General features: G+C 44.1%; 2 protein-coding genes and 1 long non-coding RNA gene across 9 annotated transcripts; 1 reads left to right on the forward strand and 2 right to left on the reverse strand.

Moving 5' to 3' along the window:
• Positions 1 to 6155: 6155 nt before the first annotated feature.
• Elf2 (E74 like ETS transcription factor 2) lies at positions 6156 to 90865 on the forward strand. Of its 7 annotated transcripts, none has more exons than XM_038347021.1 (10): positions 6156 to 6318; positions 21697 to 21783; positions 24358 to 24592; positions 38806 to 38971; positions 77076 to 77189; positions 78806 to 78979; positions 83187 to 83273; positions 86887 to 87079; positions 88512 to 88859; positions 89566 to 90865. In XM_038347021.1, the coding sequence occupies exons 3-10, from the start codon at positions 24521 to 24523 to the stop codon at positions 90188 to 90190; spliced, it is 1779 nt and encodes a 592-aa protein (XP_038202949.1). In that variant the 5' UTR covers positions 6156 to 6318; positions 21697 to 21783; positions 24358 to 24520; the 3' UTR covers positions 90191 to 90865. The 7 variants fall into 7 exon arrangements, with proteins under 7 accessions (XP_038202949.1, XP_038202952.1, XP_038202951.1 ...); XM_038347024.1 differs by having other exon boundaries at positions 78842 to 78979; XM_038347023.1 differs by having other exon boundaries at positions 21700 to 21783.
• LOC119825974 lies at positions 77367 to 88268 on the reverse strand. The gene is made up of 2 exons (XR_005287345.1): positions 85488 to 88268; positions 77367 to 78940 (listed from the first exon to the last, which is right to left on the reverse strand). It is a non-coding gene; the product is annotated as an uncharacterized LOC119825974 (long non-coding RNA).
• Positions 90866 to 94724: 3859 nt separating the features above from the next.
• On the reverse strand, positions 94725 to 112967 carry Noct (nocturnin). The gene is made up of 3 exons (XM_038347029.1): positions 112425 to 112967; positions 97982 to 98251; positions 94725 to 96754 (listed from the first exon to the last, which is right to left on the reverse strand). Exons 1-3 carry the CDS (start codon positions 112840 to 112842, stop codon positions 95913 to 95915), a joined length of 1530 nt encoding a protein of 509 aa, XP_038202957.1. The 5' UTR covers positions 112843 to 112967; the 3' UTR covers positions 94725 to 95912.
• Between the last annotated feature and the right edge of the window lie 30703 nt (positions 112968 to 143670).

Below are 143670 nucleotides of genomic sequence, written 5' to 3' on the forward strand. Positions count from 1 at the left end.
GGGAAGGGCAGCAATACTGGTCCATATAGACAGGGTATGCCAACACCAGAATTCAACTGGCTTGTTGCTCAGAACCACTTGTGTAAGGAGGGGCCAAAGGTGGCACATGTCTTTAATCCCAGCACTCAGGAAGCAGAGGCAGGTGGATCTCTGTGAGGTTGAGGCCAACCTGGTCTCAAGAGTGAGTTCCAGATAACCAGGAAACCCTGACTCGGGACAAAAGGAAAAAGAAAGGAAGGAAGGAAGGAAGGAAGGAAGGAAGGAAGGAAGGAAGAAAGGAAGAGGGGCCAAAGAAGTTTGTGGTTTTTTTTCTTTTTTTTTCCTGGTTGATCTCATAAGGTATGTTTGGTCATTGATAGCCAGAAATAATCCTAGCCTGAGATGAAAGAGACATGAGTTTAAACACTGGTTAGGTCCCTAACTGTTATGAGCATGGTCCCTGACCCCTCTCAGCTTACTAATATCTTTGAGTAGTGGCCTTCAACATTGGACTAGGTCACTATGTCAGAAGTGATGGTGTGTAAGTTCCCAGGCAAGGTCAGAGTAGCCTATACTTTGCTCTTAAGACTACCGACTTTCAAGGTTATAAAGAAATACGGCTTTATTTAATTAAAAATAACTCTGATCACCCAAAAGTAAATACCCTGATTAGTAGAGGGAACTAGTTTATCGGCCAACTCTGTGGAGATAGTTTCCTCTTGTGTTTTCTGTGACAGTTGTCACCGCCACCCCTATAATGGGCCCTGAAGGGTCCTTCTCCCATTTCACATACTGGTATTAAATCAGGAAAACCTCTTCCTTTGCTCAAGTTGTCCTAATGAAGACAGGCTAAAATTTAAAAGGACCTCCTGTGTAATTAAAGAGAACAGAGGGGAAACAAAGACAGAGAAAAGTTGTATAAAAATATTCCACCAACACACATTATATAACCCTGTGTATATTTTAATTTGCCTTCACATATGCATATGCATTTATGTGCACATAAAACATCTGAAACCTGGGGCTGGAGGGATCGCTCATCATTAAGAGCCCTTTTGGTATTGCCGAGGATCCAGGTACGCGCCGGACTGTTTTTATGGGTATTTGAGAAAGAGGAGAGGTGTGGAATGACCGGAAAAGTAAGAGACCCTAAGTATAGAGGGGCTTGGATTCAACTTTTGGTTGTTGTTGTTGTTGTGTGTGAATGTGGAGCTAGCCAAGGCCAGCCTCCCATGTGTGTCCCCAGAAGGCCTAGTCCGGGTCTTGACCTGTGCTGTAGTTACAAGGGACCATGCCTGATTTTTGTTTTGTCTGTTTGAGACAGGGTCTTACTGTGTAGCCCTGGCTGGCCTACAGTTCAATATGTAAACAGGCTGGCCTTGAATTTACAGAGATTTTACTGCCTGAGCCTCTGAAGGGCTGGGAGTAAAGGTATGTGCTCAGGAATGGCTTTTCTAAAAACTTCTGGGGGCTGGTGTGATGGCTCATCAGTAAACAGCATTAGCTGTTAGTCCAGAGGACCTGGGTTCAATTCTAGCACCTACATGGTAGCTCACACCTATCTGTAACTTCAGTTCCAGGGCTCTAACAGACATGCAGGCAAAACCCCAATGATCATAAAATTAAAACACACACACACACACACACACACACACACCCCAAAAAAAAAAAACAGCCCATGGTTCTGGGGTTCAAACTCAGTTACTCAGGCTTACACAACTTTTTTTTTTTTTTTTTTTTTTTTTTTGAGGCAGGGTTTCTCTGTATAGCTCTGGCTGTCCTGGAACTGGATCTCTAGACCAGACTGGCCGTGAACTCACAGAGATCCACTTGCTTCTGCCTCCTGAGGGCTGGGATTAAAGGGTATCATCATAACCTGGCTCAGACTTGAACCCTCAATATGTTTATTTTATAGTATTTGAAAAATGGTGATGGCAGTATGTTAATGGCTCACATGTAGAATTAAGAAATGAATTATGTGATATAAAAAATAAAATCAATGTAATTAGAACATGGATATCTGTTGCACGATCCTTAGCTTGCTGCTGGGATTTCTGGCCTCATCAGAAAACCTTTTCTCCCAACCTTAAAGTCTTTAAGACACTTTGTGGTAAGACTTTCTGGTTTCTTAGTCGGCTTATCTTTACAAAGGATGTGTCTTTGAAGGCCTGCTTCCAAAGATCTCTCTCAGAGAACCTCATTCTTCACCATGTTTCCTAGTGCGAAGAGAGCAGATCATGTCATCTGGGAAACATATCTACTCAAAATACAGGTCATAAAGCAATAATGTTGCTGGGAATACATATAATCTTAGGTCTCCATGCTGAGGCAGGAAAATTTTGCATTGGCAGCCAGAACGTCCCTGTGAAACAAATGAACAAAATCTTATATTCTACAATGGTCTGTGACAAAACTTTTCCTAGGGAGACTCAACACATTATCTATTCACCCCAGTTAGAACACCCACACAGACCAAAGTATAGATACCACCAAAGTCCAACCTGATGAACCAATGAGTTTTATTGGGGTTGCTTACAGGAGTATAGGTGATTTTTTTTTTGTCTTTGTTTGTCGAGACAGGGTTTCCCAGTAGCTAAGGAGCCAGTACTGGAATGCGCTCTGTCGACCAGGCTGGCCTTGAACTCACAGAGATCCACCTGTCTCTGCGTCCTGAGTGCTGAGATTAAAGGCATGCACCACCACCACCTGGCTGGATGAGGAGTTCTTTCCAAGAACAGAAATGACTCAGAGACAACTACATCACCAAAGTCCACCTCAGCAGGGGTGACAGCTCATAAAGCTGGGAACCTGGAGCACATTGCACAGCATGCATATAGCTCGATAGGTTGGGGCGTGTCCTTTGCAGGTGCCTCAGTTGCTCTAAAGCTCTTCCAGGTAGCTAGGCTGCTTCTGCTTCTTCCAGGCAGTAGCTCTTGTGTCAGAATCTTCTCTATGGTTTGGCTTTGCTCTTCTGAGAGGGATTCTTTCAACTTTTATTGTTTACTCTGGTGGGAAGGGGCTTAGTGAATCTGGTGGGTTTCAGGGACTTCCTGAAGCTCTTTTGAGTTGTTAACCTTCTTGATTAAGGTGTTTTCCTGAAGGATGGACTGTTTCAATCTTGAAAGAAACTGTTGCACAACATACAGGTCTCTGGATATAAATTAGGAATGGTTCCAGGCCCTTTCCCTGTCTCTCTCTGTGTGCGTATGTGTGCGTGTCATCTTTCTTGGACCAGCAGACTCCCCAGACATGTTCTTCAAATTGTGTGTAAGCCAGGAGTGCTGGGGAGGCAAGCAGAAACATGCAATACCTCTCGAGGCCAGGACCTTCAGAATCTTTACACTATAACAACTTCTGTCCATGTTGGTTTGGTCAGAGGTAAATAAAGTTATCTGAATTCAACATCAACAGGATGGAGGAATATTCTAACACTGAGTTATGGCAGATCTACATTTCTTTTTTCTTTTTTCTTTTTTTTTTGGTTTTTTCGAGACAGGGTTTCTCTGTAGCTTTGGAGCCTGTCCTGGAACTAGCTCTGGTAGACCAGGCTGGTCTCGAACTCACAGAGATCCGCCTGCCTCTGCCTCCCGAGTGCTGGGATTAAAGGCGTGCGCCACCACCGCCCGGCTACATTTCTTTTTTTAAAAGCATTGTTTTATTATTTTGTATGTGTTGTATGTGTGAGTGTTTGGCACCACATGCATGCCTGATAACCACAGAGGCCAGAAAAAAATGGCATTGGATACCCTGGAACAGGAGTTACAGATGTTTGTGAGTCATAATGTGGGTGCTGGGACTCAAACCCAGGTCTTCTGAAGTTCAGCAGGTACTGCTGAGCCACCCTTCAGCTCTAAGCGCTGCATTTCAAAGGGTATGCATGCATGGAACGGTGGTGGGGGGGGAAACGCCCGATAGCAGTTAAGTTTTTGTTTGCCTGGGACTTTCCAGTTTACTCTGGTTGGGAAATGGGAGTAACAGTCCTCAAAGTAGCAGGAATAGGATGTTCCTGCATGTAAGATTTGCTTTTAACTAAAGAAAGCAAGCTCCTGCCATCTGAGCGATGCAGTGTTCTTCTTCAGAAAGTATCAAAGTTGGCAGTGGTTCTCCTAAGTGATAATTTATTCTTATAAGAAACAGGAGATAAACATCGTCCTCCAGAAAGGATGCTGCGTGTGCAGTACCCTATTGTACATTAAGGTCTGAAAATTGAGACTTCATAGATGCAGTTCAGAGGAGTGCCAGTGCCAATAGTCACCAAGTCTTTGAACTCAAGACTGAAAACTTCCCATGAGTTAAGAGGGTCGCTGATTAACCACTATGTTAATTCAGGTTTCGGCTACATTTTAGAGTGAGAACGTCGTGTTAAAAAGTTGCTTTTTAAGATACGAAAGAATCACCTCCAACTAGGCAATAACAGCTTTTTAAAATGAGGTTAAATTCTTACGTTCATCAGGGACTTAAAACACAGCAAGCCCCGTTTGTCTCCCACATTTGAGGCAATCTAGGGTCATGTCCACGTTTCCCACGTTCATTTAAACAGCTATCAAACCGCTCAGGACTTCGTTGTCGTAAAAACTGGTTGTAGAGCACCAAAAACAGTCCGGCTGGAGCCCAGAAATTAACCCTGTGGAGGCTGTTCCAAGTGCCGAGTCTCCCGCAGGGAGGCTGCAAGAGTCTGAGCACAGCAGGCTCAGCCCCCGCGCGCACCGGGACAGCCGCCGATGCTCTTTGTTAAAGAAACGAAGACAAGCCTCGGCGGCGGTGGAGGACTGGTGGTGGTGGGGGAAGAGACCCGGGCGTTTGCATGCATAACTGCCCCTAAGAAAGACCATAAGCGAGCCGCTGCAAACGCAGGACGTCCCGGGCACCGTGTCATTGGCTTTTGTGCCCTGGAAGGCGCGTGAGAGTGCCCTGCTCAGAGGCTCCCCTTTGTGTGAAAGTGTGCAAACCAGAGAAGCCTGCAGCTCCCGCTGGCTTCCCCTTTTTCTCCCCCCCCCCCCCCCAATTCGCGGACACTTGGAACAAGATCCTCTTCCTCCTCCACTCGCACGCGCTCCTTCACCCTGGCCCCGAAGATCCCGGGACTTGAGTTACTTCTCGGTGGCGGACGGAGCGAGGAGCGACAAAGGCTGGGACGGGCGGTCGCGGCTCCCCGGGACGACCCCCCCCCCCCCCCCCCCCGCCGCCCGCCGCGCTCCGCAGCTGCGCGCTGGGCCGCCCGCTCGCCCGCCGGCCACCTCGGGCACCAACCGCCGCGAAGCCCGGCCGTTGGGCGGTGGTAATTTCTGGGAACGGGGCGGGGTCCGCTGTGGACGAGCCGGGAGGCGGAGCGGGCGGCGCCCCCGGTCGCCGAGCGGGCGGGGCGGGGCGCCACGTGCGTCAGTGGCCGGGTTGGGCGGGCCGCGCGCTGCTGCCGGCCCGCCCGCCCGCCCGCCCGCGCCACCATCGAGCGAGCGCGGAGACGCGCGGGGACTCTGAACACCCGCGCTGACAAGAGTTTTATTTTCCAAAGCCTCACTTCCCTAAAGCGTAGTCCTAGTGCGGAGCGGTCACGCGAAGACCTGGGAAGAGAACCCCGAGTTGGGAGGGGGGAATGAGGGGTGACAGCAGAGAGACCCGAGAGTGGACCCAAGGGGTGCGCGATTCGTCCCGGCCCGGCTGCAGGTGCACGCGCGGCCCTGCCGTCCCCACGCGCCCGTCCCGCGGCCGCAACGCAGAGCGCGCGACGTGGGGGTGTTGGAGAAGCCCCGGGGACGCGGAGCGGGACGAGTGGCGAGCGTGTCCACCTGAGCAGGCGGGTTCCGGCGAAGTTGGGCACGGAGGAGAGGGCGGGATTCGAGAGCGCAGGAGGCGGGCTGCGGGGGGCCCGAGGGCGGCGGGGAGTATAAATAGCCGGCCCGGTTTGACAGGCGCTGCGGTGACTGGCGGTGTCGCCTCCCCGGCGGCGCGCGGGGAGGGAGGAGCGCGCGGAGCGGCCGGGTGGGGGAGGCGGACTCCAGTGTCCTGGTGGCGGCGGCAGGAGGCCGAGGGGGAGGAGTCGAGGCGGGTGCGGAGGGCGGGGGCCGGCCGCTGCTTCCCCGCGCCGGGTTGTGTCGCCTCAGTCGCCTCGGCGGTTGGGGGGGGGGGGTCTGTGGGGCGGTGCGCGCGGTAGTGGCGGCGGTGGGGCGCAGCGCGGTTTTGTCTGGTCCTGCGGTGCGGAGCGGCCCGCGAGGTGGCCCGGGGAGGCCCCCTTCGGCTTCCCGCAGGACGCCCGGCCAACGGCGGGCGTCTGCGGCGGCTCGTCCGGTCTGTGGCCCTGAAGGGAAGGGCAAGGGACACGGCGACGTGGAGGGAGAGCAGGTAAGAGCGCGGGGACGGCCGAGGCCGGCGGGAGGGAGAGGGAGGGCGCGGCGACCCAGCCCGGCCGTCCCGAGTGTCGCCTCCTCCCGGGCGCCCCCGCCCCGCGCCTGTGTTGTTTGCTCCGGCGGCCGCGGAGGGGCTTTCCGGAGGCTGGGGCGGTGACACCGGCGGAGCTGGGGGCAGGGCGGGAGCCCGCACCGGAGCGGCCCGGGGCAACGGTCGTGGCGCCGAGGGACCGCGGCGCGCGCTGTTTACCTCGCGGCGCCAGTCATCGCCCGGCGGCCGGGCTGCGGGGGAAGCGCGTCCCGGGCGGCAGTTTCCGTCGCCGTCGGGCCTGTACCCCGCCGCCCGGGCGGGCACGACAGGTTGTACCCCGCTGTTCTTTTATTCTCACTCTCTGCGAGCCCTCTGCCTCTGCCGGTGCCTCCTGGTCCCCGGGGGAGCGGGGCTGCGATCGCGATCTGCGTTTGCAACAAAACAACAACAACAACAAAAAACCTCGGGGCTCTTCGGAGCGCCCTGGTCGGGTGCCCGCCTCTCGGGTCCCCTGCCGGCGGAGCTGGCCCTGGGGGACCTCGCCGCGAGTGTCGTGGGCGCTCCGCGCGCCTTGGTACCGACTCTGCTTCGCGCGCGGCGGCCGGACCCACTCAAGGCTCCAGTGGGACATTTTCACTCTGCCAGCAAAGGACAGAAAAATAACTCCCGGTGCCGGGAGTCAGCCCCAGGGCAGTTTCCGATGCCCCTCATGGGCCAACTTGCTGGGCTGTCCTCAGAGAGCCACGTTCTCAACAGAATAGCCTTTAAGTTCTTAGTACTGTATCCAGTGAGAGTAAAATGGGAGCCGCGACACTGTAACCCCGGGACATCTTTCTCGTGTAGATGACATTACTCTGTGGTTTCTGTTTTAATTCGGCAGTGAGAACCTAAGAGAAGTCGCTCCTTTGAGCTTCAGATTTTTGCTTTTCTTTTTCTCCGAGTTTCTTTAGGAGGCAGATTACTCACTTTCCCTAAGTGCCAGGATCGGAACAATGTCGGTCTGGGCCTTACTGAGATAAGATTGTATGTTTGTGGGTTACAGTTTCTTCAGAGCGTTGACTGACTTCATGTGGGACTAGAAATAAGGTTTATAGAAGGCAATGAAGTTCATTCATGTGGCCGTAGTTGATATATCCAATCAATACGAGAAGTAGAAATTTGAAGTGTCTTCAACTATTAAAATTTGATTATTTGATGTTACTTTTTTTTTGGGGGGGGGCAAAGTTTTGAAGCAGGATAGGGTTTGCCTGGAGCCTTGGCTGTCCTGGAACTTGGTGATGTAGACCAGGCCCTCAAACTCACAGAGATCCGCCTGCCTCTGCCTCTACCTCCCAAGCGCTGTGATTAAAGGCGTACAATGTTATCCTACTTTAAACTTGACTACTTGGATTAATCATTGTACTTTGAAGGCACGAACAGTTACAAAATACCCAGAGCATGTTTTGGAAAGAATTTGAAACTTTGGAGTTTTTCTTTCCCAAGTTTCTTCAGTGGTTATGATGGGCCTACCAAATCAGGGTTGGTGATTTTACCTGTTCATAGGTTGTGTATCTTTTTTCTTTTCTTTTCTTTCTTTTTCTTTTTCTTTTTTTTTTTTGTGAATGGATCTGAGTGGGGAGAGGTAGAAGCATTGAAATACAAACCACATACCATTTAATTGATTATAAATGTACATGTTCAGTGGAGTTTTAAGGTATATTCAGAGTTGCACAATTACTGTGCTCAAATTTAAAGAATGCTTTTTACTCCTATAATTATCATATGGGTCAGCAGTGTGGCCCAGTGATGTAGCGTTGGCTTTGCGTGGAGGAGGCTCTGAGTCGATTCTTAGTACCACCGAATCAAGACACTAGCCGACCAGGTCTCATACCCATTAGCTGTCACTCATTTTTGCTCCCATCCTTCTGGCTCTGAGTAACCAATCATTTCATCTCCTTTGTATCTCTAGGCATTTGTCAGTATTTCATGTAAGTACATGAGTACAAAGTGTAGTCTTTGTGGTTGGCCTCTTTAACACAGCACACAGTGTTTGAATGTGTACATGTCATGGCACGTGTCAGTATTGTATGTTACTGTTTTGCTGAGTAATGCTCCTTTGCATGCACATTTCCTATGTCTGCCAGTTGATAGGGTCTTGAGCTTCCATCTCTTGGCTATTGTGAGTAATATTTGTCCACAAACTTCCATGTGCGTTTGCTTTCATTTCTTTTTGGAGCGGTATTTATAAAGAACTCAGTCATTTGGCACACTATCAAAAATAATTCATCCAGTTCGAGGCCAGCCTGGTCTACAGAGCAAGTTCCAGGACAGGCACCAAAGCTACAGAGAGAAACCCTGCCTCAAAAAGCAAAACAAAGAAAAAACAACAACAAAAAAATTAATTCATCCATTTTGAGTGTTTAATTCAGTATTTCTTAATAAATGTATAGGATTGACACTGTCACAGGCTTTCTTTAGAATACGGTTTTATGTCTACCCTGAAAATAGTCTGCAGCCTGGTTGTGGTTAGTCTTCAATCCCCAAAGTCCCAGCCCTGCCTGGGCAGTCACCAGTTTGTCCCTCTTCCTCTGTTTACTTCCTCTGGCCATTCTGCATAGTGGAATCATGTCACTTTTTAGGTTTGACATCTTTCACTTAGCACACTTTTGAGACTTTTCTATATTGTAGCATGTATTAGGACTTTATTCTTTTTAATTGCTGATAAGCAATATCTATTTTATGGCTATACCGCATTTGTCAGTCCAGTTGATAGGTATTTGAATTGTTTCCAGTTTCAGGCTGTTTAAAGTGATGACACTGTGAATGTTTATTTACAAGTCTTTATGTGGATGTATGGTTTCCTTTTTATGAGTAAATACATGGGAATAGAATTACTGTGTCTTGCTTAGCTTTCAGAGAAACCTCCAAATTACTTCTCAAAGTGGCAGTACCATGTTGCATGCTCAACAGTCATGTATTTGAGAAGCCAAGTTTTCTTCATGTCCTGTCAAAACTTAATTAATTAATTAATATTTTATGTGCATTGGTGTTTTGCTTGGCTCTCCAGGAACTGGAGTTACAGACAGTTGTGAACTGCTATGTGAGTGATTGGAATTGAACTAGGGTCCTCTGGAAGAACAGTCAGTGCTCTCAACAGCTGAGCCATCCCTTGTCAACACTTATTATTGTCTGTCCTTTTCAATTAAAACAGATATGATGTGGTTATGTTAGTAGATATGAAGTGGCTAGCTCATTGAAATTTTGAGTTACTATTTCCTTACTATTCATAGTGTTATTATCTTTTCATACAGTCAGTAATCATAATTGTTCTCTCCTATCTTTCTCATGGTTTGTTAAACATGCTAAACAAGGCCAGGTGGTGGTGGCGCACACCTTTAATCCCAGCACTCGGGAGGCAGAGGCAGACGGATCGCTGAGTTCAAGGCCAGCCTGGTCTACAAGAGCTAGTTCCAGGACAGGCTCTAGAAACTACAGGGAAACCCTGTCTCGAAACCCCCCCCCCCCAAAAAAAAAAGCTGGAAACTGGGCGGTGGTGAGGCATTCAGGAGACAGGCAGGCAGATCTCTGAGTTCCAGGAGAGCTGGGACTACACAAGCTACCCTGTCTTGAAAAACTACAACCAACAAACAAAAGCAAAGGAAAAAAGATGTATTTAAGTGTATAATACATTATTGTTTACTATGGTCAACATGTGGTCTAGCAGATCTAGCATTTATTCATCTTGTACAACTGAAACTTTTATGCCCATTGATTTTATGCCCATTGATAGCTGACATCACCCTTTAAGCTGTCAGTTCCTGGTGACCCCTGTTCTTGCTTCTCTGAGTTTGGCTATTTTAGATAACTTAGGTGAGTGTACTCGTGTTTCTGGGTCTGCTTTGTTTCACTTAGCATAATGTTCTCAAGGTTCATCCCTGTTGCAAATAGCTTAATCTCCTTATTTTTAAAGGCTCGGCAATATTCCATTATATGTCTGTGCTGTATGTATACTTCTTTCTTTTTCAGATTACTTTCTGAGTGTTATATTTTTGATGACACTGAATGGAATTGTCTTCATTTTTCTTTACATTTGTTGTTTGTTCAGTGTGTGTGCATGTGCCATGATGTGCTGTGTGTGGAGGCCAGAGGACAACTTTTGGGAGTAAGTTCTCTCCTTCCCCCATGTGGGTGCTAGGAATGAACTTTAGGGAGTCAGGTTTGGCAGCAAGTGCCTTTACCCTTGAGCCGTCTCCTGGGTCCGTGGATGTAGTTGTCTTTTAAGATGCTGTGCCAGTTTTGTTGCTGGTATATAGAAGCTGCATTAATTTTTGCAAATTGGTCTTGTATGCTTTTGTCTTCCTGAAGTAATTATTCTTCCAGTATTCTGGGTGAGCTCTGTAGTGTTTTTTACATACAGTACCATATAACCTGTGAAGGTATCTTTGCATTGTCCTAATCAGAATACGTTCCAGTTTTCCTCTTTTCTTTCCTTCCTTTCAGTAGAACCACAAGGCTGATCAGCAGTGAGCGAGAGTCTGCATGGCATCTGCCAGGTTGGTAGGAGGAGAGAGTTTGATGAGTCTCTTTATCTAGGTGCAGAGCTGGCTGGGCTGTGTTTGTAGATGGAGCTCCTCTGCTGTGGTGTTAAACTTGCGTAGGTATTGGACCAGTCACGGCTCTTTCCGTGTCTCTTGGCATCACCAGCTGTGACAGTTTACCTGGGACTGCCCTTGGTTAGCATTGAAAGTCTCCAATTATTGGGAAGTCCTTCAGTCCTATACAAATCAGTATATTTGGTAACTATAAGATAATATGGTTTGTCCTTTATTCTAATAACATGTTATTATTTTGTCATTTGACATTTCAGTTCTGAAGCAGGGTCCCAGGATAAATTCCCTTGGTCAATGCAAACAATTATATGTTGATAGATTTTGATTTAATGGTATTTGACTTATTTTTATGTCTGTTTATAAGAGATATTGGTCTATATTTCTTTTCTTGCTACATGTATTTTTCTAATATTTTTTGTTATATATATTTTGATTTACTCTTTATTTTAGCCAGAAGGAGAAGTGCTGTCCCCTCTGGTTTAGCTCTGGAGTTACACTGACCTTGAGGATAGGCTGAGTGTTTCTGCCTCTCATTTTCTGTGAGGCTTTGTGAAGGGTTGGCATTATTCTCTGAATACATTTGATAGAGTTTACCAGTGAAGGCATCAGGCCTGGGCTTTTTTCTTTGGGAATTAATTAATTTGAGGATTGGTCTCACTCTGTTACAGTTCATCATGGAGGAAGCCAAGGCAGGAGCTTGAAGCAGAAATCATAGAGGATTGCAGCTCACAGGCTTGTTCTCTGGCTGGCTCCTAGCTTGTTGTTGTTACTACTAATTCTCTGTGTCGTGGTCTGCACCCCTCACCCCCACGTGTGAGTCCTCTGGAGCTGGTGTTACAGGCGGTTGTAAGCCACTTGACATAGGTGCTGGGATTGAACTCTGGTCCTTCCCAAGACCCACCCCCCCACCCCTGGGTTTCTCTGTACGTCTCTTGCTGTCTTAGAACTCTGTAGGCCAGGCTAACCTTGAATTTATGGAAATCTGCCTGCATCTGCCTCCTGAGTGCTAGGATTGAAGGCCAGCGGCCACCAATAGCTTTTTTATGTTGTCTCTAGATAGCTTTTTTTATGTCTAGAACTACCTGCATGAGAAATCAATCGTTCTACCCTTAGTGAGTTCTCATACCAATCAGCAATCAAGTAATACATAAATTTGTGTGTGTAGGTGCACCTATGCTGCAGAGCTCTTGTGGTCAGAGGCCAGCCTCTTTGATACCTACCAGACTTCCCAGTGTACTGTTGGAACTCCCCTTTCCTATGGTATCTGTTTTCTTTTGTTTCCAGCAAATACTGGCGCTTCCAGTATTTGCTACCATATGCAACAGTATAGTTTTTACTTTATTAAAATCTGTTTTAGACCAAGAGCAACTTCATTCAGGCTTAGAAACTTGGCTCCAGTCTAGCTGCAATCCTCCCGTCCTGTCTTTTAGCTGTAGTTAGTGTACAGTAGCACAGCCTTCTGTGTTTATTTTTCCTTTGTTGTGTTGAGATGGGACCTTGCTGCAGGGCCCGTGGTAGTCTGGAACTGTGGCACGTGACCCTCAAGTCAGCCTTCTGTTCAGCGGAGCCTGCAGTCAGGCGCCACCTCTGTCCCTCTCCTCTGGACTTCTGCTTTCTTTCTCAGTGTGTGTCTTTTAAAAGAGCATTTTATATTTACTGCATGTTTATATCTAATTCTTTGTATGCATTTCTGTTCATGGATTTGAGATGTTCAGCTTGAAGAAAATTTTCTTTCTCCTTTTTGTTTTTTGAGACAGTATTTCTCTGTGTAAAAACTCTGACTGTCATAGAACTCGCTTTGTAGACCAGGATGACCTCAAAGTCACAGAGATCCATCTGCCTCTGTCTCCTGAATTCTGGGATTAAAGTCACGCACCCCCACACCTGGCATAAACTTTTAAATTTATCTAATTTATTTATATATTGCTTTTCGAGACAGGGTTTCTCTTTATAGCTTTGGAGCTTGTTCTGGAACTCTCTCTGTAGCCCAGGCTGGCCATGAACTCACAGAGATCTGTCTGCCTCTGCCTCCCAAGTGCTGAGATTAAAGGCGTATGGTACCACTGCCTGACTCAAGGCTAGTTTAAACAGTTTTCAACTTTTATATAATTACTAATGGTTATTGACAGATATGAGCAGCATATATATTTGAAACATTAACTAAAGTTTTAGTTACATTTATTTATTTTGAGTGGGTGTGCATTGATGTGGAGGCCGGAAGACAACTTGCAGGAATTGCTTTTCTCGTTCTGCCATGTGGTTCCTGGGGATAGAACTCAGGAAGTTGGATTTGGCAGCAAGCACTTCCACCCAAGACATGTCATTGGCCCTAAGAATCAGTATAGATTTAAAAGATCTATCAGGGACCTGGTGAGATGGCTCAGCTGTTATGAGCGTTTGTGGATCTTGGAATGGACCCAGGTTTATTGCACATGGTGGCTCACAATCATTCTTAACTCTAGTTCCAAGGGTCTGATGCCCTCTTCTGATCTCTGTGGACACCAGGCACTCATGCATGTGGTGCATAAGCGTACATTCAGGCAGAACACTCAGACACATCAAATAAATTTAAAAATCTAAAGAAGAAGACAGGTCATTTTGCGATCTAATCATTCTGTAAACTGGAAATACAGTATAGATGGCTGCTTGTTGGTTCCTACTTTCTGCTGTGGATCAGTCTCCTGTAAAGCAGACACAACAAACCAAAGGATCATAAGACTGAAGAGCCCGAAGAGTACAGTGTGGGTGGAATAGTTCTAAAGTGTCAAAGTCTTCACGGCTTCCCACATGGTGGGGGGCTGGCACGGGTGGGCATCCACCACCACTTTCTTGCCATCTTATGTATCTGTGCTTGGGCACACAGACACATAATTTAAACAAACCTTGAACAAAATAGCATTTTAGGTTTTTTGGAAGACATTTTCACTAGCAGACAAAATAACTGATTTTACTGTTCTTATGGGTTTTATATTTTGAAAGGGGAGACAGGCGTTAAACACTCAAGCAAGGTGACTTTAGAGCTAAAGACATCGAGCGCACATAACAGGGCACTGTGGTTTTAAACAGGGAATGGTGAGCGGGCTGTGTGCAGATGAGATGTCCATGGGGAGGGGCTTAGAAGAAGTGGAAAGTGAAGAAGTGCCTCTGAAGGAATGCTGTCCATCCTGCTGACAGTGTGGGAGAGACTGCTAGGCTGGGGAGCAAGAGCTGGAGGACTGAGGGCATATATTGTGTGAGTACCTGTGTGCCTGGGTCTGCCAGCCTAGGTAGGAGAGGTCAGCTGGCCAGAAAAGGAACACCTTTGAAGTGCACCCTGAGGAACATTCATTTGCTTCTTTTTTCCAAGTGCGGGGAGAGCCCCAGGAAAAGTAGTGCAGCGACCCTTTCCAGGCTAGGGAATGAGTTCACAGCAGGATTTTTTTTCTTTTTCCTTTTAACAGAGGGTGGGTAAATGTTATATATAGGATTTTATGTAAATGTTGTTTGGTCTTATAAGGAATAACAGGAAAAATAAGTTTTCCCCTGGAAATTTCTTCCTTAAAGTTTGTCTAAAAATCAAATATCATTGTGTATAAAGCTGTCACTTTGCTGGGTGATAGTGGCTTTAATCCAGCACTTGGGAAGCAGAGGCAGGTTGAGTTCCAGGCCAGCGAGGTCTACAGAGTGAGTTCTCGGACAGCCAGGCCTTCAAAGAAATCGTGTCTCAAAAAGCAAGCAAACAAACAAATAAAAAAAGGTAACTTTTAGAACCTTTACCTGAACCTTTAGCCTTCTCCATGTATTTTCCTGACCCTCAGCCACTCTGCCCAGCATTTGAGCATACGTGAAAGCCAGGCGAAGTTTCATCTTGAGCTCTGGTGGTACCGTGCTCTGATGCTGGCAGTCATGTCTCGTTGACTTGTCCTCTTGTCTCTGCTCATTGTTAAAGTAACCGGCAGGATTGTAGTGGTTAGTAATAGAGATACGTCCCTAATTTTTCTACATATTTGTTATACGGCACCAGGATTTTTGGCCCTCATTTTTTTGTATTATTGTTCCCTTTTGTATGTAATTGATTTTTTTTAGTAGAATCTTTAAATTTCTCATTTCCTATTACATGTCCTGAAACTATTTTCTTTGTGTTTGCCATTGGAGTTATATTTACTAACCTGCAGGAATGCTATTTGAACACTAATTTGAGTTTTGGCAGTGTGATTTTTAGTAACATAAAACTCCACTTCTCTAGGTCTGGAGAGATGGCTCAGCTGTTTCAAAGTGCACTGACTATTCTTCCAAAAGACTTGGGTTCAATTCCTGGCACTCACATGGCAGCTCACAACTGTCTATAACTCTAAGATTTGACTCCCTCACACAGATATACATGCAAATACAGGCAAACCACCAGTGCTCATAAAACAGAACCCTCTGCTTCTGGGCTGGTGATAAAATATAGCTAGCTCAGTGATAGACTTGCTTTTTGCACGGAACCCTGTGTTCAGTCTTCAACACCAGGAAAACAAAAACTCCTTTATGGTCCTCCATCTCTTTCAGTTTGATGTCACAAGACTTTGGCCTTCATGAATGTGAGCCCCCAAACAAACCAGATTTTTTTTCTCATTGAGTTAAATAAAAAATAAAATCTGTAGTTAAATGAAATGTGTATTATTTTGGCTTTTAGACAGAAATATTTTGGACAAGCTTGTTAGTCTCTTAAAGCACACAGAAACGAAAGTGTGAAGAAGCGGTCCCCGGCGCTCAGTCTGTGCAGGCACCGCCCTCTGTCTGGCTCTGACTCCTGCCACTTCACCTTTGCAGTGTGGCTCTGCCTACCAGTAGTGAACTCTGTGTGCTTGTCTGACGCTGTTGTCACGTCTCTGCTTTTGAAGGACAGGTCTGCAGAATATAGGGGTTTTTGTTGGCAGCATTTTTTTCTCTTGGTTCTTTGAATATATTTGTCAGACTTCTGACCACAAAATCTGACGACATAGTTCCTGATGATCTTTTGAGGAACCCTCACATGAGACAAATCATTTCTGTCATGTTTCCAAATTTCTTTGTCTTTAGTATTTAAATAAGGTTTATCACTTATTTATTTATGTATTTTTTTGAGACAGGGCTTCACTGTGTAGTTCTGACTGTCTTGGAACACACGTTTTTTGTGGAAGGGTTATCCTCACATTTATTTATTTAATATTTTGAATTTATGGATTTTTTGTTTATTTTTTGCATACCAATCCCAGTTTCCCCTCCCTCCTTTCCTCCCGCTCCCCGCCCTTCCCCACACCCACTTAGAGAGGTTAAGTCTTCCCTTGAGAAGCATGCATTAGTGTTAGATCTTGCTGGTGGCCCTACATACTGCCCAAGCCACACCACTCACCTGTATTCAGGGGGTCTAGTTCGGCCCTGTGCAGGTTCCACAGCTGTCACTCGCAGTTAGTGATCTCCCACTATTTCAGGTCACCTGATTCTGTGGGTTTCTTCATCATGGGCTTGACCCCTTTGTTCATATTATCGCTCCTCTCCCATTGGAGGTCGCCCAGTGGTTAGTTTTGGATCTCTGTATCTGTTTCCATCTACTACTGGGAGAAGATTGTAGCTTCTCTGGGATTGTGGCCTATAGGCTGGTTATCCTTTGCTTTATGTTGGTATCCATTTATGAGTGAGTACATACCTGTTTGTCTTTCTGGGTCTGGGCTACCTCAGGATGGTTCTTTTCTAGTTCCGTTCATTTGCCTGCAAATTTCAAGATGCTATTGTATTTTTACCATTGAGTAATACTCCATTGTCAATGTGCCACACTTTCTTTATCCATTCTTTGATTGAGGGGCATCTAGGTTGTTTCCAGGTTCTGGCTATGACAAGCAATGTTGCTATGAACATAGTTGAGCAAAATGTTCTTGTGTGATTGTGCCTGTTTTGGGTATATGCCTCAAAGTGGTATTGCTGGGTCTTTATGTAGACTGAGTCCTAATTTTCTGAGAAATCACCGCACATATTTTCACAACGGCTGTACAAGTTTGCACTCCACCGGCAGTGGAGAAGTGTTCCCCTTACTCCACATCTTCTCCAGCATAAGCTGTAGTCAGTGTTTTTGATCTTAGCCATTCTGACTACTGGTGTAAGTTGGTATCTCAGAGTTGTTTTGATTTGCATTTTCCAGAGGAGTAAGGATGTTGAGCATTTCCTCAAGTGTCTTTTGGCCATTTGAGATTCTTCTGTTGAGAATTCTCTGTTTAGATGTGTACCCCATTTTTTAATTGGATTATTTGGTAGTTTGATGTCTAGTTTCTTGAGTTCTTTGCATATTTTGGAGATGAGCCCTTTGTTAGATGTAGGGTTGGTGAAGATCTTTTCCCATTCTGTAGGCTGTCGTTTTGTCTTGTTGACCGTGTCCTTTGCTTTACAGAAGCTTCTCAGTTTCAGGAGGTCCCATTCATTCATTCATTCATTCATTCATTTATTTATTTATTCATTCAAAAATATTTATTTATTTATTTATTTATTTATTTATTTATTTATTTATTTATTTATTTATTATGCATACAATATTCTGTCTGTGTGTATGCCTGCAGGCCAGAAGAGGGCACCAGACCCCATTACAGATGGTTGTGAGCCACCATGTGGTTGCTGGGAATTGAACTCAGGACCTTTGGAAGAGCAGACAATGCTCTTAACCTCTGAGCCATCTCTCCAGCCCCCCCATTTATTAATTGTTGCTCTCAGTCTGTGCTTTTCTATGAGATTCAGTGTGGCTGGCTTTATGTTGAGGTCTTTGATCCGTTTGGACTTGAGTTTTGTACATGGCAACAGATATGGATATATTTGCATTCTTCTACATGTTAACATCCTCGTTTGTTGAAGATGCTTTCTTTTTCCATTTTATATTTTTAGCTTCTTTTTTTAAAAAAATCAGTTGTTCATAGATATGTGGTTTAATATCAGGATATTCGATTTGATTCCATTAGACCACCTTTCTGTTTTTATGCCAATACCAAGCTGTTTTCATTACTATAGCTCTATAATACAGCTTGAACTCGTGGATGGTGATGCCTCCAGATGTTCCATTATTGTACAGGGTTGTTTTGGCTATCCTGGGTTTTTTGTTTCTCCATATGAAATTTTGTATTGTTCTTTCGAGGTCTGTGAAGAATTGTGCTGGGATTTTGGGAATTACATTGAATCCATAGATTGCTTTTGGTAAGATTGCCATTTTTACTATGTTAATTCTACTTACCCATGAGTATGGGAGAGCTTTACATTTTCTGATACCTTCTTCAATTTCTTTCTTTCTTCAAAGACTTAAGTTTTTTTGTCATACAAGTCTTTGACTTGTTTGGTTAGAGTTACCACAAGATATTTTATGTTGTTTGTGTCTATTGTGAAGGGTGATGTTTTTCTGATTCCTTTTTCAGCCCATTTATCATCTGTATAGGCGGGCTACTGGTTGTTTTTTTTTTTTTTTTTTTTTTTTTTTTGAGTTAATATTGTATCCTGCCATGTTACTGAAGATATTTATCAGCTGTAGTTCCCTGGTAGAATTTTTTGTGGTCACTTATGTATACTGTCTTATAATCAGCAAATAGTGGAAGTTTTATGTCTTCCTTTCCAATTTGTATTCCCTTGATCTCTTTTTATTGTCTTACTGCTCTAGCTAGGACTTTTGAGTACTATATTGAATAGATATGGAGCGTGGACAGCCTTGTCTTGTTCCTGATTTCAGTGGAATCGCTGTGAGTTTCTCTGCATTGAGTTTGATGTTGGCTGTTGTTTTGCTGTATATTGCCTTTATTGTGTTTAGGAATGTTCCTTGTAGCCCTGATTTCTCCAAGATCTTTATCATGAAGGGGTGAAGTGTTGGATTTTGTTGAAGACTTTTTCAGCATCTAATGAGGTGATCATGTGTTTCTTTTTTTCTTTCAGTTTGTTTTTATGGTGGATTACATTGACGAATTTTCATATATTGAACCATCCCTGCATCTCTGGGAGGAATCCTACTTAATCATGGTGGGTGATTTTTGTGATGTGTTCTTGGATTCAGTTTGCCAATATTTTATTGATTATTTTTACATCAATGTTCGTAAGGGAGATTGGTCTGTAATTCTCTTTCTTAGTTGTGTCTTTGTGTGGTTTGGGTATCAGGGTAACTGTAGCCTCAAAAACAGTTTAACAATGTTCCTCCTGTTTCTGTTGTGTGGAATAATTTGAGGAGTATCAGGATTAGCTTGTCTTTGAAATTCTGGTAGAATTCTGTGCTGAAATCATCTGGTTCTGGGCTTTTTTTGGTTGGAGGCTTTTGATGACTGTTTCTATTTCCTTATTGGTTATAGATCTATTTAATTTGTGTATCTGGTCTTGATTTAATTTTGGTATGTGGTCGAAGCACACTCTTGCAGATCAGACTGGCCTTGAACTCACAGAAATCCACCTGCCTCTCAAGTCCTAAGATTAAATTGTGTGTCACCAATGCTAGGCTAGGGTTTTTTAATTTTTTTAATTTTGCTCCCTTCCCTGCTGCTCCCCTCCCCCTTCAATCCTCTCCCAAGGTCCCCATGCTCCCAATTTACTCAGGAGATCTTGTCTTTTTCTACTTTCTACTTCCCATGTAGATTAGATCTAATAACTCTCTTAGTGTCCTCGTTGTCTAAGTTCTCTGGGATTGTGATTTGTGGGCTGGCTTTCTTTGCTTTATGTTTAAAATCCACTTATGAGTGAGTACATGTAATAATTGTTTTTCATTGTCTGGGTTACCTCACTCAAAATAATGTTTTCTAGAGGTTTATTATTTTTAAGTTTAAGACCTGTACGTATGTGCAACATGTATATGCTATGCCTGACAAGGCCAGAAGATGGTGTTGGATTCCAGGAACTGTAGTTACACATTTCTCTGAGTAGCCATATAGGTGCTGGAAACTGAACCTTGGTTCTGTAGTTCTTAACCACTGAGCCATCTTTGCAGCCCTGTCTATAGTTTTTAAAAGTATGCTTATATTTTGTGATATTGTGTGGTTCTCTTTGAGTTCAGTTTACTTGGAGTTTATTAACTGTATTGGAAATTGTTTTTCTCTGTTTTTGAAAAAGGGTCTGAGCTATGTAGACCAGGCTGGTTTCTAGATACTGGAATTAAAGGCATGGACCACTGCCGGGTGGTGGTAGCTCACACCTTTAACTCCAGCACTCCGGAGGCAGAGGCAGGCAGATCTCTGAGTTCTAGGCCAGCTTGGTCTAATGAGCAAGTTCCAGGACAACCAAGGCTACACAGAGAACCCGTTTTCCAAAATAAAAACCACCACCAACAAAAAAGACAAGCTATCATACCCATCCTTTTTAAAAAGGTTCATCCACCCATCAATCCATCCCTCCATCCATCAATCCGTCCGTCCGTCCGTTCGTCCATCCGTCTTGGGTTCTGAACTATGTAATCCTGGCTGACCTCAAACTCACAGAGATCTGCCTGTCTCTGACTCTTGGGCCTTAGGATTAAAGGTCTACCCAGCCTTAGTTTTTTATTTTTTAATTCATTGATTTTATTTATTTTCTTTTATGTGCATTGGTGTTTTGCCTGCATGTATGTCTGTATGAGTGTGTCAGAGCTTGGAGTTACAGACAGTTGTTAGCTGCCATGTGGGTGCTGGTAATTGAACCAGGGTCCTCTGGAAGAGCTGTCAGTGCCTTTAATCGCTGAACCATCTCTCTCCAGCTCTTTAGTTTTGTTTTTTAAACTTTATATTTCTTATTCCTGAAGGGGAGTATCTTAGGGTTTCTTTTTTGTTGCTTTTTAAAAGATTTATATATTTATTATGAATACAATATTCTGTCTGCATGTATGCCTGCATGCCAGAAGAGGGTACCAGATCTCATAGATGGTTGTGAGCCACCATGTGAATGCTGGGAATTGAACTCAGGACCTCTAAAAGAGCGACCAGTGTTCTTAATCTCTAAGACATCTCTCCAGCCCTTAGTTAGGGTTTCTATTGCTGTGATGAAACACCATGACCAATGCAAGTTGGGGAGGAAAGGGTTCCGTATCACTGTTCATCACTGAAGGAAGTCAGGACAGGAACTCTAACAGGGCAGGAACCTGGAGGCAGGAGCTGATGCAGAGGCATGGAAGGGTGCTGCTTACTGGCTTGCTCCCCTGCTTTGCTCAGCATAATTTCTTACAGCACTCAGGACCACCGGCATGGGATTGGTCACACCCAGCATGGACTGGGCCTTCCCACATCAGTTACTCACTAAGGAAATACTCTACAGGCGGCCCTAGACCTTACTGAGGCGTTTTCTCAATTGAGGCCCCTTCTCTCCAGTGACTAGCTTGTGTCAAGTTGGCATAACACTTGGCAGCACAAGGAGGTGCAGTGCCACCACTCTAGAACCTTTTGGTTGGGGCTTCAGAGATGCTCCAGCAGTCACGAGCCTTTCTGGAGGACCTATGTTTGACCCCAGCGCACACGTGGTTCCTCACAACCTTCTGTAACTCCAGTTTCAGGGGGTGCACCCTCCCCTCCTTTTAAAATAATAATAAAAAGGAAGGCCTTTTGGTTGATTGGATCATAGGCTGTGCATGGTGGATCTGACCTTACTTAGTTGTTATTTAGTGATTCCTTAACCATCTAGAAGTAGTGATTTTACGTCTGTGGAAATGTGCCATCAGCCTTTGAAGATGATTTGTTTTATTAAGTATTTACTGTCTGAGTCATACTTATTTAAGACAAAATGTTTTTGTTTTGTTTTAGGTAGAATTGTGTTAATACTTAATTTTTTTCCTTTCCACTAGTAGTTCCAGAGAACCGCTGGTTTAGATTTTAGCTCTTGACGAGTTGGGAAAGCAGTGAAGAATGCTTAGACTCTTAACATTCAAATTGTAAGTAAAGCTTATTTCTGTTTGTTATATTTGTTTGGAAAACAGATTTTAGAAATAGTAACAGGGAGCTTTAGTATGATGGGATTGTGGATTTTTCTTCAATGATTTTCTTTCTTTTTTTTAAAGTTTTATTTTTATGTATACACTATTCTGCCTGCAACATGTACACCTGCATGCAGAAGAGGGCATGAGACCTCATTACAGGTGGTTGTGAGCCAGCATGTAGGTGCTGGGAACCAAACCCAGGACCTCTGAAGAGCAGCCAGTGCTCTTAACCTCTGAGCCATCTCTCCAGCCCCTTCTGTAGTCTTAAGATATAAACACCTCCTTTTTAACTTTCTGTCTAAGATGCAAAAGAAGTTCCTGGAGAGATAGTCCAGTTGCTAAGAGCAGTTGCTGCTCTTTCAGAGGACCTGGGTTCAGTTTTTCGCACCCACGTCCAGCAGATGGCAACTGTCTATACTCCAGTTCCAGGGACCTGACTCCCTCTTCTGGGCTCTGCATGCATTTGCATTCACATGGTGCTCATACATATACTCAGGCACACACACATACACATTAAATAAAAAAAAAATGTATAAGATGAATTTTCTACTTTTTTTCCAGGTACTTCATTTTATAATAAACATTTACAGAAATTCCTTACTATTTATTTCTATTTGGTATATTGCAGTAGTCAGTTAGTATGAGCATGAGATTAATGGAATAATTTATTAGAAGTATTGATTTCCTGCTGGAGCAATGGCTCAGTGGTTAAGAGCCCTGGCTGTCCTTCCAGAGGACCCAGTTTCAATTCCCAGCACCCACATGGCAACTGACAGCTGTCTGTAACTCCAGTTCCAGGGATTCTGACAGCACACACAGACATACATGCAGACAAAATAAAGTATAAATAAATACATTTTGAGGAAGGGAGAGGAAGGAAAATTTGAGAAGCCCCTCTAAGGTGATGTCTGTAAAGGCAGCAGTTGTGTAAATCCCATAGCCCAGGTTTAGCATCAGCGTGTTCAGTGCTTAAAAGAGTTTAAAAATTGCTTTTAAAAAGATTTTTTGGGGGGCTGGAGAGATGGCTCCGAAGTTAAGAGTACTACTGGCTGCTTTTCCAGAGGTCCTGGGTTTGGTTCCCAGCAGCCACATGGTGTTTTACAACCATCTGTCATGAGACCTGGTGCCCTCTGCTGGCCCGCAGGGATACGTGCAGACAGAACATTGTATACATAATAAAAAAATCTTTTTTAAAAAGATGTATTTTTAAGTACGTGTGTGTCTGTGTGTGAGTGTCTGAGAAGGGAGCATTGGCTCTGCCTCCCTTGCTGGGATTAAAGGTGTGCATGACCACTGCTGGGCTGAACTCATCACTCTTTTTTTCTTTTTGGTTTTTTGAGACATTGTTTCTGTGTAGTACTGGCTGTCCTGGAACTCACTCTATAGACCGGGCTGGCTTCAAACTCACAGAGATCTCCCTGTCTCTGCCTCCCAAGTGCTGGGATTAAAGGTGTGCCCCACCACCTCTTGTCCAAACTCATCACTCTTAACCAATGAGCTGTATCTCCAGCCCAGATTAAAATAAAAATCTGGCCAAGCATTGGTGGAGTTCACCTTTAATCCCAGAACTCTGGAGGCAGAGGAAGGTGGATCTCTTTGAGTTTGAGATAGCCTTATCTACAGAGAGAATTCCAGAATTCCAGGGCAGCCAGGACTCTACAGAGAAACCATGTCTCAAAAAAACAAAACAACAACAAAATCTGTTAAAATGTTCCAGATAGGGGCTGGAGAGATGGCTCAGTGGTTAAGAGCACTGACTGCTCTTCCAGAGGTCCTGAGTTCAATTCCCAGCACCCACATGGCAGGGGATCTGACACCTTCACACCAATGCACATAAAATAAAGTTAAATAAACCATAAAAAAATGTTCCAGATATAGCCAGGCAGTGGTTCAGGCCCTTAATCCCAGAACTCTCGGAGGCAGAGACAGGAGGATCTCTGAGTTCGAGGGCAGCTTGGTCTATAGAGCGAGTTCAGGGAGAGGCTCAGAAGCTCTCTCTGCCTTTAACCCTGCCTTGAACCAACTAAAGCACACAAACAAATTCTGGTGTAATATTGCATCTCCATAAAAGAAAGAAGTGCTAATATTATGTATATGGTGTTTGGCCTGCGTGTATGTCTGTGCACCGTGTGTGTGCCTGGTGTGGAGGCCAGAAGAGGGTGCTGGATCCCCTGGAACTGTAGCTGTAGATGGTTGTGAGCTGCCACGTGGATGCTGGGAACTGAACCTGGGTCCTATGGAAGAGTAGCCAGTGCTCTTAAGTGCTGAGAAATCTCTCCAGCCCAAAGAAGTTTTAGCATTATGTCTTTTATAATACAGTACCTATCCTTATACAATAACTTGGTAAAATATTGTTTGATAAGTTAATGAATTTGAATCTCAAATTTTTAAGTAGAGTGCTGTTTAATTCCTTCTTTTGACACAGACGTAGAGGCCTATATCCTTTTTAATTAAACAGTTAAATTGCTTTATATCTATATGTTTTTATAACTATATGTTTTTAACAATTTCAATTTTTCCTCTTTTTAGACCCTCTGGTTTATCATCTTTAGAAGACTAGACTTCTGGATGTCTAATCTACTGCATCTCTATTGAATTAAACCATGAAAATGAAACCTATAGCCCTGGCCATCATCTATGAACTCTAATTACATTGATTCGTACCATTTGAAACTTCCTCAGGGAATAAAAAATGACATCGGCAATGGTTGACAGTGGAGGTTCTGTTCTGGAGCTTCCCAGCAATGGAGTAGAAAATCAAGAGGTTAGGCATTTACTGTATTTTATCTCTGTTTTGTTAATAGAAATCAATACATGAGTTAATCTTGACATAAATAACAGAAACGTGTATTTGGGAGTAGAAATGTACAGTGCAGAAAACTGCAGGTGATTTTATGTCAGTAACAGTGGACGGAATCATGCAAGATGCGTGTGCCAGGATGAATTTGGAAGAGGAAAGAGAAGGAAAGAAGGATGTTACATTAGTTTAGATAACAGTTAAGTTTCTGGCTGGGTGGTGGTGGCAGGTGCCTTTAATCCCAGCACTTGGGAGGCAGAGGCAGGTGGATTTCTGTGAGTTTGAGGCCAGATTGCTCTATAGAGAGAGTTCCAGGACAGCCAGGACGGTTGCACAAAGAAACTCTGTCTGGAAAAAAGGAAACAAAAAGTTTCTGATATCTATTTTCTTAGGTTATGGAGAATGAGAAATAATGTATTTAAATACCTAAATTGCAGTCATCTTAAGTTAGAAGCTTTTCTTTGCTTTCTGTATTATCTTTATTTCTTGGTTATTCTGTTATGTCTAATTCAAGATTGATATTTTAATCTAATATGTACAGTTACTTATTTAACTAGAAAACAATGTTTTGGATTTCATGCAGGTAGGATTTTGAGTCTCTAAGTGTGTTTGATCATTTTGTTGTTACAGATAGATAGCAGTGAAGGAAGAGGCCGGAGCAGAAAGCAGATTTTTCTCCTCTGCTTTCTCTTCCCACCCTTGGGTAGAGACCGAGTGTGGCAACGACGCAGTTGTAACAGTGCTGCCATGCAGGTGTCTGGTTAGCGGCACCTTGGGAAAGTCTCTTCTCTGTGAGATGCTGCTGTCGCTGGGTTTTGTGCTATGATAATGAATGGATCAGGTCCTGCCTGATAACAATGAGGACACTCTGTGTGTGTGTGTGTGTGTGTGTGTGTGTGTGTGAGAGAGAGAGAGAGAGAGAGAGAGAGAGAGAGAGAGAGAGAGAGAGAGAGAGAGAGAGAGATCTGGAGTGTTTTCCTTGCTTGGTGTCTGGTCTGTAAGACATGATCTACTGTGGAAAGACTCATGGGACATGGGACATATTTTTCTTTTGTCAGTGGTTTTGTATTTAAAGACTACTTCTAAAATGGGTCAGAGTCCATTAGAAGAAGCACAGGTTAACATATTCCTTTAACATTCACTCAACCCCCCACCCCATTCACTTTCTGTATATCACCTCCATGGTATGAGTTACCAGAGATCAAACCCAGGGTGGCCTCTCTCATCTGATATCACCCAGTGAATGCTGCTTCTCTTTCAAATGATTTTTCTGTGCCCTGTAGATTTAAAATGTTGTTGGTGTTTACCATGTGAGGAGAGCTGCCATGGACAGTGGATTTGCAGAGTATATTTATGTTTTACTGATTAAAAAGATAACAGTATGAAGTACAAAGATATAGGTTTGTTTCCAGAAGCTTCCTTTACTTTTTCCTTCAAGAATAATCTTAAGCTTCTGACTCTTGTGCCTCTCCTGAACGCTGAGATAACAGGCGTGCACCACCGTCATGTGGAGCTGGGTATTGAGCTCAGGGCTTACCGCATACCTGACAACTGAGTCATAGCCTCAGCTCCAGTGGCTGAGGTTTTCTTATTTTATATGTGTGAATGTTTTGTCTGCATATATGTGTGTGCACTATGTGCCTGCGGATACCAGAAGAGGACATCCAATCCACAAGGACTGGAGTTATAGACAAGTGTGAACTGTCATGTGGGTGCTGGAATTTGAATCAGGGTCCTTTGCAAAAGCAAACAGTGCTCTTAACCACTGAGCCAGCTCTTTAGCTTGAGTTTTGAAAATTTAGAGCCTTTATAAGGAATATGTGTGCTATTTAGTTTGCATTGTATAGTGTTGAGAGGCAGGAATACAAAGTCAGGTACAGGTAAATTGTTTGCTACCTGCAGTTGAGTGCCTTCTTCAGGACGCCAGGGTGAGTGCTACTCCTCTCCTCAAGCTCTGCAGGCACACATGCCATGCTCTACTTTTGCGGCTGCTCATGGTGCAAGCATTTCCACTTAGCTTCCAGTTACGTGGACCTCAAATAGAACTTTATAGATGACATCTACTTCCGGAGAAACACAATGGGAGTTTTTCCCATTAGGATCGTGGTGGAATAGCGGAGACCAGACTGCCAGCACACACACAGGAGAACAGCGTATGGTGACATTGTGCTCCCGGAAGGCAAGGGGCATTTCTGAGACTGCCCTGGTTGGCTGCTTGGAGCTGCTTTTTCCTTAGGAAAAAGGAACGGAAAGTGAAGTAAACTTCTTCTGGAATCCAGGAAGCAAATCTTGGAGATGTTCAAATACACCCCTGTGAAGGATACAGTATCCAAAAAGCAAAGAAGCACCCTTCCCAAAGAAAGAGCTGTGTGTAGTGCTGGGGCTCTTGTTGTCTCTGACTGGAAAACACAGTGGTTCAGGCACAGCAGACTCCATGTTTTAGGCATAGCAAGGACTGGCCAGAAGGGCACAGTACCTCCTCTGTTGGAAGGTACTGGCTTTCCAGTCTTGCTGAAAGCCCATTAAAAACCCCTAGAAGGGTCATGTCTTACATAGCAGACCTAAATTAGCTCCAGACTTAGGGATAGTTGAAGTTTACCATGAAAAGGTTTAAAGTAGGCCTCAAATATTGATTTAGGGCCTAGGAGTGTAGTTGTCCAGCCAGTACAAGACCACTCTAGGCCCCTGATATTGCTCCCTGACAAAGTCTATCTATACCATAATACTTACTTTCTTATAATATTTTATTTATTTTGAGACAGGGTCTCACTGTATAGTGCTGGCTGTTCTGGAGCTCGCTTTGTAGGCCAGGCTGGCCTTGAATTCACAGAGATCCACTTGCCACTGCTTCCTGAGTGATAGAATTAAGTGTATATATTATTATACCCACCATGTAAAATTGTTTTAAAAATTACTTGGCAGAAATAAAAATTATTGTGCAGTTTATAATGTGAAATAAATTCTGCATGACAGCAGAATAAAGGATGTGGGTAGAGAATTAGAATAATACTGTTATGAGATTCTTATTGAATATAAAGCTATATAGTATGTATTGACAAAAAGCATGCTATAAATTGTAAAACAATTGCTAAGAAATTAATTAAAACATACCTGATAAAGCCAATAAAATTGGAACTTAAAATACTTAGGACACTTAGCAAAGAACAATATGATAAACTTAATTTTATTGATATTAAATGTGTCTTGCACACTCAAATAAGAAATAGGTAAATAAATATATATAAAATAATACAAATGAAAACTTGAGGATCTGATAAATGACTAATTACATCTCTTGGGAAGGTGAGGCAAGAGACTCATTAGTTAAGGGCTAGTGTGGATCATGTACTATGACCGATTCTTAGCAAAACCTAAAACTTAAATTTTCGAGAGATGGTGGTGCTCACTTTTAATCCAGGACTCATGAAGCAGAGGCAGGCAGATCTCTGATTTTGAGGCCAGCCTGGTCTGCAGAGTGAATTCCAGGACAGCCAAGGCTACACAGAGAAATCCTGTCTTGAAAAACCAAAAGAAAAAAAAAAGTGAAAAAAACAGTGATTGGAATAGAAGAATATTTATAACACATACAGTTCTTTCTTCCTTTTTTCTTATTATTTTTTTTGTGACAGAGTTTCTCTGTGTGACTTTGGAGCCTGTCCTGGCACTTGCTCTGTAGACCAGGCTGGCCTGGAACTCACAGAGATCCGCCTGCCTCTGCCTCCCCAGTGCTTGGATTGAAGGTGTGTGGCACTTTGAGTGACTTGGAAACATTTCAGCAGACTCCATCACCTCTCGGTTCTTCCATCTGAAGCAGAACGCATCTGATGGGGGAACGCCGATAATGGAATCCCAGCTAGCTCTTAAAATATACTAAGGTTTTCTCTATTAAAAGGGAACACACGAATCACCATGAGGAAACAGGAACGGGGCGCGAGAGAGCTACAGGGTTCCCCTGCTGGCCTTTTGGTACCAAAGCCACGCCCTACCTGGTCCAGCCTCTCAAAGGCCATTAATGAAGGAGGTTCCCCATCATCTACCTCTGGATGTTGCCACACTGAGGACCAAGCTTCCATTACTTGAGCCTTTGGAGGAGGGTGCGCTTAAACCTTATTGAAGCCACGGGCATCTTTAGAAAATATAAAACAGTAAGATGACAGTGTCCTATTAAAACAGGAAGAGGGGCTGGGCAGATGGCTCCGTAGCCAAGAAGGCTCTGCGGGAGGTAGTGAAAGGGGGCCCACTGGGACGTGTTAGCTTGCAGAGAAAGCTGAGGAAACATTAGCTCCAGGTTCAGGGAAAGACCCTGGTGTGTGTGTGTGTGTGTGTGTGTGTGTGTGTGTTCTCTCTTTCTAGAGGCAGTCCTTTGTCCTCAGTGCAGATAACCCCTCCTCCTCTCCCTTGTTCTCTTCTCCTTCATCCTCTGGCTCCTATTTCCTGCCCTTTGTCCTTCTGGAAAAAACAAAAACCATTCGAAACAGATGATTCGAGTAATTGTATGAATGGACAACAAGCACACTTGTAGTGGAGATGAGGGTGAGGTTGGCATGCTCGCACACTTGTAGTGGAGGTGAGGGTGAGTTTGGCATGCTCACACACTTGTAGTGGAGATGAGGGTGAGGTTGGCATGCTCGCACACTTGTGGAGATGTCATAAGAGCTGTTTTGGAAAATAATTTGGCAGTCTTTTAAAATTAAGTGTAGATTGTTGTCTCATCTGGCGGACTCCTACCCTATATTTTGAGGGAGGGTCTCTCACTTGAGGGTAGAGTTTGCCTGTTCAGCTGGCTTTTCCCAGCATCCCGTCCTACTGTGAATCACTGGGATTACAGGCAGGTCACCATGTGGATGCTGGAGATCCAAACTCTGGCCCTCATGCATGTGGGTAAAGACTGAGGCAGCACATGGATAAACATCAGCACAACCAGATGTACACAAAACACAATCTGTTGATTCCCATATACAATTAAAAAAAACTCATAGACTAGTGAGGTGGTTCAGCAGGTAAAGATGCTTTCTGACTTTGGTCTCTAGGACCTCCATCGGGGATGAGAACTTGTCCTCTGACCTCCATGTGTCTAGTGGTGTATATGCGTGAATGCATGTGTTAAAGTGAGTGTATTACCTGAATGAAGCCGAATAGAAACAATTAAATCTGAAAACAAGATCCTCATCTGCGACCAAGCTTGATTTCATACTCCTTTACTCAGCACTGGGAGGCAGAGGCAGGTGGGTCTCAGAGGTTGGAGGGCACTGTTAGAATTTACAGTGCAGTTGCCTGGGGACAGCTCAGTGGTAAAGTGCTTGATAGGCCTTGGTGGCATTGTTAGCTCCAGGTTCAATGGGAGACTCTGTCCTAGAAAATGAGGAGCTTGTGGCCTGAGATACGGGTCAGGGGGTAAAACTTGTAGCAAGCAAGTTTAGGCCCTGAATCTGAATCCTCAGATCCCACATAAAGCCAGGCACAGTACGGTGTCTGTAATCCTGTTCAGTGGTGAGATTGGGATCAGAGATAGAAGGTCCCTGAATAACAAAAGAGCCTGTCTCACACCAGGTGGACGCAGCGACCAACACCCTAGGTTGTCCTCTGACCTCCGTGTGTGGGCTGTGACATGTGTGTGCATACACAGATGCACACACACAGACAAGGTGAAGATGGACTTCTGTCCTCCACATGCATGTGCACATACATGAGCCTGTGTATGTGCATGCAGCCCCCTCCTCTATACAGGAAAGCCAGTTAGGCTTGAATGTCAGAGAAGCAATATTTTCCCAAATGTGGATTGTTCATGTATGTGTGTTTACCTGAATTTAATTATAATTGGGTATTCTGTGTTTTCTTTGTTAAATCTGGCAACCCAAGCCTATAGAGAATTGGGTAGGTTGCATCAAGATTTTGGGTTTCATCTGTTTTAATTATTGCATACTTTAGTAAGTTGAATAAAGTAATCCTAAGAAGATAGGGGATGTTTCAATTTTTACTCTGCCTCATCTTCTTTCTCCAGTAAACCATGTCTCCTCCAAACAGTAGGTACTCTGTGTATCTGTCTGCAGTACCTCTGTTCTCCATCATTTGGTAGCACAAAAGTCATGAAGTTATTTGCTGTCAGTATATATGTGTTCAGTATGTGAATACCTGCTAAAGGTAGAATCTGTAATGCTGTGTTCTTTGAACAGGTCCTTAAATTCTGCATTATGTACTGTGTACATCTTCGAGGACTTAAGTGTAACTTTTGCTGTCTAAGAATCTCACTGTCCAGTTAGTTAAGGATTCGGATGTGTAAATACAACAGAATGCCGTAAATAGCATTAATGTTAGGTACACAACTTGTGTCAGAAGGACTTCGAGTGTTGGGGATTAAAGGAATGGGATGGAAAGCCTTTAGTGGAGGGAAAGGATTTGGGCAGACAAGTAGGCTACAACATGACATGAGTCATTTTGACATGGGAAGGCTTCCTCTAGGAGCTGAGTCACACAGCTTGTATGTAGTTCTGTAGTGAGAAGCTGGCAAAGGTGGCGGGCCAGTTTGATGGGGCTGCTATCTAAAACATCCAATAAGCTGAGTGGTTTCACAAAATGAAATTATAGTCTCACAGTTCTAGAGTCCAGAGTTTTGAAATTATAATGTTGGCTGTGTTATCGTCTTCCAAGAGCTGTGAGATCTGCCTTATGCCCGGTAGCTGGTGCTGCTTCACAGTCTGCTAGGCATAAAGGGAGGATTCTGTCTTCATTGGCTTCCCTCCACCTCCACCTGAGTGTCCAGGTTGTCCTTTTCTATAAAACTAGTCAGAGGGCTGGAGAGATGGCTAAGAGCATTGCCTGCTCTTCCAAAGGTCCTGAGTTCAATTCCAGGCAACCACATGGTGGCTCACAACCATCTATAATGAGGTCTGGTGCCCTCTTCTGGCCTGTAGACATACACACAGACAGAATATTGTATACATAATAAATAAATATTTAAAAAAAGACTAGTCAGAGTGGGCCAGGGCTCGGCCTACGGATTGTATCTTACCTCTGCAAAGATTCATTCCAAATAAGGTCACAGTCCCAACAATGGGGTGAAAGCATACATCAACACTTAGAAGACACAGTTAAACCCATAAAAGTGTGAAAGGCATAGTCTTGTGTTTTAACCTATTAGACAAATACAGGGCCATTAAAGCTTTTTGTGCGAAGAAAGAAGTGACATAGTCTGTTCCAATTGCGCAGTGACGAGGTGCCTTCAAAGTAGGTGTGAGGACTGCTTCTGCTGTTGTAGAGTAGGACACCCGCCAGTAACTGAGTTCTTTTCTTCCTGTGAGGTGCACTGTGCCACGTGCTTTGTGCTTACTTGATTTTCAAGAAATTTATGACATAGTATTAGGACTAATACTTCCTAAGTATGAAGAAATAGGGTTAGAGAAAAACATAGAAGAACGGAAAGAGGTTGATAATTTAGTTCAAAATTTTAGTGTTGTATCTTGTGGTAAGTTGAAAATGGCTAAGTTGAAAATAAGTTGGCTGTGATTGGATGAAGGACAAGGACTTGAGCCAGTGGTACGATGAGGATGGGTGGTCTCACCTGAAGAAAATGCTCAGGGGACACTTGTGATCTGGGCAGCGTGTGTTCAGTGGTGATGGGGAAGGAGCTGCGGTGGACTTGGGTGTGAGCAAAGGGAAGCACAGGAGGGAAATGGTTGATATGTAAGAGTACAGACACGGCCACCAGCTAGTCCAGGTGCCCCTTTGTGTGTGTGTGTGTGTGTGTGTGTGTGTGTGTGTGTGTGTGTGTGTGAGAGAGAGAGAGAGAGAGAGAGAGAGAGAGAGAGAGAGAGAGAGAGAGAGAGAGAGATCTGTGCAGGTGCTAGTGGAGGTTGGATCCTGGAGCTGGATTGCAAGTGGTTATAAACTCCTGATGCGGGTGCTGGGAACTGACCTTGGGTCCCTGCAAGAACTGTTTCCCTCCTAACTGCTGATTCATCTCTCCAACTCCCTTTGACTACACAACTGCCAAGAGGGCCTTAAAAGATAAGTGTGTGTGTCTTTGTCTGTGTGCATGTGTGGGTCTCTTTGTCTGTGTGCATGTGTGGGTCTCTGTGTGAGGTAAAATTACATGGATCGGTGCAGTAGACATTTTCATGTTTGTTGGGCTCTGTTGGAGCCTGCGCCAACAGAAATCAAAGGGCAGTGCTTGGGAGGGGGCGCTGAGGGTAAAGAAATGTTAGAGAAATTGAGACAGAAAACACAGGATAGATTGGGGGACTGCCAGAGACTGCCACAGCACCGGTGACCTCCAGTGCCTCCCCAGACTGGATTCCCATTGTGTCCTACCCCATCGCGCCTTCCACTTCCCCACACCATGATGCAGGAAACTGGGAGCAGCTCTTGACTGGTGGGGGGGGGGGTGGTGGGCTGTGGGGAGCCTGTGAAACGCGGAGGTGATGCTAACGAGGAGGGCCACCCCAAAGTCTGAATTCCTTACTCACCAGAATGAATGTTGTACTGACCCACTTGTAATGATGATAATTGGGGACCAGGAGAACCCCACCAGCTCTTTAGCCTTCTCTGCATCCTGGCCAGAGGGCCACAGTAGGCCCCAGGTCATAGACACAGAAGTCAGCAATTACCCAGATTCTGGGTCTACTGGGCCTCCTGTTCCTACCTGGAGGCCGGAGAGGAGAGGAGTCTTCAGAGCATTTCCTGGTTGCTGCCACAGGGACAGCAGCTGGGGGAGGTGAGGGTCTGATCTTGGCCCATCCCACACTGGGAGCAACCCTATTACCTCCAGAGCCCACTCCTGTCCTCTCCCCCTCCCCTCCCTCCTGGGCAGGACAGATCAGCTGATTACCTCACCTCTTCTGGCATTCCCAGGCACCACAGGACTCCTGGCAGCTTCCGCAGCAAGGGGTCTTGAGCTGCTGCCTCCCCAGTGAAACCAAAGAATGGAAGTGCAGAGCTGGGCTGTGGGGAAGTGTAGAGCAGGAGAGTACTGTTTGAGATTGGAAATCTCAAATTTATAATCCAGACATGATGGAAAATATCTGTAATCCCAGCACTTGAGGTACTGGGGCAGTGGATTGCTGCAAATTTGAGGTTGTATGTGAGGGACCAAATAAACGGCTGACATGACTGTTCCATCAGGGGGAAGAGAAGAAAGAACATCAGAGCAGACAGAAAAGGAGGCAGACTGGACACGGCCAGGGCTAGGGAGGTGGAGAGCAGGAGACAGAATAGCTGGGGAGAAGATAGCAAGAGGGGAGGGAGAGGGATAGCAAGAGATAATATGGGGAGGGGAGGACATCTTGGGAGTAGTGGAGTATAGCAGATTAAAGTCAGGAGTAGTTCGGGGAGGGAAGGGCCAGGAGACCATTGTGGATTTGAATTGCATAACAGTATTTGTGAGTAGGGACGGCGGGTGCCTGGAGGCTGGCATGGGCTTTGATATGCAACCACAAGTAGCCATATGTTCCTTCTGCCAGAAGTAAGGGAAATGACTCCTTTTGGCAGATAGGAGCCAATTTCACAAATTTTTGAGAAATGCTGGCTTTTATCTAACCACCAGAAATCCTCCTATAGGTCATCTTTTTTTTTACATTTTTAAATTGACTTTATTGAGCTATACATTTTTCTCTGCTCCCCTTCCTTCCTCTCCCTTCCCCTTCAGCCCTCTCCCATGGCCCCCATACCCCCATGGCCCCAATTTACTCAGGAGATCTTACCTTTTCCTACTTCCCATGTAGATTAGATCTATGTATGTCTCTCTTAGTGTCCTCATTATTGTATAGGTTCTCTGGGATTGTGAATTGTAAGCTAGTTCTCTTTGCTTTATGTCTAAAAGCCACTTCTGAGTGAGTACGTATGGCATCTGTCTTTCTGGGTCTGGGTTACCTCACTCAATATGATGTTTTCTAGATCCATCCATTTGCCTGCAGATTTTAAGATGACATTATTATAGAGATACTGTGGTCCATTTGAGCTCATTTCTAGACAGATGGACATCCTGAGACCTAACAGATCATCCTGGGCCACATCCTTAGTTCAAGGCCAGCCTGTGGCACATAGCCCTATCTCAAAAAGAGGATAACAGAAAATTGGCAGGAGATTTCATAATAGCTGGTTTACTGTATTTACTGTGGATTATACCATCTAGGTATTATGTTCCATAGAGTCTCATTCTACAGACACTTGTGCATATGCTCTATGAATAACAAATTAGCATAGGAAATTATATAATAGCTAACACTATAAAGCTGTTTTGGTGGACATGATCAATAAAGCACATGAGGAAAAACAGGAAACAAAGAAATTTTTAAAAATTAGAAATTATAGAGCAATGGGTAGTTGAGGGACAATGTGTGGCAGAGCCTGGTCAGAGGAGACAGATAATTAAAGGAAAAAGTTGTTCAGAGGGTGGGGCAAGTTGATTTTTATAGGCAGAGCAGCCTGCATATAGGCCTTGAGATAGGACATAGCTTTGCCGAAGAGTGGCCATGGTGCAGAGGGTCAGTACAGACTGAGGAGAACAAGCAAAACATTGCTTATTGTTGATATTTTGAAAATACTTTTGGTGAGGAGGTGGACTTCAGATGACTTAGGGATTTAAGAGTTTTTGTTTTAGTCTGGGTCTCACTATGTAGTCCTGAGTGTCCTGAAACTCACTATGTAGACCAGGCTGGCCTGGAGCTTCGAGAGACCTGCCTGTCTCTGCCATCTGAGTGCTGGAATTGATAGTGTGCACCAGCGCGCCTCACCAGAGTATCTTTTTGAGAGCTATAGAAGGTAAAGATCAGTCAAAACTTAGCTTTTTATTTTATATTTTGGTTTTGGTTTTTGAAGACAGGATTTTTCTGTGTAGCCCTGGCTGTCCTGGAACTCACTCTGTAGACCAAGCTGACCCTGAACTCACAGAGATCCCCTCCCTTTGCCTTGAGTTTGAAGTTCGAGTTCTGTAATTAAAGGTGCGTGTCACTACACCCTGATGGACTGTTATTAAATAGTAAGATAGGTAAGATTTGAGAGGCCGGAGCTAGAATCCTGACTCTTGGGGAAGAGAGTGTCCATAGAGGGATTTTACATTATGTAGAATTCTAGTTCTTGAGTATTTTCATACTATGACAATATAAACCCTTTGCTTTTCTCTAGGGTGTGTTGATGGGACGCTTACAGTATAAAGCCATCTGGTGCTAAATTTACTTCTAAAATACAGTGTATTTGGGACCATGACATGTACTTCTAGACCTAACTGTCTGGATTTCTCAAGTCCAGGAGTTTGAGGCTAGCCTGGGCAACATAGTGAGACTGTTCCCCGAATGAAAAAATATTGTAAAAATTTAGAGGAAGGAAGTAATTTATAACTTCACTGTATAATTAACCAGTATGTGGCTCAGCATCAGTTCAGTGCTGCTTAGCATGCTCTCTTCAGTTTTGTGAGTAGAGAACTCCGTAGCTGCTCCACAGACAGGGGATGCTAGCATGCTCTCTTCAGTTTGGGTGAGTAGAGAACTCCATAGCTGCTTCACAGACGGGATGCGCTGTGGCTGTGCAGGTGGACGTGTAGAAGATGCAGCTGCCTGCTTGCCAGCTGTGGAGCAACCATTCTCTCTGTCTCCCCCTCCCCTGCTGCTTGCCCAGCTGTGGAACAGCCATTCTCTCTGTGCCCCCCCCCTCCCCCCCAGCTTGCCCAGCTGTGGAGCAGCCATTCTCTGTCTCTCCCACACCTTGATGTTGAAAAGCTGGATTCTTGTCTTATCTGAAATAGAGAAACTGTTAGCCAATGAAATTTTTTACAGTTTATTTTGCAAATTAAAGTTTTGGTGACATGCTTTATGGACAATGAAGCACATAAAGTACATACATATTTTAAGAATAACTAATAAACTGGGTGGTGGTGGTGCACGCCTTTATTCCCAACACTCAGGAGGCAAAGGCGGGTGCGTTTTTGAGCTTGAAGTTGGCCCGGTTTACAGAGAGAGTTCCAGGACAGCCAGGACTACACATAGAGTCCGTGTTTCTAAAGACAAGAAACAAATACACAAAAATGTACATCATATTACTTATCATTCGGGTTGAAGTGGAGTAATTGCTAGCATTTCTTTCACTCACATGTTTGTTTGTTTGTTTGTTTTTGAGGTAGGGTCTCATGTAGCCCTGGGTGGTCTTGAATGTGATGTGTAGCTGAAGATGATTTGACCTTTTTATCCTTCTCCACCTCCAAGTGCTGGGGTTACAGGTGTAGCCATATCACCATGTTGGGCTCAGATGTCGACTGTGTCTGTCCTGTGTCCCATCTCTGTCTTCAGTGCTGTCTTCCCCACAGACCTTGTCATGTTCACACCATCCTTTATAGTTTTATCATTTTTGAAAATACACATAAGCAGTGTGTTCTTTATTTTGTAGACTATGACTCGGTTTCAGGCTGAGTTACATCATCACAGGGCTTCTCAGAGAAGCAGCTGAATTGTTTATAGAGCTGCTCAAGTCATTGGGTCATCCTGAGCTTTGGGGAAGTGCTTTAGCATGGAGCCACTGTTGCCTGCTTGCCCTGCAGATACATGGTCAGCTATTGGGTTGTGTTCTGTTGTTTCTGTGTGTCAGCTAATGGTGATTTTCTCAGCACAGAGGAGCTGACCACTCAGGCTCCAGGGCCAGGAGGAGTACATATCCATGCTAGGCAGATGTGGACAACAGTTTGGAACAGGCCTCCCTGGTGTCATGTCCTCAGGAGGACATCACTGTTTATACTGGTGTTAACAGCTCATCCTGTCGCGGGAGACGCTCACATACAGTCAGTCCCTGTACATTTTACACGGTGAGCCTTTGCAGTCATTCACAGTAGCATCCTGTAGAGAGGCAGAATGTTACAGTGGCAAGGTGCGACAGAGCAAAGCTGTCTGTCTCTCGGTGGCCAGGAAGCAAAGGAGTTTCAGACAGGAGCCGGGCCCAAGAGGTATACCTAATTATTCAAGTGTGTACCTCCAGTGACACTCTTCCTCTGTAGGCCCTACATCCAGTTCTTTCGTAGTCTGTTCACGTCCGTCCGTCTGTCCATCCATCCATCCATTTATCTAATTTTTTAAACAAGTTCTTTAAAATATTTATGTACATATAACTGCTCTGGCTGCACATACACCTTTACAACAGAAGAGGGCATCAGATCCCACTGTAGATGGTTGTGAGCCATCCTATGGTTGTTGGGAATTGATCTCAAGACCTCTGAAAGAGCAGCCTCTGAGCCATCTCTCCAGCCCTTATTAATGGTCTTTCACATGTCTCCCAATCCAGTCAAGTTGCCAGTCAAAGTAATCACACACAGTGGTGTGAACCTGACCAGCTGTCCAGGCACAGCTGGCATTCTGGAAATCGTCAGTCCTGTCTGCCTGAAAATTCCTGTTTTCTTCCTTTGTGTCAGGGTGCCTCTGTCTTGTACCTGGAACTCTTTCTTAAGTTAGTGGGGTTTTTGTTTGTTTGTTTGTTTGCTTTTGAGACGGTTTCTCTGTTACAGCTTTGGCTGTCCTGGAACTCGCTATGTAGATCAGGCTGGCCTCAAACTCACAGAGATCTGCCTGCCTCTGCCTCCCCAGTGCTGGGATTAAAGGTGTGCACCACCACTGCCCAGCAAGTATTTGTTTATTTTTGATGGCCCAAGACTGTGAGCTTTTTTTTTTTCAAGCACTACAATAAAACAAAAGAAGAGCTTCTTGTCTGACACACATTTCACACTTTGACTCACGGCCTTTTTCCAGCTTCTCTGGAGGCTCTTGTTTGAACTCTTCCTTCTCAGATGTGTCTGGCGCTGTCTGTGGCCTCACCGCTGTGCAGTGTGCTGCTGCTTGGTCGCCTTGTGTGTTTGCTGTTAGGCTGTGGTTTGGCTCTCTGGGGTATGCTGACCCATCTGATACCTCTTCATACACTCTCCTTCTTCTCAGGGTGTGTTGCTCATGTTCCGTCTTCCGCAGTGTAAAGCAGCACAATCTCACCTTTGGTTTAGGAGCTTTCCCAAGGAGGTGAAGTACGCGTGTTACTCCCTGTCTCTTTAAGACTTAGCGATTGTTGAAGCCAGCCTCTCCTTGTGTTCTGCGTCCTTGAATATGACGTATGAAAGGCACTCTGTGGACTGAAGGGGATTTTGTGAACCCAACGATTCAGAATGAAATCCAGAATTTTCCAATGAAAAGCTTGATTGTTCTTTAAATTTGCTTTTGTAGGGAGGTGACAAGGTCCCTGAATTTCCAGCAGTGATTGTGGAGCCCGTGCCCGGTGCAGGATCAGAGCAGGGCTACGCTGCCCAGGTTCTGGTGTGTGACGATGAGATTTACATGATGCAGGATGTGGCGGAAGAACAAGAAGTGGAGACCGAGAATTCGGAAACAGGTAGACATCACAAAAGTGCTTTTTCCTACAGCTCTTATTCTTAAGAAATGATCTGTTTTATGTGTAAGGGCATTTCACCTACATATATATCTGCAGCGTGTGTGCAGTGCCCATGGAGGCCAGAAGAGGGCATTAGATTCCCCTGAAACTGGAGTTACCGATGGTTGTGAACCCAACCCAGGTCCTCAGGACCAGCATGCAGTGCTCTTAGCTGCTGAGCCGGCTCTCTAGCCCCAGAACTCATTTTGTAAGCTTCAGTATTACTCTTGCTGGGAATCTTATGCTGAAGAACCTGTTTTAAATTGTTGTTTTCCGTAGGTTGGAAACTGGTGTAAAATCTTTGTTTAAGAGATTTTATATAAATAGAGTCCTACATTATAGTCTTTGGTATTTAATAGTCATAAAAGTAGTTTAATTTATTTTTTTCTGGGACTACAGATGTTCAGTTATTATTTACTAATAAAGTTAGTAGGTTAGTACACGAGTGATATTTTATAATTAAAAAAGATAGTATTTATCCTCTACACCTGGTTGAGCCCTCCTCTGACTCAGCACTGCTGGAGCAGTACTGTTTTTTCTCTTCAATTTGAAGTGTCTTTGCTTGTCAGATTCCTCTTCCTTTTCTGTCTTCCACATCTTGGTGTTTCCATCAGTTTGTATTTTGTTAGCTATATGATGTAGTTGGGAATTAGTGTGTGTAATTCTTAGAGAAATCTTTTTTCTATGACTATGAAGAAAATATTCCCCTTTATAATTTTAGTGACTTACATAATAATAAAAATTTATCATGTTAATATTTTAAAAAAATCTTATTATTGGTTTGCAATCCTAGTGAAATTTCTTTCGTGTGTGTGTGTGTGTGTGTGTGTGTGTGAGTGTGTGTCAGTGTCAGAGGACAGCTTGTGGGAATCAGTTCTCTCATTCCACCATGTGGGTCCTAGGAAGGGAACTCAGTTCTTTGGTGCTTTTACATACTTCTTTTACATCCTTCTCACTGGCTGGAAATCTTTTAAACATTTAGGTATACTTTTTGTAAACTCTCTCAGCTACATTGAGTGTTTGATGTCTTTTGGTTTTGCCATGCCCAGTGGTGTCTTCTAAGTACTGCTAGCTTTTAGGTTCATTTTGTTCTTTAGTTTCATTTTTTTTTTTTATTGAGCTTAGAGATTAGAAGCTGCCTTGTTTACCGAACAAGATGCTGTGCCAGTAAAACTCAGGTGGAGTGCGCATCACTCCATCTGACTTCAGCACTGCCGTCTGCAGTGGTGCCTTGCTCCAGAAGGTGACACTTGTTTCTGTGTGAGAGTTTTCCAGGCTGAAGGCAGGAGTTCAGGGGTGGCTTCTATTATTATTATTATTATTGAATTGTATGTATAACGGTGTTTTGCCTGCATGTATGTTTGTGCACCACGTGTGCCTGGTTCCCGCAGAGGTTAGAAGTGGCTATTAGATACCCTGGGACTGATGGATGCCCACATTCCAGATAGTTGTGAGCTGCTATGTAGTGACTTGACCCTGGATCTTCTGGAAGAGCAGGCAGCACACTGTCGTCTCTCTAGACCTGAGGTCTCTTTTTGAGGTAAAATAACTAAAAGTACTAAAACAATGACATTTTGGAGTAGATACTGTAATGATTCTATTATGCCATCGTAGCCAGATAAAGCACTAATTGTGCACTAAAAAATGTGATCGCTTAAGCTGAATGTACAAAAGAAGAATTTGTTTGAAATTTCTAGGTAACTTTGGGGTTAGGCATAGTGGGCACACCTTTTATCCCAGCACTGGAGATTGGGGCAGAGGCAGGGAGATCTGTGAGTTTGAGGCCAGCCTGGATTACATATCAAGTTTCAGGCCATCCAGAGCTACATAGAGAGACACTGTCCCAAAAGACAAAACAAGAAAAAACAAAACAAAAAACCCAAAAAATGATTGACGTTTTTGGCATCAAGTTGAAACTTTAAGAAATAAAAACAACAGTGCAGGATTTGCATAAGTAGATACATTCGGGCATTAGTGTATAGAGTGCCAGAGCAGGCTGACAAATGCCATTGTGAAGCTGATGACAAATTCTTGGTTGATTTGAATTAATTCATGTAGAACAATTTGAGTAAGAAGCAAACGTAAACCAGTTAAGGAATCGAGGAGGATTCCATTCACAGGACAGAGATGTTAGTGACTGTGACATTGGAAAGAGTATTGGAGCTTGGAGTGTAGGTGTAATGGGGCTGCTCCAGACCCTGGGCCGAGGTTGTGGGTTTAAGGCCAGCCTGGGCCCAGTATGACGACCCATGTGGAGAAAAGCAAGTTACTTTTGTATTGTAATAATTTTGTTATGCCTTTATAATCTGATACTGTAATTGTTTTTGACAAGTTTTTTTTTAATATTTAATACTATTTTATTTTGAGAGTCTCTCTGGTACCCTTTCCAGGCTTTGAACTTGGTACAGCCTTCCTGCTCTATCTCCTGAGAGCTGGGATGCCGTGCATGTTGTGCCATATGCATTCTCAATACTATTCTTCAGATTGGTTTTTCTTTTTTCTTTTCCTTCCTCCCTCCCTCCCTCCCTCCCTCCCTCCCTCCCTCCCTCCTTCCCTCCCTCCCTCCTCCTCTCCCCTCCCCTCCCCTCCCCTTTCCTTCTTCCTCCTTCTCCTCCTCCTCCTACTCCTCCTACTACTCTTCTTTTTTTTTTGGGGGGGGTCTTTTGAGACAGGGTTTCTCTGTAGATTTGGAACCTGTCCTGGAACTAGCTCTTGTAGACCAGGTTGACCTTGAACTCACAGAGATCTGCCTGCCTCTGCTTCCCGAGTGCTGGGATTAAAGGTGTGTGTCACCACCGCCCGGCTCAGATTGGGTTTTCTTAAGCAGTAGAAGGAAATGCTAGACCAATCACTTACATTATTCTGAAATGGTAAAAAGTGCCTCTGGACTTCACTTTAAATGTTTAGTTCCATTCTTGATTATGAATTTTCATGACTTTACAAGGATAAGTAAAAGCCATAGGATAGTTTTTGTTTTATGCACCTACCACACTCCTCCAAATAGTTGTATCAGCAAATCTGAGCCTGGTTTTGTTTCTTCTTTAAAGAACCACACTCTTTAAGTGGACTTACTTCCTATATTAGAATACACTGGTGAGCAAGAGTTGCCATTGCTTAGCTGAGTCCGTTTCCAGTCAGTAATGGATTAGGATGGAAGGTTGGCCATTCCTTGTGATGTCAGAAGCTTGTAACTTAAATTCTAAACTTGCTTAAAAAGAAATTGACTGAGCAGAAAAGGAAAGGAGTAAAAGGTCTCAGATTTTATTTGGTGGATTGGGGGAATTAAGATATAGAACAAGGGCTGGGGAGATGGTTCAGTGGTTTGGAGGCTTGCTTGCAAGCCTGGCGACTTGACCTGTTTGATCCCCAGGACCTCTGTTGAGTTGGAGGAAAGAACTGGCTCCACACAGTTGTCCTCTGACCCTAGATGTGCACCCTGGCACCCTGGCATGTGAACACATGCCATACACATCACGAACACATACAATTAAAAAATATATGTAATTGGATTTCCTTGTAGAATGCTAGGAAATATTTCCTAGACTTCTTTTAAACTATAACGTGTGTTTGTGTGTGTGTGTGTGTGTGTGTGTGTGTGTGTGTGTGTACGCGCGTGCGCGTGCACGCGCACGCTAGAGCATTTGTCTTTCTGTTTGTTTTTGTTTTTTGAGATAGGGTCTGATCTCTCTGTGTAGCCTGGCTGTCTTGGAACTCGGTATCTAGATCCCCTGGCCTTGAAGTCACAGAGATCCGCTTGCTTCTGCCTTCCCACTGCTATGATTAAAGTTGTGCGCCACCACTTGTGGCTTATAATTTATATTTTATCAGCCTAAAATAATCTGATTTATTCTGTAATCTCTGGTGGTCACCTTGAGGTTTTTCTTCTTTTATTTCTCTATACCCACACAGCTGTGCCAGAAACACTGTCCTCAGTGTTAAGCAAGAGAGTAGGATCCTAGCCTCTCATCACCTCGTATGTGCGAGGATTCTCAGTTTGATAGGTATTTATCGTCTATGCTTGTTTTTCTTTTGGAAGTCTTCAGTTTCCTCTCAAAGCTTAGGGGTGACACCAACATCCTCTTAAATGTTGTCAGGAAAACTTTGTTTATAAATTTTTTAAAGAGGCGTGTTCATCTAGCCCACTAGTAAGCTGTGGTGAGGGCGGGTCAGATTGGCGATCACAGAAAGCCTTAGGAGCGCAGTAAGTGTGGAGGGGAGCTGTCTCTGGGTCTGCTGACAGCTGGAGGTGATGAGAGCAAGGAGCTCATTGGATTTTCTACAGAGATGTGACAACACAGTTTTTAATGTTTACATTAAAATATAGAGATAAGAAATCATTTTTATTGAATGTCAAGAGTTAGTATTTAAGCAGATAAAGCAGGTGCAGGATGGATAGAAGCTCTGCTGGAGGAAGCACTACCGTGAACCTGGCATCTGGGTACAGGACGGATTCTAAATACAGACTGGGATGTCGCCTGGTTGGAAAGTGCTTACCTGGTGTGCCAGGCCGTATGTTCAGTCTCAAGTACCGTACATACATAAAGAAATACAGTTTAAATAGAAATGGCTGGGAAAGAGGCAGGAAGTCTGAGGGCTGTGACTTGAAGGGTGATTTAGGAAATATTAAAGTAGTGGCCGTAGGAACAGAGAGCTACATAAACATCATCCATGTCAGCTCTCACCTGAAAAAGGAGGGGCGTACTCACGAAAACTGTCACCCGTGTTATGACAGAGACAGTGGCGTCCTGTAGAGGTTTGTGGAATGAGAAGCAGGTGACTTTATTAATGGTTACATCGAGTTTGTGTGGAAATAAAGTATTTACGAAGGAGTATTTAGGTATTTACGGATGCATACAGAAACGACCGGGGCTCCGTCACAAAGGAAATGACATACTCTTATTAGGCCAATTTGTGGGACGTTTTAGTGAAGAAACTCAGCACAGTGAGAAGGAGGGAGTAAGAGCAGCACCCCAGCACTCTGCAGCAGGCCTCTTTCTATTCTTGGCTCCAGAGCTCAGGGGAGGAACTACTCAGCCACTCAAATGCAAAGCAGTTGCCCTGGAAAAGGAATCACCTTGGGAAAACGTGGATGTACCTGGTTGTATGCCATGCCATAGCGAGAGAGCTAGGGATGAAGAGTCCTAATCTCCTTGTGTCCCCCTCAGTCTTTCTGTTGAGCTAACCCTGTAGGAAGCTATATGAGGCCCCGTGATGCAGCTACTGTCCTGGGATGGAGTTGGGTGGGAAAGAGCTAGGGGCAGATGACAAGCTGCTGAGTGTGACTACGGTGTGGGTTTGGGGATGACCCTCACCTGAGGCTGCGGAAATGAGTTCGGGCTTATAGGGGAGCGGTGTTGGCCCTGTGGCGATGGATAGCTCAAGGCTGCGTTTGTGCAGCGTAAGAAAACGATACAGAACTAATGTTAGTTCAGAACTGTTTGTATTTTGGAAAACGTGAAGAATTACAAAAGCAAATCTGAGAGATCGTCCTGGGTGACTGAGTTTTGCTTTTTCTTCTAAGCATCTTTCTGTAGCAGGAAAGAGTGTTGCCTTCGTTTGGCTAGCTCTGCCTTCAGTTTTTCTCCGTAGCACTCACTGGCGATATTTAAACTTCTCAGAGTGTTTACTTAAGGCTGTAAGGACGTCATGAAAGAAATACTTAAAAGTGTCTTGAATAAATCTTTCCCTGACTTCATGTATATGCCTCCAGGTTTGACAGGTCTGTAGTGCATTCAGTCAGAAAAGAACGTTTAACTTTATTTACATCTGTTGTATTTTCCTTTCATTTCCATGTTAAAAAAGGAAACAAAACAAATCAAAGCAAACACGTACCTTCAGCAAGCATTTTACTTTGTCGTGTTTCCTTGTCACACTGCACCTGTCAGTCTGTCTGCAGCTCACTGCACCTGTCAGTCTGTCTGCAGCTCACTGCACCTGTCAGTCTGTCTGCAGCTCACTGCACCTGTCAGTCTGTCTGCAGCTCACCGCACCTGTCAGTCTGTCTGCAGCTCACCGCACCTGTCAGTGTGTCTGCAGCTCACCGCACCTGTCAGTCTGTCTGCAGCTCACTGCACCTGTCAGTCTGTCTGCAGCTCACCGCATCTGTCAGTCTGTCTGCAGCTCACCTCACCTGTCAGTCTGTCTGCAGCTCTTGATTTCAAAGGCCACTCTCTGCCAAGTTCAGTGGCCCTTGAGCCATCCGGAAGTAGGTCCTTCATGTCTGGTCTTACCTGTGGAACCTGTTCTCCCAGTTCTTTTCCTTCCTGCCTTTCACAAGGACTTTTCAAAATATACTGAGCTTCCTCTCTGTTTCCTCATCTGTAATATACTCGGTGCCCAGGTACCTGAGGCGTTCTGCAGCTGTTATGGCAAACATTAATCATTCTTCTGATTTCCCATTATATTGTCTGGGTTTACTTTCTTATATTGTTCTTATATGTGCCTTTTTCCGTTGCAGTGAGGATAAAAGTAACCTCAAAATTGTGTCTGTGTGTTTCTTTTTGTGTTGAACGTGTGACAGGTAGTGAGAAAACACAAACCAAACCAAGAATTTGAAGTTACTATTTTAGTTAATCAAGAACCATTTTATGTCCGGGTGTGGTGGCCCGTGCCTGCAATCTCAGTACTTGGGAAGCTGAGGCAGGAGGATGGTGAGTGAGTCTAGACTAGTCTGGGCTACATGGAGTCAGATCCAGTTTCAGACAAAGAAGGAAGAGAGAAAAGAATGTCATTTATATAAAATCTTCAGTATTTCTTTGTTGACTAACCTAATATTACTCAGAATTTTGAAAGTCAAAAATACCTGAACATGGTAATATATAATAAAGTATTATAACAAAAATGTAATGCCACATGTATATGAGTTATATTTCATAGTCACTGTTGGTTTTAGTACTTTTTGATGCTACCCTAAGTTTTATTTTTTCTAACAATAAATGCAATATATGATTAGTGGGAAAATTGGGAAGTATTACTAAGAATAAACAAACTGAAAGTCATCACTATTAGTGAGATGTGATTGCTACTTTTAAAAGTCCAAGTAGCACAAATTTAGTATTGACATGTTTTAATCTTTTAAAAATCAATATTACTATTTGATACAAATCTTACATGCTGCCCAGGATGGATCTAAACCACTGGCTTGAGCTGTCTTTCTGCCCTAGCCTGGCAAGTAGCTGGAGCAACTGGCCTGTGCTACCATGCTCATCTGAGCGCTGCCTTTGGTAGCTGTCACGTCCTTTCCCTTTGGTTGTTGTAGAGTGCGTCACAAGTGATAAGCTGGTCTTCAGTCTTTTTACCATTCGTGCATCTCTCTCCTGAGGAGTCATGGCTTGACTTTGCTTTGTATGAAGCCACCGAGGCATAAAAGGTATCCTTGGACTTAATTACTAAGAAAACTTTAAAGAATCTGTTTTTATGGGCTGGCGTGATGGCTCAGTGGGTAAAAGTACTTGCCACCGTAATCCTGTGACTCCAGATGGTGGAGTGAGAGACTCCTGAAGGTCAGCTTCTGACTTCCACTCACTCTTCCTGCCTGGCACATGAATGCCCACATGCACACTCTCACAAATGCCAGTAAATAAAAATGGAAACAATATTCAAAACTGTCTTAGTGAGCAAAAAAATGTATTTAAAGGTTACTTGAAAGTTATAATAAGAATTTTTATAGAATTTAATAAATGGTTACTTTTTAATAAATGAAAGTTGAGATTTATAAACACAGTTTGAAAAAGTCAGCTTTTGTTATTGAAGTATCAGAAGCTGGATTTCTGTCTTGAAGACTCTCAGGATGAGTCTGTCTTTATGATGAGCTGTGATAACTGCTGTATTTGTTATACCATCAGAAATCCTCCCTGTGGCACAAAAGGACTCTTTTAATTAGAAAATATTGTTGCCACAGGGAGGTAGAAGATCGACTTGAGAAATGGGGACCTGAAAAGGAGCCCCAGTCCTAGGATTACCTGAAGGTGAAACAGATTGAGCCAGGAGGAAGACAATGCTGGTAGGTTGGCTTTTAATTTATTAAGAATGTTTATGGTATTATATTTCATTGCAGTTATTTCATCTACCTATATCCTGTTTTTATTTAAAGACCGAGAGATTCCTCCTTAAGCAGGAATCATAAAGTAGTGTCTTCACCCAAGCAGTTGTCCCAGTTGTCCCCTTGCCTTGCCCTGGTCATTCATTATTCCTCCCCTGAATAAAGCTGCAGGGCTGCCTGAGCCTGGGGGCCTTGAAGCTGTCCTCACGACCTCTCCTTCTGTTGTGTCCTCTTCCAATACACGTTTTTCTAAATCCTTGAAAAGTGTTTTCTTTCAATTGTCTGTTTCCTTGGGGTTGGTTGTAGAAATGGCAAAACATGAACCTCAAAGTTGAGTTTTCTTTCTAAAATCACTGAATTATAGTTGTACTGTGACTAAAATGATCTAGAAAGCATTACTGGAGGAAGTCTTTACTATTTTAATATCCAAGTCTCATTTAGCCTGAGGCCATCAGTGGTTAAAAACATTGCTTTTATACCACTGGAGGAGAAAGATGCTTCTGGTTACACACAGTAAGAGGCTGTTGATATAAGACCATCCCAGTTCACAGGTGTGGAATGCAAAAAAAGTGCATCTTAGAATTAGTAAAATATGATATAATTATGAATCTTTCCCAAACTCTCATTCTCATTTACTTGGAGTTAGACATTAAAATGTCCAGTTTATGAAAAATAGGGGCAGGTTGCAAGTGTGGAAGTGTTACATGTGCTTTTAGACTTCTTCACTGTCTTTCAAGACAAGATGCTAAAACCCAAAACCTTTGCTGAGTGTCATGGCTCATGCCTGTAATTCCAGCATCTGTGAGACTGAGGTAGGAGGATCATTAGTTCAAGGCCACCATGAGGTGTGTAATTAGACCCTTCCTTTGAAACAGAACAGGTGGGCTGGAGAAAAGCTCTGTTCTTAAGAGGGCTTGCTGTTCTTGCAAAGGACCTGAATTTGGTTCCCAGCACCCCCATCTAGGTGCCTACAGCCACCTGTAACTCCAGCTCCAGATAACCTGAAGTCCTAGCCTGGCCCTGTGGGTACCCAAGTGCAAATATGCATCACATAGACACACATAAAGGGGAAAATGACCCACAACAGATGATTGCTCTGCCGGTCTGTAAGCAGAAATGAAAAGGAATTATTTTAAGTACTATTTATATAAACATGTTTTATACAGAAGGAATGAAAAGTATGTTAGAAAATAGGTCACTATAAAAGATTTTTTTTGTCTTTATAAAAGAAGGAAACACTAGTAATGGGGGCTGGAGAGGTGCGTCATGAAACAGAAAACAGCAGAGATTCTGTCTCAGAAACAAGGTGGAAGGTGAGGACCAACACCCGAAGTTGTCTTCTGACCTCCACCCCACTCTGGTACACACGCACACACATGAACGTGCATGCATACATACACATGCACACCGGGATACACAGGCAGAAAGTGTTAACAAAGATAGAACTGCTCAAGCTCTTCCAGTCTCACTGTAAAGCAGCATTTATTACAAACATTATTAATATTGGAGCAGAGTAATACAGCTGTCATCTCAGACATCTGTAACAAGAAAAGCTAAAGTCTGCTTATTTGGCGGAAACCCAACACAAGTCAGGTTTATTAACTTTCGTGTTTAATTTTGTTCATGCTTTGAACCCCGTCCTTTTCATCTTCTGTCTGGCCAACCTACAGCTCTATAGGTGATGCCAAGGGAGACAAGCTGCATGTGCTGGGTTGTGACTAAGGAGACTTTCTCAGTACATTTGTAGGCAGGTCCATTGAGCCGTGATCCCGCGCTCACTGAGGACTCGCTGTGTGTCAGGCCAGAAATGACTTTTCATGTGGCAGACAGGAGCCTTTGCTCTCACTGGGCTCTCAGCTTTGTAGAAAAGATTAAACAGGTTAGTGCAGTTCACAGAGACAGTCAACGTGGGAATTAGAGGGAGGTCAGGAAATGCCTCCCCGGGAAAGTGATTTGTGAAGGGGGCTGGAGGAATGTAGCTTCTCTGAGTTGCAGAAAGAGATTCAGTGTTGGGATAAAGGGGAGTAACTGACTTTTAAAGCATCCAAGTACTGAAGGGAAATAGAGAACTGCCTGTAAGTTTTAAGCCAATTGAAACAACACAAATTTAGTTTGTAAAATATGGAGTACTGCAAATGAGACTAAGACAAAGAAGCACTTCCTAAGTCATCTGCCTCTGCGGGTTTGGGCTCCAGTCGTAGGTTCGTGAACATGGTAGCAGTTGGGACGGATGGTTGGACAGGTGTTCTTCCCTGTGGAGTGAAGAAGTGGTGCTTTGTGCAGGGCTGAGGCAGAAGAGGAGGACCCACTGCCCTCATCCGTCCTCCTTGCACACTGCTGAGTGAAGGTCTCCTGTGGCCTCATCTGTCTGTTGAACTGGAGGGATTGTGTAGGGGTGGTGGCTTCTGTGTTACATCGTACATTATTTTAATCATTTGGGCTAGGAAGCCTAAATGAATGTTTTGGTTCTGATACCTATAAATAAAAGTTATCTTGACCCTTTTCCTATTTTTTAGCACCTGATACAAATAATCACGTGTTTATATTTTCGCTGGCAGCATGGAAAGACAGTGTTCTGGGCCTTCTGTTGCACTGCATGCTCTAAGCATAGTTAGCATGGAAGACTCTGCTTAAGGGCCTGCCTGTACGATAAAGTGTATGTAAAAATGTTTGATGGAATTAAGAAATGTAACATACAGTATTTAAAACATGGACAAAATATTATCAACAGGTGCCCACTGACTTGTTATGGGAATTAGTAAATCTTGGCAGGATTGTGGGTAAATGGGAATTAGTAAATCTTGGCAGGATTGTGGGTAAGTCCACCCAGTCTGGTGTACTCCCCTGTCTACTCTTGTTCTGTAGTTGTTATAGTAACCATGGGCTGCAGTCTCAGTAGTATGAGATCTTACATGACCATTTTAGTTACCAAAAAGAAATAAACTTTTAGTTCAACAGCAATTTCTTAGAGATGGGAAAAATATGGTTTATTACAGTAACCATAGACACAGAAGCTTCAAATAACTGGTAGATGCATGCTAGCAACATGCAAGCGTGTTAAGAACAGTGCTTACTAAAGAATAGAGGAAACAGTGAGACACCTAGGATCATTTACTTGGGTAGTATGACAGTGGTACATTTATTGTATCACTTATTTTTTATAGGGGCTTAGATATATGTGATAAAAATTATAGCCTTGAAGCAGGGCAGTACTGAAATGAACAGGGAATTGTGATACCTTGTTTAAAATAATAGCCTCACACTATAGAAGTGTGAATAAGCCTGACTGCGTGTGTATTAGTTCTTTCTCCCTGTTGGAACGCTGGTCTATGGAAATGAAGGGTCAATTATCCTAGAATCCAGGCTTAATTCTTGATAGTCTTACTTCCTGGCATATGCAGTTGCCCTTGGCATCTGACTTACATTTTCTTTCTTTCTTTCTTTCTTTCTTTCTTTCTTTCTTTCTTTCTTTCTTTCTTTCTTTCTTTCTTTCCTCCCTCCCTCCCTCTCTCCCTCCTTCCCTCCCTCCCCTCCTCCCTCCCCCCCCCCCCCCTTCTCTCTCTCTCTCTCTCTTTCTTTTCTTTTTTTTTTGTTTGTTTTCAGACAAGGTTTTTCTGTAGCTTTGGTGCCTGTCCTGGAGCTAGCTCTTGTAGACCAGGCTGGCCTTGAACTCACAGAGATCTGCCTGCCTCTGCCTCCCGAGTGCTGGATTAAAGGTGTGTGCCACCACTGTCTGGCTCCGACTTACATTTGCTGTCTTTGCTTCTAACAGATACTGCACAACAAATGTGGCATGATCCTGCCCTACTGTTTGGGGAGAAGGTTAGGGCTTAAGTCTGTTCTCTGTTGATGGTTAGAAGCTTCATTTTATTTTTGCCCCTGAAGCATTAGTTTTTTTTTTTTTTTTCTGATTTGGGGTGACTTTTTCTTCCATTATTCCAGGGACACATTTCTTCGGCTATAAAGTCTCAAACTTAAGAACTCTTTCTTCCTTGTCTTGAAAACAGCGAGAGACTGGGGAAGAGGAGAATTTCTTCTTGGTAGTTGAAATGGCTGGTCCATCAAATGCTAACTAGAAAAAGTAACAGTATTAGTGGCAGATGTAGCTTCGTGAAGAATCTGTAGAAGGAGGGAATTTCAGTTCAAGGCTTGTGTTGAGCTAGCATTTGAGAGGGTTAAAAACTCAGTCTGTTGACTCCTGTTATGGTCTCCTTATGATTGTTGTAGAGCATTGCTTTGGGACCTTAGCATTTATTTCTTTCCAGAAGATTTCTATAAAACATTTTAAAATTGAATGCTATTTAGCTGACATTATGTTTCTTGGTTCCATCTGTGTAGGCAAAACATTGTAGAGGCAGGAGCATGTAGTACACAGGAAGCAGAGACAAGGACAGGAGCAAGACACCAGGAAGACCCCATCCCCAGTGGCCTAGTTCCCTCAGCTAGGCCCCACCTCCTAAAGTTTCCAGAATGAACTAAGTATGATGATACATTCCTGTAATGCCACCAGTTGAGACTCTGAGGCAGGAGGATTGTAAATTGGAGGCTAGCCTAAGCTACATATTAGGTTCCTGCTTCAAAAATCTAAACAGTGATAGTGTTCAGGTACATGTCTTTAATCCCAGCACTTGGGAAGCAGAGGCTGGTAGATCTCTGAGTTCCAGGCTAGCCAGGAGTACACAGTAAGACTATTTCAACAAAGCAAAGAAAGACACCAGAAAAAAGAAAGAGAAGAGGTCTAAAAAGAAAGAAAAAGTTACTACCAAGCTAAAGTTTCCAGAGCTTTCCCAGAAGAGTTCTACCCAGCGTCTGGGACTGAGCACTCAGCATGAGAATCTGTGTGTGGCCTTTAGGATCCTCATCGTCAGTATTAGTAGTGGTGTGTGCTATCTTTCTGACAGTCACAGATTACCAAGTTTAGATACCCAGTGGTTCTAGAGAGAAGAGTAAGAACTCTGATTGTTGCAAGATGCTTTTATTAAAATCCTCCAAAATGTTAGAGTTTTCAAATGGAATGGTACAAATGTTTCTCTTCTCATTTATAATTGCCAGCTAGCAGGTAATTTTTAATATACTTAATATCATGTTTTATTTTTAACAGATGCTCTTAAAACCCCAACTATCTTGGAAGGTGGTTGGGGTGCTAAGAGGTTAGCGTCTTTTTGTGCAAATGTTTCTTCAGCTTGGTAAAGGAGCACTTTCTGGGAAGGAGGCAAGCACAGTGTGGACGCTCTGTTTAGCACTGTGAGCGTTTTCAGTCTTCTGTGTTGTGGAGCTTGTTGGCCATAGGGTGAAGCCTAGGAGTCTTATTTTAGAATGTTCTAAAATCTAAAGCAAATACCTAGCATTGCAAAGGAGGTTCATCTACTAAGGTGAGTTGTCACACTGTCTCAGATTCTCTCTGTCTCACTGTCTCTCCTTTAAAACTTTCAGGTGAGTTTTAATTGCACACAGGATGAAGTTCAGTAGGTTATTATTTTCCTTTGCAATGCTGAGAATTATACTCAGGCCCTTGCAAATGTTAAGGAAGCATTCTACAGCTGGGCTATCACCCCACCCCTTTGGCAAGTTCCCTCATGCCTTGGCTTCTGCCTCTCAAGTGCTGGATTATAGACATGTGTTTCTATGGTTGGGATTTCATTGGGAGCTCAAGACACTGAAATTTGCTTCCTTCATATACTTGGAACTAGTAAAGGCAAGCAAAACCAAAAGCAACCACAAAAATGAAGAACAAAACCTTTTTTTAACATACAAAGTCTCATTATTATATTGCTAGGAATAGTTCTGAGGGTTTTATATATTAACATAATTTACTCTCAGCAACACCAGGCTAACTAACTTCTCCAAATGTAGAAGCATGTATTTAAATTCAGAGTCGGTAGCTCAAGAGCACACCTTCACGCATCACTGACCAATTGTATTCTATTCCTTCTCTACACATACGAACACACTCACAATTTTTTTTTTTTTTTTTTTTTTTTTTTTGAGACAGAGTTTCTCTGTGGCTTTGGAGCCTGGCCTGGATCTAGCTCTTGTAGACCAGGCTGGCCTCGAACTCACAGAGATCCGCCTGCCTCTGCCTCCCGAGTGCTGGGATTAAAGGCATGCACCACCACTGCCCGGCTCACACTCACATTTTTAAAAGATTTATTATGTATACAGTGTTCTGCCAGAAGAGGGCACTAGATATTATCACAGATGGTTGTGAACCACCACATGGTTGCTGGGAATTGAACTCAGTACCTTTGGAAGAGTAGCCAGTGCTCTTAACCTTGAGCCATCTCTCTAGCACCTCCTTCCCCTCTTTAACTCCTTTTATTAATCCAAATTCCTTTGGGTGTTGAACTGAAGAGGTGGCTCAGTGGTCAAGATCATTGGCTGCTCCTCCAGCAGACCCAGATTTGATGTTTTTAGCTTCTGTATGGTGGCTCAAACACCTTAACAACAGTTCCAGGGTATCCAGTGCCCTTTTCTGGCCTCCACAGCCACCCACACTCAGGACATTTTAAAAAGTTTTGTTGGGTCGTGACATATGCTAGTTGCTAGCTTTCTTTTCTTTTCTTTTCTTTTCTTTTCTTTTCTTTTCTTTTCTTTTTTCTTCTTGAGACATGGTTTCTTAGTATTTCTGGCTGTCCTGGAACTGGCTCTGTAGACCAATCTGGCCTTGAACTCTAGAGATTCGACCTGCCTCTGCCTCTGCCTGAGTACTGGAATTAAAGGCTTATGCCTCCACTGTTTGGCTCTAGTTTGTTTTTAGAAAGTATTTATTTTTGTTTTGAGTATAAGCTCCGTGTGTGCATGTTAATTTGGGGAGCAGAAGAGGGAATGGAGTCTCCTGGAGCAGGAGGCACAGATGGCTGTGCACTACCTGGTGTGTGTGCTCGGAACCAGAGTAGGGTCCTTTGGAAGAGCAGAATTGCCTTATGGCAGAGCCATTTTATTCAGCCTGGCATATGCTGTTTACTTCCTGGGACAGATTGCCTTCCGTTCTTCACTTTGTTTCGGCATTTTTATCATAGACTAGCACCTACAGCTTTGGAATAAATTAGGGTAATACATGAGGCAGTAAATACTTTACAACAATTCAAGCCACATGAAATGGTTTGCGTTTTTGAAAATGTGTTATTCATGTCGATTGGTGAACTGACTTGGGTTGTTTGTGTAGAGGAGTAAGAAAAGTATAGCGAAGGTGAATGAGCGTGTGGGTGAGAATGTGTGTGCTGGCTTCTCCCAGTTGCTCTAAGTTAGTTAGCCAAATTGATTCAAAGTCTAGCTGTGGTTTGGTGCCATCTGCTGGTGCTTATGTGCTTTTATGGATGTTCTTTGATGCCAACAATGGCAGATGGGAAACACAGTTTTTTCTTTTTGTTCTGAGACAGGGTCTCGTGTAGCTCAGGCTGGCCTCAGATTTCCAGTGTAGTAGAGGGTTATTTAAACTCCACACCCTCCCTTGCCTTTCACCTCTCAGTGTGGGATCACAGGCATGTGCTGCCTTGCCTAGCTGTTTGGTGCTCTGATTCTAGCATCCTCTCAATACCAACTTGGGCGAAGCTGTGAATCGCTGTAACTTGGGAGGCTGAGGCAGAAGGATTGTGAGTTCAAGACCAGCTTGGGCTACATAGTGAGAGCTTGAAAAACAAACCTCACTGCCACTCAGCTTCCTTCTACAGAACGACAGTGTTTCTGACTAATCTTCGCGAGCTCTTCGTACATCGTGTCGTTCTGACACCTAGTGAACACAGATGTTTTGTGAGTGGTTTTCAAACAGGCAAAGGACTGTCTGTGGTCAGTACCAGTCAGTCCCCTCTCAAGTATTCTCAGACAGGTGGTTGACTTCAAGGATGTGGAACTTGTTGGTTTCAAATAGAACAGTGAAGCAGACTTATGTGAATTCATGTATTTATGGAGTTTTACCCAGCTGTATTGTGCTTGCATTTATTTGATTAAATTTGTGTGATCTGCTCCATAAAGTCACAATAGATGTTTTTTTTTTTTTAATTATTGAGGAGAGGTCATGAACCAGAGCAGCGCACTGAGAAGTCTGTGGCTTATCTAGAGACTGACCAGCCATGTGTTCAGCTACTCAGCCGCTGCAGCAGGTGTGGTTATAGAGAAGGCTAGAAGGGATTTCAGTCATACAGTGTGAGTAAAACAGACCGTGTAGCTTTGACACCGCGTGTGGTAGCACATGCCTGTGGCCCTCCATTAGGAGGGTGAAGCAGTGTGGGCTATAGCATGGGATCATGTCTCTAAACAGAAAAAAAAAAAAGAAAAAAAAACATAGCTTGTAAGATACTAAGTTATAGGTTTGATAAGGGGATAAATTAAACTTCATTCAACCTTACAAATGTAGAAAATGATGGATATTGAAATCATAAATCAGGGTAATAGAAACTTAAAACATGTTAAGGTAATGACATGAATTAAACATGTTTGTTATTTATAATCGGCTCAACAAATATAGACCAAATAGTAGAAACAAGAGACAAATAACAAAAAAATAAAATTTATTAAATGGATAAACATTTCACCAGAAAAATAGTAACTGAAGGAAGTGGCAGTGATAAAGAGAATTTATCATGAATAGCTTTAAACAGGTGCGAGGAACAGTTTGGAAGTATAATCATTAACTTATGCATCTACCAACACAGCTGTGAAGTAGAAAGAGCAAAACCAAGTTGCTTTACTAGGACTTTGGAGACTGGAGAGATAGTCCAACGGGTTAGGAACATTTACTGCTTTTTCCAGAGGACCCGAGTTCAGTTTCTAACATGATTCTACTTCAGGTGGCTCACAACTGGCTGTAACCCCTGCTCTAGGGGACCTGACACCCTCTTCTGGTCTCAACAAAAACCCACACTCATACAGCATACACTTCCACAGACACATGAATTTTTTTTTTTTTTTTCGAGACAGGGTTTCTCTCTGCAGCTTTAGAGCCTGTTCTGGAGCTAGCTCTTGTAGACTAGGCTGGTCTCGAACTTACAGAGATCCACCTGCCTCTGCCTCCCGAGTGCTGGGATTAAAGGTGTGCGCTACCACCGCCCGGCAGACACATGAATTTTAAAAATAAAGAAAAATCTGGCCAGTGGTGGTGGCACACACCTTATACCCCAGCACTTGGGGCACAGAGCAGGCCGATCGCTGAGTTTGAGACCAGCCTGGTCAACAGAGTGAGTTCCAGGACAGCCAGGGATCCTGTCTCAAAAACAGAGAGAGGGAGAGGGAGAGGGAGAGAGGAGAGGAGAGGAGAGGAGAGGAGAGGAGAGGAGAGAGAGAGAGAGAGAGAGAGAGAGGAGAGAGGAGAGAGAGAGAGGAGAGAGAGGAGAGAGAGAGAGAGAGAGAGAGAGATCTTTAAAAGTAAAAGAGATGGTCACTGGTAAAGGTGCTTACCACCAAGCCTGGAAACCTGGACCTGCATGGTGGAAATAGAGAACCCTTGCAAGTTGACCTCTGACCTCCACAAGTGTACTATGGCATAAACATGGTTACATGGGTACATAGAAACACACAATAATATGAATATGACAAAAAAGACAAACAGAACCTACTGGAAAATACTGTAGCTCTAAATTCATTTCTTGGGGCTGAAGAGATGGTTCCGTACTTAAAAGTACATCTTGTTCTTGTAGAACTCCCAAGGTTTAGTTCCCAGCTCCCAGTTGGAGACTCAACCATCCTTAACTCTTGCTCCAGGGCATCGGATGCCCCCTTCTGACCCCAGCAGGACCCAGGCATGCAGTCAAAACACACACAGAAAAATAAAAAAAATCTAAAAAATATTTTTGAAAATAGAAAAGATTAATGTAGGGAGCATATGTTCATGCCTAGATGCTAATAAAGGAATAATAGAATAAAACTAAATAAAGTAACCTGAGGGAACCAGTTACAGGTTTGTTTTTCCCCCTCCTTCTTTCCCTTTTGTTCTTGTTGGCAAGGGGTCTCACGTAGCTTAGGTTGGCATCAAGCTTCCTGTAATTGAGTCTGATCTTGAATTCCTGATCTTCCCTGCCTTGTACCTTCTTTAAGTGCTCGAATTACACAATATGTGAAACCTTAAAACTAAATAAAGATAAAAGCAACAACATCAAAATTAATGAAAGAAACCTGATGCCAGCGATGCACACCTTTAATCCCAGCACTCAGGAGACAGAGGCAGGCGGATCTCTGTGAGTTAGAGGCCAGCCTGGTCTATAGAGCGAGTTCCAGGACTGGCTCCAAAGCTACACAGAGAAACCCTGTCTTAAAAAACCAAAAAAGAAAAAAAAAACCCAACAACAACAAAAACAACAAAAAACAAGAACAGGCTACTGCTAAGGAATTGTAAACTTATAAAATAGATAATGCTAAAAATTTAGGAAACTGTGGGGGCAGGAGGAAGAACTAACCATTAAATATTCCTATAGAAAAAAGTGAAGATGTCCTGCATGGCTGATAGTGCTGTTTCTAGAGCCTTGGTTCACTAAACAAAAGTTCCTAATCAGGTGTGGATACCTCTGAGTTGTTGGTTAGGATCCCAGAGTCCCCTAAAACAAAACTGACTCTTGCCCTTCCTCTCGCCTACCTGCCTGAACTAGGTCATAAGAGCCTGTTGCTGAAAACTCTATTCTTGGGTTGCAAGCTCTGGCGAAAAGCTGGGACTGAGTTAGGAACTTCTGTCTACTGCCTCGCTTCCATAGTGCCGGGACAGCACCAGCAGGCTGCTGCTGGAGAAAAGGCACTAGTTGTTGTACGTAGTAGATGTGAATGCTATGAACTTCCAAACCAACCTACTAGGCAAGGTTTGTTGTCCACTTGTCTCTGCTAGGATTTGAGGCTGGTGACACAAGAGGGGAACCTTGTCAAAACTCATCAAAATGCATGGCTGGGGAAGGGAACTTATTCCTATTTTTTAAATACCTTATGAGTGTCTGGCTTATAACCAAAGATAAGTGCTACCCTGCCTTTTAATGAGAGAAGCTTCTCTTTGCTGAGAAGAGTGGTGAATGCAGAGACCCATAGCTCTCTAGGTGTTGAGAGTAAGTGATGTGTGAGTGGTCATTGCTATCACCACCTCTGAGGCTCAGGAAACACGTTGGTATCTGAGGTAGGAAGAATTTAAGAGCCGGAAGACAAGGAGAAGGCTGTGTGCAAATGCCACCTTGGGCGTGACACAGCCATCGATGTCTTACACTCACAAAAGATGCAGTTACCTGTTAGGAGCTGCACGACTAGACTTACCAACAGAAAGGTGTGGATGGGCTCATTGGGTCCCTGCCCTCTGGGTTGAATTGCTGGCTGCTGAAACATTCTAGGAGGGGGGAGTCATTGCTTTGAACTGTGTACCTGTTGGTGAGCCCACCAAGTTCCAGTTGATAGTTTCAAACCCCTGATCACACAGATCATGAAATTCAGTGGTCCACAAAACAAAACCACCAAAACCATTAATATGGGAAGGGATTTTTAAGAAGGGGAGTAACAACAGTGAAAAGGGAGAGTAATTAGAACACAATTTATACACGGATGAAATGTTGACAAATAAGAAAATAACCGCTAGAAGCTTCTGAAGTGAAATTAAGGCTGTGAGATGGCTCAGCGGGTAAAAGCGCGCAACCTGGGTCCACAGAGCGGGAGGGGTGCGCTGAGTTCCAGCACATGTTCTCTGACCTCTACATATGTGCCGTGGCGTGAGCCTGACTCTCCCTCCCCACAATAAAGTTTTTAAAATGTAGTAAAGAGAAGCATAAAGTTTCCGATGACACTCTTCCCTGATCGTAGGTTAAAGGAAAAATGCCCATGTAACAATTTCAATAGACCCAACACTCATCCATTAAAATTTGTGTCTACTAAGGGTAAAGACTTAATTGGAACCTCATGAGGGACATTATTAAAGATGTACAGTAAACTGGGCATGGTGGCTCATGATTGTAGTCTCAGCACTTGGGGAAGCAAGTCTCAAGTTCAAGGCAGCCTGGGCTTATACAGAAAGACTTTCTCAAAAAACCAATTTATAGTAAATATCATTTAGTGGAGAAAAGGATGCCAATACTAGCATTACTGCTATAACATATAGAGTGTTGTGGGGATTCATTCTTCCAATAGTAATAGTTAGCAGGTACTGGCTTTAGGGCATGGCTTTTGTCTGTAGATGTGATCGCTCATAAGAAAGAGGGTGTTAGTCAGAGATTGCTGCTTGCACTCACCCCAGGGCAGAAGGAAGACCGTGACAGCTCTCTACCTTATTGTAATTCACGAGTGTTTCCTAATCAATCTTTGGTATCTTTTTATCTGCCTACATTTGGTGCTAAGAGATCATGTCTGCAGACAGAAGCCACGCCCTAAGGCCGATACTCCAAAACTATTGGCAGAATGAATTCCCACAGCATATAGAGGGGTGCTTTATTTTAGTGTGGGTTTCTGTTGCTGTGATACAACACTTTGACCATGACCAAAAGCAACTTGTGTAGGCAAGGGCTTACTTCAACTTACACTGCTAGGTAACATCCGTCCATCACTGAGGGAAGTGAGGGAAGGGTCTCAAACAGGGCAGGAATGTGGAGGCAGGAACCAAAGTAGAGACATGGAGGGGCTCTGCTTGCTGGCTTGCTTCCTGTAGCTTGCTTAGCTTGCTTCCTTATTACCCCCAGGACCACCTGCCCATTGGTGGCACCCTACAGTGGTCTAGGCCCTCCCACATCAATTGCTGATTAAGAAGATGTCATACAGGTGTGTCCACAGGCCAGCCTGGTGGGGTATTTTCTCCATTGCTGTCTCTTCCGGAAGACGCTAGCATGTGTTAAGTTGATGCTAAACTAGCCAGCAGAGGAAGAAAGTCCTGATGACGGAAGAGAATAAGTAAGGTTGAAGTGTGGCTCAGCCTTAACGTGCTTGCCTCGCAAAAACAAAGTTTTGAGTTCAATTCCTAGTATCACATAGATTCATTAAGGATTTAGAGAAAAAAAAACCTGTTATTCTTTGCAAATGGGTTAGCACTTCAAATCTAAAAGATTACTACTTGTATACACTATTAAAATCACTATGAAAGTTCATCATACAAAGATGAAGAAGGGTTTAGCAGGGCTGCTGTGTACAGCAACAGTGATCAGTAAGAAAAAGACATAATCTCACAGTAGAATCCAAATCAAATAGAAAATTTTTCATTAGGTACCTAATGAAATAAATCGACCGTACATGTGACCTGTTTACCACATTAACGTCTCACTCTTTGTAAACCTAACTGGATCAAAGTTCTTTATTCTTTTAATCTTTTTAAATCAAAAATACATAAGAAAACTGATGATGATAAACCTGGTCTTCCTTCTCCAGCTAATCTAAAACTCAGTTTCCTTTTAGTCAGAATCCTTGCAGATTTGCTTTTGGCAGAATTTGACAAACTCTTTAAAATAATGGATCTCAATAGAGTCCAAACTAGTGGGTCTCAGCCTGTGGGTCGTGACCCCTCTGACAACACCCCTAGAAAATTTGCATTACAATTCATAACAGAAGCAAAACTTCAGTTATAAAATAGCGGTGAAACAACATGAAGAACTGTATGAAAGGCTCACAGCATGAGGAAGGCTGAGAACCACTGCTCTAGACAACTCTGAAAGAACAAAGCCGTGTCCTTGTCCTGTCCACAAGAATGGCCAGGAGGAAGGGTGTGTGCTACGCGTCCATAAGGCCCTGGATTTAGCCCCAGAAGGAAAGCGAAGGAGGGAGAAAAGGATCTGAAGCTGTAGGAAATATAAAGTACAGGCCTGGCGGGTTATACTGGTAATCTCAGTACTTGGGAAGTCAAGGCAAGTTCAAGGTTTAGAGCTATATAGAGCAATTGTTCTCAACCTTCTTAATGCCGTAACCCTTTAAAATACTTAGGTTGTGCTGACCCCCAACCATAAAATTACTTTTTTTACAGTATTTATTTATTTATTATGTATACAGTTTTCTGTCTGTGTGTATGTCTGCAGGCCAGAAGAGGGCACCAGACTTCATTACAGATGGCTGTGAGCCACCATGTGGTTGCCGGGAATTGAACTCAGGACCTTTGGAAGAGCAGGCAATGCTCTTAACCACTGAGCCATCTCTCCAGCCCCCCATAAAATTATTTTTGTTACTACCCCAAAGCTGCAAAATTTCTACTGTTATGAATTGTAATACCTGATATGTAGGACAGCTAATATGTGACCCTGTGAAAGTGTTGTTTGGGGGGTGGTTCCCCAGAGGGGCCATGTATCTCATAGGTTGAGAACTGCTGATACAGAGGGTCCCTAGAAGAGAGGACCTGGAGAGATGGCTCAGCAGTTAAGAGCCCTACTCTTCCAGAGGACCAGTGCTCCAAGCCCAACATTCACATGGTGGTTCCCAACTATCTGTAACTGAAGTTCTAGGGGATCTAGCACCCTCTTCTGGGGCTGCACATACATGCCTTGTATTTGGTACATTCATTTGGTACATTGACTTACATTCAGGCAAAATACTCATACATATAAAATTTTTAAGTGGAGTAATTTTAAACTATTCCTTTAGAAAATAAATCAGGTCCGGTGGTGGTGGCAGAGGTGGAGGCAGAGGCAGGTGAGTTCGAGGCCAGCCTGCGTTACAGACTGAGTTCCAGAATGGCCAGGGCTACACAGAGAAACCCTATCTTGAAAAACCAAAAAATAAAAAAATAAATTAAGAATGTATTAAATTGTTATTTATTTAATTAAAAATCAGTTGACAGGACTGCAGTGCTGACATGTTATCATCAAAAGATCCATAGAGCAGAGCAGAGAATCTAGAAACCCCCACACAGGTACATAGAGTCAGTGTTGCAAAACAAAGGAGAGGCTGGTGGTGTAGGCCCACGCGGGAGGCAGAGGCAGGCAGAGGGAGGCCAGCCTGCTCTACAGAGAGAGCCTTCCAGGACAGCCAGTACCTCTCAGTTCTTTGTGTCCATGGAAGCATCCAATTTAATTTGATTAGTGTATTTTTCTGTTTATACCTGATTATATATATTTATATCCTGAGTAATGAATATTAGGTATCTGTTTCCTATATCTTTTTGCAAGCACTGTTCTTTTTTTAATATTTATTTATTTATTTATTATGTATACAACATTCTCTCTGTGTATGCCTGCAGGCCAGAAGAGGGCACCAGATCTCATTACAGATGGTTGTGAGCCACCATGTGGTTGCTGGGAATAGAACTCAGGACCTCTTAAGGCAATGCTCTTAACCTCTGAGCCATCTCTCCAGCCCAAGCACTGTTCTTAATGTGCACACACGTTACTCAGCATACATGTTAGCAGTTACTTCAAGCTGTTGCTGTGATAAGTCATGTTTTCCCCTTCATGGATATGCTCAAATCTTGACCGCCATTGCAGTTTGAGAATGAAAGTCACTGCCGTTGTTTGTTGTTCCGTCTTTGGGGTTTTAACTTTGCATGTATACTCAAACATGATTTGATCTTCTCACATTGTCCTCAAGTAGGTTTAGAATCAAGATTACAATGGGCTCAAAAATAATACAGGTGGCTTTCACATACTTTTCCCATTTTCAGCAACAAATTGTCTATTAACTAAAATTGAGAACTTTGTAGTACCTAAAAGGTATTCAGGTTTGGAATTTTTTGAGTAGAGAAGATTTGGACAACATTCTAAGTTCTTCACCATTTATGTTGTGGAACTTTGCTATTTCAGCTTATGTGTGTGTTTATTTTCTAGTGATTTACAGACTTTATTCAGGTGCCACATTTTATTAGCATAAAGTTTCATAAAAACATATTATTGTACTGATGGGTATCTATTCAATATTCTGTATACACACACACACACACAAAATCAGTTCATACTATATATTTTTTTCTCTTATGATCCTTGCTGAGTTTTTTCAAAATCATCTTTTGGCTTTATGAATCTTCTCTTTTTAAACATTCTGTTCAAATTTGAATTATTTCATTTTTTCTGTCTTAATTTCCTTTTCTTTCTTTGATCTACTCTTTTTTTTCTGTCTTTCTGAATTGAATGCTTAGTTTATTTATTCTTGGTGTTTTGAGGTAGCATCTCTCTTCATAGCCCTGATTGTCTTGCTTCTCACCACTTCGACCAGGCTTACCGCAGACTCCAGAGCTGGCATTAACTGCACACCACAAGGCTCTGCAGCCTATTTGTTTCTCTGTTTTTAAGCCGATTTCCTGACTGTCCAGTATTGTTTCAGCTGTGCCACACAGAGCTTGACATTTTGCATTTTATAATTCATTTCTGAATATTAAAAGTTAAAATTTTTTAACTTTTGTGTGTGTGTAACACACAGGCAAGTATGTGAATTCAGTCCAGCTTTATCAAATGAGCCATCTTTGCCAGACCCTAAATATTTCTTAATTCTTCTGTAATTTACTTTTGTTTCTGAAATATTATTTAGTATATCTTGTATGGGAAAATAGGTATAATTTGACATCAAAAATCAATAGGATGACCAATTTGAGTTATCTACCAAATAGCAGGCTGACAGAAGATATCTGAGACACATGTGTTACAGTCTAGAGCATGTCAACATTTTCAGACCAGAAAAGACAGCGTAGCCTACCCAGCGCCAGGCCTTTGACAGGACTTGTCTCAGAAGAATAACAGGAGTCTCCTGAGAAAAACAGCCCCCACATTGGCTCCCCGCGCCCGCGCTTCCGCCTGTTATTCCAGTGCTCAGTAGGTGGAGGCGGGAGAGTGGGAGCTCAAGTGCATCCCCAACCTCAAGGCACGTTAGTAGTTGGCAGGAGATAGCTCCGTGGCAGAATTTTCTGAGCATGTGTGAGGCTCTAGGTTCAGGCACTAACACTGCAGAGCAAATGAAGAAAAAACACATAACTTTCTTTGAGAAAAGGAAACTGGAGTAGAGAGGTGACTCAGCCATTAGAGCTTGCCCTGCTCTTCCAGGTTCCCAGTTTAGTTCCTAGAAACCATGTCAGGTGCTCACTCTTGCCCACGATTCCTGGGGAACCCAGCTTCCTGGCCTCTCTGAACACCTGTTCTTACGTGCTCATACCGCACAGAGACGTACATACAATTTAAAATAATAAAAAGAAATCATTCAGAACTGTAAAGAGGGGACAGTTTTGTCTAACAGGAGACATTTGATGGATACAGTTGGGTGAACGCATGCACTGAAATGCTCTGTAGAACTCACACAGCAAACGGCTATACTTCCTTACATCAGCAGCGTTGCGTGCAGTTCCTTCATGAAAAAGTATACGTAATATAATGACATTTATCTAACCAAAGAGTATGAGACAATATGCCACTCAAGAATGTTCATACAAGCACATAAATACACTCATGCAACAGTAGAAAGATTTGATGTGAAGAATAAATGTTTTATTAGAATAGAATGGTTTTAACCCACCCTCCTTCTGCTAGTTTTAATTAGTTAACAATCTCCCTCCCAACTTAGCATTTTAAAGTTCCAAATATCTGCCATCCCACACAGTTTTTGAGGTTAAAGGTTATGGTGTGGCTTAGGTGCATGGCCCTGGGTCAGGGTCTTTGATGAGGCGGCCCGCAGTCTTGTCAGTTGGGTTAGTCATCTCTAGACTTGGTTAGGACTGGAGAGTGTCTCCCAGATAGCTCACTTTACAGTTGTTGGTGGATGCCATTGTTCCTGTCCACTGCTCTGGCTCCTCAAGCCCGCTGAGGTTATTTATGATGCGGTATTTGGCTTCCTTCTAGGGTCTGTGACCCAGGGGCTTCAGCTTTATTCTGTTTGTTAGCAGCGAGGCATTGAGTCCAGTGAGAAGCAGACTAAGCTACACCTCTTGAAGAAGGAGCTTTAAAACAGAAATTGTAATGAGAAAATTAATGGGACAGCAAAGTAGGGACGTTCCTTTCCTTCCTGACGAGTGGTCCAAATCCTGACCCTTTCTAACCAACTGCTCTGGAAGCTAGGACCCTTCGATGCTTCATCAGTGAAAGGAATGTAATAGCAGTATCTGTTGTATAGGGATGTGGACAGAGCACATAAAAAGAAATAAGGGAAAGTATTTAGCATGCAGGCTTTTATTTGGTAAGTAGTAAGATCTGGTATTTACCTTTTTTCCCCCTCTCTGCTGGGACATAAGTAATTTTCAGACAGTATTGTCTTTCTGTAGTTTGAGTAGCAGAATTGAGTTTATTTTAAGGTAGCTACCATTTATACTTAGTGAAAATCCCGCTTATAACTGTTTGATCTTGGGGACGTGAAAACTGCAGATTCATGTTTCTACATACATACAGGTGTACATAGTAGATGCTTGAAAACTGCAGATTCATGTCTCTACACACACACAGGTATACATATTAGATGCTTGGTAAACACCATAATGCCTGTTTGTGCCAGTAGATATTCTACTAGCAGCCTATTCTCGTTATTCTCTGTAACGTATTGGTGGCCTTTGAAAGCCTGTTTTAGGCAAGGCAGACTTGCCCTAAACTTGGGAATACTGCTTCAGAGATATCTAAAATACAGTAAGGTAAAAGTGTGTCAGACTTCAAACTAATCTTATATTGGGAATACTGTTTCATTGTTTTTAAGACACTTTGACTTGTCACCTACACACACACACACACACACACACACACACACACACACACACACACGCACGCGTGCACACGCGCACACACACTCCTTTGGTTCTCATTAGGTACTCAATAGAATAGATGAAAAACGTGTTACTGGAGTAGAAATTCTGATTTGTTGCCGGGCGGTGGTGGCGCACGCCTTTAATCCTAGCACTCGGGAGGCAGAGACAGGTGGATCTCTGTGAGTTTGAGGCCAGCCTGGTCTACAAGAGCTAGTTCCAGGACAGTCTCCAAAACCACAGAGAAACCCTGTCTTAAAAAACAAAAACAACAACAACAAAAAAAATTTTCTGATTTGTTACCTGTTACAATGGTCTGCCTAAAGTCAGACCTTTAGTATTTTTTATTGTTTCTGATACAGAAACTATTAAAGATGCTGCCTATCAATAGGAGATCCTTATTTCAAACCGATAGCAATGAAAAAGAAAGCTATCAGTTAGCTGATTCCTTTTGTTCTATGCATAGCAGTTTTAAGTAAACCCATCTGATGCTTCAGTGGTGCTGGGTAAACTTATAAAACCATATTGTATTTTATTACTGTTGAAAATAACTATCTATAAGCAGCTAGCTCAGATAAAATTTGTAACCCTATTATTACAGATAATTATTCAATAAATTGTTATCGAATGCATAATCTACTGAATGTGCATTTTATTGTGGCGAACAACTTCAGGGTAGCATTTTGTTTTTATGTTTAGAAATTCTGAACCAAGCAAGGCATTTTGATTAGATCTCATTTGACATTTTATTTGGTCTGAGCCCCTACTTACTACTAATTTCTAGCCAACCATTGGCCGCACATTTCTCTTTCCTGTTGCTGTCTTTGTAAGGTCAGTTCCTAGCAAACGGATTTTTTTTCTAAAAGATGGCTTAAGATATCTTTAAGATACGAACGAATATGTTCATTTGTCCACGTGAACCAAGAAAAAGTGAGGGTACGTGAATTTCATGACCAGCAAAGTGGGCGACTCTAATCCAGTCTCCTCAAGGCTGGCCGGATGCTCTGCTGTTTACTAATTACCTGTCTAGTGTACTCTGACTTCTGGAGAGAAGAGGACCAAGTCGTCTTTGGAAGTAGTTGGAGACTTCCTTAGTGATGTTTTTGGAATATTTTCTAGGTACGAGTTTTTAAAGTGCACTTCTTTGGCCTGAACTGATTGTATGTTGCATAAGCTCTGGAGGGGCCAAAACAAGTTAAAAAGCCACCCTCATGTACAGCTGCGGGACTAGGTATTAGGTCGCTTCTAGGAAGAAAAATTTGATTCATGGCTCTTTTCCAGAGGGGACATTTGCAGACTTCGCTTCCGCACAACGTGAAGCGCGCCTCTTCCTGCCCAGGCCCGCGTCCCCGAGGGCGGCCTGCGGCTGCCCAGCCTCAGGTGTCCGTGCGGCCGCTAGCTGCCGGCGCCCGGGACTTCCTGTCTGGGCGCGGGGCGGAAGGATCGCGTTGCCAGCCGGGGCCGCCGCCGCCCCTGCCGTTAGGTGGTGGGGCTGCTCAGCCCGGCGGCGGGAGGCGGGCCGGCCGCCGCTTCCTGTCGGAGGACGCGCAAGGATCCGGGCGTCGGAGTGTGTGCGAGTGCGTGAGTGTGTGCAGCCCGCACGGCGTGTGTCTCCGGCCGCGGGTTCCGCCTTCTCCCCTGTCGCCGCTGCTCAGGGTGTAAGTCAATGTGAAGCAGCAGTTCCAGCCCCGGGATAAACATGGCGACGTCTCTGCATGAGGGACCCACGAACCAGCTGGATCTGCTCATCCGGGCCGGTAAGCGCAGGGGAACTTTTCTCCGGTGCATCGGTGCAGCGGACGAGGGGGCGCCCGGCAGGCGGGGAGCGTCCCCCGGGGCGGTCAGCGCCCGGGTCCGGTGTCTGCCTCCGTCAGCGCGGCGGCCGCGGAGAGGGGGGAGTGAATGAAGTAATGGAGGCGACAAATCAGGAAGTGATCACCTTGGAGAGTAACCTGCCTCGGATCCCGGCTGTCGCTCCGGGCAGCGCGGCGGCGGCCGGGCACGGAGCCGCGGCTAAGTTGGGGACTCGGCGCGGGCGAGTTGCGCGCTTCACCCCAGTTGCCGGGGAACCAGGAAGTGAGCGGGGCTGTTGTCCCCGCCGCCTGCCACGCTGTCCGGCCGAGAGGCCGCCCCTGCCCGCGGCTGGGGGCGCTGGCCGCCCGCCGCCCTCGCCTCACACTTCACACAGCCGCCACTTCCGCATGGACGCCGCGGCCCCGGGAGCTACCCGCCAAAACGCGCCCGGCCTCCTGCCTCAGCCCTCCCGGTGCAGCGCCGGAGTAACGGTCTTGAGGCCACTTCCCGGTGCCGAGCGGGACGCCGAGCCGGCACCTCCCTGGCCCGGCTAACGGCGGCGGTGCACAAACTAGGCTGCTGCCCTTCCGTCCCTCGTGGGGCGGGTGTTTCAGGGGGGACGGGAAGGACACGGGGTGTATTCTGCGCAGCCGACCCGGGGCTTTGGGACAGCGAGGGGGAACGTTTATTTTTGTCAACAGTGGGTGAGAGCGAGGTGCAGGGCGGGCGGGAGGGCGTCCTGGCCCCGGGGAAGTCTCGGCTCGGAATTGCCCCCTTTCCCCTCCCCCCCAAACCTCCCACCATAGCGGAAGCGCCTGGGAGAGGACAGAACGCGCGCGATTGACAGGCCCGCGGTTCCAATCTGCGCTCCGAGATGTTCCAAATAAGAACGTTGATTTCTGGGGGCGGGACCATGGGCCCGAGCCGGGCCAATGAAGATTGGGCGGGAGTGAAGCTGACAATGTACGCATGGAATTGGAGGGAAGAGGAGTGTAAACACGGAAGTGGCCGCGGGGGTGGGGGATGTGCTGCGCCACTGCTGCAGCGGAAGGGCACGGACTTAAGTTACATAGAAAAAGCAGCTTTACTTGCTAGCAGACAGCACAGCGAGGGCCCCAGGTCGATGTGGCACTGCTTGAACACTGTTGCTTACTGAAATAAGAGGCGCACGCGGTCTTTTCTCTGGTTCTCTTTCGTATCATCGATGTGGACTCGGAAGATGGGAAATAGTCACTCTACAGCACTGCTGTAAAAGATCTGAACAGTCTTTTCCATCTATTGTTTTTAGGTAGGGGTCTTGAAATCAGTAATTTGGCTAACAAAGCACACTCAGTTCGATTGGGAAGAAAAATCAACATATATTTATCCCTAAATTTAGCAGAACTATAAATTCAAATAAAAGCTGGACTAATAGAAACATATGTATTGTAGTATACATGACGGTGGGTGTGTTTAGTCTGTGGCGTGTTTTACACCTTTCGGAAATCCCTATGGAAATCACAACTTACTGAGCAGCATTTAAATACCATTTTTGGATAAGAATTTTTATTGAATGAGGCAGAACACAATGAGAACTTAGAACCTTGTTATGTTCAGTCCATTGATCATGATGAATTAGTGTACATTTTCATTTCGGCATAGTGGTGTTTTGAGTGTTGAGTGTGTATAGTTGGAGAGATTTCTGGGCTGGAGAAGTGCTCATTGGTTAAGACCACTTGTTGCTGTCTATTGCAGAGGTCCTGGGTTTAGTTATCAGCACCCACGTTCACAACCATCTGGAACTCCAGTTCCAGGGGATACAACCCCCTCTTCTCAAGTCCATGAACACCAGGCAAACATGGTGCACATAAATATAGGCAAGAGTTTAATAAATAAACCTAAATATGTTATTTCCAGCGCGTATGAACACTTGAGAGAGAACCATAGCAGTTTCTTCACTGTAGAGGTAGAGGGCTTGATTCTGCAAGTGGAAGGTTTCTTCCCGTGAGCTTTTGGAATTACCAGTGGAACTGGGAAGTGCATATTACATAGTCATTGGAAATAAATGTTTTTATCTTTTTATAGGCGTTCTGGTTTTGTGGTGCCAGGGATCTGTGCCAACACCTCCGGCTTGTGGGGCAAATGCTCACCATGGAGCTGCACCACCTCTGATGCGATTTTCTGAGAGTTTGGATGCTATTTTCCAGATCTTGCTGTTTTTTGACTACTCCTTACAGAAATCTTATAACTAAGGGGTTTAAAAAAATCACAATTTGCTATGAAAGACTTTTTTATGCATAATTATTTTATTTCTCCTTTCATGCTCATGTAATCTGAAGGTCCCAACTGACTTTTAGAAGAAAACTTGGGAGGACTTGCTGATATACTCAGAGTTAGTCCAGTGAGTTAAAAACTGGAGAAGAAAATAGGAATTTAAAAAATTATTATTTTATGGTTCTGAATTTTTTATTGCTGACAGTTTAATGGCACATGTAGAGTTATGCTTTCAGGTTTTTTTGTTTTTGAAACAAAAGTCTCACTGTGAATGTATATACATATATATGTATACACACATACACACACACACACACACAGAGCGCTAAGGCTGGCCTTGATCCCTTGCCTCTGCCTCCTGAAAGCTAGAATTAGAGGCCTGTGACGTGGGATTAAGCATGTACTCTGCCAGCTGAGCTACATCCCCAACCCCAGTATCTGTACATTTTGTGAGTAAATGCATGTAGTGATCTCTTTATCTCCTTGAAAGAAGTCATCAGATTTAATCAAGCAGATGAAAATCTATATAATGTACAAATAAGGTAGCCATGGTGATTGCGGTAATTACCTGATGATCATGTAAAATGAGTGACACTTGGGAAGAACTTAGAGAATAAATAAACTTTGACTTGAATAATGTTAGTGTAACTTGTTTCTAAGCAACTATAGATCCCTTAATGGGATCACTGCTATATCACTACATGGTATACATTGCTTTTACCTTCCCTGTGTATAACTTAAGCATTACACATATAGTCCTTCAGTTATTAATATTTATGCTATTAGGAGTTTGAGTGGATAAAATAAACTTGTAACTAATCTGTGTCATTTTAAAATTAAAAATGTTTTGTAGTCAAGACTTACTATTTTTACTAAATTTGTATCTGGGTGGGGCATGGTTGATACCTTCCTTAATCAGAGCGCTGAGGCGGCAGGGGTAGGCAGGATAGCCAGTGCTACGTGCTCAGAAACTTGGTTCAGGAACCGCAGAATCAAGGGCTGAGATTCTCTAGTTCGCTGTGGACAAACACGTATCCTAGTTAACCTTAATCTTGAGCTCTGTAGCACCTGACTAGACGACCTTTGAGGACTTCTGAGGCTCTAGAGTTATGAGTGGTCCAGCACATTTAGTGCAAGGGAAAGATGTGAGACTTGCTTTTAAAAGAAATTTTAGAAAATATACCATGTGAGTATGTCATGGAGGTTAACTTCTTTTAGCCAGCCTTTGGAAACTTACAATAAGTATTTGATGTAGTTTAATACTTGAGACTCAGTTCTGGTATATGAAAGAAAATGTGTGCGCGCGCGCATAGATTAATAAGGGAAAAACAATTGCCTGGGATTATTACTTTCCTAATAATTTAGGAAATTATGAACATAATAACGTATGCACTGGCTTGATTAGGGGGATTTTTAGTTTAAAAGATTCTTCTCTGAAGTGTGCAGTCCTTGACTGCTCTCCTCTTCCTCTTCTATCCTTTCCTCCTCTTTTTTTTTTTTTTTTTTTTTTTTTTTTTAAGACAAGGTCTCACTAAGTAATCAAGGCTGTCCTGGAAACTCAGAATGTAGATAAGACTGGTCTCAAAGTCAACAGAGACCCCTCTGCCTTTGCTTCCTGAGTGCTGGCATTAATTTTCTTTTCCTTTTTCTTTTGAGAAGTTCATCAGGGTTTTCTCTGCATTTTTTTCCCCACAAGACAGTGTAGTTCTGGCTGTCCTGGAACTCACTCTGTAGACTATGCTGGCCTTGAACTTGATATCTGACTGCCTCTGCGCCACGACCACCTGGCAACAGTGCAGTTTTTAAATGAAAAGATATTTACATGGAAATACCGGATAGTCTCTCTGTGTGTGAATGCATGTATATGTGGAGGCAGAGGTTGATAGTAGGCATTTTCCTCAATTTCTCTGCCTTATTTTTTTGAAACAATTTCTCAATTGAGCCTTCAGATTCAACTAGATTGGCTGGTCAGGAAGTCCCTGAGATCCTCCTGTCTCTGCCTCCCCTCACTGGCAGGGTACTGGGGAGTGAGCACCCAGCTTGGTGCTTTATTTGGGTACTAGGTATCAGATTGAGACCTTCCTGCTTTTGTGTAACTGAGCCACCACATCAGCATTAGTCATCTCAATGATAAACCAATCTGTATTTGGTAAGTGTTCATTATGTAATTGAAGAAATCTCATTTCTGTTGTACTTTAAATTGAAATAGCTGATAAAGGTTGGTTATCTCTTATCCACAATACTTGGAACAGAAATGTTTTACTTAGAAGTTTTCTGGATTTTGGAATATCACATACAAACTGCAAAGCATTTCAGAAGTTCAGATTGGGTTGTTATTGTGTCAGTCTTGGAAAAAAATACATTAAAAGTAGCATTATATGAAAAAGTAGGGCCAGCTGTTGGTCGTGTGTGCCTTTAATCCCAGCATTCTGGAGACAGAGGCAGGCAGATCTCTATAATAAGTTCAAGACCAGCCTGATCTACAGAGAGTTCCTTGGCAGGGTTATACAGAGAAACCCTGTCTCGACCGCCTGCCCTCACCCCTCACCCCAAAAGAAAGAAAAGAAGAAAACAAATGGTACAGAGACAGACAGCACACTGATCTAGATTCTGAGAGGCTTTTGGGGGTCTATAAAGTCAAAGTATTTTTCATAGATTACTCGAAAGATTCCTTGCCTTTGAAAGATTTCTTGTCTTTCAGTTTTACAAGTGTATAGAAACAAAATAAATTTTAAAAAGATTCCCAGAGTATATAAAGCATGCTGGATTTAGTGGCACAGGTAGGTCTGTAATCCCAGCTACTCTGGAGACTGAAGCAGGGTTATTGCTAGCTCATGGTTTATATAGACTTTGGAGGAATTCAGAGATCGTCTGTGCAAACTAAATGACCCCCCATCTGAAATAAACAAACAAATGAGGGCTGAGGATATAGCCTAGTAGTAGACTGCTTGCCTAGTTTATGTGAGGCCCTGGGTTCAGTCCCTCATGAACTAAACGTACCTAATGTATACATACATGCACACATCCATAACACATACACACTTGTAAAGCCACAGAATTATTTTAGTTATTTTTCATAATATATGCATATTTAAGTAACATGTATAATAGTAAATGAGTAAATATTTTTGAAGTTAATTTTGTGCCCGGTGGTGGTAGCACATGGTAATCCCAGCACTTGGGAGGCAGAGGCAGGCGAATCTCTGAGTTCAAGGCTAGCCTGAGCCAGCCTGGACTACAGAGTGAGTTCCAGGAGAACCAGGGCTACACAGAGAAACCCTGTCTCAAAAAACAAACAAGTGTTTTGCTTGTTTGCTTATTGTGATAGCCCAGGCTGGCTAGATCAGAACTCCTAGATGTTGGGATTTTAGGCATGAAGTTGCCATGCCTAAGTTTTATTTTTCAAATACAATAATTATCTGATGGGACTTACTCTCAGAGTCTTTTTGAGATTCTTAATAATTTGAATGCAGAAGTGTCTTCTGACGAAACTTAAGTGTAAGAATGTGTTTATGCATTCATTTGGTGTAATAGCCTCTAGCCACCTGTGGGTATAGGCTGGGAGATTGAATTTTGAAAGTTCTTTATATTGATTACATGCTGACATGGAAATATTTTGGATGTATTAGGAGGTTAAACAAAAGGTATTAATCTCAGTTGGGGATGTAGCTCAATGGTCAACAACCCCCTCAAAAGGTATTAATACCACCTTTGTACTTTTTAAAATGTGGCTATGAAAATTTTAATTATGGCTTGAATTTAATTGGCCAACTTTGGCTTGGAGAGTAATTTAAACTGTCTTTTTTATACTTACAAAGCTATATTGGCTTAAGGTCAAGGGAGACAGATGTTAAAGTCCGACCCTTCCTTCATTGCAGTGGTTTGTGGCCTGCTCTGTCCCTATTGGAGCTCTGGGTTCTTAGATGATGTGGTCCGGCACTGCAGAACTTGAGTGATGTCCTTGGAAATAATAGTTTCTGGTGCTGTGGTTAGGAGAAAACCGCTAACACCTAATGAAGTATTTCTCATTTTTCCATTGCTTTCAAACTCCATTGCTAGTAAAGTTTATTTCTGACTTGGGAACACTGTTATGAACTAGATCCATTGCCAGCGTTCTCTTATGCAAAGCTGGGAGGTATGCCTCTTGTCAGACTTAATTACCAAGTTTGGTATTTTGTAACAGCTGTTGTGAGTCTGGAGCAACGTAATACAAACTCCAGCTGATTAGAGATGGCGATGGAGCGGGCATGTTTACCCGCAGTAAATGGCAGCACACACCACATTCATTGATGACGTTGTCATCAGAAGGAAATCGTTTTGAAATGTATTTTGTCAAGTAGGCTTGGCTAGGAGTTCAACTGCTAGAAAATGAGACCTGGCAAATTACTTTCTAGTTTGTTTCTGTTTTTAAAACTGAGTTGCTCATTTTCTACTATAAATTTCATGGATGTCCAGAAAGTAGTAAGAAGGAATTTTATTAAATGTTGCTTTTAGTTTGCTTACTTTGGTTGCAAGGCACTGTTTGATATTTATATCTATAGAAATAAGTATTTTTAATTTTTTAAATTATTGAGCTGAATAAAACAGCACTGAAGATTTTAACATCACAGAAATGGAGAGGTACTAAACTCCCGCTATCAAAGATTGATTGTTTGAGAAAATCACCTGTTAACTTAGGTAGGTCAGCAAAAATATAAACACTCTTCACGTTATAAAATGGGTAAAATATTCTGGAACTTCTCATCGGACACTAGACTTTTAGGTTTTTATTGGTGTTTATCATGAGCTTCAGATGAATCTGGTAAGCTCCTAAAATAGAAAGCACCACTCTCTTTAGCAAGCCGTTAGATTACAGAGTAATGTGATTATTCTACATTTGCATTTGGGTTTGATGGTGCTCTGAACGGAAAGCTGCAGAGACAGAGGGAGGCTCTGTTCACACACGTAACTCGGCTCTGCATGCAGCACGACACTGTGCACATGAGACATGTTCAACTGGTACAGCCTGACTATACTTAAAAACCTGCATCTTCTAGTTGGTAGCTTACAAATTACGGATATTTAAAGTGCTAGTAAAATACTTTTGGGTTATAATTTGTTAAATTTTTGAAGACATGTTTGAGGTCAGAAATAGAAGAAAATATACTTTAAAAAACTAATTGAATTGGGCGTGGTGGTAAACCCCTGAAATTCTAGCACTTAGAGGGATCAGATGCAGGAGAATGGGGACGGTTTCAAGATTTCTGCCATGTTTAGAGTTCAGGCCAGCCTAAACTACATGACACTCTCATAGAACAAACCAGACCAGAACAAAATAAAGATTAATTTGTAGTAATATGAACTTTACATGAAATAACGGTTTTCAAACTGTACCTCAAGCTGCTTAAGAATTTAGGGCATACAGTATGTAGCTCTTAGGCAAGTATTTCTGTAGTTGTTGTTTATACTTTAAATATTTTAAAATCTGTAATTTTATTGCCCTGTGATTATTAATTGTAATACCATATAATTGTAGTACCATACAGTTTTTAGAGTATATCTTCATAATATTACATAAGGAATTAGCTTACCCGGGATAGTTTATTAATAGCACCTAAGACAACAGTTAAATTACAACACCAATCCTGCTTTAAAGAGAATAGCTCCCAGGTTGATGTTTAAAACCTGAGAATTTTTCTTCTGAGGGTTGTTAGTGTCTGAGTCTTATAGGCGCCCTGTGAAAAGCGCTCTCAAGAAGGGTGGTGTCTTCTTGACTTAATGCGAAGTTTTTAAAGCTGGACTAGAAGGCGAGTGAATCTTTTGCCTCACTGAAGCTGCAGATAAGAGTAAGCAGGGTCACCTAAAGATAGATTTACTTAGAGGCGTGGCTGCCTCTCTGGGTTCATTTAGCTTTGAGCAGATCTCCATAAATGGAAAGAGCAGCTGGAGAGATCGAGTACCTAGCTGGAGAGTGGACGGTGTGTGACAGGTGCTGAAACAGGCTTGGAAGCTTTGCAAGTGCTTGCCAAATGACTGTTTTTAAATGCTGAGGTTTTAGCATTTGGTGAATTTGGAGGCACTAACATTTTCTTTTTTACAATTAAAAGTTTCTTGAGACAGGCTTTAGAAGATTCATGTCTGTACTTGTGAATTTGTCATGGCTTTATGAAACTGAACAGTCACAAAACCTCCTTAAGGAGAATATCTTCAGAAAAACAGTCAAATTAAAATTATTTGTTTCAGGACCTCTAATTACATAAATTATTCAGAATATAAATAGGTCAGATTGTGAAATAAATGTACGACTAAGGTAATGATGAGTTCTTGACAGTTCTCCTGTAAAATCATGGGATTGTTTTTAACTTGATACATAAAAGAAATGCCATGTGTTATATGGAAAATCTAGGGTTATATACACTGCTTAGAGGTGGAGCACTTGCCTCGCAATGTGGGAAGTGCTGGGGTTTAATCCTCTACATCTCAAAACTAAACAAAGCTAGTTGTGAATGTAAAGCTTCCAATTTTACAGGAATGAGAAGTCATCGTACTGAATTCTTATTTCATGCCAGACACTGTATGTGGTTCCACAGCTATTTGTGGAAGTCGTCCTGCTCTATAAAGTGGAAACTGAGGCATTAGAGAGGAAGGGCCTTAGTGGCAGGGACTGAGAACCCAGACTGTTAGACCTGACCTGAAAGTGCAAACCTCTGAGTATTTCACTGTTTCACAAGGCATTTGATAGCAAAGCATGAAAGACGTGTAAGAGAGCTACATCCTACAGCTACATCTGTGCATTTCTTAGGGAGAGCCTAGCGAAGTCCAATGAAATTTTGAAAAGAACAATGTTATTGTGAAAAGTTATCAAGTGTTGTGACAGGAAGATGAATACCTTGCTGGAGATTGTCCACTCACAGGAAACTGTATAAAAATTGAATCAGTTCATTAGGCTAGCTTAGAAAAAAGTGTTTCTACCTGATTTCTGTTGACCATATTACTCCAGTTTAGAGACAACACATCCGATTACATAATTGACCTTCAGAGTTGTTCTCTCTGTTCCTGACCCCCGTGGACGATTATCACAGTTAATTTTGATCTAAAATGGATGCGATTTTTATATTTCAAGGTTCTTTCTTTGTTGTTTTTTGGTTAAGATCCAGGAACTTTTCACTAATTTGTAATTAGCTTCATTGGGTTTTCAGTTTTGGATAGGGTCTGCCTGTATGTAGCCCAGGGTAGCTCAAACTCCTTTCCCTTCCAAGTACTGGGATCATTAGAATGCGACACTATACCTGGATCATTGGTTGCTTTTAAAATTAACATTCACTTTAAAGAGCATAGGCATACACTTTATGATTATTTGTTATTTTAGTAAGCAGTTACTGAGTGAATACTCACTGGCTTATGTAGAATTGTTCCTTTTTTCCCCCCCACAGTGGAAGCGTCAGTTCATAGCAGTAATGCACACTGTACAGATAAGACAATTGAAGCTGCTGAAGCCCTGCTTCATATGGAATCTCCTACCTGCTTGAGGGATTCAAGAAGTCCTGGTATGTGAACTGTCTGTCACATCATTTCCTATTAGAATGAAGACTTTAATGCACAGCGGTTATTGCTGGAGTTCTTCAAGATCTATGCATAAATACCTGATATCAATAACTGATATTAAAGGCTCTCAAATCTAAAGTGCGTATTTAATAATGTCCTAGTAAACAATGCAGAAAGTATTTATGTATAATGTTTATTTTCTTGATTCTGGTAAATTGTAGGTGGTTGTAGTCCTTAAGAGTAGGAACAGTTGGACCATTTGCTTCCTATAGTCTTTGACTCCGTTACTTACTGATCAGCAGGCAGTAACTACATGGAACTGCCATGGTAGAGCGGGAAGGAATTATCTTACACACCTTTCATCTTGTGAAATAAGGCTCCTTTTTCCTTGTAGATTGACTTTAATAGTAGTGTTGCACTAGTTTGATTTTGTCCTAATTTTAATTCATTGTGCAGGAATTATAGTTAGTTGCTAACCGCAGCCAATTTTAAAAGGTTACTTTATGTGTATGGGTGTTTGCCTGCATGCATGTCTGCACATGTGTGTGTTTGATGCCCATGGGTGCCAGAAGAGAGGGCCAGATCCTTTGGGACTAGAGTTAAAGATGGTTGTGAGCTGTCATGTAGATGTTGGGAATTGTATTCCATTCCTGAAAGGGCAGTCGGTGTTCTTTAAAACACTTAGCCATTTTCCATTTTTCCTACAATCATATTTTTAGTTAGCTCAGGAATCCAGTCCATTCTTCAAGGTTATGAGAAGTAAACGGTGGCTTTGCTGGGTAGCATATTGATCCATGTTAGGAGACAGTATCTGGATTTCCTAATTTGAAGTAGAAGTGTGGTATCCTGGTTATTCATGTGTATGTGATGGGAGTTGAAACAACACATTATGTAGTAGAATACCAGATAGCAAATCTGTATGTACTATTTTAGTGATTTACAATAATATTTAGTGACTGTCCTGAAATGAACAGTTAGGCCCTTTTTCATATTTTAAAATGAAAAAATATATACTTTGTACTGAATATACATTTGTACATTTTTACATTTTGTATCATGTCCTTGTATTCCTCAGTTAATAAATAATGGCAGATATGTACAATGGAAGTAATTATTTAAGGACGATTATTTTTTAATTTTCTTTGTCAAAATAATAATGTAAAATGTTGCTATAATTAACCTATAAGTTTAAAGGGAGTTGGAGAGATGGCTCAGGTTAAGTGTGCTCTTGCAGAGGACCTGGGTTTGGTTTCCACACCCACATGGTAACTCCCAATTCTAGAGGATCTGATGCCCCCTTCTGGCTTCTGGAAGCATTCAGCACATAAGTGCACAAACATGCAAGCAAAGCATCCGTACACATAAAATAAAAATAAGTCTTCTTTAAAAAGTCTCTAAAAACATGAAAAAGAGGTTGGCTTCATAACTGTCAAAGTGATTGTCCTTGTGTATTTTAGATCATTTTGGATATTCAGTTACTTGATTTCTTCAGGCACAAGTTCTTAATCTTACTTTGAATAATTCTTCTGTAAACCTTGCCTCTTCTAAATATTGAACTTTCCACATAGGAAACTATAATAGGGGTGGGGAATTTTAATTTTTCAACTTTTTTTTATAGTGGAAGTGTTTGTCCCTCCTTGTATATCAACTCCAGAGTTCATCCATGCTGCGATGAGGCCAGATGTCATTACAGAGACTGTAGTAGAGGTATCGACGGAAGAGTCCGAACCAATGGATGCTTCACCTATTCCCACTTCGCCAGATAGCCACGAACCAATGAAAAAGAAAAAAGGTGAGTATATTTATCAATTGAGAAATCTTTCCCATCTTTTTTGTTTTTTGTTTATTTTGTTTTTTGAAACAGGGTTTCTCTGTGTAACCCTGGCTGTCCTGGAACTCACTCTGTAGACCAAGATGGCCTTGAACTCAGTGCAGTCAGTCTTGCCTCTGAATTGAGTACTGGGATTAAAGTTATGTGCCACCACTACCTGGCAGATTATGTTATTTTAACTAGACTCAGGAATATGCAAATTGATATGTGCTTTAATATTAATATTGTTTAAAGATGTTTGTGGCCAGGCCTGGTAATGCTTACCTACTATAATCACCACTAGTTGGAGACTGAAGCAGAAGGATCTAGTATTCAAGGCCAGTGAGCTACTGTCCATTAATAAAAATAATTCCCCCAATTGCCGAGATACACACATACACCACAGCAATAGAACACTTGGCATGTTCAGTACCCTGGGTCCTGTCCCCTGTATTGCTCATCACAAACACCCTCAAAAAAGGTGTTTGCATTTAAGAGCTAAAGGTGGGGCTGGAGAGATGGCTCAGTGGTTAAGAGCATTGCCTGTTCTTCCAAAGGTCCTGAGTTCAATTCCCGGCAACCACATGGTGGCTCACAACCATCTGCAATGAGATCTGGTGCCCTATTCTGGCCTGCAGGCATACACGCAGAAAGAATATTGTATACATAATAATAAATAAATATAATAAATTAAAAAAAGAAACAATTAAAAAAAAAGAGCTAAAGGTGCAGGAGCTGGGTCCCCAAAAGAGCCAAAGTCCCTACATTGTAAACTCTTTAGAAGAATTTGCTTATTACATTCAAACTTGGATTTTTGAATTATTGTTTTGGGAGAAGGTCTTATTTATATATAGCTCAAGCTATCCTTGAATTTATCATTCTCCTGCCTTGGCCTCACCAGTATTGAGATGATTCCAAGCAGGTGCTACCTACACAGCCTGCTGATTAACGTGCACGCACACACACACCCACACACCTACACCAAAACTACCAAGTAATTCGTGGTCTTATGTTTTCTTCCCTTTGTGGACAGTGTTTTTAAAAAAAACAATGCAGCTATGGTGTGACATGCTGGTGGGCAGTTTTTTTCTTTTTACTGAAAATTGGTTTTTCATATATTTTGATTTTTTTTCCTCTCCTAATGCCTCCTAGATCCTCCCTGTCTCCCTACCTCCCTTTCCTGAAATTGGAAAATGAATCCAATTTCATTCTTTTTCCAAGAAAAAAAACCCCAAACCGAAACAAACAAAAAATAACAAAACAAAAAGCTCTCAGGAAAAAAACCAACAAAACAAAACAAAGTGTTTTGTGTGGCCATCTCTCCTGAGTTTGCGTGGGCATATCTTGGACTGTGGTTGATGTGGAATTTCACAAGGACTATGAATCTTTTTCTTTTAAGCCAAATACTTTCTCCATTGTTTCATCCTCTTACCGTTCCTGGCTTTTTCCCTTCTTTCCCAATTCTGCACCCCGTTTCCTTGTGCTGCTACCTCCTCATACTATTTTCTTCTCTTCCTTCTGTCTTCCCCCTACTTCCCATACAGGCCCACCTGCTTCTGCCCCCCAAATGCTAGGATTTTTACTTTCTCTAAAAAACAAAGGGTGGGGACTGGATAGATGGCCTATAAGTTAAGAACACTGGTTGGTTTTCTAGATTCTATTCCCAGCACTCACATGACGTTCACAGCTGTCTGTAAATCTATTTCCAGAGGATCGGATGCACAGCTGCCTTTAACTCCAGTGTCATGAGTCTTGAAGCCCTCTTCTGAGTACCAGACATGCAAAGTGGTACACAGACATACATGCAGGCAAAACTTCTATACACGTTAAACATACGAACACAGACATCTAAGATTCCCAGTATAAATGTAGTAGTAACAGGAAAAGAATTCCACTTTTTAAGCCACCTCTCAGTGGGTAAAGCATAAGGGGCCAGCACACCTGCCACATCACAAGGAGATGGGAATGCAATGCATTTGTCTTTTACTATCAAGTCAAGGGTAAAATTTGAAAGAAACTAAATCTTTAGTTAAGAACTTGTATTGCCGTGATAAAACCCCGTGACCAGGGCAGACTGCAGAAGGAAGGGTTTATCTGGAGCTCCAGAGGGAGAAGAGTCTGCCGTCGGGCAGTGTGGCCACCGCACTCATCTGTTAGAGTAAAGGAACACACTGCCTTCCATTATACAGTTCAGACAGGCGGGAGAGGTTAAGTATGTCTTAAAAGTACAGCATATTCTGTTACTCACTACCCACTAAAATCCTTTGGCATAAAGAATGCAAAATAATTAAAACAACAAAAACAGATAATCCAATCACTCACTGCTGGGCAAATGCTCAGAAGTACAAATTGTCAGTGTATACACGTGAAAATGCATCTTTACCCCCCAGGGAAATGCAGGTGAAGATACATTTGCTGTTCCTGAATCCATCCAACTCAGAATGGCTGCATCCAAGAGGACTAAGTGGGCATGGTGCTCATTCCTGTGATCCTAGCACATAGAAGGCCAAGAAAGGACTGTTGAAAGTTGAGTTGCCTGAGGCGCATTGTAAAACCCTATTTTGGTGGACAGTTTGGTCTACAGAGTGAGTTCCAAGCACCTAGAGCTACACGGAAAGAACTGTCTCAAAAACAAACAAACCAAACAAATAAGCAAAAACCAAGCAGGGCAGTGGTGCCACATGCCTTTAATGAGAGGTAGAGAGGTGAATCTCTGGGTTTCAGGCCAAACTGGTCAACATAATGAGTTCTAGGACACCTAGGGCTTCACAGAGAAACCCTGTCTTGAAAAACCAAAAAAAGAAAAACAAAGACAAGGGCTGGTGTGATGGCTCAGCATGTAAAGGGACTTGCAAGCAAGCCTCATAGTCTGAGTTCAGTCCCTGGGGTCCACATGGTAGTGCGAGAGAACTGATTCCTGCATATTGATCTCTGATGTCCACGTGCATATGTGACACTGTGTTGAGGGGACACACACACACACACACACACACACACTCTAATACATGTAATTAAAAACAACAAAAATCACACCATCTCAACAAAATGCAGCACCTCCTACTAAGAATGGGCCACTGGTGGGTAAGGGAATGAAACACTTTTGCACTGTTGGTAGTAATGTAAATTATGGGGTTCCTCAAAAAGTTGAAAATAGGACTTACAGTATGCTTCAGCTATACCAATCATATATTCGCGAAGGAATCTTAAGTCAGCATATAATATATAATGAATCTTAGTTTTGTCATGATTTATAGTAGCCAAGTTATAGAATCTAGATACCTATCAACAGATAAATGACACACATTTATTAGACATAATCACTTGGAAGAGTGTGTTTTATTTTTTTCAACATCTCCAGTGTATCTGCATGTTAACAAGGGGGAAATTTTAACACTAATTTAGCTTAGAATTCTGGGGAACTGTCTCTTACAGTGCAAGCGTTTAATGTTTAAGTGTTTAATGTTTTGTTCATTTGTGCTCAAAGGGTTTCATATGATCAGATCATCTGCGGTACATAGATGAAATTGTTTTTTACTGAATGAAGGAGGGAGGATATGATCAAAATTACTTTCTGTGAATGTATGAAGTTCTTCAAGAATAAAAATACTATGCTAACAACCTTTCTAACAGCTGGATGTGGTTGGTGCCCACCTTTGGTTCCAGGACTTGGAGGCAGAGGCAGTAGTATCCCTGAGCACAAGGCCAGCCTGGTCTACATAGTGAGCTCCAGGACAACAGTCTGAAAATGTAGCAGATTGAGGCTGTCTCTGATCTGATAACAGAAGTTAGAGAATTTACTGAGTGTGTATAGTCCAGTTTCTACCAACCGTTTTACTTAAGATTACAGAAGTCTTTAATGCTCTTTTACTACAGCAACTTTCATACACACTGGGCCTTCCTGGGTGAGGGGGTGTGCTGGGGCTGGGCCCAAGGCTTCAAGTGTGCTAGGCAAGCGCTCTGCTGCTGAGCTACACCTCTAGGAACACTGAGTAGGCTGCTTTTAACTCACCACGTAGTGCAGGCTGACTTCAGAGTCTTCCTTTTTAGCTTTTCATAGCTGTGTGCCACGCCTCCTTAGAACTGACTCTAAGCTGCACATTAGTGTCTAGTTTAGTGAGGAATGTATTTTTAGAGAGTCTGGTAATTATTTCTGTTTTCAGTTTATGATTTTATTATCTTAATTTTTCAGTTGGCCGTAAACCAAAGACCCAGCAGTCACCAGTCTCCAATGGGTCTCCTGAGTTAGGAGTCAAGAAGAAAGCCAGAGAAGGAAAAGGTAATTTGTGGATGATCATCTTGGAAATAAGATAATTTTGTGTGTGTTTGTATGAGAGAGACATTTTGCAGTTGCAAGAAGGATAATTTCTAGTGGATGTGCATATGGGAGTACCATCTCTCAGTTCTAAATCAGGGGCGAGTCAGCATTATGGGGAACTTTCATCAAAATAGCTGCATATATCGATAGGATAGTGGTAATATCCATGGGACAGTACTAACCACATTGTTTGTAGGAACTGTTGTTTAGGGGATATTTATGTAATATCATTTATGGTTATCATGCTGAACCACTTTAATAGAAGAAGCTGTACTTGTTGATTTGTTTGGATGGGTGAAGTCAGGTGACAGTCTGTGAGAGCCAGCAGCTCTGTACTGTGTGGTGCTAGGGACTGGACTCCAGTCATCAGTTTTGGCAACAAGCTCTGTCATTTAAGCTACCTCAGGCCTTCTGATACATACTTGCTTTCTTCATTTCAAGACAGGATTTCTCTGTAGTCCTGGCTGTCCCAGAACTCAGAGATCCACCTGGCTTTGCTTCCTAGGTGTTGGAATTAAAGGTGTGCATCACCACACTCAACTCTTTTTAAAAGCTCTCCTGGAATTGGAGTTGCAAGCAATCATGGGTGCTAGGAACACAGGTCTTTTTCAAAAGCAGTCAGAGTTCTTAACCATTCAGCCATCTCTCCAACCTCTCTGCTTTCTTATTTGGGATGTTTGATGATCCCATAAACAAAATTTATCACTGGTTAATAATAGTAAGTGTTTTTAAATTTTGATTGTCTTAAATTTTTTTATTAATGTTTAAATTTGTCCTATTATTAATAGATTTATTATGTAAGTCTAGTGAAAACTGTGCGTAATAAGTCCACAGGAAAACTTGGTTATATCTCAGAGAAAGAAAGAAAAATTTGAATTTCATTGATCTTAGGAATTTGGGACACATTTGACTCAGTTTGGGACAGGTTTCAGACTTTCATTTCCGTGTCTGCCCTTGGTGAGCTTACATTTCAAATGTGTTAGTTTTTGTCTTTCAGTGTATATTAAGGCCAAGGGATAGCACAGCCAATGGAATACTTGCCTAGTAAACCCCTAGTGTGCACGTTCTCTAGCACTGAGTAGAACTAGGCATGTTAGTGCACACCTGTAATCCCAACAAGAGGATTGAAGATTGAGGGTCACCCTTGGGTACCTTAGAGAGCTTGAGCTCAATTTGGGTTACTATGAGAACCTCTCCTGAAATTATATTGCAGACTTTAAAGTTACACTGTAATAGTAAGTAGAAAGTCAAACTGCAAATACATGGTTATTTCTGGCTTTGTTGCTTCTTGGTGGTGCTAGGAATGGACTTGAAGGTCTTGTGCACACTAAACAGGCAATCTTCTTTCTGAGCCATATCCTCAGCTCCTAAAGCATTTATAGTTTAGTCTAAACTTGAAGCATATGTTACAATATGGTTAAAGTTACAGATGAAGCTGTATTCAAACTCTGGCCATTGTTCTGAAAACACAAGATAAAAGTGTCTGTTATAGGTGGGAGTCCTATGAAAGCATCCGTGTTTGAAATCTGTTTTCCTTAGAACAAGATGATTAAGTTGGGAATGAGAACTTGGATAGAGTAATGAACTATCTACACTCAGCAGCTATAGATGTTGAAGAGTCTAACTCACCAAACAGAGTCATTTAAAGTCTTGATGTGTAGTTATCTGTATGGTGTGGGGAGGCAGAGACAGGCACATCTCTGTGAGTTCAAGACTAGCCTGGTGAATATAGCAAGTTCCAGGACAGCCAGGACTACATTAAATCAATAAATAAAATAATTAAATCTCTGCTCACTTTTCCTGGGTCTAGTCACAGAATCTAGTAATCCCTGCTTGTAAAAGAGTACCCAGCTGCAGGTGTGGTTGATGGTATGCATGGGTACTGGTGGGGATGCACTGCTGCTTCGGAGCTGAGAGGTGGTCCTAAGGAGGCAATCCTGAGGAGGCTAGTCTTTTTGGCCTAGAGATGTGTACATACTGTGCTCAGCTGTGAGCTGTGTGTTGACTGGGAAGGGAGTTCTGAATGAAAATGAAATGCCAGTGTTTGAGTTGAAGATGGGCTGCAGTGAGTTTGGTTTGGAGGCCTCTCCCGAAGCTTGGGTCTGCACTCAAGGATATAGCGAGGGATTGTTAGTAGAGGAGTCTTGGACTGGGTAGGAACAAGTGTATTGTCACCTTTTTCTCTCAGGAGTCTTCTTTCATCAGTTTAAGGATCCCTGTTCCTAGAGGCTCTGCAGGAAGAAAATGGAAAACAGCTCGCAAAGTCTGGCTTTCTCAAGGTGCAGGTTCTCTTCCCCTTTCCAAGGGAAATTAATAAATAAGAGAATCCTTTTCTTCCTTTTGGGTTTATTTATTGTACTTTGCAAAATCTTCCCCTTTATGCATATATTAACTGTCTTCCAAGACTTAACCATTCCTGAAATCTGAGCCACTGGTTTCTGTGATTCTTTTTGAGACACAGTGCCTTGTGACATGTCTTACATTGTTTAGGGCTGATCCTACATCATTGTCTTATCTTGTCATCTGCCCCCTTCCCTAAATTGTTCGTTCCTTGAGGCAGACATCAGACTGTCATAGATACACATAGATGCCATTTTTATTTTTATTCATGTGTATATGTCTGTAGGTGCATGTCAGTCAGTGCAGGTGCCGTGGAGGCCAGAGGCATTACAGTCTCAGAGCTGGAGTTAATAGGTAGTAAACCTATTGAGCTGCCCTGGTATGGGCGCTAAGATGGAAGTTTTGGTCCTCTGGAAAACAGTATGAGCTTGTAACCACTGAGCCATCTCTCCAGCTTCAAGTGTAGACATTTTATTTTGCATAAATGTTTGATGTTGCTAGTGGTGTGATCCAGGACTAATTATATGGTAGTTCAGTTTACATTTACTAGCTGTTCAGAGATCATAAGAGTTCGTGGATTGAGGCATCCTGTAGGCAAGTGCCCCACAGTTCCGGCCTCCTGGTTAATCAAAGAAAAGGATTTCTTGCAAAAAGGTCCTGATTGATGTCCCAAGCACTGGCACAAGCACTGGGGAGGTGGAGGCTGTAGGGTCAGCCTAGGCTCTGAGACCGCCTCAGCACTAACAATAGCAAAGCTGGTTAGTGCCTTCTGATGAGTTTTAAGGGACTTGGCATAGAATATAAAACATGTACAGGTTATTATATTGAGTTCAAATCTGTTTAACTCAGCATTATACTCTTGTGTTATACTAAGCATTATGCTATTTCCTTTACTGAAGTTGAAGCCTTGGATACAGGACATAGGACAGTAGAGATCCAGGGCCTCTGTCAGCTTCCTTGAGGAAAAGCATAGATTTTTAAGAATAGACACGTAGTCTGGGCATGGTGCTGCAGGCCTTTGATCCCAGCATTTGGGAGGCAGAGGCAGCTTTGAGAGCAGCTTAGTCTGTAGCAATTTGCAGGTCTCGCAAGGCTGCAAAATGAGATCTCACCTCAAAAAGAAATGGCAGATAAGTATATTTAATATTTTTATTGTAAATCAGGGTATTTTATTTGCAATTAATCATATTAATGAATTTTAAATTAATACCTATCATTGTTTTTGTTTTTAAAGGAAACACAACTTATCTGTGGGAGTTTCTTTTAGACCTACTTCAAGATAAAAATACTTGTCCCAGGTATATTAAGTGGACTCAGAGAGAAAAGGGCATATTCAAACTCGTGGACTCAAAGGCTGTCTCGAAGCTTTGGGGAAAGCACAAGAACAAACCAGATATGAACTATGAGACTATGGGGCGAGCTTTGAGGTGAGAATGAACATGGGCTAGTTTTGAAGTATAACTTACATGTCTCTTTAGATTGTCTGTTTATTGTTAAAGTTGTTTAAAGAAAAGCTTTTTTTTTTTTTCTAAATCCCTTAATTTCTAATTTTGGTGAACAATCTAGACAAACTTCTTAGATTTGGAAATAGATGGGGAAAGAAGTTTGATATACATGTAAAACTTCAATATCGGAAAATCCTTATTTACTGAAAATTGATTCTGCATTAGGACTGTTCTGGAATAGAAATTGTTACATTGTAGGCCTTTTAAGACATTAAACCCAGACTGGATGCAGTGGCATGTGCCTTGTAGTCACACTGTTTGGGGATTGAAGGCAGGATAGTAAGTTGAAAGTCATTTTCCTTTACATAGAAGTTTGAAGCCAGCCTGGGTTACAGTGAGATTCTATAAGAAACCCTAGATGAAATATATTTTCCAAAGTTAATTTGCTTTTAGTTCCTGAAAATATTGTAAATGACACTGTCTTGATAATGAAAAATTTTTGTTGTTTGGTTAGTATGAGAAATCCATTAAATCCTCAGTGTTCACATAGTGTTTATTTATTTGAGACAAGTCTAGGCCAGGCTGGCCTGGAACTTATGTTGGCTGGCTTGAACTTGCATCAATTCTTTTACCTTAGGTTCCCAAATCTGGTGTGTCAGGCACGAGCCACTCCTATATTGTGTTCTGTGACAGTGTTCATATATTCTGCATCTCTGCTAAACTTTCCATATAAAGTCCTTGTTTTTATAACATAGAGTTACTTGTAGTATCAACGTAAAGTGTCCTGTGTTTAGGCTAAGCTATCCTAAAGAAAGAACAAGGTGTAGATGGCAGACGTACTGTGATCTCATCGCTTGAGAGGAAGGAGGATCAATCTAGAGTTGGAAACTAGCCTGGTCTATATAAATAGAGGAGGCGGGGTGCTGGAGGAAAAGCTGGGTGATAGAGCACTTTCCTCTTAGTAATGTGTCTAGGGTCAGCCCTCGGTACCACACGTCTCTGTACACATCAAGGTTACAGAGCCGCACTAGCTACTTCTCGGGGACGGAGAGTTCATAGTGCTAGGACTCGCGTCACACCCACAGCCAGACAACAGAGATGAAAGCTGCTACTTAGCTTGCTTTATCCTTTTTATTTGGTCTGACACTCTGTGTCATGCAACAGTGCTGCCCCACACTTACCTTGGGTCTTCTCACCTTAATGTAATCTAGGAAAAAAACAGAGAGTTAGCTCCTAAGTGCTTCTAGAGCTTGTCAGATTGACAGTCAGTATTAACAGTCACAGGCCTGTGGCACGACACACCAGATCTGTAGTCGCATGAGTAGTCGAGCAGAGGAGCACTCGCAGCGTGTTCTGTGTGGTCTTATTGTGAAGGCAAGAGTACGTTTGACTGTTCAATCATTTTTCCTCTCAGATACTACTACCAAAGGGGGATTCTCGCAAAGGTTGAAGGACAGAGGCTTGTGTATCAGTTCAAGGACATGCCCAAAAACATAGTGGTCATTGATGACGACAAGAGCGAAACCTGCAGTGAAGACCTGGCAGCAGCCGCTGACGAGAAGTCCCTAGAGCGAGTGTCACTGTCTGCAGAAAGTCTCCTGAAAGCAGCAACTTCTGTTCGTGGCGGGAAAAACTCATCCATAAACTGCTCCAGAGCAGAGAAGGGTGTGGCTAGAGTTGTGAATCTCAGTTCCCCTGCTCAAGACACTTCATCCAGGTCTCCTACCACCACAGCATCTGTGACAGCTGCAGCAGCTCCAAGGTGAGGGGGCCATTAACTGTAACATAGTGTTTTGTTCTTTAAACTCACCTTGGAACATTTGAACTGTAATAGCCAACACTGTATGAACACTTTAAAAAATGCATCTTGGGGTTGGAGAGGTGGTTCAGCGGCTAAGAGCACTGGCTGCTCTTCCAGAGGACCTGGGTTCAATTCCCAGTGCCCACATGGCAGCTCACAACTGTCTGTAACTATAGTTTCAGGGGATCCAGCGGGCACCCTCATGCAGACATGAGTGTAGGCAGAACTCCAGTGCATATAAAATAATGTTGTTGGTTTTTTTTTGTTTTGTTTTGTTTTTTAAATCAAGTGCTGGCTCTTTTAAAACATACTTTTAGCTGTACACAGTAAAACACGTTTGTAGTCCTGTGGAGGCCCAGGCAGGAGAATCACAAGTTCAAGGCTTGACTGCTACAGAGTGAGATGTAAGCTAGCAGTGAGTTAGCAAGGCCTTGCCTCAAAAAGCTGGGCGTGTAGCTCAGTAGTAGGACACTTGATTAGCGTGCACGAGATGCCAGGTCCTGTCCCCAATAGGAGCAGCAGAGATTCTTCTTTCTCAACTTTACCACAACTGTAAACGTTGGGAGCACTGGTTTTAGGCATTTGGATTCGTGTTTACTTTTTAACATGAGACCTATTTTCTAATTTAGTATTGAATATAGCCAACTTTTTTGTTTTTATCCACCAGGACAGTTCGTGTGGCAATGCAAGTTCCTGTGGTGATGACATCACTGGGTCAAAAGATTTCAACTGTGGCAGTTCAGTCAGTCAATGCAGGCACACCATTAATAACCAGCACCAGTCCGACCACAGCCACCTCTCCAAAAGTCGTCATTCAGACGATCCCGACTGTGATGCCAGCCTCTACTGAAAATGGAGACAAAATCACCATGCAGCCTGCCAAAATTATCACCATCCCTGCCACACAGCTTGCACAGTGTCAACTGCAGACAAAGTCAAATCTGACTGGATCAGGAAGCATTAACATTGTCGGAACCCCCTTGGCTGTGAGAGCACTTACCCCTGTTTCAATAGCCCATGGTACTCCTGTAATGAGACTATCTGTGCCTGCACAGCAGGCTTCTGGCCAGACTCCTCCTCGAGTTATCAGTGCAGTCATAAAAGGGCCAGAGGTTAAATCAGAAACAGTGGCAAAAAAGCAGGAACATGATGTGAAAACTTTGCAGCTGGTAGAAGAAAAGGGAGCAGACGGGAATAAGACAGTAACCCATGTAGTGGTTGTTAGTGCGCCTTCTGCTATTGCCCTTCCTGTGACTATGAAAACCGAAGGACTAGTGACGTGTGAGAAATAAGCGAGCTCTGCCGTGGCCTGCAGACTGTTAGTGTTGTACTGACAAACACTTGCAAAGGAAGACATCAAGAAAAGCCAGAGGACTTCAGACAATTGTGCACATAAGAAAGCAATCAGACTGGAATAGTTACCTATCCCATGTTTCAGTGGGAAGTGAACTACACATTGAGATGCTGACAGAAAACTGCCTCTTAAAGTAGGAACAACTGAACCCTCAATAAGCAAACAGACTGAAAGGGACCAAGCAGCCCACTACAATAGCAAGTTACACTAAGAGTTGGAACACTAACACCTGTAAGAGGTTACATAGTTTTCAGTGGGGCGGGTTGGGATGGGTGATCTCATTGTTACATATAGCAATTTTTGATGCATTTTATATGCATACCAGCAATTATTACTGTGTTTGCACAGTACTCACTTAACTGGTGCTATGTGAAGACTGCTACTATAGGTATTCTAGAATGTGAACCGTGTGGATCCAAAAGCTCCAGAAGAGGGTAACAGAAAGATGTAGTGCGTTCCTTGTTTTATTTTTTGTTTTTGAATATATATATCATATAGCTTAAGCTGTTTTAAAACAAAGGCCTTAGACTAATTTTCGGTTTTCTTCCTTGAAATAAGCTAATGGCTTGTTTGTGTAAAGCTTTTTTATTAAAGGAAAAAATTTTAAAAATCTTGTACCTAGCACAGTATTGTTATAGAATTTACATGTAACCTTTTATATGGTAGTTTAAGTCTGTTTGTTTCTTAATTGTGAAGAAAGTAACTAACGTACCCGCGTCACTCACGGCGCCCTGGCGTCTCGCAGACTCGTCAGCATCAGTTCTCCTGGCGTTTGGAAATTCAGGCTCAGCATGAACTCGTCAGGTAGCTCTAACACCTGCTGTTTCCTTTCTCATCCTTTTTCCTTCTTTCCTCCTTTTTTTTTCCCTTTTTTCTTTTTTAGTTGATGTTTAAGAAGGAAAGTACCAGTGTTCAGATTTGAACTGTAATAGTTCGTATATTCAACATTTGAAGTATATTCTATTTTGTTGTACTCTTGTTTCAAAGTGTATTCAAGTAGGTTTTCTGAAATATAGAAGTGAAATTTATTTTGTGGTTTTGGTCTCTGGTGATATTTTTCACAATACTCTAAAGCCAGTATAGGATATCGTTTTGGTTAAGCAATAGAAGTCTCGTGTTTTCTTAATTACTTCATGAAGAAGTGCTACTCTGGTGTTGTCCCATTATACGAATATTTGGCAATTACCCACACATTTCCATTTCCTTTATAACTATAATTGCCTACTTAACAAATGTAGGGTTTTAGTTGGCCACACTTAATGGACTTATATACGTGAAGCACTTTGAGCTAGTGGTAGGCAGCTTGCCTGGCATGTGCAGGCCCCTGGGTTTGTCCTGGCACCTTACCTGCACCCAAGTCACTTTCAGTTATACCGTGTCTCTACCAGTCCTCCTTATGGGTAGAGGAATGGCCCAGCCTTTACAGATGAAGGCTGAAGCCCAGAATCACAGATTACTTAATGTAACACGTAATTAGGTCCTCCTCTACATATTAGTTGTCTGTCTTTTTAGAAATTTAGATGAACTGTTTTAATATTTTTTTGGCCTTTGTATATTTAACATGATGCTACTTATATCAGTAAAGATTTTTATAAAAGTTCCCTTTTTAACTTTTTTTTTTTTTTTTTAAACTAAACCGATTTAAAGGATTGATGTGTATGGGTGTTTTCTGCATGTATGGCTGTGCACACTTAACGCTGTCCTGATGCCCCAGGAGACCAGAAGAGGGTGTCCAGTGCAGCTGGCGTTAGAGATGGCTTTGAGCTGCCCTCCGGGCTTTAACCTGGAAGAGCGGCAGCTCTCTTAACTGCTGAGCCCTCTCTCCTGGCAGTCTCCCTTTTCTAATCCACAAGCTTACCTAATGGGGCTTTCTAAAAATACGAGTCTAGGTTGATTTTTTTTACCCCCATTGAGAATTAACCTCAAAATCTACTTCTTAAAACATCTAAATATTCTATCTTTTGGAATCAAGACTGCAGTTAACTTTTGGTCAAATCTATAAAACTCATTTTTCAAAAGGCTGTATGTGACTGGACCCAAGTCCTGAGCTACACAGAGCATACACAGATTTTGATTACCTTTGCTAAGAGTCTTAACAGTTGTAATAATTTCTTACATGTTTTATTAGTTGGTTTGAACTTCATTCTAAAAGCAACAGAGAGTTTCAGATACGCATCTAAGACCTAAACTTGCAAATGTAACTACAGCTTCTGAGTTCTAATTCAGTATGAGTTAGACTTTTGTGTTCAGTGCTTTTGGAGAAATGCCACAGAAACCATGGCTTGGTGCCTTTGTATCTTCCAGTCTCCAGTCTTTGCGGTACGATGGGCAGCCTGTGCTTATCCTTAGATCCAAACTTCAGTCACCACCGTTCTCTGCAGATAACCAAAAGTATTTACAGAGACCCCTTGGCCGAACCCTTGGCTACAAGAGAATCTCACTTCCGCAAACGTCAGATTCAGGAAGGAGGTATCTCTGTTGTGCATAAGCATCGCTTTCCCTTCCCACACCCTTGGTCCAGTAGTTAACAGCTGGTCATTCAGTATTTCTCCTTTAGACCATTTATTTTTGAATGGGGAGCCCGCAGTGCTCTCTCAAGTTCACCAATAGCCCAGTTTCCACATCAAGCATAATTTGAAAGATCACAGGACAACCTTTAGAAATCAGTTACTCCTTCCATCATGTGGGTCAAGTCATGAGGTTTTGTCGTAAGCACCTTTACCTGTTTAGTGAGCCATCTCAACAGCCCCGATACATTGGGGCTTTTTGATGTATTTTTATGTACCTGCACGTATGTATGTATCCAACCAAATGCATTCAGTGCCTGTGCAGACCCGAAGAGGAGTTGGAACCCCTGGCTGGAGTTACAGCTGAGCTGTCATGTAGCTTCTGGGAATCAAACCTGAGTCCTCTGCAATAGCAGCAAATGCTCTTAACCCAGGAGCCTTCTGTCCATTTGTCCCCATCTCCTCGTGCCTTAGTGGTTTTTTTTTGGGGGGGGGATACTAAGGTTTATCTCTGTAGGGCTTATCAGTTGTAGGAATCATAAGTCTGATGTACAAGCTGACACTATTGAATGTTTACTAAGATGATTTCATTGTAACAGCCGTTCTTCATATAACTAAGGCTGACATGTTTTTTGGTCTAGACTACAACTTGACTCTAGAACATATTCGATGCCACACCAGTTCTTCCTGAGTGCTGGAATCAACTGTTCCCTGCAGTACTAATAGGCCCCAGTGTCTACAAGGGTCTGTAGGCTGTCTCCTACATTCCACTCACGTCATTCTCCAGGTCCTAATGGTCCTACCTTCTGTATGGATGCCTTACCTCTGTCTGATAAGGTCCGGGCTGTCAGGTCATCCTCTTGCCTTAGTCTCTGGAATGCTGAGACTTTGGGAAGCTAGAGTAGAGGTCAACCTGGGCTAAAGTGGACCAAGAGCCAAAGTAAAATGTGGATTTCATTACACCGTTGTGGTTACTTTAAATTCAACGGCATCTTACTTGAATTGTCCACTTACCGAAGCCCGGTTCTTTGCTAGTGTCCCAGGCACACCTTTTTATTAAGCCGTTCTATCCATGGCCTCTCCTCTTCCACCTGGTTTTTAAAGTTCTATTCTGCCTGAGGCTGAGGGCTGGAAATACTGAGGCACCTTGAGAAGGGAAGGTAGAAGGAACAGAAGTGTTCAGGAGAGATGAAATGACTTCACTGGGACGAGGCAGGAGCACTGCTGCGAACTTGAGGTCGCCTTGGGCTACACAGGTACAAGCCAGCCTGGGCTTCAAAGCACGCGTCTCAAAAAAAGGCGGAGCTAAGGGAGAGTAGAAAGCAAATAGGCCAGACAGGGGGGTAGGGCCTGAGCCTCTCACAATGCAGATCTCTGCTGAACAACTTAGTTTGACTTTGAAAACAGGGTTTCAGATATCCGAGGCTGGCCTTCAACTTGCTTTGTAGTTGAGAAGGCTCATGAGCTCCTGATTCTTTCCCTACTTTCCCAGGGCGCTACCTTGTTGGATCAGGCTGGAGCCTAGAACGTGCTCTAGAGCCACTCCCAGCTTCAAAACTGCCTTGAACTATTATTCAGTTACTCCAAGTCTTGTGTGGTTGTGACTTTGACTGTGTCCCCAATAACCAACATCACCAATAACATCATCAACTTCAGAGACAGCAAAGTCAGGCCTTGGTGAATATCAGTGTGCCTCCTAATACCTGAAGCACTCTAGTACAATGGGGAGATAACCTGACCGCTGTATCACTTATTTGTGAACCTGGAGGTTGAAGGCAGGGGTAAGCCATTTGAGGACAAAGATTCCAAAAGCTTGAATGTGTAGCTACTTCTGTTAAGTGTTAAAATGAAAATTTAGTGTGGAAGTGGATAGTGTTTGAACCACATACTATTAAGATACAGACTCCCAGATTCCATTTGGACAAAAACCAAAACACCCACACACAAAAAAAAAAAAACCCAAGATTAAAAGCACTGTTATAAATTCGTTTATTAATCTTAAATATTTAGAACTCATACATTAAAACAACCAGTTATTGGAAGAGAACTATGGATTAACGTTTCTGCTCTTATATTCTTTGAGAAATTTTGAGCCCTGTCATTTTGGCTGTCTGGGATTTTTGGGAAATGGGTCTTCACCAGGCGGTGGTGGTGCACGCCTTTAATCCCAGCACTTGGGAGGTGAAGGCAGGTGGATCTCTGAGTTTGAGGCCAGCCTGGTCTACAAGAGCTAGTTCTAGGACAGGCTCCAAAGCTACAGAGAAACCCTGTCTTGGAAAACCAAAAAAGAAAAAAATATATAAGAAAAATAAAAAAGGGTCTTGATATTGGAGCCCAAGCTGGTCTCCAATACACACAAATGGGCTTTCTGGAGTTCGTCTCAGAAGGAATTCTCACTATTATTCTTAGTCACTGTTCCAGGACTGTTCCTAAAGCTACTTGTCAAAAGCACGTTCCAAAAGAAGTCATGGAGTAGTCTTCGCATGTATGCGAATGCCATACAACAGAAAGTACAAATACTTAACTGACTAAACGGTGAAAACTAATTGAAAATGAACTGGCATTTCTTCAAGAAGCACAATGGTAAATTGGAGGCATAGCAAACAGCAAAGATTATCTGAAAATTGTCACAAATCCTTCAGGGCTAAATATAGTTCGTGTTAGCTCACCAAATAAAAACAATTGGAAGTTTTAAGGAAATTATGTCTATTCCTGCATCTACAATGCTATATAATCTACTTAATTTTACATGAAGATATAAAAAATAAATACTGCCATGCTGACATTTTAAATTCCCACAAATAAATAATGAAATACTCTCTAGAAAACTTCCTACATTTTACATTTTACTGAGGGGCTTACAAATTGAGGTTTTTATAGCACCCTCAAGTTAAAAAAACAAAAACCAAAAAACTTAGAAGTCTAATTTAATGCCCGTAAGTAGTGGAGAATGTTATGAAAATTAACACACAAGCCCGAACTGGAGTGCAAACACCTTTCCACTGCAGGCTTTAATCGGAAAGGTTTGTGAACACATTCTTTCCCGAGGGCATGCTGGAAACGATGGAGAAGGAAGTGGCAGAAACTGGGTATCCTTTTTCAGGCAACTTATGTTTCAGTTTCCCAAAACATCCCTGGCTAAGACTCTTATGATTAGAATGATAAGAGTTCCTCAGGCTCCTCATTAAAGATGAAGTCACACACCAGCGACAGGTGGTCTGAGGGGTATTGAAAGGACGGGAGCCGGCTGGGCCCAATCTGTTCTTCCGTGAGTAGTTCCAGAGCAGCGGTGACGCTCAGAGAGTGTCTGGAGTACCAGATGTAGTCCAGGGTGTGGCGACACTCCCCTGAGGTCCGGATCTTCCAGGTTGTGTATGGAGGCTCTGACTGTCCATCAGCGCTCAGCAGCTTGTAGGCGCTGTTGAGATTGAGGCTGGAGGAAGCGAAGTGTTTGTAGACCTCTTCAGTGGGCTCCGCATTGAAGTCCCCACAGACAATCAGGGGAATCTTGGCTCCCTGTGTGATGCCCTGCAGGTTCTGGAGAAGGTCACAGCCCTGAGCTGATCGGAACCGCTCCCAGCCAGTGCGTGCTTTTAAGTGGGTGACAGCAACACAGAATTTTCTGCCGGATTTCTTGCACTGTAGGGTCTGTGCAATGGCAACCTGATTGGTTTTTAGGGTCATGGCTGTCAGCCTAATATTGGTGCTATTGATGAGCTTGAAACGGTTTTGGAGGAAAAATAAAGCACAGCCATCTGGCCCGTTGTTGTGTTCAACATCAAGACATGGTGACCAGGGCTTGGGGAAAAATGTGCCTTGGTAGCCCAGCCTACCGAGGAATGGTTGGAAGGTGTCAAAATAGTGGTCCACTTCTTGGAGGCACAATATATCTGGTTGGTAAACCAAGAATTCCTCCAGAATAAGGCATTTCCTTTCTTCCCACTTGAGTGCTTCAACGGGGCACTGTACAAAGTTGTCTTTGCCTTCGCCAAGAGCTGAGAAGAAAAGCCAAGCATTCATCAGCTACCACAGAACAGCACCCTCAAAAAAAATGGGAGCCTGGTATAGTGAGTACCGGAAAGGCAGATTTCCATGAGTTCGAGGCCATTGGGGGCTATGTTATTGAGCGCCAGCCCAGCTAAGGCTACATTCTGAGACAGTCTTGCAAAGGAACAAACCTATGAACGCAATAAAGCTCAGGAGCAGGGGCCTGCCGGTCTACATCTGCCCTGAGGCTGGGCAGTTCTAAGCTGTGTCAACCCACCCAGACAAAATAACCTCATACCGTCTGCGGAAATAGGCAGCAGGGTTTTTTTTTTTCTTTATATATATATATATATATATAAACTATTTCATATAACTATATTCTAGGATTAAGACCTTTGCCTTGGGGTTTAGAGAAACTTTGTTGTCCTGGGAATATAAAAGTGTGTCAATTTAAATAAACACCAGTTTTAACACTGCCTATAAGAAAGCCCAGGTAGGAGCTGGAGAGATGGCTCAGAGGTTAAGAGCATTGCCTCCTCTTCCAAAGGTCCTGAGTTCAATTCCTAGCAACCACATGGTGGCTCACAACCATCTGTAGTGGGGTCTGGTGCCCTCTTCTGGCCTGCAGGCATACAGACAGAATGTTGTATAAATAAATATTAAAAAAAGAAAGCAAGCCACGGTAACTGATATAAATAGATACTATTCAGAATGAATGGGACAAACGAATAGCTTTTTCTCCTTATGAAGGGCACATGATTGTACAGGCGCCAGGATTGGTGGGGTGGAAGTGGGTAGATACGAACAAGTACATGTTATGTGTATGAAATTGTCAAGAACAAATAAAAATACTTTTAGAGTTACTTACTTAGTGCTAAGGAGTTGGCCAAATGGTATCTCTGGTTTTACTGTTTCGAGACAAGGCGTCACTCCACAGCTTAAGTGGCAGTCATCGCGCCTCAGCCTTCTGACTGCTGGGATGACAAGCCCTTGTGGACCGCCAAGGCTGGTCTCACTCCTGCTCTACACAGCCCATACTACCCGTTCAGTCTGTCCCCTGTAAATGCTGTCAGTGCTATGGACCCAAGTTTCAGCAACAGAAGGTCTGAGGTTATCCTGCGATGCTGAAAATACACCTCCACCCTCCCCCATTTCGTCCCTTCACATAGCACATCGGGAATGCACAGGAGCAGAAAGGAGGCCGCAGCAGTCAGGCACAGCAACCCCAGGCATACCTTGCGCAAGGATGTTCCACTGCATGACTCTAATGGGAGGGTAGCTACGCAGGCAATCTGTCCTTATGTCCACAAAACACCTCTGGTACCGGGGTGGCCGAGTGTGCAAAACAGCCCTGCATTCCTCCATTAGTTCGTTAGGATCAATGGGTTCCAGATGTTCTGGATCAGCTGACACCAAATACTCTGGGTGCTGAGCGGCTGCACTGCTGTTGAGTGTCTTGGAGAGAGCACTATAGAGTCTACTCGTGCTGTTTCCCATGGAACTCACTGCGGGAAGGAAGCAGACATACAGAAAACTGTTAGCATACACTGTGGATATTGGGGTTCCTAGTCTTCAGCTTCCCGTCGGGACAGATAATTCAAGTATTGTGTTAACCAATCCCTTAACAAAACTAATAAACCTGTTTACTTAACCTCAGTGACCTCTCTCTTCTAGTTGTCTTTATACCCACCCATTCCTAACAAAGTTTTTTTTCCCTTTTTTTTTTAAATCTGTGTTTCTTTGTGTAGCCCCAGCTGTCCTGGAACTTGCTTTGTAGACCAGGCTGGCCTCGAACTCAGGGATCCACCTGCTTCTGCCTCTCACGTGCTAGGATTAAAAGTGTAAACCACACCTGGACCCAGTTTGGTTTTTGAAGGGTGAAATGCAGAAAGCTGTAGCCCTGGTTGCAGTGTCTGTACAGACCGCCCTGGTTCCATGTTAAGTGTCCATCAGGGCTGGTCTCTCGGAGACTCCTGTGATTAGCACTGAACAAGTACTCTTCAAAATACTCAGGGTGCAGTCTGGGAAACAGAGGAGGAGGAGACGCCCGAGTTCTGCTCAGCTGGTTTCCATCTAAGCTTTCTTTCCCTGACTGCCTGCGCTTCCTAGACCCTAAAGACAGAACACAGGCCCAGGGAGCGCAGTGCCTGGACAGACACGAGTTCTCACCAATGCCTAGGTTTTCAATTTGGGGTGGGGTGGGGTGTGTGTGTACGTGTGTGCACGCACGTGTGTGTGTATCTGTTGATCCAAATGCAGATTTGTCCCTCAGAGGCGCATGTATTTGAGCACTTGGTTCCAGGCTGCTGGTGCTGTTTGGGAAGGTGGTTTTAGCCTAGACCCCCTTGCCATTCCGTTTCCTGTGTGTGGATGAAATGATCAGCCAGCTTCCAGCTCTTTCCTTGCTTTCCCTGTCGTGTTGGGCTCTGTCCCTCTGGAACTGTAGGTCAAGAGAAACCCCTTCTTCAGTTGCTTCCACCTGGGGATTCTATCACACAAATGGGGTGTGGTGGGGAAGCAGACACGTGAACAGGGCAGGCTAGATAGAGGTCAGATGTCTTCACCTTTCATCCCTTCACCTTAACTTTTGGGACAGACTGGTCAGGGAATGACGAGGATTACGGACAAGGCAACCATGCTTGGTTTCTATGTGGGTGTCGGGGACCTGACCTTGGATCCTCACACTTAGAGTAGGCAGCTCATTATCGCAGGCAGCCCTCCAGCCCCCTAACTTCACGTTTAACAGAGTGTGACTCAAACAGATCTTTAATGAATTACCAGAGCAGTTCGTTTTCTCGAAGCAGCCGAAGATCCTATTTCTTTCCTACAGTCCATATTTTGTCCTCTCTAATTTATTTGGGCATGTACTACTGTGTGCAGGTACTCGAGGAGGCCAGAAGAGGGCACTGGACTCCCTTGGAACTTGTTACAGATTTGTGAGCTGCCGTGGCCTGAACTTGGGCCCTCTGTAAACAGCAAATGCTTTTTTGTTTTGTTGTTTTTCAAGACAAGGTTTCTCTGTAGCTTACTAGAGTGAGCTTACTAGAGTGGTGTAGGTCCTGCAGGTTCTCAAAGGTCCTTTTTCTGAGTCAAGAACTTCCTGAAGAATTTGAATTATTTGAGTTACTCTTCCACAATACCTCACTAACTTAAGTATTAAAAATATACTATATTGTTGAGTGTGCAACTCTTCTCCCCTTTCTTTGAGACAGGGTTTCTTTGTGTAGCCTTGGCTGTCCTGGATCTAGCTCTGTAGAACAGGCTGGCCTCAAACTTACACAGATTTGCTTGCTTCTCCCATTTGTCTCCTTAACTGTGTAACTCTTTTAAGCCCAGCACTCAGGAGGGGGCAGAAGCAGACATATTTCTGGGTTTACTACTTTGGTTTATGCAGTTTATTTCCAGAACAGCCAGGGTTACACAGTGAGGCTACCTCAAAAACAGCAGCAACAACCGAAAGCCCCACCACATTGTGGAGCTTTATGGGCAGATAGCCTGACATGGGGGAAGGAGAAAGACAGTGGTACACATACACACAGCCGTGTGTACAGGCATGCAATCCCAGTTACTTGGGAAGTTGAGTAGGAGGATTCAGAATTTTAGGTTTGCCTGGCTGTAGTTGAACAAAGTGAGTTGAAAGTCAGCTTACTTAACTCAGCGAGAGCCTGTCTCATGATAAAAACTGAAAAGGTCTGAGGGTACAGGTCAGCTGTGGAAAGCTGGCTGGCCTGGCACGGAGAACCGCCCCTTGGGAAAAGACTGTTGTGCGTGTGCAAGGCCCTGTACTCCAGCCCCAGGACTACGGGTGGGGGAAGTACGTGAATGGACTGAGCTGGGGGGGGGGGGGGGGTTGTGAAAGCTGAAAATCTATGGAGGCAGGTCCAGGAGAAAACCAGGGAGAAAATGATTCTTACAAACGTTAGCACAGACCCAGCGCCCAGCGCTGACAACTGAAGCAGAACGGAGGCAGAGCTGGGCCAGGCAACACGGGGACCTCAGGTGACAACGTCTTATTTGTGGTGGCAGTGTGAGGAGAGGAGGGAGAGCATAAGAGAAGTTATTTTGAAAATTTTCCTAAAAAGGAGAGAAATATCCAAGTAGTATTTGGTTTTGAGAATGTCTGAGTGGGGTGAGAGAATACTAAAGTGTATTATTGCTGGCTTTTGGACGACAGCTGAGGCTTCTCAAACCCCATTCTTTTCCAGGACACTACAAAGTATGAAAACCAGTTACTCTAGTTGGGCAATGGTGGCGCACGCCTTTAATCCTAGCACTTGGGAGGCAGAGGCAGGCAGATCTCCGTGAATTCGAGGCCAGCCTGGTCTACAAGAGCTAGTTCCAGGACAGGCTCCAAAGCTACAGAGAATCCCTGTCTTGAAACTCCCCACACCCCCCCCCAAAAAACCCAGTTATTCTGATGTTCATTATGAATTATATTATTTCTATGTGTTGCTAACTATTCTGAAAAGCACCTTGATGGGGCTTACATATATGTAAATTAAATATAGGCTTACTATACAGCCAGTTCATACCTCTAGGTATTATTTACTTAATTAAAACTAACGTCCATTTGAAAATACTGTTAGCAACCATGATGCCCTTCAGTATGTGAACAGTTAAACAAGGGTAGAATGCATAACATTGGGTAGAGAGAACATGAGCTGACCCTAGGAGGAATGACTCTCATAGGCATCTCTCAGTGGAAGAGGCCAGGCCCTACCCGTTAGACTGCATTCCCCTGGGGACCACAGGAAAGGAAAGGAAGCCAGAGTCTGCAGGAGTGGGGGCTGCACAGGGAACTCTGGAGAATGGTGCGCACATGGTTTGTGCTCTGGATGAGAATGGAACGAAGCTTTTTGAATACTAGCTTCCCAGTTGCTAGAAATGAAGTATAGCCTTGTGTGGAAGAGGTTATCATTGCGGGGGCAGGGCTTTGATGTTTGGGGGGGAAAAAATCCCAGTGTGCCCTGTCTGCCTTTGCTTGAGGTTTTGAATTCTCAGCTGTTCTGCCACCATGCCTTCACTCCATGACCATGAATTCTAGCCCTTTGAAACTGTAAACCCAGTTAAACACTTTTTTTTTTCATAAGGTGCTTTGGTCATGGTGTTCTATCATGGTTATAAAAAAGGAACCAAGACAGACTACACAGAGAAACACTGTCTCTAAAAGAAAAAAGAAGGAAGGGACCCAAGAAAGTTATACATCTACAGGAGCAGCCATAAAGGACGAATCTGATACATGTAAACCTAAATATTAACTGGAGGTTGGAGAGGTCAGGAGTGCCTCAACAGAGGAATCTGACTGTGGATGTTGTGATCTATATATCTTTGGAAAGCAATGATTCAACAGCAAAGTACAGGGATTAAACTAGCCACACACTATGCTCTACTTGGTAAAGTCCGTTCTCAAAGGGCAGGACCTAACAATCCAGAAATTGCTGGCTTATCAACAATAAACAATGGGTAGGTGGGTGGAAGCGGGGGTCCCTGGGAGAGGACACTCTAGAGAGACACTGTAGTGCCGAGACAGTGACAGCAGCAGGCAGACATGCTTCCCGTCTTATGATGCACATGTCCAGACATGGATGTGTGTGTGTGTGTGTGTGTGTGTGCGCGCGCGCGCGCACGCAAACATGCACTCCTGAGTGCTAGGACACAATGGCATATAGCACGCTGGCGCGCCCTATCTTGGTGCCTAATGTCATTCTCAAATCCAACCAACCTGGGGTGTGTGGTGTGTAGCGTTGGGGACATGGCTCTTCAGTTAGGATTTGTTGCTCTTGTAAAGGACCTGAGTTCAGTTCCCAGCACCCATATGGTGGTTCACAACAGTGATTCCAGTTCCAGGGGAATCTGACACCCCCTGCTCACCTCCATGGGCAGCAGGCATGCATGTGGTACACATCCAACATACAGGCAAAACACCCATATACATAGAATAAAATAAGTCTGTCAGTCAGTCAGTCAGTCAGTCAGTCTGTCTGTCTGTCTCTCTCTTTCTCTCTCTGGTTTTGTGACAGGTTTCTCTGTAGCTTTGAAGACTGTCCTAAAACTCACTCTGTAGGCCAGGCTAGCCTCAAATTCAGAGATGTGCCTGCCTCTGCCTCCCAAGTGCTGAGATTAAAGGCACATGCCATTACAGGTCAGCAAAATAAATCAATCTTGAAAATAACATAAAAGCAATCAAGTAACTGAGGCTGGAAAGAAGGTTCAGTCCTAGTCGCCTCGCCAGGTAACATACACTCATACATACACACACATAAATAAAAATTTAAAAGTAAACAAGAAAGTAAAGCCAACAAAGGCCTGAGTCAGGCGGACAGTGAGCTCTGTATCTGCATAGCCTAAAGTAAGTTCAAGGCCAGCCTAGGCAATTTAGTGAGATCCTATTTCAATAAAAATCAATCGAAGTTTGGTATATGGCTCAGTGGTAGAGTATCTAGCATGCATGTCCAAAGCCCTGGGTTCTATCTATCCCCCAGTATAATCACACTGTATCACACTGGAGCCCACACCTGCTAGAACTGGTCTCCCAGTGCTGCTGTACAGTATAAGCCACCTGTTGTGCTAAATATTATACTTCTAAGAAAAGTGCAGGAGAAAATCCTGTTAAGTTAAAGAAAGTTCTTATACCACACAGCACTCAAAAGCATATACCATAAAAGGCTAAATGGGGCCAAGCACCTATGGACAGTTTATTATCTGGTGCAAGTTTAAAATGGTATAGCTGTTCTGAAAATAGTCGGTTATTATTTTAAAAAGTGGAAAGCAGGTTGGCATGATGAATGACAAGCATGTATTCAAGAGAAAACTCAAGTACACTCCAAGATTAAAGGCATCTGAACAGAGTGAGGATGTCACAGGCCGTCATGGAATACAGACTGTGCTGTTTATTGGTTGGCGCAGAAACTGCTAGGCCAGTGCTCTACTATTGAGTTTACACCCCACAGAATGCGAAGGGCCAGCATGGAGGTCGATGGTATTGCTTTTATTTTAATTGAAAAGTACTCTGCTAATTTCTCCTGGCGCCATCTCTTGGTACAATTTTGATGGTCAAAAATGAACAGGCTGGGCGGTGGTGGTGCACACCTTTAATCCCAGCACTCGGGAAGCAGAGGCAGGCGAATCCCTGTGAGTTCGAGGCCAGCCTGGTCTACAAGAGCTAGTTCCAGGACAGATAGGACTGTTACACAGGGAAACCCTGTCTCAAAAAAACAAAACAAAACCCCCCTAGAAAAATGACCCACAGGGAAGTTTGACAGCTCACCTCAGCTCCTAGGTTGGCTCACTGTGAAAGGAAAATCCCATCAACTAGCGCGATGGAGAACCAGCCTAACTTTAAGGAGCCGTTGCCACGGGTAACATTCCTTGCAACAAATAAGCATCTGACCCACAATGAATCACCCAGAATCACAGACTAATGACCCCCCCAGCCTGGCTATCACTGGGAGCTTCAGAAATACACCCTGCTGTTAGCCCTTGCATTTCTGATACAACCCAAGAGTGTGGACTAGCTTCGGGGAGTCTAAAGCTCTTCACAGTACTCTAAGCAAGGCTGAGATCTACCACATACAAGAACTTGAAGAAATCCTGCCCTTTCTCCTACTGAAGGCTGGATTTCTCAACTAGCTGGCGGCAACCAATTCTACAGATGTTTTCCTAACTGCTGTTTGTCAACAGGCAGTTTAGTTTACACTGCCATCTAATTACACTTCCCATGCTTCGTCGTTAAAAGTTCAGGATGATTATGAAGATAAAAAAATGACAGCTCTAAACCATTTTTGCCTAAACTTTTCTTTACATTTTATTGGGGTGGTAGTGCAGGGTGGATGGAATTCAAGATTTGTCTTTTTGCACCATCTACTTATTCCTCAAACAATGTGGTACTCCTAGCAGTGAACCCATTTTGTATTCCTGGGTGAGTTCAAAGACAACTTGGGCTACTCAAAACAATCAAAAATACACAGAGAATAAAGGGAATTTTGTTGTTTGAAATAGTCTTGGGGTCTCTAGTAGACCAGGTTGGCTTCAAGCTTGTTTTTGAAGAGACTTTGGCCCGAATCCCTAATACTCCTGCCTCCACCTCCAAGTGCTGGGATTATCCTGATAAGGGGATGTAATTAAGTTTGCCACCGGGCATGTTAGTACAGACTTTGGGGGCAGGCATAGGTGGCGCACGCCTTTAATCCCAGGCAGAGGTGGATCTCTGTGTTCAAGGCCAGCCTTGTCTACAGAGCTAGTTCCAGGACAGGCTCCAAAACTACAGAAAAACCTTGTCTTGAAAAACCAATAAATAAATTAGTACAGACTTTGGTCCTAGCACTTGAGGCAGAGGTAAGATCGCTTGAGCCCAAAGCCAACCTGGTTTATGCTGTCCCAGGGCAGCCAGGGTTACAGAGCTAGAGCCAGTCAAACACGCTACCACTGCATAAACAAGACATATATATTTTGTTTTTCAAGACAGAGCTTTGGTGAGTTTGGTGGAACGTACTCTCTGTCTCTGCCTCCCAAGTACTGGGTTAAAATGTGTGCACTACCACTGCCTGGTGAGAAGACTATATATGTCTTTATCTGGTGCTTCCTCTTCAGAGACAGAGATTGTACACCGGACTTTGTATCTGCTAGGCAAGTGTGTGACTGAGCTTAACAGCTCCCAGCTGTGCGGGACGGGATGGTGATTTAAATAAAATAGACAGCGTTTTCCTTTCTAACTTAACTAGGTCTCTGGGGGCAACCTCATTAGTCGAGACCTAAACTGACGACTGGTTCTACCTAAGTCCTAAGAGCAAATCACCAGAAGACACCTCACACCATGCTCTGGTTATCCAGCAACTACTGTTGGTGCCCAGCTGTCCAGTCAGAAGATAATATTCCTCAGTTTGAGGTTAATGTCTCCAGCACGACCTAACTAAAAAGACTAAAAGGTAAAAGAGTCAGCAAAATCCAGGATTGCCTTAGGCACACACCTAGGGGGATATGGAAGCTCAACCTTGGGTCCAAGAAAACCTGGAACAATGAAAGACAACACTATAAATGACAAGTACCAGCAGCCCAATGCTGCCATCTGCTGGCCATGTACTGAACTACTTCAAAAGTTGAAAAAGCTAATTTGGTAGCTATTTTTTTCATTAGGCTTATGAGATTAGGTTCCAGAATAAATGTGGAAGACTTCAGGACAAGTAAGTGAAAGCTCATGAAAAATATCCTCCTTGTGGTGCTGACTATACTGCATATTTGTTTTTATTTTTTGTTTGTTTTTGTTTTTGTTTTTCGAGACAGGGTTTCTCTGTAGTTTCTAGAGTCTGTCCTGAAACTAGCTTTTGTAGACTAGGCTGGCCTCGAAGTCAGATCTGTCTCTGCCTCCCAAATGCTGGGATTAAAGGCATGTACCACCAATGACTGGATCCTACCAGGTTTTTTAAACTTTAGTTGTCCTTGGACATTTGAACCATTTTTCCTTCAACAACCCAAGCGCTAAAGTGTGTACCACATGGGACAGCTGTCACAAGGGCAGGGGCAGCACACAGCATGGTGCTTCGAGAATGTTAATAGCACTGGAGATGTATAGTAGTAGAGCATACATACAGTATGGCAAAATAAAAAATTAAGTTTTAATTAAAAAGAATGGTATGGGGGAAGTGATAAACTGCTTACATAGGATGAGCAAGACCCAGGGTTCAGTCTCTAGCACTATGCTTAAATAAATCAGCTCTGGCTCTGTAAGACGGAATACATGTATCTTGCACATCTGAGTGATCGCTTTAATGTTAGCTATTCTCTAGTTTAATGAAATACACTCCTGGGGCTTAAAGAGCAGGCTGTTAGAAGTGCAGATTGCTCCTGTGTTCCCACCACGCTTCCCAGCAATCTTGACGCCCACCGCTCACCATTCCAGACGTGGCTACTGATGTCACAGTGCAGTCTGGGCCCTGGAGCAAGTTACCTGCAGCACCTTGGACTAGGAGTGTCAGCATTTCCACAGTGCTGGCTCCTGCAGGGAGGGACAGGCACACAAAGCAGCCCATGTTTGGTGCCAGGAGTCATCAGAGGTCAAGTTTCGCCTCCTCCCTTTGTCGACGTCACTGCCGTTAAGACACACACACTGGTACAGCACACGGTGTACAAAGCCGTGTCGTGACCTGAGTGGCATTTCCAGAGATATCCAGTGAAGGTCACAACTCTCAATCTAATGTGTCTAAAAATACACGCACCTAGACACAGTGTCACAATCCGAGAACAGCAGGCAGAGAGGCAGAGCAGACGAGAAAGCCAACACATGTTCCAGAAAAGGCTGAGCCATCTCTTTAGTCATGATGGCCTTCTTAGAAAATATCTCCAAAGAAAGCCTTTAACAACACTGGGGCATACTCTGCTGACATCCCATCCCTAACATTAATAGGGGAGCTGCTCTAAAGAACGCCCTGCCTTCACAGCTGTGAAAGCGGATAGCTGAGTTCTATACAACAGGGTCCACAACTGCGGTCCAGATCTGCGAGTGCCCTGGCGCTGTGCTGCTAATAATCTATCTAATCACTTCTACAGCGATAAGCAGTTGAGAAAAAACTGGCAGTATACCACGACAAGTGAAAAGGACATGAAATTTCAATGTCCATAAACTTTACAATTATATGTAGAATCTCACACTGCATCTGCAAGGTTTAGACACGGACAAGGTTTAGAGTTACTAGGTTTGGTGGCTCTTCACAGGAAGCTTGCCAACTTTTAATGTCTTAACTTTTAAGATGACACTGTAGCTGGGAATGGCTGCTCATATTTAACCTTAGCACTAGAGAGGCAGATGCAGGTGAAGCTCTGGGAGTTTTCAAGGCTGGTCTGGTCTATTTAGCTTCAGGCCTGACAGTACTTGTCTCTCTTGTCTGTCTGTCTTATTTGTCTCCTGCTCCACTCCCCCAGCCCCAGAGTTCACATCTATACAATAAAACCAGTCAAGTTTTCTGTCACTTAACAAGAAGAAACATTTTCACTGCAGGAATGCCCGGAGCCTTCTGGAATGGCAGCACTTGGCTGGAAGCACTGGGAGGTTAAGCTGGATGACAAGAGGTTTGAACCCAATCTTTAGTACACATCGAGTGGGAAGGCAGTCTAAACCACACAAGTGAATTTCACTAGGCTATTCAGACATGTCACAAACAGTAAGACACAACTAATTTTAATTTTTTAAAATGGAAATTCGTTATCTGGCACACCACAAATAACTCACTAGGCCTGCTGGTTCTAGATCAAGGTAGCAATATAAACACACACACATAGAAAAAATCCTTTTGTAAACAAATTTAGTTATTATGTATACTGTGTTCTGTCTACATGTATGCCTGCAGGACAGAAGAGGGCACCAGATCTTACAGATGGTGGTGAACCAGCATGTGGTTGCTAGGAATTGACACAGTACCTCTGAAAGAGCAGTTGAGTGCTCTTAACCGCTGAGCCATCTCTCCAGCTCCCCCCACCCCCACTTTCTAAAATCTTTTTAAAATCTAAAATCTTTTTAAGAATAAAGCACCTACTGGGTGGTGGTGGTGCACACCTTTAATCCCAGCACTGGGGAGGCAGAGGCAGGTGGATCTCTGTGAGTTCAAGGCTGACCTGCTCTACAGAGTGAGTTCCAGGACTGGCTCCATAGCTACCGGAATAGTGCGCTGACATAAATGCAAGCAGAATACCCATAAACAAAATAAGATTAGAGGAAAAAAAGGAGTCCCTTGGAAAAGCATAGTAAAGCTCAGAAAATGGCCCCAACCCCACGGAAGCACAGGAGATATTTGCTGAACAGAATTCTTTAGGTGTCTTGAAAAATCTGTAACTGTGCACTTGACACTAAAAGTGTCTATCCTGAAGTGCTCTCCCTGTCCCACCACCACCCTATCTCCAGTGGACACTCTCTTCTTCCAGGGCTTCAAAGCTCTCAACAGATCCCGCAGCAATGACTGTTCCAGTCCTGCTGGAATTAGCAGGTGGACCAGTAGGCATGCTGTTCCAGTTTGTAGATATAGTGCTATCAGCTGATGTGCTAATCTCTTCTAGATGACATCTGGCATTAAGACACAGCCAGCAAGGTCAAAGGATTTGCAAATGTCCATGCATTGATTTTGATTATTAACACACCCTGCCCCCTAGTCCAGGCCTATATTTAAACGTACCATTGAACACTACAGGGAAACGCTACACCTCAGTTCTCCACAAGAAAAGCACTTATTCTGTAGAAGTTTGATAAATTACAAGCTTTCCTGTTCCTTCTTTCTCATAAACAGCTTCCTCACATAGCTAAGGGGCCTACTAAATAAAGCTGCCTTGTCAACTGAGCTGGTATTTACCTCTAAAACTGAACTAATGAAAAAAAAGTGTTCCAGAGGTGGAGAACACCGACCCAGCCAACTCCTCATGAACCAACGAGAGACAGAAGAACATTTCCAAGCCCACAGGTGACTACGGCACAGTAACTGTGGCAACTGCTGCCTCGCTGAGGGAAAGCAACAGGGCTGCTAAGATCAACCCCCAACGTTCCCTTTTAGCCCATGCAATATAGTTATGTGGGAACTCAAAGGGGCTAAGTACATCCCTAAGTACATCCAATGGCAGAATGCAAGTGGGACATGAATGTAGTGTATTGGGAGACTTGCTACTGCTCCTCACAGGAGAGGTGGCGTAGCTTTTAGCTCCATCAAGGCCTTCTGCACAAGTCTGGGGCACTTAGGGACAACTTGCTTGGCCTAGTGGCCCATGCCTATAATCCTTACATTTTGTAGGTAAAGGAATAATCAGAAGATTGAGGTTATCTGTGGCCACAAAGAAAGTTTAAGATCAGCCTGGACAACACGAGACCCTTTCTCAAAAAGAAAAAAAAAACTACTTAACACGAGCAAGAGTCTAGGTCTAACTCTAAGAAAAGCCAAGGTGGAGGGGCTAGACACAGCTCAGCAGTCAGAGTCCTGCAGCTTTTACAGGATTCTGAGATCAGGCGGTCGCAGAACCGCTCCAGCTCCAGGATGAGGCCCTCTTCTGGTCTCCTCAGTAACTCCCACACGTGTGGCATAAAAAAAAAAAAAAAAAAAAAAAAAAAAAAAGAAAAGAAAAGAAAAGAAAAAAAACCACGAAGATTTAAATTATTTAAAAAGTAAGCAAGAAGAAATAAAGGAATTTGGGGTTCTATTTCTCTTCAATAATATGGAACCTGGGTACAACCATTCAATTTTCTTTGTTTGCTTGTTTTTTGAGACAGGGTTTCTCTGGTTGTTCTGGAACTAGCTCCAGTAAACTCAGATCCGCCTGCTTCTGCCTCCCAGCACTTGGTCTACAAGAGCTAGTTCCAGGAGAGGCTCCAAAGTCACAGAGAAATCCTGTCTCAAAAAACCAAAACCAAAACCAAAACCAAACCAAACCAAACCTTTGTGGGAACCCCCTCCCCCTCAAGGAGAAGTAAGAAGCACACACAGTTCTGGAACTCATTACTGACAGCCCAGGCTAGCCTTGAATTAAAAAACTGCTCCTAGCCAAGCAGCACCAAGACTTGAACGCGCGCAGAGTTCCAGGACAGTAAAGGCTATATACATTAAGACCTTGTCTCGAAGAAAAAAAAACAAAAAACAAAAAAACCTCACCAAATCTGCCTAAATCCCACCGGTCTGAAAATTACTCATTGTTGTATATGTGTGCAGGCACATGCAGATGCCAGAGGACACCTTGGAGGAGTTAGTCCTCTTCTTCCACCACGGGGGTCCCTGGAATTGAACTTAGGTCTTCAAACTTGGTAGCAAGCATCTTTACCATCTGAACCATTTCTCCTTGGCCCCAAATCTCACCTCTTAATATGGAAATAAGGCTTTTTTGAATAGCCTAAAGCCTAGAATCTTCAATGTTCTACATTACAGAATCTTCTGTATTAAAGCACCTGTGGCGGGGATAGTGTGCAAAGATCTTGACTGAAGGAGCAATAACTCAACGTCTCCCCCTAACAGCTAAAGGGAGAACTACAAGAAACAGGAAAGCTGCCCACCTCCTGTATTGTCTGTCTAAAATAGTTTAAGTACCCAACAATCCCACAAGTTCCTTCTTTGTTGCCAGAGTCGGAATTTAGGCTTTAGCAAAGCCTATCACTTCCCTACCCTATAAATAAAAACTCATAAAACCAAGGGGTTTCTCCTCCCCTTCCCCAACCCTGCCAGCCTCAGGATTTCTCAGTGTGGCCCTGGCTGTCCTGAAACTCTGTAGACCAGGCTGTCCTCAGCTCAAGAGATTCACCGGCCTCGGGACTGCATAAGCCATCCTGTGAAGCCTCACACTGCAAATACCTTGTTTCCAAAATCACAGGTTCTTCTGCATCTGTATCACAAACTACCTGTTTTCAGATGTCTTTAATGACGTTTCTGAAGGGGAGGGGCGGGATTTAAAATGAGCTGGTACCAGACAACTTTCCCACCCTCAAACCTAACAATGTTCCTCTTGAAAACAACCAACAGGAAAACAACCACATCCAGTTACTGGTGATACGCATCCCAGTTAGTTCATAATGTGCCAAATTTCTACAGACCTGGAGGTGGGGGGCACGGCTCTGGATTCTCAAAAGTTCACCATCTCTAAAGCAGTTTAACATTCTAATTTTTACTTTTGTATCAGCGTGGGAGGGGACTCCAAATCTTGATCCTCCTGTTTTTGCCTCCAGAGTGCTGGGATTACAGGTGTGCACCACCACACCCATTTAACACCTTAATTTTAAAAAAAGGCACTCAAAATGTCTGCCAATAATGTGATTATGGTTTAAGGTTGTGGCTTCAACCGACTGGGTGGTGGTGGCGGCCCTCCTCTGTTCCCAGAGGTTCGAGCCCAGCCTGTGGTCTACACAATTCAGTTCAAGGAAGGCCAGTCACAGTCTCATGTCGAGAACCTGTCTTGTAAAAATAAAGCTTCAATGAACCTATACTTTCTAGTGTGCAATCTGTCCTTTAACTAATCCAAAACTCCACCAAGATGTACCCTAGTAAAATTAGGGTGGTCATACAGATGTGTTAGACGGCAATAACCTAATTTGAGGTAACAACCAAATTACACTTTCTAGAAAAGTTATTATGGAGCAATTGCTAGTTTTGAAGGAGAGACTACATGAAATAATTGCTTTGATTTGAGAGAGAAACTATTAATTTAAAAACCATACTTAATTTGTATGTAGTTTGTGGCTTTAGCAATCTGCCCTTAAGCAGAAAGAAGACTCACAAAACAAGGACTGGTGCTTGGTGTAAGGCTGATTTACAATTTCTTCACTCAGGGATTTAAGAGTGGAAGCCCCCAACCCACCCCACCCCCCGCCAAAAAAAGAAAACCGTAAAGAGTCAACACGTGCTGGTACTAACGCGGCTTAAGAAGATTCGGAACCCGTAGGCCCTGCAAACCCACGATCGAGCATCATTTTCAGGTTTTTTTTTCTCCCCCTCATAAAGATGCTCACAAGCAGTCTGGGCAACCGAAGCGTAACTGCCCTGCATCCGGGGGTAAAACGAAGCAAAAGATGCGAGCATCTGGCGGTGACTGTGGCCTCCGGGGCTTCAGGTAGATGAGACACAAATACCGAAGCCGGCACCCTGAGCACCGCCCCGCTTTCTCCCCGCCGCGGCCAGGCGCGGGGGACCGGTACCCGGGGCCGCCCATTCATTCGGCGCTCTCACTCACCTGTCCGGGGACGCGACCTAGCGGCGCCCAAGGCCGCCGCCTGCAGTCGCGGGGACGCGGGCCGGGGTCCGAGCACCGGCGGGGCGAGCGTGCGACGCGGGCCGGGCGCGAGCGAGCGGCGCAGGCCGGGGGCGTCCCTGAGCAGCAGGGCCGAGCAGAGCCGCCGCGGGCTCTGATACATGCCGGGCGCCGCCGCCTCCTCCGCCGCGCTGACGAGCCGGGCCGAGCGGGTGCGGAGGGCGCGGGCGGGACCGGGATCGCTGCGGGGCTCCTTCCTCCTCGTGCCTCGGCGCGGACCGGGCGAGCGGACAGCCGGGAGGGAGACGCTGCCACTGCGACGGCGGCGACGGCTCACTGGGGCGCGCGGGCGGAGAGCCGAGGAGCAGCCGGCGAGCGGCGGCGGGGCGGACGCTACCATGCGGTGGCCGGGGGGGGGGGATCCGCGCGCACCGCCCGGGCGTAGTCGGCTCCTGCCGGGAATGGACCCGCTGGAATCAGAGAGAGACACGGAACGAGACACTGGCTCGGCCACGGGGTGGAGAATGTGGGACGGCGGATGTCGCGGGAATTTATTAAAGAGGCGTTCCGGGAGCCGGCGCCTCCTCCTGCCCTCGGCAATGGGAGGATCCAAGGGAGGGAATCCCGGGTTGGCTCCTGGGTGTGTGCGAGCGCGTGGTCTGTGAGGACGTCTGGCCAAGGCGGTCGACACCGAAGCAGGGATGCAAATGTGTCACCGTGGAGCGCTGCCTGCTTCGGTGGCGGCGGCGAGAGGGGCGGAAGCACGCGGCGGGCGTTAGAGCATCGATCCGCGAGACTGCCAGAAGGTCTGTGAGAATGGCCGCTTGAGCCCTGCTTGGGGGTCTGGAATTCACACCCGAGGGAAACGGCTCTTCAGTTACGGGAATCAGAAGACACTTCTGGGGCTGGTGCCTTGCGAAGACAGATTAGGTCAGATGGGTGTTAACCGAATTTAGAGAGGTCACAACCAGTGCCCCAAGCCAGGGCGAGCCGCCCATCCAGTAAACCCCTGTGTGTGCTGTGTGCTGGTGGTTCGCGCCTTTAATTCCAGGTCAGCTAGAGCTCCTCAGTGAAGGCTTGTCTCAAAAAAACAAAACAAAACAAAACACCATAAATGGCGAAAAGCAGGAAAAGGAGATTTACTTAATGCGGCCGCTTTGGGAAGAGGAACAAAGAGATTGTTAACTCTAGTGAGACTTTTTCTGTCCTGCCAGCCAACTCCCAAATAACAACACAGAGAAAAGCTCGGTCTTAGGCTTGTCCCACTAGCTCTTATAACTTAAACAAACCCATATTTTTATTAACCTGTGTTCTATATGTAGCGTTTATCTCCCATTTTGCACCTATTTCCTCTCCATGTCTGGCTGACTACTCTGCCTTTCTTTTTTCCAGAGTCCTCTCTGTTCCCTGGATTCTCGCTAATTTCTCTGCCTAGAGATAGACCGTTCAGCTCTTTTATTAAACCAGTCACAGTTACACTTCTTCACACAGTGTATAAATACCCACAACAGTTAACCTCCCCACAAATGGCTCTTTGGGGTCGGGGTCCTGAAGTGAGATTAAGGCTTAAATATAGGGCCATGAATACGCACTAAGCAGTCCCCAACACTGGGCTTCAATCTCATCCTTTAAGGTGGTCTGACTAGATAGAACTGTGTGAAATCTCCTTCTGGGAGACAAATTCTTCCTCAGGCTGAGGCCTTTCCCTTTTCCCATGAGGAATCTTCTGTGGGAAATTCCCATTACTGGGGGGGGGGGGGATGTCCATTGTTTTATTAGTCTAAGATTCTCTCTCCTCTTTTACACGCACACACACACACAGAGAGAGAGAGAGAGAGAGAGAGAGAGAGAGAGAGAGAGAGAGAGAGAGAGAGAGAGAGAGAGAGAGAGAGAGAGAGAGACATTCTCTTTAGAATACCCTTATTTCTGCCAGGTCTGTTGAATGGATGCTAGGATACGGGCAGAACTGTGTTTGAACTGGATATCATGTGATCCAGGAAAAGGCAGGAAAGGGCTGGTAGAGCACTTAGCACGTGAAGGACCCGGGCTGTACCCTCCAGTCCCTAAGAAGGAGTGGGAAGGGGAGAGAGAAGGGAAGGGAGCAGGGAGTCAGGAAAGAGAATAAAGAGGGCTTCTAACTTTGAGAAAGACTTGAACGTGAAGGACCCAGGCTGCACCCTCCAGTCCCTAAGAAGGAGTGGGAAGGGGAGAGAGAAGGGAAGGGAGCAGGGAGTCAGGAAAGAGAATAAAGAGGGCTTCTAACTTTGAGAAAGACTTACTTGAAGAAACATCTCAGGTGGATTGTGTAAGGGCTGACTAGCCAGCAATGGAAGGGGAACCTTGGACGAGTATCACCACCCAGGATTCAAAATGTTTGTCAGACCTGGATTATAAATCTAACACCCACAGATGGTGGATGAATCAGCTGGCAAGCTGATGCCAATATCTGGGGGAGGAACTTAGCTGGTCGTTGGGCTCCCTGAGTCTGTTCTCAGCTGCAGAGCAATCACACCTGAGTCATTAGGTGAGGCAAAGGATGCTTTGCAGCTATGACAAAATGTCACAAACGGTGGGTTTACAATTTAGGTAATAGATATATAAGTGTTGGCGCCCCCTCCCCGCAACCCTCTTTCCCGCCCTCTCTTACTTCCACAGGCAAAGTTTATTCTTTAATAGGCAAGAAAATGAAAGCGTAGTAATGAATGAAAGAACCGAAGAAAGTCGAGGAGCTAATTAACAAAATTTTAAAGGAGGTTTGAGTGGAAGTATCCTGTCTGGGTAGATAAAGCTGCCCCGCCCCCAAAGCCATAGGTTATTAGAGCTCCCAGTGCCAGCACAGGCAATCACCACGGCTATTGCTTGTCTACCCGAAATGACCGATAAGATCCTGAAGTCATGACATATGTTGGCCACAGAACATGGAGAAATCCAACAGGAACTGGACTGGAAGCTTCCTCCCAGTTAGCACTCACAAGGCACTATTCAGGCTGCTTGGGAGGATTGTTATCAACAGCCTTACTCAGTATGGAGCCAGTGGGCCATAATCTGTTGGTGCAATCCTGCTGAGTCTATTAAGGTGGTAACCGACCACTTTTCTCATTAGATTTGAGGCCTGCTCTGGAGGAGGAAATTCACTTCTGGTACTGCAAAGGCAGTCAAAAGCCTGAGCTAGGAGAGGCCATAGACCCTAGTAGGACAGCTGCCTCTGCTCTTTTATTAAATGGACATGATGTGCCTTTCAAATGGCCTTCTAAATAACCGTTTTCCCGCCTGTTACCGCGGCTGTCAGTTTCGGTTAGAGAAGGTTCTTTCTGCAGTGGTCAGCGGTGATTGCAGAGACTCATCACTAGTCATGGTACAGAGAATTATTGCCCAGCCATAAAACGAGGACATCTGCGCCACCCATCTCCTCCAAGGGTCAGGGAACACTGGAAAAGATGGAGAGAAAGCAAGAGGAGCTGGATGTGGTGGTGAATGCCTTTAATCCCCGCGCAGAGGCCAGCCTGGTCTACAAATCGAGTTCCAGAACAGCTATGGCTTCACACAGAGAAACTCTGTCTCAAAAACAACAAAACTAACAAACAAAAAAAAGAAAGGAAGCAACAGGAGGGGAGGGGCTGTATAACTCTTCTTGAATACCTTGAATACTTGCTTTTTGTTTATTTGTTTTGGTTTTTTGAGACCGGGTTTCTCTGTAGCTTTGAAGACGGCCTTGGAACTCTTGTAGGCCAGGTTGGCCTTGAACTCACTGAGATCCTCCTGCCTTTGCCTTGCGAGTGCTGGGATTAAAGGCGTGTGCCATGACCGCCCATCTTTGAATACCTGTTCTACTTGGGAACTAATAGATTATTTGCAGAAGACAGGGGAGAAACCACTCAGCACTGTCATGGAAGGAACAGGGACTTCTGGGGCCTCACTCCTGCTTGAGGATTGATAGGCAGTTAGTTGTTAATGGGGGGGGGGGGTGCATTTTCTTCAGAGGAGCTTCCTGGTGACGAACTCTTGATACTATAAACACCCTACTGAAACTCAGCGGCACACAAAAACTCACGCAAGCATGAAAGGAGGACTATTAAGAATTGGGCAGACAACAGAGGGTGAAAGAAGCATGTTTGTGTGGGCATGATGGAATACATTATGCACACATTTTAAAGTACCATAGCTGGGCGGTGGTGGTGCACGCCTTTAATCCCAGCATTCAGGAGGCAGAGGCAGGCAGATCTCTGTGAGTTCAAGGCCAGCCTGGTCTACAGAGTGAGTTCCAGGACAGCTAAGGAAGTCCTGTTCCAAACAAACAAATATGAATGTGTGTGTGTTTGTATATATGTCATAAAGGAGCTATTATATCAGTAATATGTGGTAGCAATAAGTGATTTTTATAAAAGAAGGAGAACTTGTAGGAAAGTGCAGCCTCAAGAGTGAAGAGAGACTAAGCTGAGTGGTGACTGCCTAGAATTATTTTTCTTTCCCATGTGTTTGTAATTGTTTATAACTAAATATTGGGGGAAGAATGCTAGGAAAAGTTAGCATTGTTGAAGCATAAACAAGACCCTGGGCATCACACACAAAAATATGCTCCGTGAGAGCAGAGGTTCCAGGAGAGAACCTTAATTTAGAGTAAACCTCTGCAAGCCTGATTAGCATCTGACGTGGAGAGGGTGGAAGGAGGCAAGTCCAGAGGCAAATTACCTTGGGTCATTTTCAGCCTTCTCAGCAGTCACATAGTACCCACTCCTGTGACCTAACCTCTTGGTGACCGACTATCAAGTAAGTCCTTCGGCACATACACACATTCCTAGCTTGCACCAGCCACAGAGAGCATCTGAGGCCCGTGGCTGAGACATCCCTGTCTTTCTGTGACCCACCTACCTGATGTTCCCATCATTGTACTGAAAAATGTCTTGATTCATAATTCCTCGTGTTTGTTCGTTTTGTTATTATAAAACTTCATGGGACTGTTACCACATTAGAAAATGGAAAATGTGGGGTGACCTAAGTCTGTGTCCCTGGGCCATGCTCACTTATATTTGGTTCCAGATAAACTATCTCTTATTCCCTTTGAGATGAGAGTTGTGCTTTCAGGTTGACAAGAGTCACAATTTAATGAGGGTTTAGACCTGACATGGTGGTACATGTCTTCAATTCCAGCAGAGGCAAGGAGAGTCCGGAAGTTCAAGGCAGTCTGGTCTACTTAGCAAGATCCAGGCCATTCAGGGCTCCTTAGAGAGACCCTGTCTCAATAAACAAAGAAATATGTAAATATACAACATATATTTAGCCTACAGAAGGCACTAGGTTTGATGCCCCAGCACCCTCTCCCTCAAAGGGATTCAAAGAGAATAGTATCCTGAAAGTGTATTAAACTCAAGTGCTTTAAACAGTCAGAAAGCTAGAAATGAAAACTTGTATATTTCAAAAATTTATTCAGGGATTGGCAAGTAGATGAATGATGGAATCCTTGCGTCTCTAACATGTTGTGAGACTAAGTTTGACCCATAATCACACATGCACACATTCACACACAAATCGGCAATCATTTGCTCAGACCCTAATATGTTCGAAATATTATGTTACTGCATGTGAAAAATAAATTGAACAAAATCTATTAAAATCTGTAGAAAAGAAAAGCATTGTATAAACACAGTACTTACTTTTGTTGTATTTTTATCATAAATAGCTTTATTTATCTGACAAACGTAAAAGCATGATGTGGAGAAAATATCTCAAATGAGAAAGTAGCCAATTAACTGGAGAAGCCAGCAGAGGCTTTATGTATTGGTACCTGTGGAGTGGAAGGAGACAGGGAGGGTCTTCATGGAAAGAGTAAGAGAAAAGGAGGAGTAGGGTTTCAGGATGGCAGTACCTAGCATTGGTAAGACTTGAGGGTAGAGTGTCCTTAGAGATTGTCATAAGGTAAAAACTGTGGGTAAGAAGTAAGTGTGGGGCTGGAGCCTTAGCTGGAGGGTGGAGCAAACTTAGCGTGGACAAAACCTCGGGTTCTTCAGCGGGAGTGCGGGAGAGTCTGAGAAGGGGAACTGACTGAAGTGTGAAGACTTTCAGTAGTTCAGCGAGGTTGTACTTTCAAAGCTTACGGTTGCTTTGTGACTGGCCTGGAACTTTCTGTGTAGATGAGGCTAGCCTCTGAGATACAGCACTCTGCCAGCCTCTGCTTCCTGAGTGCCACCAAGACCGTCTCAGAGTTGCTTTTTTAAAAACATCATCTAGGAAGACCTAAGCTTTGAAACTAGCATAAGACACTTTGTGCTATAGGAGGCTGTGGCCTACATCGAGTTCCTGGGTAGCAGGAGTGACATAGGAGACCCCGTGTATTGGGGCAGGGGTACAGAAAGGTCTAGAACAAATTACTCAGTTGGCTATTTTGGAGGAGAGTTGGGAGGTAAAATTATGAGGACTTTTCTCTCTCTCCCTTCTCCCAATCTATCTTTTATTTTGCCTTTTTCTTTTCTTTTTTGGTTTTTCAAGACAGGGTTTCTCTGTGTAACAGCTCTGGCTGTCCTGAACTTGCGTTGTAGACCAGGCTGGCCTGGAACTCACAGAGACCCACCTGCCTCTGCCTCCCAAGTGCTGGGGTTAAAGGTGTGCACCACCACCACCTGGATATTTTGTCTTTCTTTCAGTCCTTTGTCTAATCTTTTTTTTGTTTGTTTGTTTGCTGGTTTTGTTTGCGATAAGGTCTCACTCCTGGAATGCAGTCTGTGGACCAAGTTGACCTTAGAGGCACAGAGATGCCCTGTTTCTGCTTCTGGACTGTTTCAATTAAAGGCAGATGCTACCACATCCATTTCCCAATCTGTTAGTGATTTTTACTGGTAATCTCCCCACAGCTCCTCCTCTCCTCCTCCTAGAGAGATCTAGAGAGATCAGCCCCAGAAGAGGAGATGGCCTCTGGGTAAAAAGGCCTTCCAGGCCCAGTGAGGTCCTGCGGCCTACCAGTCCCTCACTCAGGAAGCCAAGGAGGAGTAAGAGCTCGCAAGATTCTTCAACAGAAGTTCAGGGTCACAGACCGTATCCCTAAACTTAAGCCTGGGTAGTGGCACATGCAGTTTTTTTTTGGAGGCCAGCCTAAGGTAAATAATGAGTTCCAGGTCGACTTGGGCTACAGAGTAAGACTCTAACTTAAAACTGAACAAAAGAGAGATCTCAGATATAGTTTAATTGACATTAGGTCACAGATGTTGCCCCCTGCTGGGGGCCACAACTGATATCCAAGGCAGCAACTTCCCTAAACTAAAACACGTAGCAGCCCCAGAGTAGGGCGGGATAATAGGATTAGTTCCTAAATTTTGACTTTATACCCTGTCTAGTTTTAGTACCTTCACTAATCAGCTACACTCAGACTTAAACTTGCCTTCCCATCAAAGTCTCTAAACCTAAGGAATCTTCTTTGTTCTGTGGGTAGTTGTTGGGTCTCTTAGCCCAGCTTTCTCCACTTTAAGCAGCCAGCATTGCTAAAGGATATACCTCTCCTTAAACCCATCCATAATGATCTGTCTCTTTAAGAGACAAACCATGCCCACCCCTCCCCCATCCGCTGAGGCAGGCTGATCTTCAGCTTCCAGCCTGAGTTTTCTCTTTTTTTTTCCAGCTCCTTCTCAGAGAGGTAGCTTCCATATTTCCCTCCTCTCTTTTCCCCCTTTCTCTTTTTCTCTCTCTGTCCTCTTTTCCCTTCCCCTCCATAACCCGCCTAATAAATGTCCAGCCTCACTCTGCATGGTGTACCTATCTGTCTTTCTCTCGCCTGCCCACTGTTGCCACATGGCTCGCTGCCGGGGATGTCCGCTGGGGACCAGCCACCTTCGGAGACCTGCGGCATAGTCTCTGAACTAGGACTGGCTGTTCTTGGGATCCCCTGCCCACTGCCTGCCTGCTGGGATCCCGCAGCAAACTACTTGGGTTTCTGCAGCCACTTTTTATTTTTCCATTACAGCATCTCCTGCATCTCTCTATTAAATCTGGAAAGGATCTGTTATTTACAATGTTTGGCATGTTTGCCTAATATACATGACGTGTTGGGCTCCATCCCTGGCACCTCTTAAACCAGGTGTGGTGATGCGTGACTGTAATCCCTGCATTTAGGAGGTGGAGACAAGTGGGCCCAAAGTTCAAGGCCATTCTTGACTGTGTAGGAAGTTTAAGGCCAGCCTAGGCTATATAAAACCTGGTCTCCAAAAACTACACAATCCAGGCTGTGCACTTCTTCAGTTTATAGCCTTTTCTGCAGCCAGGACTTGGGGTTGGCTTTGCTCGGGGCAGAATGATGGAGCTTGTCTGTACTAATGGTAGGGGAGGGGGAAAGAACGTTCTCAGAGAATGCAGCATGGATGATGTTGAGGCCCTGAAGGACCCATTGGAACGAGCTTGTTCTTAAGAATTGGTCGGTATACTCTTTGGAAGGCCCAGGAGGCCTATGGCTCTGGAAGTCTATGAAACCCACAGTGGAGCCGGGTGGTGGTGGTGCACTCCTTTGATCCCATAACTCTGGAGGCAGAGGCAGGCGGATCTCTGTGAGTTTGAGGCCTACAGAGCAAGTTCCAGGAATAGTTTAGCTACCCAGAGAAACCCTGCCTCCAAAAAAAAGCCCAAACAATACCTTCCTCCCTCCCCTCATCTATATAATTTCTCATATTTCTAGAAGTTCCAGTTAACTAGATTAGAAGTAAGGCATGGAGAGTTCAGTTCCTGGAAAGGGCTCTTTTCCAGTCTTTTCCGGGAGACAGCTTCTTTTTTGTTTGTTTCAGTGATACTGGGTGTTGGGTTGGGGGGGGGGGTCGCGCAGAGATGGGGACAGACCAAAGTCTAATAAAACCAGAAGCAGACTTTATTCCAGAAACCAGATTCCAGAAAAAAATAAAATACATAAAATAAAACATCTCTATGGGGAGCAAAAAGCTTATCAGCTAGCTGAGACCATAGCCATAGATGGATTTCGTGAGGCAGTGGCAAAGGCTGGTTTCTGTGAAAGCCCTGGATAAATCCAGACCCCCCCCCCCAACCACCACCAGCAGGAAGAAAATAGCCAAAAATCTAAGCAGGAAGAGAAGAATCAGAAATCTAGGATTAGCAGGTTCAGTCACTGTGTTTCAGGAACTAGCTGAAGATAAAGTTAGATTGTAATCTTGAGAGACAGGGAGTTTCCCCCTTGTGATTATCATTGGTATTCTGGGATACTGTGTTACAGGAACTAGCTGATTATGACCTTGAGAGTGGTCTTGAGAGGCAGGGAGTTGCCCCCCTGTGATCATCACTGGTATTTTCGGAATTTTCTATGATGCCCTCCCTACCCCTTTGGATTACTGGGCTGTGGTTTCTTCCTTTAAACACCTCCCTTCCCCCCCCCCCCCCCCCCCCCCCCGTTACTGGGAGGTCGAACTCTTTCCCCTGTGTGGGTTATGAGTCTAGGTCCCAGTGCACTGGTTCTCATCTCATCGATTAAACCTGGTGTGATTGCAGCAAGGACGACGGTCTCTCTTGAGTTACTTGGGGGGGGGGGGGTCGTGTTATCCCGAGACTTGAGTGAGAGTCTCCCCACACTGGGGGTCTTTCACTGAACCCACTTTTTTTATAATAGGGGCACTAAGCATTAGGTCTGAACAAAGGAATTTTTACAATCTCAGGTAAAACTCAGATACAGATTGCCTTACTTTACAATCTTCATTAACAGTTTTTCAGCTAAACTGGTGTTCCTACTTAATCTACTGCCTTCCTTGGTACTTCCTGGTAGTGTTTACTGAAGGCCTGTGCTCTCCCTTTTGATGCTGCCAGTTTCACATAGCAGGGATAATGCATATCCCAGAGGTCATATATCTGTCTCCTAAAAGTTGACAGTCTTTAATCAAGGATGGCCCGGGTGTTAGGCTCTCAATTTGCAGAGATGCTTTGGCCTTATTAATAGAGCTACGGGTTGTAAAGCAGAGTAACCCACTGTTAATAGTTAATACTTAAGTTGCTGAGAGAGCTGCTGACAGTCTGTTCTCATTCTCCTAGGCCTTCAACTTTATATTTCTTTATTTCTACATTCTTGTTTTTGGAATCTACATTTTTATATTCTTATTCTTGGACCCTTCACTGGGGATCTTTTCTAAAAGTCTGAGCATGCTAAGCACACATTCTACTTTTGAGCTATACTCCTGGCCCCCATTCCTCTCTGGAAGGCCTATATAGTGGATTGGGGGGGCCATCCTTATTTAACCCAAGCTACACTAAAGCCCTGCCTCCAAACAGCCTTGCTGTGGGTTTACAGCCAGCGGAGAGCATTATCACTCTGCTCTGTTTATTTTTGTTGCGTTTGTTTGTTTTGGTGTGAGTTTTGTGGCTGTTGTTTGAGGTAGGGTCTTCTTAGGTCCTGGCTGACCTTGACATTGTGGCAATACCGACCTCCAGGGCTGGGCCTACAGGTACCTGCCCCATTTTTTGAGTAAGTGAAGCTGCTGTGTGGTTGTGGCCCCGCCTTTAATCCCAGCTCCCAGCATTCGGGAATCTGAGGCGAGGCAGGCAGATCTCTAAATTCAAAGCCAGTCTTGGTCTACAGAGTGAGTTCCTGTACAGTCAGAGCTACACAGAGAAACCCCATCTCGAAAACAAGAGAAACAAGAATAATTGAAGTAATATCTAAATCTTTTTAGTTTCTGCGTTCTTCCTCCTCCCTCCCCCCCCCCCCACCCCCGACTTTCCGGCTGTCACGATTGTCCTGAGATCTCCTGCTAAGTCATTTATCAGTTGGTGCCTGAGCCAAATTTGTTCCCAACTCAGTTCTGAGTTTGGAAGGGACTTGGACTTAAGTTAGGCCATTCATTCCAAATGTAAGACTCCTCTGAAAAGTGAAGTAGGCCATAGGACTCCCTAGTGGATTTTCCTTCTTCTTTTTTTTTTTTTTTTTTTTTTTTTTTGGAAAGGCTTACAAGTATCCCCAGTTGGCCTAGGATTTGCTTTGTAGCTGAAATTGATGTAAAACACCTATCTGGTCCTCCTGCCTCCACTTCCCCAGTACAGGATACAGGTGTGCACCACACACAGCTTTTGTGAGGGGCTAGAAATTGTGAACCCAGGGCTTCATGCATCCCCAGTAAGCACACTACCAACTGACTGCGCACCTCGCTCCAGCACCCCAGAATGGAACAGCCTTGTGAGCTTTCTTAGAACTGCGAACTGCATTGCTGCCTAAGGTCTGTCTGCTCCCTTCCTGCATTCCTCCCTTTAACTGGGCTCAGCCCCGTTTTAGCATTGGCTGGTTCTTCCCTCCATTTGCTGTTTTAATCTCCTTCACAGACATTGTGTCTAATAAATCCTATGCATGTATGGAAGCCAAATCCCCAAATATCACCAACACAAGAAAGCGTGTTTATACTTACCATTGTATGAGAGGCCTACAGCTGAGGTGGTATTGCAAAGGATCAAGAGCGCCGGGCGGTGGTGGCGCACGCCTTTAATCCCAGCACTCGGGAGGCAGAGGCAGGCGGATCTCTGTGAGTTCGAGGCCAGCCTGGTCTACAAGAGCTAGTTCCAGGACAGGCTCTAAAGCCACAGAGAAACCCTGTCTCGAAAAAAAAAAAAAAAAAAGCAAAGGATCAAGAGCAAAGTCTGAGCTTATTGAACTTTTAGGAGGGGAAGATAGATATGCTATCTTAGTATTTTAAGACTAATGGAAACACCAAGGGAAGATGGTTAAACCAGGGTCTGAAGAGTACAAAACAGAGGCCGTTGGTTTCTACTGAAGAGTTGAGTTTTTTTAAGCTATTTTTCTATGACGTTCAATAGAGATGTTCCCTTGGGCACATCTCTTGAGATAGTACAGTTCTGCTGAGGACAACAGACCATATGTGGTGTGATTTCAGCCTTCACTGTTAGTTTCTTCTTGGCCTTTACATGGGATGTCAGACTTACACAGGTTACACAGGTTTTTTTTTTTGTTTTTTTTTTTTTTTTTGAGACAGGGTTTCTCTGTAGCTTTGGAGCCTGTCCTGGAACTAGCTCCTGTAGACCAGGCTGGCCTTGAACTCACAGATATCCATCCTCCTGCCTCTGCCTCTGGAGTGCTGGGATTTAAGGTGTGTGTCACCACCGCCTGGTAGGAACCACTATTAAATGGAGAAGAAAGCTGGGTATGGTAACTCACTCCTGTAATCTCTGTATTCGGTCTACATAGCCAACAAGACTTGATCTCAAATACCAAAGTCTATATCACCTTGTCATTATGTCACAAGTTTACCTGTATTTCTCTCTCCCTCTCTTCCTCTCTCTTGAAGCAAGGTCTCAACATGCAGCCTGTGGTAGCTTTAAGCACACTACGGTCTTCACTGAAGTGATGGAATCACAGGTGTGCTACCATACCATGACCATGACTGCCCAAATCCCACCAGCTTCCGCCACCGCCTGGGTTTCATGTAGCTCACACTGGTAGGCTAGTTTGGGTGGAAATTTAAATTTTTTTACATCATATGTATGGGTGTTTTGCCTGCCTCGTGTCTGTGCACCACATACATATTTGATACTCAAGGAGGCCAGAAGATGGCGTTGGATCCCCTGGGACTGAGTTACAGGTGGTTGTGAGCAGCTATGTTGGGCATCTTAATTGCTAAGACATCTCCCCAACTTCTTGGTGGCATTTATTTATTTATTTATTTATTTATTTATGTTTTTATTTGGATGTGTGCATGGGTGTCTATGTGTATATATGTGTGCATGGGGTGGGCTCTCACCTGAATGCATATGTATAGGTCAGCTTCAGGTATGTTCCTCTGTGCTCTCAATTTTGTGGATTGAGAAAGGGTCTCTCACTGAACTTGGAGCTTGCAGTTTTAGCTAAACAGGTTGCCCAGCATCTCCTGATTACTGCCTGTAGTGGTATGAATAAAAATGGCCCTCATAGACCTATAGGGAATGGCACCGTTAGGAGGCTTGGCCTTGTTGGAGTGGGTATGGCCTTATTGGACGTAGTGTGTGGAGGTGGGATTTGGGGTCTCAAAAATGGCTAGTCTCTTCCTGATGCCTGCAGATCCAGATATATGTAGAACTGTGCTCCTTCTGCAGCTCCATGTCTGCCTGTGTGCCACCATGCTTCCTACTATGATGACAATGGACTATACCCCTTTACTGTAAGCCAGTCACAATCAATTGGTTTCCTTTATAAGAGCTGCCATGGTCATGGTGTCTCTCCACAGCAGCAGAAACCCTAAGACACAGCCTGCCCAGCACTGGGGTTATGGGCCTGCCCTGCTGGCTTTTCACAGAGATGATGAGGACTCAGGCTCGGATCCTCAAGCTTGTGTAAGAAGCATGAGCCCTTTACACATTGGGCCATCACCCGGTCCCCTGTGATACCATTTTGCAAGAAATTACAACTGGGGGAAATTGGGCAAAAGGTACTTGGGATCACTTTGTACTTCTTTCTTTCTCTTTTTTTTTCTTTTTTTCTTTGTGATAGTCTTTACTATCACAAAGTAATTTTACGTCCCTGTAAATCTACAGTTAGCTCAAAACAAAGCATTAAAAAAATTCAGTTAAAAAAAAAAAAACCAACCGGGCTGGAGAAATGGCTCAGCGGTTAAGAGCATTGCCTGCTCTTCCAAGGGTCCTGAGTTCAATTCCCAGCAACCACATGGTGGCCCACAACCATCTGTAATGAGACCTGGTACCCTCTTCTGGCTATCTGTATACATAATAAATAAATAAATATTTAAAAAAAAACCAATAGATCAAGCCTGTCTGCCTTATTCTCATAGCTTTTTGGCAGTACCTTGGATTGTCTAGCAGCCTCTCTCTCTCTCTCTCTCTCTCTCTCTCTCTCTCTCTCTCTCATCCAGGAAGGGTGTCAGTTCACCACAGGTGTTTCTGAGGAGACTTCTAAACGTGCCAAAAGGACCTGCTATTTTGCCAGTGTGCGAGGGAAGCCATGTTAACATTTCCTTGGCAAATTTCTACATAAGAAATTATTATTATTATCTAATTTTACTGGGTTTTCTTTTGAGATAAGGTCTCATTGTGTGGATCTGGCTGTCTTGGAATTCACTATATAGACCAGGCTGTCTTTGAATTCACAGAGATCCACCCGACTCTGATGGGATCAAAGGTGTTTGCCACCCTGCCTGGCCAGTGTAAGTAGTTAAATCAGGCACTGGACCCAAGTCAATTACAGCATGATTTCCCATGGGAGAATCAGGAGAGCTAAAATTAGTTATTTTTTTATTTTTTTTTGAGTGGCTGGAGAGGTGGCTCAGTGGCTAAGAGCTATGACTACTCTTCCAGAGGACCTGGGTTCAGTTCCCAGCACCACATGGTAGCTCACAGTTCCAGGGGACCTAACACCCTCACCCAGACATACATTCAGACAAAACACAGATGCATATAACATTAAAAGAAAGGTTTTCTTTTGTGTTCCCCAAGACCTGAGAGGAGGACAGCGCTTGCCACACGAGGAATTCTAGGCTTTAGGTAGTATTTAATTAGGACGGCTGAAAAGATGTCATGAAGAGAAGCCGAGTTTTTATGGAGGCGCTACAGGGCTGGAGCTGACGCTGGCTCTCTGAGCTTTGGCGGACTGCCACAGAGGGTCTGCATTTTCATTCCTTCATCTGGAAAGCCGGTCAAAGAGAACCGACCATGCCATGAGAATTACATCGAAGAGTACAGTGCTTAGCGCACCGTCTTGGCATTCAGCAAACACCAGTTCTTTCCCACTTGCATTTCTCAAGCAGCAAAGCAGCTTCTAGGTCGAAAGGCTGTCTTCCTGTTGCTTATTGGCTGCCAGGGCTCAGCACGAACTGGCGGGAATTCAATCGAAATGAAAGGGAGCTCTAGAATTGTGTGACTTAGATTTAGATAAACACGGAAGCAAGTTGAAATCAACCGTGCCTTAGAACACACTGATAACTGTCTCACATTTCATGTTTATCCTCTCCCCTCCCCCGTGTATCCCTGACTGTCCCGGAACTCGCGCTGTAGACCAGCCTGGCCTCGAACTCACAGAGTTCGACTTAAAGGCGTGCACCACCACCACCCAGCTTTATTTCTTTCTTTAATCAGGACCAGTTTCAGTCTCTTAGAAAACAGCAGGAGGCTGTAGAGGAAAGGTCAGGTGCTGGGTGGGAAGCCTGTTAGGTTTTGCGTGGTTGGAGAGATGGCCCAGTTGGAGAGTGCTTGCTGCTCTTTTGTAGTTCAATTCCCAGCATCCATCATGGGTGGCTCACTTTGTAACGACTTCTCCAGTTCCAGGGATCAGACACACCTCCAGCTTCCATGGACTTGTTCACACACACACACACACACACACACACACTGAAAAACCAAAAAGCCCACTCCTCATTCCCTTTGCCCAAAACAAAATATCTAGGAGCATTGATATTTTAGCTGGTATTTAGCAAAAATATATATTTTAAACACTTTTTATGAAAAAGCCTGTTTTCCTATTTTTTTAAAAAAAATACATGGCTATACAAGGCCATTTTCATGCAAGTATATAATATTCTTTGAGTATATTATCTTGCCCCTACCCACCATCCTCCCTATATTCCGTTTTTAAAATTTTAAGTTGATAGACAGTTTCATACATGCATAGGATACACTTTAAAAAAATTTTTTTTCCATAGGGTACATTTTGATTACTCTCTTCCCGCCCTCTCTTATCTCCTGACATTTTATCTTCAGCACAGTGACTGCGTCTTACTCTACAGCTATCTCAGCCAGCAATTGCAACTCGGCAGTTACCAGGCTGCTTGTCTAGCAACAGCTTGGCCTCTTAGGCTGCAGCCTGGGGAGAATTCTGCTCCCTTAGGCACCGGTCCTGTAGCTGCTGCTTTAACTAATTCTCAATCGTTCTAATTATGAATAAGTCTAGAGATGCAAAGACTGGGGTGGAAACCTTCAAGCTCAGAGAGGCTGAGCAGCAACTAGCTAACTCTCCTTGCTTTCGTCCATGGAAGGCCTGTGCTTCCGCATTGCCAAACCAGAAAAAGCTGCGCCACTCCAAACCCCACCCCACTACTTCCTGTGTGTATCTCTCTCTCCCAGATGCCCTCTGATGCCCTACGGTTGCTTTCTGTCCATTAGCCGCTAATACAGTCTCCTAATCCACGGTTAATTTTATTTAATCAACACAAACTCAAACTCAGGGTTCATGGTATGGTGGAATATCCCCCCACACTCTCCTACCCCTTTCGCCTGGGTCTTTCCTAGATTCGTGATTTCTGTTGTGTGACCTATTCATTTTAATCACAGCCATCTCTGTGACCACTGGATGTGGACTGTTCTTTGGAACCTGGTGGGCTCACCAGCGGGTACAAACTTGAAAGCAATGGCTCCACCTTTCCCTGACTATCTGTAGGAAATAGTCCAGCAGTGAGGGATGGGGCTCCCTAAGCTTCTCCCTCATCCTTGCTTGACTACTGATGAGACTATTCTGGTGCCTGCCCGGTGTAGTCATCTGTATTTGTTGAGAGCTCAGATCACATTGGCTGTATATTGTCAAGAGGATGGCATTTTGCTGTCCTTGTCCCTGTCTTTCAGATCTTACAGTCATCCCATCCCCTTCTTCCGCAGGGTTCCCTAAACCTTGGAAGGGATGGTATAAATGTTTCGTTTAAGGCTGAGTGCTCATCCATGCGCAGCTGTGCGTGTCTGCCTTCACTGTAGTTTACTGGAGAGAGAGGCTCCTCCGAGTGTGACAGAGTATCATCTGGGGCTAGAAACACATGTATTTAGAAGGTGGGTTCAACACTATGTCAGCTTAGCTACACAGCAGAATTAAGTCCCTCATCCCAGGTGTTATCATTTATAAAGAGGTGGTGGGGGACCCCTACCACGAGGGACGGTGGTCCTCTGGCAGGTGACCTGAGGCCTCGGCAGGGTGGGAGACAGACAGATAGAGTTTGGGTATAGAGTTTATTTAGTGGGTTTTGGAGGGGAAAGGGAAGGGGAGAAGGGGAAAAGGGGGGGAGAAGAGAGAGAGGCAGAAGCTGCCTCTGCAGAAGAAGGGCAGATGGGGTGGGGGGAGAGGGGGGAGGGAGGGAAGAGACTGTGGAAGGGAGAAGCGAGTGGGCGGGCTTGTCTCTTAAAGGGACAGGGTACTCAGGTGACAGACCAGGCCAGCAGATTATAATATCAGGCCCCATGAACTCCCTCACCATGAACTTTTGATTAGATTTACAGTACTGTGGAGAGAGGTAGGCATAGGCGGAGCTTTCCGTTGGGACCACTGGCTCCCAGATAATCACACTGAGATATATTATTAATTATAAACGATTGACTGCTAGCTTAGGCTTACTACTAACTAGCTCTTATAACTTAAATTAACCCATACTTTTTTTTTTTTTTTTTTTTTCGAGACAGGGTTTCTCTGTGGCTTTGGAGCCTGTCCTGGAACTAGCTCTGTAGACCAGGCTGGTCTCGAACTCATTAACCCATACTTCTTATCTACGCTCTGCCATGTGACTTGGTACCTTTTCTTAGTACAGTAAGTTCATCACCTCTTTCCTTTGCTTCTCCTGGTGACTCCTGAGACTCCTCTTTTCTCCTTTGCACTCTCTGTGAGTCCCACCTAACCCCTACCTGTCTCAAAAACCAACCCTCTTTTTTTTTTCCCTTTGAGACAGGGTTTCTCTGTGTAATAGCCCAGGCTGTCCTCAGACTCACAGAGATCTGCCTGCCTCTGCCTCCTGAGTGTGCTACCACCACCTGGCTCCTCCAGTTTTTGTTTTTTGAGACAGGATCTCACTGTAGCCTTGGCTGTTTTGGAGCTCACTGCATAGTCCAGGCTGGCCTTGAACTCCTAGAGCGATCTGTCCTTTTCTGCCTCCCAATTGCCTTAGCAATTTGCACCACCACACCTTGCCCCACCCCTCAGCCCTCTTCTTTTTAGTTTGACAATAGTCTTACTAAGTAGTCTAGATTGGCTTTTCATCCACTCAGTAGCCCAGGCAGACCTTGGATTTGAGATAATTTAGTCTCAGCCTTTGAGCTCTAGGGTTGCAGGTGATTTCTATCATACCATCATTCTAAGTAGCTAAAAATGAAAAGGCATTTTTTTACTTTGTGTGTGTGTTTGTGCGCGCGCACACGTGTGAGCGTGTGAGTGTGCACTCGCCTTCATATGCCATGGGGCCTATGTGGTAGTCAGAGAGTCGCTGGTTGCAGTAGATGGTTAGTTGGTTTTTTCCACGTGGATCCTGGGGATTGAGCACAGGGTTTCAGGCTTAGCAGCAAGTACTCTTTTCTGCTGAGCCATCTAGCTGGCCCCAACGGCAGGCAGGTTTTTTTTTTTTTTTTTTTTTTTTTTTTTTTGAGACAGGGTTTCTCTGTAGCTTTGGTGCCTGGACTAGGTCTTGTAGACCAGGCTGGCCTCGAACTCACAGAGATCTGCCTGCCTCTGCCTCCCGAGGTGCTGGGATTAAAGGCGTGCACCACCACCGCCAGGTCCCAAGGGCAGTTCTTAAGGAGCTCCTCGTTACTTCACTGTGAGAAGACAGACAATTGGCTGTGGATGTAGCTCTGTTAGCCGAATGCTGGCTCAGCGTGCTTGATGACTTGGGTTCCATCCCGGGCGTTGCGTGAGACTAAAGGTGCCACACGCTAGCACTTGGGAGATGGAGGCAGCAGGATCAGAGCACAAAGTCATCCTTTGCCGTATACAAAGTTTGAGGCTAGCCTAAACTACAGGAGCCCTTGTCTCAAGTATGAGGGAGAGGCGGGGTATGGTGGCCCACGTCTTTAATCCCAGCACTCTGGAGGCAGAGGCAGGGGATCTCTGTGAGTTCGAGGTCAGTCCAGTCTACAAAGTGGGTAGCTAGGGCGACACAGAGAAACCCTGTTGCTTTGGGGAAAAAAAAAAGAGGGAGGCGGGAAGGGAGGGGGAGGGAAGGGCTATTTTAACTTCACAGCTGCTCACAAATGTCCCATATTTCCTGTTGATGCTCAGCACAGGCCTGAGGGTAGCGCTCATTTTGTCCGTCCTGCGAGGCTGAATTACTGTATTGAACACACGCCGCCATTCATTTCGTCAGCAGCAGGATGGACAGTCAAAGGAGCGCACTGTCTACCACTGTCTCCATTCTCCGGTCCTGTACTTAACCAAGAAGGCAAAACGCGTAGGGATAGCTATGCTATAAAATGACAAGCGCCTCACTAAGTATCGGGACAGGATAGAAAGCCAGCTAATCCATATTTCAGTACTGTTTTCTCAGAGGTGCGTAAGATAGGTGAGAGGCTGGGGATGGTGGTACAACACACTTGGGAGGTAGAGGCAGAAGGATCAGGAGTTCAAGGTCATTCCCAGCTATGGGATGAGTTTGAGGTCAGCGTGAGCTACGTGGCACCCAGTCTTAAGACAAGCACGGTTTGAGTAAAACGCTGTAGCTGCTTAATAAGTGGCTATGGCTGGATGGATTGTATCGCCTGTATTCTAACTTAAAGCTGATCGCTGACTGATTCCAAGCTGGTTATTTAGTTCTTTCATGCCATAAAGGCCCAAATTAATAATGGATGAAATCATCCCAGTTCTAAGGAGCAAGTGGTCCCATGCATGTTCATCTGGGCGATGTTCACCCGCACTGTGCTCCCCTGTGACTTTTCACCCACAACTGTTTGTTTCTGCCATTAATCTTTCCTTCTGGAACCTAGAGAGACCGCCTTTGGCTATTTTCATTTTACTGTATTAGATCTTAGAAGGGCACAAATCCGATGTATATAATGTAAGAGGCAGGGAGGAGGCTAACACCTGGAGGAGAGAAATTCAATAAAAGTTTCCTTCCCCAAGGATGGATGTGCCAGAAGCAATGACTTGATTCTGTGAAATGATCTAGCCATTACTGAACCGTGGAGAAAGCCAGGTTGAAGGGCGGGAGTTCCCCCTCTCTTTCCTTTGCACTGAATGTTTGCTCCAGTGAGAAATGGGATTAGAAGCCCTATGTGCGAGTCATCCACTTGGGCAGAAAAAGAATGTTACTTTTATGCCATCCATTAAGACATTTACCTGTCCCATATGCTCCGGCACTTACCAGGGGAAAGAGGAATTTGCCCAATAAAAATTGAAAGCACCTTTCTGAAAAAATAATTTTCCATAAATCTTGCCAATTACTGTCCTCAAATATTCCAGGCTGTAGTGGAGCTGTACCTCCGGGGAGCGATAGTGGGGAGATAACCCCGAACAGCACTCAGGGCTATGACCTTTCTGCACAGGGAGCCCTCGCGTTGGCTGCCTGAGTTGCTGGGAGCACTGTAGAGAACATGGCCCCAGAGACCTGCCTTCCCTAAAGCTGGGGACACACAGCCCAAACCTCCCCAGGGTGTCAGGTTCCAACTTCTGTTTGCTAAGTGCAGCTGGAAGAGTGTGCACAAGGCTCTGCTGCCCGAAATCCCAACAGCCCGTTTCATTTACTTCCCAAGTGGCCTTACTGGAGACAAATACGAGGATCAGGCAATCTCCAGTTTGAGCTTTCCCTTTGGGGATGATGTATGATCGCCCTAGTAATGCCAGGAGTGTCGAATAATGGTTTAGAGAGTGCAGATGGGCTCACTCCCTTTTCCTGGTAGGTGTTTTGGTCAACAGGTGTAACATGGAGTATTCTGCCATCTCCCTATACCAGGAGGTAGAAATCCACTTGCAGGTCGCCATTTGAGGCTGTGTAGGTTGTGCTGTCCACAAACAGGCCAGTCTAGGCACAAATGGGATCTGTAGTATGGCCCATTGTCTGTACCTGACGTGTTCTTACTTTGTGGCCAGGATGGCTTTAAACACTTGATCTTGCCACCCCAGCCTCCCGGGAGCTAGGATCACAGGTAGATGCTTCCTGCCGCTCTGCTCAGTGATCAGTGAGATTCTTTTACTAAACTTTGATTGTGTGTGTGTGTGTGTGTGTGTGTGTGTGTGTGAGTGAGAGAAAGAGAGAGAGAGAGAGAGAGAGAGAGAGAGAGAGAGAGAGAGAGAGAGAGAGAGAGAGAAAGAAAGGTGTTTGCTTTTTAGCCCAGATTGACTTCAGACTTGTGATTCCTCTGCCTCAGCTTCCTGTGTGTGCAGATTACAGGTCTGTGTCACCGTGCGAAATTCCACATTGATATCTTTGGTTGTTGTGTTTTGCTTTGAGACAAGGTCTCATGCAACTTAGGTTGAACCCAGACTTGGTGTGTATCCTTGGCTGGACTTTAGCTCTTGATTCTGCTGTCTCTACCTCTAGAGTGATGGGATTCTAAGTGTAGGCTGCTACGCCAGGTTTTCCATATTGGCTTTTAAGCCAGTATCTGATTGGGCTTTTGGATCCCGGAAACGAGTTTTATGATTTGCCAGCTAGTCGTCGCTGACCTGGAAGAATATGAAAGCTGAAACAAATCTTTTGAAAACAAAAACTGGGTCTGGCATAGATGTGGGACTGGTAATCCCAGTTACCCAGGAGGCTGAGGCAGGAGGGTTATAATAAACTCAAGGCCTTCGTGGGCTACAAGGTGAGATCAGGGCTAGCCTGGGAGACTAAGTAAAGACTTTCAAATTATAAAATTGAAGAACTGGAGAGGAAGCTCAGCGGTAGAGCACTTTGCTAGCCTGTACGAGGCCCTGGTTCCGTCTCAGTGTCATTCCCCAGACCAACCAACTAACCAACCTGTGAGAACCCCGGACTAGGGATGTAGCTCAGCTGGCAGAGCTTCCCCATTTTGCGGTGGACACCGGATTCCAGGCCAACACTGCATAAAGCAAGGCATGGTAGCACACACCTGTAATCCCAGCACCCAGGAGGCGGAGGTAGGAGAATCAGAAGTACATAAGGAACTTGAGCTGATTGTGGGCTACATGAGGTCCTGTTTAAAAAGAAAGGGAACAAAAACAAGAAAAAAAAAAAAAAACCCTAACACTAAAGCAACTGAAGCTAAGTTATATGTTAGGATAGTGTTTGTGATTAGCGTTTGCTGAAGGAAGAGTTACTCTTCACCATTCAATATGGGCATCTACCAGTAATAGATGTGATGATTTATCCACATATAGTTCAGCGTTTAGGTTAATTTTAAATTGTGAAGTTGTGCTGTGATAAGCAACACTGTCTGGTGGTCAGAAGTGGCTGCCGTGTCTCTAGGAAACTGGGAAGGACTGGTTCCCCGGCTAGAAGGTTGCGTGGTAACTGAAGCATGGCATCTGCATACACAGGTCCACGCTGACTCAGGCTTCTCAGGCTGATGCTGTGTCCTTGGAAACTGTGGTGGTGTCGGCAGCAGGGCTAGAGCCTCTGACTGCTAAGGGAGTCGTTGTGTTTCCACATCTGCAAAATGCTTTCTACCTTACTTGCTAGATAGTGGGGCCTGGGGGCTAGAGGGATGGGCCAGTGGTTAGAGCATTGGCTGCTCTTGCAGAGGACCCAGGAGAGATGCCCAGCACCCACAAAATGACTTACAGCTATCTGTAACTACAGTTCCAGTGGCGATGCCCTCTTCGGTGCGCAGATACATACAGGCAAACATCCATACGTAAACGGTTTTTTTAAAAATTAAAAATTCTAACAACAAACATGTAATATCTATATAATTGAAATTAAAAAATATTTTTAGACACCGGGGTGGTGGTGGCACACACCTTTATTCCCAGCACTTTTGAGCCAGAGGCATGTGTATCTCTGAGTCTGAGGCCAGCATAGCCTATGGAGTGAGCTCCAGGACAGTCAGGGCTACATAGAGAAAAAACCCAGTCTTGAAAAAACAAAAACAAAAAACTCAACAACAATCAAAAGATTGGGACAAAGTTTTGTTATAATAGCCCAAACTCCCCATCCTCCTAAGTGCTAGTATTACCAATTCTTTTTTCTTCTTTTTTTTTCAAGACAGGGTTTCTCTGTAGCTTTTGGAGCCTGTCCTGGAACTCACTCTATAGGTCAGGCTGGCCTTGAATTCACAGAAATCCACCTGTCTTGTGTCTCCGAATGCTAAGATTAAAGTCGTGCGCCATCACCTCCTGGCGTGATTATATTTTCATACCACAACACTTTGCTAAAAAAAAAAAAATCTATTCTCAGTTAGGCAGTGGTGGTACATGCCTTTAATTCCAGCACTTTGGGAGGCAAAGGCTGGTGGATCTCTGTGAGCTCGAGGCCAACCTGGCCTACAAAGTGAGTTCCAGGACAGCTAGGACTGCTACAAAGAGAAACCCTGTCTCAAAAGAGAGAGGAGAGAGGAGAGAGAGAGAGAGAGAGAGAGAGAGAGAGAGAGAGAGAGAGAGAGAGAGAGAGGGGAAGGGTAAAAAGAAAGGAATTATTCTTATTGTTTGAGTATTATTTCTTTGTAATTATTATTTTTTTTTCAAGACAGGGTTTCTCTGTGTAGCTTTGGAGCCTGTCCTGGAACTCACTCTGTAGATCAGGCTGGCCTCAAACTCACAGAGATCAGTCTGCCTCTGCCTCCCAAGAGCTGGGATTAAAGGTGTGCGCCACCACTGCTGCCTGGTTCTTTTCAATCTTCTTACAACTATTCAGTTATCTGAATTTTCTGTTTCCTCTTTTTTTTCTTTCTCTTTCTTTCTTTCTTTCTTTCTTTCTTTCTTTCTTTCTTTCTGCATTTTGCTTTTTATTTTTCAAGACAGGGTTTGTGGGTGGGTGCACACCAGTGTAGGGAGGGAGATCCTGCCACTGGAGTTACTGGCAACTCTGAGCGCCAGATGTGGGCGCAGGAACTAAACCGAGGCCCACTCTAAGAGTAGTAAAGAGGAGTGCTCGCTTTAGCGCTGAACAGAGCTCTCTCCGGCCTCGTGCTTTTGATAGGCTTTCGTTTTTTGGCTGAACCATTGTTTTGCAACATAACAAATGGTCTTATTTTTTTCTAGATCAAGATTTCCTTTTATTTTAAGAAGTTCCTAAAAGTTTGCCGTAAACATTTCATAATGGGACAAGATATCCTGGGTGTCACAACGCTGACTTCTCAGTTACTTCTTCTGCTGCGCTGTCCTAAACCTGCTTCAGGATCTCTCGGCACGTTCTGTTTTCTCAAGAACACCCAGCTCAGCCTCACATGCCACGTGGCAGCTTCGCGTCCGCCTGGTTAAAGTGACTCTTTAAAAAGATGCAGAGCCTCCCATGTCACTTTCGCCATCATTCTCGTAAATACATACTGTTTAATAACATAAACATTTGATTCCGGCCAGACAGTGTGTAAGGTCTCTCCCCAGAGCCCGCAGTACGTTGGGAGAGAGCCACTGAGAAAGCCCCCTACATACACAAAGTTGTCCTGTGACCTGCACATGTGTGCTGTGGCATGTGCACCCACCCACATATACGTCATACCTACAAACAATAATAATAGAAATTTTAAAATGTAATTAAAATAATGAAAGTGTAAAACTGAATGTGAAGCTATACGGCTTAAAGTTCACTGAGATATATAAATTTCGAATTTGGTTAATTTTGGGTATAATATTTTTAGTGTAAGTTTTTGATAATAAAGTTTATAAAATGTTTAAAGAATGTAATTTCTTCTGGGTGGTGGTGGTCTTTAATCCCAGCACTCAGGAGGCAGAGGCAGGCAGATCTCTGTGAATTCAAGGTCAGCCTGGTCTACAGAACACTTTCTAGGACAGGCTCCATAGCTACTGAGAGACCCTGTCTCAAAAAACAAAAAACAAAAAATGAAACAAAAAAAGAATGTAATTTCTATAGCTGGCATGGCGGCACACACCTGTAATCCCAGCACTCCAGAGGCTGATGTAGAAGGATAGATAGTCCAGACAAGCCCACCACATGGGTAGATACTACTTTAAAAAAAAAGGTAATTTTCTTTTTTTATATTTTACAATACCATTTAAAAATTATTTCTCAAAAAATTATTTCTCATTTATACTCCAGTTGGTTTGCAGAAAAGGTCTTTACTAAAGCTTTCTCTTTTGAATTATGCTAATTGGAAGGTGGCCTAAAGTAATTGTGCCTGAAAAAAAATTAGACGTGGAATAAAAATTATGTATCAATACAAATGATTAGGATGAGTTTTAGTGAGCACAGCAAGTTTTCTCACCCATTTATGTGGAAGTGCTTTAGTTAATACTATTTGACATTCAGCAAAAAATTAATGTTGAACCGAAGTGTAAGAGCAAGAACTAAGTTCAGTTTGAAAGGTCACTGGGGGTATTTCAGAACAACTCCGACGTCACCAGTGAGCAAGCAGAGGTGGCTTAGATGACCTTCTGGACTTATATGGCAAGACACTCGCTCGAGGCTGCCAGTTCTCATCATTATATAATGCTGCCTTCCCCAGTGACTTTCCTTAAAAATCATGTATGTCGTGGGTCACAGCACATGATAATATGCACGGACGATGCACAGAGAACTCCATATTTCCACCTAACCCTATGAAAACCTTTGGTGCCTGAGGTTGCATGAGCCTGGGTTCTCCCTGCTTATGAATAAAATGGCAAGACCCTGGTAGCTCCCTTACAATAGGGAGATAAAGAAATACATCAATATGCTGTTTCATTCCCAAATAAATAAAAAAATCTATTGTCACATTCAGTTCTGGGAGCGTTCATGGTTGCAGTCTTTTATGGAAAGTGACTTGGTGACATCTTTCAGAAAGCAAGCTAGAAGTGATGGCCTAGACAAGGGACTCTGACTGTCTCAAACCCCTGACTCTTTGCTGCTCACTGCAGTGCGCTTGCAAAGACAGAAGCCCGAGCCGAGGTGAACTGTAGAACGGTGGTAACACTGTGGTTGCCATGCCTGGGTCTCCTATGCGCGGGCTTCTGATTTAACAGCAAGTCAGCTTAAGAACAATGTTTTATGTCATGTAATATACGAGATAAAATACACAAAATAGGGACTGATGACCTAAGTGCAGGAAGGGCACTTGCTAGGGAGCTGATGACCTGGGTTCAATTCTCAGAACCCACACAGGAAAGCGAGAACTGATCTCCACAGGTTGTCATCTGACTGCCATACTTGCTCCATGGCACTCTTATATTCATGTACACAGCACAATAAATTAAAAAAAAATCAAACAGCATTCAGAATGCTATACAGCCGGGCAGTGGTGGCACATGCCTCAATCACAACAGGCCAGGGGAGAGGGTGTGGGGGAGCAGAGGTAGGCAGAACTCCGAGTCTGAGGCCAGCCTGGTCTACGGAGTAAGTTCTAGGATACCCAGGGTTCCACAGAGAAACCCAGTCTCAAACAACAACAACAACAACAACAACAACAGAAAAACCCAACACAAAACCACTTCTTCTGCAGGTACATGTACCCAGAAAATTGTCCGGTAGCACCCGCTGTTGAGTTATAAACTCTGCTCTCTTCTGATCCAGGATGCGGTAAGCACCACTTGGGTGAGTTCCGAGGAGGAATGAGGAGGGAGTTTGTATTCTAGATGTTCCTGTGTATTAGACTTTACTCTTCCTCTCCCATGTCCTCCCTTCCCCTTCCTCCCTTTCCACCCTCCTCCCTAAGTTTGGATTGAAACCACAGGACTGATTGTCCTGAGCCTCCAGCTTGGAGGCAGCTGTCTGTGGGACATCTTACTCTCCCCAGTTATGAGAGCTGATGCCTCCCAACAAATCTCTTTGGAGACTCCCCCATGTCTCCTTTGGGTTGGTTCCTCTGGAGAACCCCAACACGTCCCCTCTCTTCAGAATATTTGGTCCTAGCCTGCAGAAAGGATGAAGGACAGAGAACTTCAAGTGATATAACTGAGACCCAGAATTACAAGGTCAGAGGCCAGTTACCCAGTGGACTTATGTACCCTTGGATTTCTAGTACCTGGAGAGGCGCTGTAGTAACCTCAGCCAAGGTCCAGGTGGCTAGCCAAGAGGTGAGGGGAAACGAGGACGGGAGAGAGGGACAGCACCTGGCTAAAGAAAGGGCCTGCTGGGGACATGATATCTAGATGGTGACATTATAGGACTCAGAATGAGGAGGTGGTATGAAGCTTATTCCGGGGCATAATGGTGCCCAGTATTAGGGCACTATAGAACTGGGAGGTAATTTACTATCCCTGTAGCTTTGATAATGGGCTCACTGAAAGACTAATCGCTTAGGGGAGCTGTGGAGGGAAGGGCCACAGCTGAGCAGAATGGGGACCAAACAGAAATCTTGAAATGTCTGTGGTGAAGGGAGATAGAGGTCTGTCTAGGTGCATGATGTCCAGGGCTTCTGCTGAGCACATCAGAGACCAGATAATAAATGGTGACTCTCTTGGGCTTCAAGTGGAGCCGAGTGTTACCGTGGATGCTCAGCTCATGCAAGGCTCTAGATTCAGTTTCCAACAAAAGAAAAACAAGGTCAAAACAAAGCAACAGTGCACTGAAATTCCCTCCAGGGGGTACCCCCTCCAGGGGCAGCCCAAAGCCGCTAGTAGGCAGCCTGTGGTTTTGTTTTTTTTTTCACTTATTCATGAGATTGTCACTCTTGAAGTGACCAGCAGACATCTGCGGTCACACAGTTATTGCCTCAGACCTTCTCCAAGGTAAAGACAGACCATTTCATTTGTTTCGTAATGTGCGTTTGGCCTCCATGTATGTCGTGTGAGGCTGTCAGATGCCCTGGGACTGGAGTTACAGACAGGTGTGAGCTGCCATGTGGGTGCTGGGAATTGAACTCAGGATCTCTGGAAGAGCAGCCAGTGCTCTTAATCACTGAGCCATCTCTCCAGCCCCATTTGTTTCATATGTGGAAATGAAACCCCACATCTGTGTTCATCCCTCCTGCCTTGCCCCCCCCCCCCCCATTTTTTTTTCTTTTTTTGAGACAGGGCCTTATGTAGCCAATATTGGCCTCAGGCTTCCCCATAGCTGAGGGTGACCTTGGGTTTCTGATCCTCTGCTTCTACCTCTTGAGAGCTGGGCTTACATGGGTGCATGACCACACCCAGTTATTTATGCTGGGAATGGAACTCAGGGCTTTGCGCATGCTAGACAAACCCTCTCCTGAGCCACATCTCAATCCTAAAATAGTACTTTCCATGATTTCTGTGGAATATTGTTGGCCAGCTTCTGATGTCAAGTTCCTTGTTGTTGCTTATGAATTTTTTTTGTAGGTTACACGCTTCCAGTAAGGGAGACAGGCCGTTGTCTGTCGAACTTCAGAGTACTTTGTTCTACAACACTGGAACATTAATCTCTCTCTAGCCCAAGCTACATAACACTTCTCTCTAGGTGTGTCTGCTCCCCTGATGCCCTATTCCCCCTACATCTAAGGATCCTGGGAGTGAGCTATTTCTCCTAGCTAGATCTATTTCCAATCACACAGGGCTGGCAGAATTGGTGAAATATTGCTAGAACAATATCGAGATATAAATCTCACTCTCTGTTGGCAACTATATGGGTCAATCATTCGCTTTTGCCTGACTACACATTGACGGTTTACTATCGACCAGAGGTCACTTGCTTCTGTCCAGCCTAGAGCTCTTAGCACTGTATGTGACTTTGGTCTGACTACATTGGCTGCTGGAGGAGGAGGTGTTCTGGGATCTGCCCATGCAAGGGTCAGAATGTTCATAACTCACTCTTACCTCAGCACTGGCTGTGTTAAGAATTTTTGTTTGCTTTCTTTCCAACAGTGTCACCTTGGCCTCTGGCTGGAAGGTGTTGAGGCCTTTCTTTCTGATTGCCATTGCTCAGTGTTTTCTCATACACTGTGAATAAGAGCCGCTCTGTACATGGATTGAACTTTATACATACTTACTAACCTCTGAATTGCCAGTTCTAAGATTCTGAGTTCCCTTCTTTAAAAAATCCTTTTTGGGAGCTAAGGATGTAACTCAGTTGTTAGAGTCGTTGCTTAGCATGCACATTCAACCTGGGGTCGAATCCCAGCACTTGGCAAAGCAAGCAAGGGAATCAGATGTGTTTGGGGTCCTGCATCAGCATGGACTACTTGAGACTGTGTCTAAGAAAAACGTAACTTTTTCTCGTTCACAGGGGGAGGGAGTTTGGGTCAAATTCCCTTCCTTAGAGACAGGAGGGAGGGTCAAGTGTGGAATTGTGGGAGGCATGAGGTCACCCTTTTTGTGTGGAATTGTGGGAGGCATGAGGTCACCCTTTTTGTGTGGAATTGTGGGAGGCATGAGGTCACCCTCTCTGTGGAATGCGGCTGCTTTCTCTGTGACCAAACCTGTTTTCCCTGTGACCAAACCTGGGCAGATGGCGTGGGCACATCAGCTGCTTTCCTTTGGGCATTCAAAACCCCACAAGAAGCTGAGTTAATTTAGGGTGGAAGCTCCACTGGTTGTACGGAATGCAGACCTCACTTGGGTGAGGAATTAACTAGCTTCAGAAATGACCACACAAACAGTCATTAGAAAGTGGACCAAGGAATAGGGCAGAGCTGTGGAGTCTCATTTAACCTACAATGGCTCAATGGTTTAGAGCATGTACTGCTCTCGTAGAGGACCCTGGTTTAGTTCCCAGCACCTATGTCCAGCAGCTCACAACTGCCTAGAGCAGTTCCAGGGGATCTGATGACCTCTTCTGAGCTCCTCTGATGCTGCATTCTTAGCGTATCTGCACCCACCCCACATAATATTGTTAAAAATACAACCATAAAAACCTAATATACATGACCTAGTAATTCTACTCCTAGCCAAATACTCATGAGAAACAAAACATCCACCAAAAATGTATACAAGGACATAAACAGAAAAATTATTCATAATAGCTCAAGAATAGAAAAATTTCAAATGTCTGTGAGTGAATGGAAAATGTGATTTGTCATTACAATAAAACTCTCTTTCTCAGCCGGGTGGTGGTGGCGGCGCACGCCTTTAATCCCAGCACTCGGGAGGCAGAGGCAGGCAGATCTCTGAGTTCGAGGCCAGCCTGGTCTACAAGAGCTAGTTCCAGAACAGACTCTAGAAACTACAGGGAAACCCTGTCTCGAAAAACCAAAAAAAAAAAAAAAAAAAAGCAAAAAACAAAAAAACTCTCTCTCTCTCTCTCCTCTCATCTCCCTCTCATCTCTCTCACTCTCCTCTCATCTCTCTCTCTCTCTCCTCTCTCTCTCTCTCTCTCTCTCTCTCCTCTCTCCCTCTCTCCTCTCTCTCTCTCTCCTCTCCTTCTCCCTCTCCCTCTCCCTCTCCCTCTCCTCTCCTCTCCCTCTCCCTCTCCCTCTCCTCTCCCTCTCCCTCTCGCTCCTCTCCCTCTCCCTCTCCCTCTCCCTCTCCCTCTCCCTCTCCCTCTCTCTCTCTCTCTCTCTCTGTTTGGTTTCTTGAGACAGGGTTTCTATGGAGCTTTTGGAGCCTGTCCTGGAACTAGCTCTTATAGACCAGGCTGGCCTCGAACTCACAGAAATTCACTTGTCTCTACCTCCCAAGTGCTGGGATTAAAGGCTAGCGCTACCACCTCCCAGCATGATAGAGCACTCTTAAGCTGGCCACGAGAACTGATAGGTGGTATAATATGAATGAGCCTTGAAAACATTATGCTACGTGGAAGAAGCTAGACACAAGAGTCACGTATTAGCCGGGCGGTGGTGGCGCACGCCTTTAATCCCAGCACTTGGGAGGCAGAGGCAGGGGATCTCTGTGAGTTCGAGGCCAGCCTGGTCTACAAGAGCTAGTTCCAGGACAGGCTCTAAAACTACAGTGAAACCCTGTCTCAAAAAAAAAAAAAAAAAAAAAAAAAAAAAAAAAAAAAAAAAAAAAAAACAAACAAACAAAAAGAGTCACGTATTATATAATTGTATTGAAATGAATTGTCTCGAATCAGTGACCCCACTGAGACAGGAAACAGATTAGAAACTGTTTAGGACGACTAAACTAAAGGGGGAGGGCGGGGTACCGCTAAGGCAGATACTTCAAAACCTGGGGTACCGCTAAGGCAGATACTTCAAAGCCAGTGTTTTGGGGTGGGCGTGTGCGCACCCACGAGCACACGAGCAGAGGACAACCGTGGGAGTCAGTTCTCTCTCTCTCGACTCCCTGGATCCTGGGGACGGGACCCAGGTTGCTAAGCTTGTGCATGAGCATTTACTGTTACAGTGTTTTATCCTGCGCCAGAAAGGGAACCAGTCCACCTACGGTTGTGGCTTCTGTGCTGGAGGCTTGGGCAGCCTCTTTTTGCCTCTTCCTTTCTCTGCTCCCCCACCCCCTCCTTTTCTCCTGTGATGCTGGGTTTGGCGCCTGTAGGGAAGCACCCCACCGCTGAGCTCTGTTTCTTCCTAGCCACCGGGTTTTGAAGGATTCCTATCCTTTGCTGCTCTCCTGAACCGCGGTGCAAGCAAATAAAAAAAAAAAAAATTAAATGCAGGAAAAGAGCTAGGGATAAGAAGCCCCACA

This window comes from Arvicola amphibius, chromosome 11 (assembly GCF_903992535.2).
Source record: "Arvicola amphibius chromosome 11, mArvAmp1.2, whole genome shotgun sequence".
Classification (NCBI taxonomy): domain Eukaryota; kingdom Metazoa; phylum Chordata; class Mammalia; order Rodentia; family Cricetidae; genus Arvicola; species Arvicola amphibius.

Coding starts and splice junctions, on each gene's coding strand:
- Noct (XM_038347029.1), bottom strand. CDS start 112,842: ATGGTAGCGTCCGCCCCGCCGCCGCTCGCCGGCTGCTCCTCGGCTCTC. Junction 98,252..112,424: donor TAGGTCGCGTCCCCGGACAG/GTGAGTGAGAGC, acceptor TCCTTCCCGCAG/TGAGTTCCATGGGAAACAGC. Junction 96,755..97,981: donor GTGGAACATCCTTGCGCAAG/GTATGCCTGGGG, acceptor TTTTCTTCTCAG/CTCTTGGCGAAGGCAAAGAC.
- Elf2 (XM_038347021.1), top strand. CDS start 24,521: ATGACATCGGCAATGGTTGACAGTGGAGGTTCTGTTCTGGAGCTTCCC. Junction 38,972..77,075: donor GACCGAGAATTCGGAAACAG/GTAGACATCACA, acceptor TCCCCCCCACAG/TGGAAGCGTCAGTTCATAGC. Junction 77,190..78,805: donor GAGGGATTCAAGAAGTCCTG/GTATGTGAACTG, acceptor TTTTTTTTATAG/TGGAAGTGTTTGTCCCTCCT.